Source organism: Sphaerodactylus townsendi, linkage group LG10, assembly GCF_021028975.2.
Source record: "Sphaerodactylus townsendi isolate TG3544 linkage group LG10, MPM_Stown_v2.3, whole genome shotgun sequence".
In the NCBI taxonomy this organism is placed as follows: Eukaryota; Metazoa; Chordata; class Lepidosauria; order Squamata; family Sphaerodactylidae; genus Sphaerodactylus; species Sphaerodactylus townsendi.
Window position 1 is genome coordinate 24,534,751 of NC_059434.1, and position 144,179 is coordinate 24,678,929.

At 41.8% G+C, this 144,179-nt stretch overlaps 4 protein-coding genes across 5 annotated transcripts; 2 read left to right on the forward strand and 2 right to left on the reverse strand.

Moving 5' to 3' along the window:
- The first annotated feature begins 18,462 nt into the window (after positions 1–18,462).
- SRD5A3 (steroid 5 alpha-reductase 3) lies at positions 18,463–25,016 on the forward strand. Its single transcript, XM_048508728.1, has 5 exons — positions 18,463–18,641; positions 21,020–21,171; positions 21,940–22,134; positions 23,389–23,556; positions 24,925–25,016. Exons 1-5 carry the CDS (start codon positions 18,463–18,465, stop codon positions 25,014–25,016), a joined length of 786 nt encoding a protein of 261 aa, XP_048364685.1.
- Positions 25,017–32,343: 7,327 nt separating this feature from the next.
- Positions 32,344–47,937, forward strand: TMEM165 (transmembrane protein 165). The gene is made up of 6 exons (XM_048510216.1): positions 32,344–32,638; positions 38,562–38,787; positions 40,802–40,977; positions 42,691–42,873; positions 45,603–45,708; positions 46,623–47,937. The coding sequence occupies exons 1-6, from the start codon at positions 32,447–32,449 to the stop codon at positions 46,697–46,699; spliced, it is 960 nt and encodes a 319-aa protein (XP_048366173.1). The 5' UTR covers positions 32,344–32,446; the 3' UTR covers positions 46,700–47,937.
- A 2,728-nt stretch (positions 47,938–50,665) lies between these two features.
- On the reverse strand, positions 50,666–112,035 carry CLOCK (clock circadian regulator). Of its 2 annotated transcripts, none has more exons than XM_048510214.1 (22): positions 111,748–112,035; positions 90,098–90,221; positions 88,481–88,572; positions 83,517–83,576; positions 82,654–82,802; positions 82,217–82,308; positions 81,421–81,510; positions 79,654–79,774; positions 78,117–78,230; positions 76,876–76,994; positions 75,989–76,071; positions 75,683–75,789; positions 74,185–74,332; positions 73,896–73,971; positions 72,162–72,303; positions 71,722–71,822; positions 70,854–70,943; positions 69,138–69,296; positions 67,714–67,920; positions 59,719–59,924; positions 58,704–58,992; positions 50,666–55,716 (listed from the first exon to the last, which is right to left on the reverse strand). In XM_048510214.1, exons 3-22 carry the CDS (start codon positions 88,525–88,527, stop codon positions 55,537–55,539), a joined length of 2,580 nt encoding a protein of 859 aa, XP_048366171.1. In that variant the 5' UTR covers positions 88,528–88,572; positions 90,098–90,221; positions 111,748–112,035; the 3' UTR covers positions 50,666–55,536. The 2 variants fall into 2 exon arrangements, with proteins under 2 accessions (XP_048366171.1, XP_048366172.1); XM_048510215.1 differs by lacking the exon at positions 111,748–112,035 and adding an exon at positions 111,659–111,728.
- Positions 112,036–125,430: 13,395 nt separating this feature from the next.
- PDCL2 (phosducin like 2) lies at positions 125,431–135,629 on the reverse strand. Its single transcript, XM_048508729.1, has 6 exons — positions 135,492–135,629; positions 135,190–135,310; positions 133,555–133,645; positions 130,113–130,256; positions 128,444–128,652; positions 125,431–125,665 (listed from the first exon to the last, which is right to left on the reverse strand). The coding sequence occupies exons 1-6, from the start codon at positions 135,627–135,629 to the stop codon at positions 125,547–125,549; spliced, it is 822 nt and encodes a 273-aa protein (XP_048364686.1). The 3' UTR covers positions 125,431–125,546.
- Between the last annotated feature and the right edge of the window lie 8,550 nt (positions 135,630–144,179).

The window sequence follows — 144,179 nt, forward strand, 5'->3', positions numbered from 1 at the left end:
CAGTGTGGCAGCCTTCCAAAACCCGGGACATTGGGGAAAACCCGCGGGACGCAGGACAAGTTCTCCCAAGGCGTGAATGTCCCGCCAAAAGCGGGACGGATGATCAGCTTACTGTAATTCCAAGTCATCTCCAGACTACATAGATTTTCTCTCCTAAAGAAAATGGACGATTTGGAAAGTGGACTGTATAGAATTGTACCCTACTGAGATACCCTGCCCTTCCCCACTGCATCCCCAAATTTTCAGGAGTCTCCCAACCTGGATTTGGCAACCCTGTCCCTCCATCCCCCCACCACTCCAGGCGAGGCCTGGCAACAATAATTTCTCACCTTAATTTAATATTAAATTAAACCCTAATGAAATGAAAATTAGGCAGGTGCTTCTATCAGGAAGAACACTTTAATCATTGCTATGAAATATCGTTCGTGTGAAACTGACCTTATTCAGATGTTTGTTCCAACGCCAGCAAACGTGTCTGAATTCTGAGAATCAAATTGTTTTTAAAAAGTCCTTGATAGTTCTTAGCCACCTGGTGGTAGGGCTCTTTCGAATATAGGTGGAGGGAGTGCAATAATACGCAATTGGCAATATCTCTCAGGAATGTAACCTGTGAGTCAATGCTTTTTAGAGTTATTCTTGCAAGAGATGTAGAGAGAAGGACCTCATTGTTCAGTCTAATGGACAAAGGCAGTCTGTTTTATAAACATTTTAATAAAAAAAATAACTCTGTATGGAAAAATACTGCAACTGGGGCTTACTCGCTGCCAGGGCTCACCAGAGCTTAGCGTTGGAATCATATCATATCAAGGTGAGCCCTGGAATATATTACAAAATGAGCATATGCAGAATTTCTAAATGCCCATATTGTAATTTGTTGGTAGATCCACAGCATCTATGTATCAATTAAAAAAATGCACTCCAGTTCTATTTGTGGATCTTCCAGCTTCTTGCTAGTTTGACACCTAGTGATCCCTATAGATTTGAATGGATGCAACAAGTCTACACTGGACAGTACTAAAATATTTTTCCTTTTTCGGTAGCCGGGTTCAAGAGGGAAAGCCTATGGGTTGCATTGCTTTGGTGAAAATGAAGGATGGAATCGGTTAACATTAAATCTGTGAACTTAAATGGAAAAGAAAAACCTTAATGAGCGATGTCCTAAAAGAGGAGTATCACTTGGGGTATTTATTCATATGGAATGAGTTAGTCACACAAATACAGGCTAAAGAAGATAGTATTACAGATAAAGTCACCCAGTCTCGACAATGAAAGTGACTTGATTTTGCTTCTTCCTGTTCCTCTTTTTCCTCTTCCCACTATTAAATATTTTACTGCATTTAGACTTTTATGTGAATTCTGTCTGTGATGGGCATCGTGTATTTCCTGCATATTCTGCTTTTGTAAGACAACAACTCTCTAGTCTTGTTTTGCTGTCCATCTTAAAGTGAAGCCCTTTTTGACCCTGACACCAAAACCACTTGAGGGACCAATGAGTGACATGAAACTTAGTGATCAAGTCAATACGCTACTTTCAAAAAGAAAACATACCTTTTAAAGGCTGTTGCTTACAACTGACCCTTGACCTCTTGCTTTCTTTCATGTGTCCCTTGTGGGCACAAAAAGCAACCCAGTCTACATAAGTCTAGCAATCTGTGTATAAAGAGAGAATTTAATATTATGGCTGAGTTGTCATCGTTCTTCTATGTCTCAGAAGTTTATTTCTTGAGGAATACTTTGATTCTGCACAAACATGATTTTTTGAAAAAAGCAACTATGTCCCTTTTGTTTCCGTCAAAAGTCTCTGGTTCAGTTAAAAACCACCCAAATTATGTGGTTTTTGAAAGCCCGTTGTTCGTAGGCTAAGATAAAATAATTTCTTCTGCTGAACTGGACCATTTGGTCCATCAGGCTCAGTGTTGTCTGCTTGAACTGGTGGCTGCTCTCCAGGGTCTCAGATAAGAGGTCTCAGATATAATAATTTGATGCCCCCAGAAAAGGGCTTTCAAGGCAAGAGAGAAGCACAGCTGGCTCACCATTGCCTTCCTCTGCAGTGTCGTCCTTGGTGATCTCCCTCAAAAACACCGATAAAGACTGTGCTGTACCATGCCACCTTGCCTCCTGATTTTAATATATAAGCTGTTGTAATATTGCTATGTGCGTACAAGCATAAAATTAGATTTTTTTCGCTTGATAAAGAAGTTAGAGTAGTACTCCATTTTGCAACACTTAAGAACAACTTTTCAAAAATTCACCAAATGGCAATGACTGCATTCATAATTAGCAATTTTACAAGCGCAGCCCAGTAAAGATTACATTCCGCACAGGATTCATAATCCCATCAGGCAGGCATGCTAGCGGAAATCACATTTTAACTGCCAGTGAAATGTTATAATGTCCCAACACAGGGATATATAATGTCCCAACTTCACATGTTCATGGACTATAATTCCCAATTAACCATGCCAGCAGGGACTGATGGGAATTGTAGTCCATGAACATCTGAAGCACCAGAGTTGGACACCCCTGTCCCAACAGAATTAATCTGATGGGAGACATGTATGTATAAACATTCAGTGGGTAGAAAAATAATAATCAGCAAAGAAAGCTGCAACTACCATTACCAGCCTCTAGATGGAGGCAGGGGTTGTCCCAAAATTACAACTGACCTCCAAGCTACAGACAGCAATTCCCCTGAAGGAGGGGCTCTATGTGGGGGGGGGAGAGGCTCTATGGCATCACATTTTAGTTGAACTCTCGCCCCTCCCCAAACTGCACCCTCCACAGAAAAGGCAAACTCTATGCTGGGGATCATTAGGAAAGGAGTTGATAATAAAACTGCAAGGATTGTCATGCCCTTGTATAAAGCAGTGGTGCGACCGCACTTGGAGTACTGTGTTCAGTTCTGGTCGCCACATCTCAAAAAGGATATCGAAGAGATAGAAAAAGTGCAGAGAAGGGCAACGAGGATGATTGAAGGATTGGAGCACCTTCCTTATGAGGAGAGGCTGCAGCGTTTGGGACTCTTTAGTTTGGAGAGGAGACGTCTGAGGGGGGATATGATTGAAGCCTATAAAATTATGCATGGGGTAGAAAATGTTGACAGAGAGAAATTTTTCTCTCTTTCTCACAATACTAGAACCAGGGGGCATACATTGAAAATGCTGGGGGGAAGAATTAGGACTAATAAAAGGAAACACTTCTTCACGCAACGTGTGATTGGTGTTTGGAATATGCTGCCACAGGAGGTGGTGATGGCCACTAACCTGGATAGCTTTAAAAAGGGCTTGGACAGATTTATGGAGGAGAAGTCAATCTATGGCTACCAATCTTGATCCTCCTTGATCTCAGATTGCAAATGCCTTAGCAGACCAGGTGCTCAGGAGCAGCAGCAGCAGCAGAAGGCCATTGCTTTCACCTCCTGCATGTGAGCTCCCAAAGGCACCTGGTGGGCCACTGCGAGTAGCAGAATGCTGGACTAGATGGACTCTGGTCTGATCCAGCAGGCTAGTTCTTATGTTCTTATGTTCTTAGACCCCAAATCTTTTGGAAATTCCCAAGCAGCAGTTGGTAACCTTAACGACTACAGTTGTGCTGGTGATCTCAGATGGATGAAAATATCACTTAACTCAGTGGTACTTACATTGAAATACATTTAGGAGTGGTTTGCACATACGGTAACATCACTTTTCAAATATTCAAATGCCTTATGGAAATTTGCTCAGTACCTGCCATTGAATGAGATGGCTTTCAGCACGAAAACAACAAAAGGTTCTATTCTCCTTTTTAATTAGTGAAAACATTTCTGCCTTTGATTACACCATGGAATCCCAAGCGCAGAGCATCCAGCTTGTCACAAAGCAGATCTGATTGGAACAACCGAAAATTGGATGTTCATTATAGCAGGAACAAAACATGTCCACTTGAACCACACAAGTTGTCACAGCGAGATCAATGGAAGTCTTCACGTGAAGGGAGATGAGCAGGAACTGGCTGTCTGTGGGCCCTCCAGATAGCATTGTCCTGTCAGTTTTCACTTCCGCCACCAACAAAGCTAGATAAATGGCTTCCTGCCATATGGCATAACCTCCATTCCAGCAACTCACATGGATGGTGAAGCTGGCCTCCCATCATGTGAAACCTTACTATTCAGACTGCAGAAATAATTTTAACAACTTTCTGCATTTTGAAAATTCTTTACAGTGCAACATGCATATCTACAAAATAAATACGATCGGCAATGAAAATGGAATACCTCCTACCACTAAAAAGAATCTCCTAAGTATTTCTTTTTTTGGAGTTTTCTAACAATTTTTTTTTATCAATCTAGGATTTCTCCAAAGAGACCAAGTAGTGTAGATGTCGCCTCATTTTATCTTTACAATAATTATGTGAGAAAGGCTAGATTTGACAGGAAGTCAGCCAAGTCCATGCAGTGAGCTACGAATCTGAACAGAAGTTATGCCAAGTCCAGTATTTTAACACTACAGTCATATTGGCTCTGCAAGTTCCGGAGAACTGTCTAACGCACACAGGCACATCTTAGAGGAATTGGCAGACTGGGAAATTGCTTCACTGATTAGAATCTTATATATAATATATGAAATATTAGATCTTAAGAACATAAGAACATAAGAACGAGCCTGCTGGATCAGACCAGAGTCCATCTAGTCTGGCACTCTGCTACTCGCAGTGGCCCACCAGATACCTTTGGGAGCTCACATGCAGGATGAGAAAGCAATGGCCTTCTGCTGCTGCTGCTCCCGAGCACCTGGTCTGCTAAGGCATTTGCAATCTCAGATCAAGGAGGATCAAGTTTGGTAGCCATAGATCAACTTCTCCATAAATCTGTCCAAGCCCCTTTTAAAGCTATCCAGGTTAGTGGCCATCACCACCTCCTGTGGCAGCATATTCCAAACACCAATCACGCGTTGCATGAAGAAATGTTTCCTTTTATTAGTCCTAATTCTTCCCCGCAGCATTTTCAATGTATGCCCCCTGGTTCTAGTATTGTGAGAAAGAGAGAAAAATTTCTCTCTCTCTGTTAACATTTTCTTCTGTTAGTAATCCTAAACTATGTCCTCCAGACCCTAGCCAGAGTTGAGCCACTTGGTGCACCTCTCCACTAAGAGCAATTATTCACATTAATGGTTTTTTCTGAGTGTGTAAGCAGGCTTCACATACAGGAGTGGGGAAACTGAATAAGCCTTTTGGGGGTCCCATAAAATTGAACCCCCAGAAGCAAAGTTCACCCAGCCTGGATGCTATTACCAGGATGGCCTCCTGGAGCCACCTTGAAAGTCTGGTGCCTCTATCTTCACAAATGTGCAGCCTGCTTACACATTCAGAAATTCCCCATCGGCTACAATGGAGCCAAGGCACTGCAAAGCAGAGAATCTGGGCAAATTTCTTGGGGTGCCTGTCAGGGGCGCATTTTTAAAGCTAGCGGTGCCAAAATTTCAGGGTATCATTCAGAGGCTGTCTTGATGATACCACCCAAGTTTGGTGAAGTTAGGTTCAGGGGGGCATAAGTTATGGACTTTGTTACCCCAAAGTTAAAGGGGTAGCCCCATCTCCTGTTAGCTCCCATTGGAAACAATGGGGGATGGGGGCACCCCTTTTAGGGGTCCATACCTTTGTCCCCCCCCCCGAACCAAACTTCACCAAACTTGGATGATATCATCAGGGTAGTCTCCAAATGATACCCTGAAATTTTAGTGTTGCTAGCTTTAAAAATGCGCCCCCTGCAGGCCAAAATGCAAAAAACCCACTAAAAATACAAAAAAGTCAGACTGACCTGAATTTTTCGGGTATATCCGAACTTGTCTTATTCAAGCATACAGATAATTTGTGCCCAAATAAATCTGAATTTTACCGAATTTTGCCAAATTTCTAGGGTATTGACCAAGCCTAGGCACAGAGGTTGATGTTGCCTCCTAGCCAATGATATTCAGAGGTTTACTGCCTCTGAATCTATGGTTCCCATTAGTCACCATGACTAGTAGCCATTGACGGGTCTATCCTCATCGAATGAATAAGACCATTTGATCCTTCTAGCCCAGCACAATCTACTCTGTGCCACAGCAACTCTCTAGGTTTCAACACAAGTCACTGCAACCTGAGGGGTGGTGAAGCAATTTTAGTCACCGGAAGTGGATAAATGTCCTTACTGACAGTGAGGGAACAAGTAATATTTGCTTTCCCAGACACCACTGAAGAATAAATGAGGCAAATGCATTAAGAATCTTATGTTGTGAAGGGACATTTGGGGTTTTAGAGTTAACCACTCAGAACAGGTCTGTTCTGAGCTAGGATTGGCAGATCAGAGTTGGGAAATTCTTGATGATTTTAGGGCAGGGTCTAGGGAAGGGAGGGACCTCACCAGGGTACAATACCATAGAGACCACCCTCGAAAGCAGCCATTTTCTCAAGGGGAGATCAATTGTAACAGTGGGAGCTCTCCAGGTGCCCACTGGAAGTTGGCAACCCTATCTTTGTATTGTTGCTGAGGGGAAGTGTAAATAAATATTCCATTTAAAATATTAGAACCTAATCAGACAGTTGAACCCAAATCTTAATCACTTCCCTTCCTACACAGCCATTAATCTTCTTCCTGGCAGGATTCGAGGGCAAAAGCCCTTTTGATTGGCCATGTCCACACCATCTGTTTCATTCATACTCTCAAGCAATATGTTGTTGCACACTATGTAAAGAGGCTCCCGTATCATTGCAAGTATGTGTGAAGAAGGCCAAAGAGGATTTGAGGCTACTGGTGTAACTGATTGTAGCTGATAACTCAAACATGATATGGAGGGAGCTGTACAGGCTTTGTATATCAGGTGCCATTTCTGGCATCTCTGTATAAACTAAGCTCTTTTCTAATCAGTTCAAGTATTCTGAAGCCTGCCTTCACTGGCAGAGGCAAGATGAGTGCCAGAGACATCACAGAACATTTTCAATTGTAGCACCTTATTATAGCACTTACTCCCCACAGAAATCCGCTGTGATGCAAGGTTGCTTTTCAGCACATTTCAGCACATTCTTCTCTTAGGTTTCCTTCTGATACCACTGGACATATTAAGTGATTTTGGGTGGTGTGCTGATTTTCATTTATATTAACTGTTCTCTGGTTAAAGTAATGTTATGCTGCGTTTCATAAAGCGATTTTTACACATTTTTAATGAAATGTAGGTTTTATGCTGCTGTGATGGGTCATGCCATCCATCCATCCATCCATCCATCCATCCATCCATCCATCCATCCATCCAGCAAAGAACTATCTGCACAGCCATCTTTTTAACTGGATACAGTAAGGATTGAACCTGAGACTTTCCTATATAAAACATCATTCCTCCCATATATTTCCCAAGCAACTGGCCCAGGGCACCGCATTAAATGGTCTGGGGACCTCATGTCCTATCTGAATCCATGCACTTCCTGCTCCAGCTCATAAAATCTTGAACTTGAAGAACAGTCTATGTGCATTGCTGCTCATGCCAGGGACTGTTCATAAAATTTACCACACTTTAAAAGATTCTTTAACCTGCCCAAACCTTTCCCCTGTCAGTCTCTAAACTAGAATGCTCCAGTAGCCAGTCCTAGTCCCAAACGAGCATCTTGATTCAATGAAGCCAATGAACAAAATGTTCTCAGCAGTGGGACCCAATCTGGTGACAGATGTTTCTTCACAGCAATGGGGACCTTTACCAACTGGCACCTAAGCCACCTGACAAGATCTTCTAGGGTGTGATTCTGGATGCCTCCCTCTCTATGGAGGTCCAGATCACTAATGTAGCCCTACTGGCATTTTTCCATCTTTGCCAGGTCAGTCAACTGGTACCCTATGTGTCCCACTCCAACTTTAGTACATGCAATGGTCACTTCAAGATTGAATTGCTCTACACAGGGCTGCTCTTAATTCTGATCTGGAAGCTCCACGCAATCCAAAATGGAGCCACGTGGTTCCTCACTGGGACAATTCAGAAGACCATTGCCAATGACATAGGTATAGATTTTTTTATTGGGGGACAACATATAAAAAATGATAGAAACAAAATTTGAAAACATGCAAACAGGAGAAGAGGGAAATGGGTTAAGATATATATATAATGTTCAATAATTAATCAACTTCAGTTTTGCTTTCCCACTATAAGATTTCCAGCTCAAATTCTGGAGTTCCTAAGGACACTTAAAAGGGGCTAAGGTTTAGAGTTGCCACTGTCTGATTTAAAATTATTCTGATATCCTGACATGGAGGATCCAGGCTAGTCCAATCTCATCAGATATCTGAAACTAAAATAAAAAACTTACAAGGGTTGGCCCTGGTTAGTATTTTGGATGGCAGACTACCAAGGAACTGCAGGCTTCTACACAGATGCAGGCAATGGCAAAACACCTCTTCATCTCCTGCCTTTAACATTGGCTGAGTCTTCACAATACTTTCCACACCACCTGAGGGAGCCAAGGGCAAAACGTCTGGTGGACCGGGAGAGAAGAGAACAATCTATGCTGCGTGACCACCACCATCTTTTTTTCTTTGGCTATCACAATTGTGCCAATTCAGAAGAATCTTCACAGATCTATACAGAAAAACCAAGGAACCACACACATGGACACTGGGATCTCACAATTGTGAAATTGCATGCTAGTACCAAGACTGACACTGTGATGCATTAGTACATGTGTGTGGCACACAAAGCTACAAGTGAAATCCCTGCTGCTGTCTTTTTCACACCAAAAAAAGCCACCTTTATCCAAAAAACATGGTCAGCAAGCTCTCATTTTTGAGTGTTCTCACATACTATTTTTCTGATCAAATGGCAGAAAAGCAGGTTTGAGGTTTTTCCCCACAGTCAACCTTGAGAAGGATGGATTTGATCTGCAAAGATTAATGCCTTTTTGTACTGACATAGAAATACCTACCAGGCCCACACATTCTTGACAGTTGCTCAATAAAATACACACGTGCATACACACGTACGTGTGCACCCACACAATTTTTTTCTCTCTCCAGGTCTCTCTAGAAATAATGTATCAGCCTCCTAAATTAGTAAATAGAGCCAGTGTGGCATAGTGGTTAAGAGCGGCAGACTCTAATCCAGAAAACTAGGTTCAATTCCGCATTTCTCCACATGAAGCCTGCTGAGCGATCTTAGGTCAGTCACAGTTCTCTCAGAACTCTCTCAACCCTGCAGATGCAGGCAATGACAAACTACCTCTGAATGTCTCTTGAAAACCTTACAGGGTCATCGTAAGTTTTCTGTGACTAGACAGCACAAACACACATTCCCACACACAGGTAACTCCCTCTTCTTCACAGGTTTTTTAAGTGGAGGTATTCCATTGTGAGCCCATCCAATATAGTAAAGAGAACTATTTAGGGTGGATTGAGATGCATGTGCGTATGTACCATTTCCAAATAGTCCTTAAATTCTTCATTTATTTATTTATTTATTTTGCTCCATGCAAGCTCATCCTGAAATAAACTATCTCTCTTTGGGGGCAATTTCACAAACCAATGTTCTCACGAATTCATGAGTTGTGAGGACTCTGTATTCGCTGGAGCAGTTACAACCCCTAATCAGATATAAGAAGACTGTGGGAAACACACCTTTAGCCCCTACATGTCCACAGTTGAGTTTTGATTCATGTATCTCCTGTCAGGTTTGTCCAGAATTAATTACTGATGAAGCTATAGGGTCAAGTTCAGCCTTTAGACATTATCTGAATGTATAGGGTGATACTAGCAGATATGTTTATCTTTCCAAAGCACACTCTTCGCAACAGATCATGTGCCAGATGTAGTCACAGCTGTAGGAAGTTGTTTATTTGGCCTTCTGACCTTGGAGAAGTGTAGGGAGATGTTAAAATCATGTTTGTATTGCTGATTTCTCCGCTTTAATGAGAACCTTCTGGCAAACCATTACAAAGATATCACAGTGTACAAGTAGGTCAAGCAGCTACAATCAATGAGATCTGTAATCTAGTAATGTTCTTATTGATGTACTTCTTGCATTGATGTGTGGGTAGATAGTAATTCCCATACATGACAGGCATTTGTACACCCGTACACAGTTCGGTAAACACGGGGACAACCACAGCCCTGAAAATCTGAATACCTTTGGGGAAGAATGTATAGACTAATACAAATATATAGACTAATAAAATATGTAGAGACTAACAAAAGCAGACAGAAGGTGGATCATCAGATTTTGTGTTTCTCTGTCATAACTAGTAGAAATTAATGATGTGTTGCAGGGATGAGGAAATGCACTACCTGATTAGATCAGAACACAGGTGCACATGTACTCACCCGCTAGGCAACAAATTTCAATGCTTATGGTAATGTGCTATGCTGCTCTAATACTTCTGTCTTCAGAAACTTAAGCCCCCTCTGCAGATGCAGAATAATGCACTTTCAATCCACTTTCACAATTGTTTGAAAGTGGATTTTACTATTCTGCACAGTAAAATCCAGCTGCAAAGTGCATTGAAAATGGATTGAAAGTGCATTATTCTGCATGTGCGGAAGGAACCTTAATCATAAGCCCTTTGCAATCTTTCCCATCTCTAGCCTTTGGCTGCAACCCTTCACACAGCTGACTTCAAAAGTATTTAAGCAACTAGCTATGTGCAGGATTGTAACCTTGGTGTGTCAACTGGTACGGCTTTTTTTAAAGGACTAAAGCAAGTGGGTTTAGAAAAGCATAACTCTGCTTAGGAAGGCATTTTGTCATATCTATGGCATTTTACTGAATATTTGTAAACAAAAACCTCCCCACTTCAGGGTGGGAAAACCGAAGGGGCAACATCAAAGAGGAAGCAGTGGGCAAATAAAACTATATGTAGGGGAAGAAGAGTGTTTAGTCACTGAAACTATCAAAATAAGAGTGGTAAAACAAAGAAAATTTCAAGGAACAAAGACCAGCAGCAGAGATACACACTCAAAAAGCATGTCTGAGTTGAAGAAAAACAGACGTCATCCAGAAACACCTCTAGAGAGTTTGCATCCCAATGTGTGACTGTACCAACAGTTTCATATTCTCTGCATTTTTGTGGGCAAAGACAGTTGACTACAATTACTCAGTGCTTCTTCTAAGCCAGGGGTCTGCAACCTGCGGCTCTCCAGATGTTCATGGACTACAGTTCCCATCAGCCTCTGCCAGCATGACCAATTGGCCATGCTGGCAGGGGCTGATGGAATGTGTAGTCCATGAACATCTGGAGAGCCGCAGGTTGCAGACCCCTGTTCTAAGCTAACCTTGTCTGTGTTCATACAGGGTCTTTATAAAGTCAAAAAATATGTTTAATGTACAGGTACTGGAGCACAAATAACATTTATAATATTTACTAGTCACAGAAAAACTGTAGTGTAGAGAACCAAAAGTGTTGTGGAATCACGGGGTCGATTTGCACAAGGGACAACTGAAATTTTTGAAAAGGGGATTTGGGGGTCAACAGCAGAGATGAGAAGCAGCGTAAAAGAAGAAGGAAACCAGAGCAAATGGCATGGATCTGTCAACCTTATCATTCAAGAGAAACAGCAATCATGTCATTAGCTTAAAGTGTCCCAAAATTACCACTTCCTGGCTGAAAATCAATCCTTCAGAACCTTGTGAAGCCTTCGCTTTTGTTATGACATTTTGCCAAAATCTCAAAGGTTTCTTTGCTCTTTTCTGTCAGCGTCAGCATGTTAATGGGAAGAGGGAGTTATAAAAGGAAACACACCTCTTGCTTCACAATAACCACACCTCTCATCCAAACCACACTGATAAAATAGGTTTTATAAAGAAATTACTCTCATTCTTCTGCTCAAGTTTTCCCTGCTCAAGGATATTGGTAAGAACTGGTTGATTTCATATAATTCAGAGTATAAATAGTGAAATCTCTCTTGCTCTCTTAGGTATGACAAGAAAAATGCCTTTGGCATGCAGAATAAGGGGAGTCAATACTTTATCTTGGGTAATAAAAGGGACCAACTTTATTTATTTAATTTATTTACAATGATCTGCAGTGCCTGCGGTCCAAAACCACATTCCAGATCTAGATGCAGTGAAGGACACTGGTGGGATGCAGAAGAGCCAGGCCTTCTCTTGTTTGCACATCCCTGAACTTATGAGTGCGGTCACACTGGCTCCAAGTCTTTGGCCATCACATATGCTTAGGCTCCTCCTTGCTAAGACCTCATGATGCTTGAGGGACGTGTCCAACTTCCTGTCTCCCTGACTGCAGGGTCTATTGGTCAAGGACAATGGTATACCTCAAGGGCTTCCTAACCATATGGAAGTGCAGCCAGCGGGCTCACCCCTCCCCAAGGGGAAACTGTGCCCGGGGCACGTGCATGTGCCCTGCATCCCTGCTGCGGTGGTGCCCGCCCCTGCCCCGCATTGCCCTGGAATTCCCCAGAACGCCATGTTCCCTCTAGGGCCACGCCCCTGGCCACACCCCCTCTACAACCCAGCCACCCCTCTGCTGCAGCTCTGCCCAGGACGTTGCACACACACCCCAACTAGCATTGGTGCTACACCACTGGGGAGTGGTGCAGGCCAGTTCGATGCTAGTCTTAGTTGACCAAGGCCAGCTTTAAACTTCAGCCTCCCAACTGGCAGTTTAAAGCTTGATCCAAGCCTCACTGAGGCCAGGTTCAAACTGAGCAGCAGGGGCCCACCCGCTCTAGCTTTACACTGTTGGCTCTACCCCACAAACTCCACAATGACTTGTCCCCAGTCAACAGCAGCAATGAGAATGGGTGTAGCCAACCCTCCCTTCAGGTACTTCCTCTTACACTTTATGCTGAAGGAGGTTTCAAATTTTGTTCAATAGAGTGGTAGGATATAGATAGGATCCACCCAGTGATGGGATCCAAATATTTTAGTAATGGGTTCCGATGGTGGTGGGATTCAAACAGTGGCGCTGCCGCACACACGCACCTCCAGTCCCTATTGGGCAGTGAGGTTGCTTTAGTAACCTCTTCTCGGCACTCAGAAAAAATTAGTAACCACTTTTCAAGAAGTGGTGAGAACTGGTTGGATCCCACCTCTGGATCCACCCCAGTCCTGTACATTTCATTATATCCCATCTACCATTGGCTTTTCTAATGAATACTACATTTCAAGGATTCAGGGAAGATGTTCTCTTAAAGTATAGTATCCCCAACACAAAAATATCTTCAAAATGTTTAATCCATGCACACCTCTCTTCTCAAATGCGGAAAGCTGGTCATATGCCCTTGGCTGGTTTATTTCCTGTTACCAATTATTCATGTAATTATCAGCAAGTAAAGGTAAATGTTAGCAAATATTTATTGGTAAAGCAACTAGCCTCAAACACATTTGAAATAAATATTTACAAAGAGATTTCGTGGGGAGGAAACACATGTACGTTTAAAAAAAAAATCTAAACCACCCCACCACTACAAAAATAAACTCCTAAGCAAGAACTTGGCAAATGGAAGTTGAAAACATAAAACACATGCCAGGAAGGGAGACATTACTTGGAATCCTAATATCTGCTCATCAGCCACAGAAAAGACATAGAAGAACGAAAGTTCATTGGACCATAAAGCTGAAGGTAACCAACTGACACTTACCCTACTCCAGTGTATCAAGGCCTAAGAACATAAGAGGGGACGTGCCGGGTCAGATTCTTGGCCCCCTCCGCAGAACCGTGATGGCTAGGCAGACAAGGATATTCAAAAGTAGGATGTGATAATGGCCGTTTCCCCACTCACCTTTTGTTGCACGCTACTCACTCCAAGTAACGTGGGTTCCAGTGGCACTCCCTACAATGCAACCGCCCCGATTCTGCCACCCTCGCGACCCCTCAGCGCGCATTATTTCTGTTCCTGTTCGGAACAGTGCCTTTTGGGAAACCCCGCACGACTACCTGCAGTGGGGAGCGTGACTGTGCGCTCAAAAACACCCAAAGCTTACAAAACCGTTTTGCCTCTGCTTTTTTTTAAAGTGAGGAAACGGCCAATGTTACCCATTGTCTGTTCTTTACAGTATCTGCATCTCTTTTATACAGGTATTGCCACAAAATATATGCTGTCCCCGTTTGAAATTCATTTGTTGGAAGAGCACTCCAATTCGGATAACACATTGGATAGGATCCAGGGAGCTTTCTCATACATTCTCATTCAACTGTTTTCCTTACTCTTATCTCCTGTCCCCTGCAGGTACAACAATTCCCAGCACAGATTTTTTTGGTGTAAAAAGAGACCCCCTCCTCCCATTTACAGCCAAGAAAATGCTAGTTGGATCCAATCCATTGTCTTATAATAGTGGGTGTGGGTGTGTATCAGAGGTATGCGTACACATCACACAAGCATTAGACTCTACTTACATCTTTATTTGAAATTCTTTAATCCTTTTCATTTACCATTTTTTCTCAGTGATCATGAGAACTAGAAATTACTTTTATGAATGCAGATGTTCTGTAGTTTCAGAGCTCAAGAGCTGTATGTCACTTGCTATAAATCATCTACCTGAAGCAATTGTCTTTCCTTGGCAATAATTTACCCACCTCACACTTTATGAACGTTGCATGGACTACATATTGTACAATAGCTGCACCAATGAAAAATTATCGTGGATAAGTTTCTAGCAAGAAAATGTTCAGTTGGAGTGACTTTTTCAATTTCTTTTTTTTACTGTGTTTTTTCATTGTAAGCCACCTCAAGCAGGGCTCTGACGAGAGGGCGTAGAAATATTATAAATACATAAATAAATACGAGGGAAGTCAGTTTCAGGTAGCTGGCTCAAGATGGGCTCAGCCTTCCATCCTTCTGAGATCGGTAAAATGAGTACCCACCTTGCTGTGGGTAAAGTGTAGATGACTGGAGAAAGTAAGAATTCATGAAAATAGTTTCCCCTAGTGAAAATCTTCCACAGGCTCCTAACCCATACTTGGAGCACTGTGGAAACAAGGGAATGAAGTGTCTAGCCTTAACCATACAGCTCACTCCATAGGCCCAAGAGGGCTTTGCTTTTGTGTTCCTTGCCCTTCTCCCCCACCCCCAAGACTACCTTGGAGAGCACTTAGACAGTGAGAAGGGTTTTGAAATCATTTCCTTACATAGTATGAGATGAGACCAGTCTTCTGTTTGACAAAAGAACAGTCAGAAGTTCCACTGGCCATACTCAAAGTTGGTCTTTGAATTCGGCTCGTAATATTTCGAAAAGTGTTCTGGTAGAAAGTTTCTAGCAATGATTCTAAACATTTTGCTAACTTTGCGTCTTACAGCAACTACAATACCAATACTTTATTATCCATAAAAAGACATGAAGCATCTGAACACTGTGCAATGCTTGCTTGGAACTGTGCAAAAGGAAGGAATTTGGTACCACCTAGTGGCTATATATTATTGCCTGTCTGTTGGGATTGTGAGATTTATGTAAGTATGCAGCCTGAATAGCCCTGCTTAGCCTCATAAGAGCTGGGAAACTAAGCAAGATCAGCCACATCAGCCACAGTTAGCACTTGGTCAAAAGACCACCAAGGAAGACCAGAGTTGTGATGCAGGGGAAGGCAACAGAAAACTAACTCTGCTCATATTTGCCTTGAACACCCTGTAGATGGGTTGGCCAGGAGCCAGCTGCAACTCAACAGCACACTATTCACTGTCCTGACCTGGAATTCACAGGATATCCTGTTTCTTGTCAGCTATCAGAAGCCAATGAGAGTCATACTCAGTGGTGTAGCGCCAAGGGGTGTGGTGGGGCATTCTGGGGCATGGCGGGGCGGGTGGGAGTGTTGCAGGGCGCACGTGTACCCCGGGCACAGTTTCCTCTCACTCCGGCCCTGGTCCTACCTCATTAGTACTTGGATTGAAGCATCAAGGAAGTCCAAGGTTCCTACACAGAGCTAGGCAATGGCAACCCAGCTCTGAATATTTCTTGCTTTAAGAACCCTAGGAAGTCATCGTAAGTTACCTGTGATTTGATGGCAAAAAGGAGGAGAAGGATTAGGTTCATCTGATACCATCTGCTTTCCACCACCCATCCTGATAACACCTGCTTTCTACTACCTATCCTACCAAAAGCTGGTGAAGAGCCAGTGTGGTATAGTAGATGAGAAGGTAGACTTTAATCTGGAGAACCAGGTTTGATTCCCCCCCGTCCACATGAGCAGCAGACAGTTATTAGGTAGAAGAAAGCAGGTGTTATCAGGATGGGTGGTAGAAAGCAGATCTAGGAAGGATCTCTAGCAAGTATGTGGTGAAATATAATTTTGTAGAATTCAAATCTAGCCAAGAAAAATAGAGAGGATATTCATTAGTTTTGCTATTTTGGAGAGCAGTCCTAAGCAGGTCTACTTCTGGGCTTACACCCCAGAAAGTGTTCTTTCCAACCATTTCCCATAATATGAGGATTCACTTATTGTATCAAAGAAGTGTGTTTCAGTCTACAGAATTATGCTAGGATACAATTTTATTAGTCTTTTACGTGCCTTAAGAAAATATTGGATGAGACTTTGCTGAAGACTTGATCATTTATTAGTCCTTGGTAAGAGAAATTCCCTGATTCCAAATTACTTTTTGCTTAATTATGCAGCTATCTTTCCAAAATCAGCCTCTTCTTTTAAACTTAATTATGAAAGCTAGATTTGTTTACACAAGATACTGAAAATCCAGTTTGGCCCCCAAAGCTATGGGTTGACAAAATCAAGGATACTTATACTGTGATGAAACTTACAGTTTCATAGAAAGAACAATGTTCACAACAACTTGAAACCATTTGGACAGCTGCAATCTTTCGTATTCAAACACATGCAACTCTAATTTTATTATTTAGAAGATTATAGTTAAGGTATGACAGGTTTAGTTTCAGAGGTTCTTGTTTCCCCTATTGGATGATCATATGTCAGGGGTGCTTTGATTGTGTGTTCCTGCATGACAGGGGGTTGGACTTGGTGGCCCTTGTGGTCTTTTCCAACTCTATGATTCTAAACCCACATACAATATGGGGTCTTTACTGACGCATGGGGCAACAGGGTGGTTTGGCATTGCCTTCTACCATTCTGCCCTCAGCAAAATGGGTACCAAGGATGTAGGTAAGGAGGGGTGTTCTTGGGTTCAACACCCCAATTACATGTCTGAAACTCCGTCTCCCCATTTGTGGTTTTAAAAAATATTTTTTAGTGTTTTTTGGTTTTTGGCCTGCAGGGGGCACAGTTTTTAGGCTAGCAGCACCAACATTTCCGGGATTTGTTGGGAGACTCTCCGGATGATACAACCCAGGTTTGGTGAGGTTTGGTTCAGGTGGTCCAAAATTATGGACTCCCAAAGGGGGTGCCCCTATCCCCCATTGTTTCCAATGGGAGCTAAAAGAACAGCGGTTCTCAACCTGTGGGTCGGGACCCCTTTGGGTCACAGGGATCGCCTAAGACTCTCTGCATCAGTGTTCTCCATCTGTAAAATGGATAAATGTTAGGGTTGGGGGTCACCACAACATGAGGAACTGTATTAAAGGGTCCTGGCATTAGGAAAGTTGAGAACCACTGTAATAGAAGATGGGGGCTACACCTTTGAGGGTCCATAACTTTGGACCCCCTGAACCAAACTTCACCAAATCTGGGTGGTATCATCAGGAGAAATCTCATTCTCTCAAGATATTTCCTCTAGTTTGGTGCTGCGCCAAACTCTTTAAGAATCTTGGCACCCCTGACAGCAGGCACCCCCCAATTTCCCCCCAGATTCTCCTTTTAAATCCACCCCCTTCAGCATGGATTTATAGGGAGAATCTGAGGTCCCCAGTTGAACCATTGAAAGTGATGCTGTGTCAGGGTGGGGGATAATCCACCCCAAAACAGCATCACTTTCAATGTTGTTTTAACTGGGGACCCCAGACTCTCCCTTTAAGTGGATTTTAGAAGGAGAATCTGAGCTACCCTATTGTTCCAATTCACCCTTTTTGATTAAACCACCTTATGTTCCTTTTGCAAAGTATGTTATACAATAACAATAAAATAGCCACCCACAAAACAAAGTGCTTTAAAAGTTCTGTTTCTCTCCCCTGTTACTAAACTTGCTTAGCTTCAATAACCTAAAGATCCAACAATTCAATCCGTGATACTGGAGAGCTCTCATTGGAGCAGAAGAAAGCCCGGCCGGCCGCCCCGTTGCTGGCTCAATCAGAAGTGTACAGATGGAGAGCAAAGAACAGAGAGTCGGATTGACTAACTAAACCGCGGATCGGGAAACAGACAGAATGTGAAAGCAGCCCAGACAGAAGCCAATCGGCAAATTGGGAACCTCTGAGCTTTAAAGCTGATTGGCTGATTGTCAATCAACATTCAGCTAAAGGACGTGCTCCGGACATCTCCATTGGCTGGCAGGAGGGGCGTGGCTCCATTGATTGCGCTGAAGCCTCCTTTTGTTTCCCTGGGAGGCAAGCGGGAGAATACATGGTTTCGGGTGAGGTTTTGCAGAGGGATACTGCAGCTGCGCAGGTGTGTAGCCGTTGGATGCCGCTTTCCTGGCCGCGCGTTCTCCTCCCTGGGAAGGTGCTGCAGCCTCCACTTGGGTCTTCGTTAACAACGCTCAGCCTTGCGGGGCTCTTCCACTCTCTGGTGCGCTACGGGAAGACCAAGAGCGGCTGTGCACAGCGCCCAGCCTGGCAGCAGTACTTCGATGTGCCTAAAAGGTGAAGGAACCTGGGAGGCTGGATAGGTGTCTTCTGGGGACTAAGCAGCTAATCATTTGATTCCCCCCTCCCCAAGCTTCATTAGGAATCAATTCCCTAGAGTGTCTCTGGGCATGTGCAGAGTATTTTCTCGCTAGCCCTTCAGCACCGGTTTGTCACTCGTCATGATGCTCCTTGCGATTTGGAGCACCCAGCTTGTAGAAAGCCTGTTCAGACTAACCTGGATTTTGCTACCCCCTTGATCCAGAAACAATCCCCCCTCCTGTTTTCCCAAAGAATGTGAGAGCTACTTCGGAGCCGGTATGCCCCAAGGTGGGCGACAGATAGAGAAAAAGCCACCTGAATTTCTACTCCCCCAGAGCAATGGAAACATCCAGTTTCCCATGGGAGCAAAAGGTGTCAGGGTTAAGCCTAGTTATCTACAATGCGTGTGAAACCATAAAGCCAAGATCAAGGAAATAATGTCCCATTATAGCGTGCTGAATACATATATCTTGTATCAATTGTGTTACAGCAGGAATGCATCTCAATCAACCAGATACAATCACCCATATATTTTGTACCAATTCCATTAAGCTAAGACTGCATCTCAATCAAGTAGGGGCAGTCCCTGACAGATAAATAGCTTGCAGCAGTTTGGAGAGAAGGTGTTTTGTCCAACCTTCTCTTTTCTCGCCTGCATGCTTATACCAAAGATGGCTCTTATAGCCATGGCGCTTTGGACGGGCATTGTCTCTTAATCTGCCATACAGCAGAGCCAAGATAGGATCTGCACTGTTTTGGCTATTCTGCAGTTACAATCCAGGCATGAAAATCCAGGAGGTGAACAACTGCAATAGCACAATCTCCAGCCCCCAGATGCACCCAGTGCAAGGCGGCATATTGAATTCATGTTTTGAATACTGAGGGCTCTGATCCCACAGCAAGAATGCAATTCTGGTTGCTTACTGGTTGCAAATCTATCTGCCCGTGGGTTATGCGCCGAGCTTAACGATTGTAAGGGCTTTACAAGAAGGGAAAAGCCGAGAGGCACCATTGTGGGTTTTTTATTTTGCTTGGTACATTTCACAGAGAAAAGGGGGACCAGCATCCCCAGTACTCGAAACACTTCTATAGAGATCACAAGTCCCGTGTTCTACCTTGCACCAGTGCTGGAGATTGTACAATTACAACATACACCTGCTGGATTTTAAAACCAACAAAAAGTTTTTGTGTAATCATTTAATGGATTAAATAGACTCTTATACATTTGCTCAATTCAGAGTATTGCTCCGCATGCTATTGCCTGCTTATATGTGTCTATGCCTTTTTTAAAAAATGCTCTCTGTACAAATCCTGAGCAAGTCCATCTATGTGAGTCTGTGGGCTGAAGCATAACAGTGTTGAATTACGACCTCTATACTCAGGAGCTAATGGAAAATGGCATTGTACAAATTACTGAAATCAAGAGCGGGGGTAGTTCTAAAATCTAAAAGTTGGCCCTATATATATTTACTGGGAAGTGAGTCCTGTTAATTTCAATGGGACTCATTCCCAAGTAACTTTATGTGAATTTGTTGCCTAAATATATTTAGGAGAGAATGAATGTTACTGTTCTTGCTTCAGGCTAACACACTGTGAAATGAAGCACTCTCCCACCTTGTTCAAGACCCAGACCTACTTCCTCACAGAATGAGACACGGAATACTGATGTTGCTATTAATTGAGACTCCCTGATGTTTACAGTTGGCAGAATGGGGTTCGAGTAAGAATTTTGTACTCCTAGCGTGGACTGCACCACTTCAGATTGAAGGGGGGGGGAGAGTTTTTAATTAAAAAGAAATGCTACAATGCATAGGACTTCTTGTATGTACAAAACAACCACTGTACTATATGGAGTAAGTTGGATCTGTTCTTCCCGAAATGTTTTAATTTTTGTTGCTTGCAGGGACTTTCTTTTGATTGCATTGGCAAACATGGGTTCTGTTTGGAGCCTGAGCTGGTACAGTCAATCCTCCCACATTTGCTTGGGGTGTGGAGACCAGGCCTCTTGGCTTAAAAAGTAGCTGCTATCTTTCAGTTTACTGTGAGGTAACCTTGTCTGCTTGAAATTAAGGCGTGAATTCAGTTCCTGTTATCAGTTTTTCCACTGAAGGGTCAAAATCACTTAAAAGAACAAAAACAAAGAAGCGCTTCAATTTGACAGTTGCTACTTTGGATAGCTTAAATCTTCTAGCATAAATCTTTCAGTGCCGCTAAGGGGTGCTTGAGAGCATTCTTTTCAGAGGAAGCTCCTGACAGGATTGTCAAGAAAGGAAGCCACTATGGTCTTTAGGATGTGGGGAACTTGGGAGCCCTTTTTCAGAGATCTGTAAGGTGATTTTTGCTTCCCCCTTTAGGTGGTTCTGTCACTTCTATGTTGTGGCTGTGATCTGGAATGGCATTCTACTCCTTTGGCTTATCCAAAGCCTGTTCTTCTCACGGCCCTTCCCAGTTTGGTTTCAGGAGTTGCTCAGTGTTCTTGGGGAAGGATCCCAGGATCGGAACAAAGGCAAGTATGGTTCTGAGAATAAGACCGTCTACTTATAACAGGAAGATACAACCTGTGCTTTTTTTACTGGAATGTTACCATGATTTGTGTTTTTAAAATCTTTCTACCAATGAGCTGTGCCTGAATGACTTTTCATAAAACAAAATCTGCATACAAGTGGGCATGCAGCCTAGCCCTTGGCCACAGTTCCCAGTGTACTTTCCCCAACTTTTCAGTACCATTATGAAAATGTGTGTCTGTGTGTCTGGGAGGGGGCATGGTATAAACATCTGGGATTGAACCATTAGAGAAAGTAGAACTGGGATTTCACATGTGCTAGCTCCCTTGTGGATAAAGAGAATTCCGTCTTGCATAGCAAGGAAGCATGTCAGAAAGAAGCACATGTTGCCCAGCTACTTTTTCGAGTTCAAGGATCTCCCAGCATGGTAGATTTCCATCAATACCTACTGGACAGCATTCAGACCTGAATCCCTGCTCTTGCAGTCTCAATTGGTTCAGTCCCCAGAGGACTCTCATATGTTCTTTTTCCGGAATCATACCATTGCAAAGGGAGGTATCATTTTAGCAGTGACTGCACCTTGCCTTGATGAGGTGGCCTAAGAACATCAAGAACTTGGACATTCTGTGGGTATAAACTTCTTCCAGTGCCATTAAGTGTTTCCTGCAAGTCCTGGCATGAACTTTCTCCTTTTAATTTCTATAGTTTGCTGAATGATGTTGGTACTTCTGGCTGTTGTTTTTGCATGACAACCTGTGTTGGGTTTCCAGGTGGCGAGTCCCTTTCTGCTTTCCTGGTTTGCCTTTTTGTCTGGCTGAACAGTTGTAGGCGACTCTGGGAATGTTTTTACATCAGCGTATTCTCCAAAGGAGTCATTCACGTTGTGCAGTATTTCTTTGGACTCTCTTACTACGTGCTGGTGGGCTTAACAGTGTTAAGTCAAGTGCCACTTCGTGTCTGGGCAGGTAAGTGGCATCTTAAAGTGTTTTATAATAGAATGGGTCCTATTCTGCCTATCTAGTTCTGCCATCCCACATCTGTTTGGAAGTTTGAAAGTAAAAATACATTTTGAACTATAAATGCTCTTGTATCAAAGTACCATGTTCAATAATGCACAAAATAATGGTGTAGACAAAGGCAGCTCATAAAAAATGAATGATAATTCTCATATTCGTTGGAAACTATATTCCTAATGTGGCATGCATGAATTTTTCTCGATTCCTGTATATCTCAACCTGACCATACAAACTTTTTTTTCTGGAAACAGCACTGAATTCTGATCTCCCCTGAGCATATAAACATTACATTTCTCTTGTCTACGAATCTTAGTTGATGAGTTCCATGGGAATGTCAGCTCAATGCATGGCAGCTGTGAAAAAAAGAAGCAAACTCATATGCTGGGGATAACAGGGAAAGGAATTAGAGATAAAACTGCAAAGATGTGTGTGCCCCTTATATAAAGCCCATTATATAAAGCCATTGCCAATTGGGACTCATGGAGTACTGTGTTCAGTTCTGGTCACCACATCTCAAAAAGGATATCGATGAGATAGAAAAAAGAATTTTGCAGAAAAGGTGACAACGTAGGGATGATTGTAGGGACTGGTGAGCAGGCCTTCCTTATGAGGAGAGACTGCATGCATTTTGGGAGGATTCACTCCTTGGATTTGGAGACGATCTAAAAAAAGGGAATTTGATTGGAAGTCTATATAAAATTATGCATGGGGTAGAAAATAACAACAGAGATAAAATTTTCTCTCTCACACATGTGTCTGCCTGGAAACCAGGGGCATAACATTTAGAATGCTGGGGAAAGAATTAGGACTAATAAAAGGAAACATTTCTTCACGCATCACATAATTGATGTTTGAAATATGCTGCCACAGGAGGTGGTGATGGCCACTAACCTGGATAGCTTTAAAAAAAGGGCTTGAGGTCCAGATTTATGTGAGGAGAGGTCGATCTATAGCTATCAATCTTGATCCCTCACAGTTTTAGATGTGCACCAGGTGCCTTAGTAGACTAAAATGGGAGCAGCAGAAGACAGAAGGCCATTGCTTTCACATCCTGCGTAATACTTGAGCTCCCAAAAGGCATTTGGATTGAGCCACTGCAGTATTTGTAGTGAGTGCTGGACTAGATGAAACAGTGTCTGGATCCAGCAGAGCTCTCTGCAGTTCTTATGTTCCTGTTTGTTTGTTTGTTTTTGCATGGTCCAGGGAGAGGGGACAGGCTGATTGTCTGCTGGTACCATGTCCTTGGATTCCTGATGTTTGTTTGGGCCTCCGTTCATCAACACAGGTGCCTTATGATTCTAGCAAATCTGAGGAAAGATAAATCAGGTAAGGTGTCTACAGTCTGCATGGTTCATGTTTTTCTCCTCTTAAGTAAAATAAATGTTAGTACAATTCTTTCTTGTTTCCACAGTATCATTTCATACACCATGACTGAAACTGAAATGTGAGCTGAGCTACATATGAACAGCATCTTTGAAGGGTTGCATTTGCAGTTTATATAGACACACAGAGTTAGAACAGACCTCAAGAGTCATCAAGTCCAATTCCTTGGACAGCACAGGAAATTCACAACTACCTTCCAAATCCCCCAGTGACCTTAAGCTGGTTCTGCTCCAAAGGGAAGCTGTCAAAATACCTTGCTGAGATTCCTGGCCAACCTGGCCTGGAAGAAAATTCTTTCACGATTGCCAAATATATATTTGGTGGGTTGCTACTCCTGCATTCATTCCCTTTTTCTGGGTCAGCCAACCAGTAAGTTGTAAGAGGTTGTAACAATAGGTACTGGGGGTATTTAAACTGAGCAGAGAGTATTGGTATATACGGATGTAGCTGTATTTTTGTATTTGTTAGTTGCCCCGACCCTGATGAAAAAGAGCAGGATACAAATCCAATAAAACAAATAAATACATAGAAATGATTACAGAGCAGTTAATACTTGTGGGTAAGATGTGCTGAGCCTTCTTTCCAGCTGCTCTCTCTCCCTTCTGAGCTCATTTTCAGTACTGGAGCTATGCTGGCTGACGGAGCCATCACTTCTAGAGACAGACAGCAGGGAGGGAAGATACAGGCAGCTCTTTTGCTCTTTGTGTTGTACGCCATGTTTGAAATAAGATTTGGGAAAGATCTGCACGCTAAGTTAGATGGGCTAAATGATTTACTAGTGTGTGTGGTTTTGGCCCGGTCAAAAAAGAAAAAAGATCCTGTGTAGAATAGCTTTTAGGTGGTGGTGTAAACCCCTGTATCCATGGTGAAATTCTCAGAATAGTTTGCACGCATCTCTTTGTAATACGCTGCCCGGTCTGCAGCCCTGACTTCAGGAAACAGGTTGGGAGGACCTGTCACAGAACTAATCTAGGTTTAGAGCTGTAGGAAGTAGCAAGGAAAGCAACTTTCCCCGTTGACTTTCTGCTGCCATAACTGTGCAGAAAATACCCCATAGGTATCTGGCAAAAAGATAGCTTTAAAAAACTGCACTTAGGACAGGTTGTTTTTTTTTAAAACTTATGTTTCAGCCATTTGGTCCCCCAAAGCAGGTGTGGCTGGAACATCACCTTGTTCAAAAGTGATAACCTAAAGTTAGCAAAAATAAAGCGCTCCAGCTTTTGTAGAAACCTAATATACACAAGTCATGTTGATCCTAGTGAAAACTAGAGATCTTTTTTAAGTGTAAGTTCTAGCCTTACACAAGGCTAACTGATGGTTTTTTTTCTCCATTCTCTTTTTTTTGCTTAAATGAAGGAGAGGTGGTAAGCTCGCAGTCCTTGGACCACAGCACTCTTTTGGCTTTACTACTCGAGTCTCGAAATGGTCTCAATGTCCAAGACTACTAAATTAATCCGAAGTCCTGATATACATATCGATGGGTGTTACGTTTGGATTTAACAACGTGACCTGGTTGCTTGTGATGACGTACGTGTTTTTTAACCAGGGTGTGAGTGCCTTGTTGTGCCATATGAATTAATGGAACAACTTCAAGCACTTCATCCAAAGCATCGGAAAAGCATAAGTATACCTTTTCTCCTTTAAGCCATTGCTTTAAGTAAGTGAATGCCAAATTCAGCATTTCATCTGAAAAGAATGCCTGAAGTCTCTGGGTATCTGGATTTGGCTGAAACTGAATTGACATGAAGGTTCTGAAATGGCCTAGGTAGTTCTGCTTATTGTTCACTGGTAAAGAATACAAAAACATTATTTGTGATGCTAAGGAGACTTAACAGTTGCTTGTTTTATACGAGTGGCATTATGCAGTGTGCTTGAATCCTGAAGGGGATTTTCTGCCATGTAGCCTACTTGAATGTAATAAGCTTGCTTAGGTTGGCAGAGGAAAATAATCTGTGCCTGAGACCAATTCTGTGCAGAAGGAATTGTGTGAAGTGAAATGAAGGTATAGCATAAATGTGTATCTCTTTGGTAATTAACTGAGGAGAAATCAACATTTAGTTTAACATGTAAGCAAACTGCACTAAAAATTGGTGTGTCTGAGGCAGGCTTAAAGTTTGATCTTGTGGGTCACTTTCTCTGACACACAAACATTTTGAAGTGTTATCCTTTTTGAGATTTAACTGTTATTTAGAAGATAGCATTTAGTAGTTTGTAAATATCTTGTATTTGCTGGACATTAGAATTTAAATTATTTAAAGCTTCCAGGACAGAAGAGGACATGTTACTTTCCAGAATCTTTGTGCACTGCACTTTGTGCTGCACTAACCAGATTCTGCAGCTGCTCCTCTATCCCCTAGTATGCAATGCTACCGTTCTTGTTGGCATGTAACTACGGAAATGTCCAATAAACCTGTTACTGGGTGAGTTCTGATCCCTTTTCAAAATCATGCAAATATAGAAGTGTGTTGTTGGTAATCTGTTGGTAAGATCTTGGCTGTGTTAACAACCACACCTAAATACTTGAGCCGGCAGTTAAGAAGTTCTTTGCTGGAACTTCCAGTGCAAGTTATAACAGTGCCATTCCAAGAATGTGACTCTTAGGTAATGCAGCCAGATGTTTCAGAGATCTATTTCCTGGTTCAGAGAGTGAAGGCTGTTTGGGCTACAAAAGCAACGACCCTTTAAGAACTCTTTATCTCCATTAAAATAGAAGGTGAATGCAGTCTGATGTATTATTGATTTACTTCATTTTCTCCTCAGTGAGGGCACAAAGAGACTTATATTGTTCTGTCCTCCAGTTTTACCCTCAAAACAGCCCTGTGAAGTAGGTTAAGCTGAGGGTGTGTGATTGACCCAGGATTACCCAGCAAGCTTCAATGGTAGGTTGCGTATTCAAACCTGCGGCTGCCAGATCATAATCTGATATGCAAACCACTACACCAATGGCTGGCAGTAGCCGACATAAGTTTCAATACTGAAATCTGTTGCAGCATACTCTGCATATGGTCATTTTCCAATACTGGCACTGCAGATCACCAAGACAGGGTACCCAAGAGCAATACCTGAGCTGGAGGTTTATTGCTAGTCCTCATCCAGGCTCAGTTAGTCCTGTGTGTAGTGAAAGCTTGTCCCTTATGCCAGTATAGGAGACTGTACACCTACATAAGAAGAAGAAGAAGAAGAGTTGGATTTATATCCCCCCTTTCTCTCCTGTAAGGAGACTGAAAGGGGCTTACAAACTCCTTTCCCTTTCCCCCTCACAACAAACACCCTGTGAACTAGGTGGGGCTGAGAGAGCTCCAAAGAACTGTGACTAGCCCAAGGTCACCCAGCTGTTGGCATGCACAAGCTAATCTGGTTCACCAGATAAACCTCTGCAGCTCAAGTGGCAGAGCAGGGAATCAAACCTGGTTCTCCAGATTAGAGCGCACCTGCTCTTAACCACTACACCACGCTGGCTGTCCAAGGACAGCTTTTAATTCAGATATGCTGCTTCTAGCCAAGGTGTCTGCTTGGGGCTCTTTCAGATTGTCAGCTGAGACCACTCTCTTCTTTTCCCACCTGTGCAAAGTGTGAAGGGTGTTCAGAAACTGGCCCTATTAGATGCTTTTACTTGTGATGTTGGCCCTACTAGATGCTTTTACTTGTAAAACACATTCAGGTGATTTGCTGAAATAGTTCTTGTTTCTGTAAGCTAGCACTCCAGTATTGAATATGAGAGTACAAATGTGGGGAGCCAGTCTCTTCCCCAGTGGGAGTGTTGCACAATGAGATGTTGAACTGTTGATCCTGCTGACATCCTTTTTATCCCAGGTACTTGGAATGATCAATTTATAATTTAGAAGTAGCTGGAAGAGGAATGTCTCTGGAACATAAATACCCACATAGTCACAGCTTTGAGAACAAATGCCTTCTGATGTGTGGACGAGGGCCTAAAGATTTGGGATTGGATCCGACCAACTCTTCCACAGGTGGAAGGAGGAGAGGTTGTCCTGGTGATTGTGGGACGCGGATGTGAAAAAGCCATGTGGGATGGGAGTAAAACTGAGTGACAAGGCTGGCTGGCCCCAGCCCATTTTATCAGATGCCAAAGGAAGAAGAAGGGAATGCCAAGTTGTGTGGCAGTATGTTTCCTAATTTCTTGACCATTTGCTTTTCTCCTGTGATTTTTTCTTAATGAATTGATTTTATCTGGTATAGTAGTTGCTCAATTCTATGAAGATGTGTTAGGGTTTGGGGAGAGTTTATATTTAAGCAATAAAAGCATTTACTTCATTTTGTACTTCATACAAATCCATATTTAATAAAGCTTTGAGTTGCTTTATGCTGTTTAGAAAATTAACAACAAATGTCCTAATTTTCCATAATGACAAAATAGAAGACTGAAGTAATCCTGAAGCAATTAAATGTACCACAAGAATAATTTCCATGGTGCAGAAAACCCAAATCATTCCTGAGGGTTGGACCCTATCAGCTTCGCTGCTGGCAGAAGAGGGGTGATCTCTCTTATTCCTCACCTTGCTGGAGCCCCTATCCCATGTGGCTTTTAGTTTTGGCAAATCTCATGATTCCCACCATAGCTTTTTCCAAGGTTAAAAGGGGGGCTCTTCTTTTTGTAGGAAAGAAAAACTGACAAGATCTCTCTCTGTCAAGGAAAGTTACACACTGTAATTTAGAATAATTTATAATTGCATATGCATATATTTGTACATTTTGCATAGCCAGGGATTGGAGCTGAGTTATATAGCATGCTGAAAACAGGACTAGATCGGCCATTAAGGCCACTGAAAGAATAAGCCTAGAAGGGGAGTATGAAAGACGTGACTGTGTCACTTTGAAGAAATACCCCATGTAAGAGGCACAATTAAGAATAGGAGCTTCAATATCTGATGAAGATGAAGTTCGAAAACGGCGAAAAATCGCGTACCCCGTTCATTCCCTCTTTGTGGGAACTCAAGTAGCGAGGAAGATCGCACTAATGAACGGAGATTATTATCATTGAACTAATTGCTTGTCATCACTGTTGACGCGTGTTGCGCTATGTTGCAGAATGCTTCTATTGCTTTTGGCAAACTCTGCAAAACATGACAGGACGTCTTGATTGTATATATTAATGAGCACTTGAATTTTGTTAGGATTGTTGCACTTGATACTATATTGTCGATATGACTTATTCACTTAGGAAGAATATAATATGGTAAATAGCAGCAGGTACAACGCGTTTCTTTTCCTTGAAATAAATATTGCCTCATGTATGATGGTTTGGGATTGCACTATTAATTGAGTCTTATTTCTAATTGGCCTAGCAAAAGCAAGCTATTGTGGGCAATATCGGTGGACATTTTGTAGAGTATTAAGGTTTCCAGCTTGATCAAAGCAATCAAAAAACCATAACTAGAACATTCTGTTCAACGAACCTTTTGGACCTATTCTAAGCATGTCTATGTAGAAGTATGCCTTGCTGGCCACAATCTAGTTGTACGTTGTTCATGTGCAGCTGGTTGAGAGAGCTTGCATAGGGCTGTGTGTGGGAAGTGTGTATGTATAAAATGCCATCAAGTCGCAACTGACCCTTATGGGGGTTTCTTTAAAAACAATTTTTTATTCATTTTGCACTTCTGAACAACACAGAGGGAAAAAAAGAAAAGATCCCAGTCTGGTCCCCTCTCCCTCCCTACTGTATTAATACTAAAAATAATATATACATCCCTGCACATATATATGGTGACTTCCAGCTACCTCACTATGGATCAGAACATGAATCTAGTTTCATGCTTATAGTAAATATCTGCATTTTTTCACTTTTAGTCCTTATCAAACTACTTTAGTCCAATATTCTGTTGTCATTGTCTCGAATCCTGCCGTTATTTTTCTTTTTGTATATTTTCAATAAGTAGTCTGCCAAGGATTTCAAATCTTTAAGAAAATTGTCCATATTCTTGTCTCTTATAAACACCATCAGTTTTGCCATCTCTGCATATTCTGTGACTTTCAAAATCCAGTCTTGTTTTGTTGGAATTTTACTGTCCCTCCATTTGTATGCATGTAAATCCCTGCTGCAGTTGTCATATACCTAAAAAGTGTTCTGTATTGATCAGGAATACTTTCCCCCCATCAACCCTGTCCTTATGGGGTTTTCAAGGCAAGAAACTAGCAGAGGTGGTTTGCTATTGCCCTCCTCTGCATAGCAACCCTGGAATTGCTTGATGGTCCATCCCAATAATAACCCTGCTTTACTTTCAAAATCTGATGAGAATGGGCTAACCTGGGCCATTCAGGTTGGGGCATTTTGAGCTTTCAATGTTTTTAACCACCTTTGCAGTGGTGGGATTCAGCAGGTTCGCACCACTTCGGCAGAACCTGTTGTTAAAATGGTGCTTGTAAACAACCAGTTGTTAAATTATTTGAATCCTACTACCGGAACCGGCTGTTAAATTATTTGCATCCCACCACTGTCTTTGTCTTGCAAATCTATGAATTTGCCTTGTCAACTGTGACTTGATGGTATTTTGCCCATCCACTCTGAGCAGTCATCACTTCAGATCATTTTCTTGCAACAAGGAGTTATTTTCCTTTTGAAATCAGTTACTATAGAAGTCACATAAGAACACTAAAATAAAAAGCAAAAGGATAATAAGTGATAGAAACTAGCTTGGCTGCCTGTGTATCAAGGCTGGAGAAAATTATTAGTATAACTTCTTTCATCACGTTACTTAAAACATTGTTCACGTTTTTAAACAACATATTTTATTGCATTTCATAGTAATATCTTACAAGGTCCATCAGTTGTCTGAAGGATTTTTATAGTTATTCCTTCTTAATTATTTTAATGCTGTGATTTAAACGTGATAACCCTAGGCATGTCTGAGCCTGTTGCTAATTTCTTGCTTGTTTCATTAAGGCTGCAACCAAGAACAAAATCCCTTTGAAATTAAATAGCAGGCTTCCAGTGATTGGTTGCTGGTATAATTGTCATGCACTATGTGACAAATTTATGGAAATGAGGAAGTGGGTGGCTGCAGCAAGATAACACATATGTAGCTATTTGAAATTCTGATAGAACAGCATGGAGCCGTTTTGACATTAATAGTGAAGTAGCTACGCAAGAAGGCAGCAAGTAGCGGAAGTATAAGCCTATCAGTGGCTAGTTGCCATGATAGCGAAATGGAAACTTGTACAAAGATGAACAAGAAAAGACATACTGTGGATTTTTTGGAAGCATCTGATCACTCTTCAATACATAATGCTGCAATGGAGGGACCCAATCTAGGAAGGAACTTACAGTGCAGTTCTAAAAATATTGGCAGGAATGAGTACAATAGGACTATGAGTTTACCTTCTTAGGATTTTACTGTAACTTTGCTTAGGATGGCAGTATGCATGGGCTAGACTGGCCTATCAAACATGGTTCCAATGATGAGTTTACTTTGGCTGGTAGAGGTCTAGAGCCACTATGATGTAATAAAGTGTTGGAGTAGGATCTTTGAGTCCTGGAGTCAAATCCCTGGTCTGCCCTGAAGCTTGCTGGATACTCCTAGGCCAATCACTTTTGCTTAGCATCACCTAACTCCCAGACTTCTTGTGAATATATAACTGAAAAGGAGAACAATGCACAGCACCCTGAGGTCCTTGGAGAAAGGACAAGATAAAGATGCACAACATAAACATTTATTCATGGGGAAAATATATCCTGCATCTGTCCCACCCTTCCTCCAAGGAGCTCATGGTGGTTACATGATTCTGCCCACCTCTTTCATTTTACCCTTGCAACAGCCCTGTTAGGCTGAGAGGAAATAAGTTCAAAGTTGCCCAGTAAGTTTAAGTGGAGACTCTCTAAACCTAGATTCAAACCCTTAGACCAGCAATGGTAAACATTTTGAGCTTTGCATGTGAAAAATTCAGAAAACGTCTAACTTGACTCTGCTGGTGTGCCACACACACACACACCAACAAAGGGGAAACAATTATTTGTATATTCATTTATTTTAAAAATGCAGTCTAATCAAGTGTGGTGCTATGTATTATATCAAGAAATGTCAAATGCAAACATGACTCAAGCAGGAAGAATAGTAGTTGTTGAACACTGGTGTGTCACCTTTCACAAGCATGTCATAGATTCACTATTGCTGTCGCAGACCAACGCACTAACTACTGCACTACACATTCCAAGTTTGTGGATCTTTATTTTTTTTAATTTATGTGTATTTCACAAGGTGAGAGCCAGCATGGTATAGTGGTTAAGAGCAGGTGGAGTCTAATCTGGAGAACTGGGTTCGATTCCTTATTCCTCCATATGAGTGGTGAACTCTTATCTAGTGACCCAGATTAGTTTTCCCACTCCTACGCATGAAGCCCGCTGGTGATTGTGGGCTAGTCACATTCAGAATGTTCTCAGACCATCTGCCCCACAAGATGTCTGTTGTGAGGAAGGGAAAGAGTTTGTAAGCACCTCTGAGTCTCCTTGCAGGAGAGAAAGGCAGGCTATAAATCCAAACTCTTTTAAATACACAAAAGCGGAAAAATGAGTCGTGTAAGAATTAACAAGCCATAAAAAAAATTCTACCCCTCACTTGCGCAACACACTTGACCAACCCCTCCCCCCAACTGTGATAATGAGCCCTTCCAGCACTGCGTGTTACCACGTGACCGAAAATCGCTTCCTTCCTGGAATGGTCTACCAAACTCCCTCCGACTTTAGGAGGGGGCCCGTCCTAAACTGTCAGTTGCGCTGTCACCAATCAGAGGAGCGGATTCAGAGCCGGGGCGGGGCCGGGGAGGCTGGCGTGGCGACCGGAGCGGCGCGAGGTGAGGCGGGGCGGGGCTTGGCTGTGCTCGGTGGCTCAGCGAGGGGAGCCGTGAGGCCGGCCTGGTGCCGGGAATGGGGGGCCCACCGCGGCTGCGGCCGCTCCCCTGGCTGCTGCTGCTACTCCTCGTGGCCGCGCCCTTCGCCTCGCCGGAGCCGGAGCCCGGCCAGGAGCGAGAGCCTGCCCCACCGCCCCAGCAGGACCAGCAGAAGCCGCCGCCTCCGCAACATCCGGCCGTGCAGGGCCCGGAGCTCGCCAGGGCCGAGGTGAGGCCGCCATCCCCGGGCGTGGGTCTTGCTGTTGGCGCGGCTGACTTCCACAACCGGCCGTGTGAGGGGCGCTTCCGGGAGCGGGATGTGTTCCCTCTGGCCTTGGAGAGTGGGTTGATAGGGTGACAAGGAGGACCTCTTCCTGGAGTGAGGCAAGGTGGGGAGGGGGAAGGAAGGGGGAGAGTCTCCATCCTCTCATCCCTGCTAGGAGGAATTCAGAACTGTCAATGTTATTCTCCCCTTCTGTCTGTAAGGCCCACAACAACCCTGCGAGGTAGGCTAGACAGAGAGAGCGAGAGAGACTCTAATCCAGGGGTATCCAAGCCTATGGCCCTCCAGATGTTCATGAACCACGATTTGCATAAGGTCTGCCAATTGGCCATGCTGATAGGGCTGATGGGACTCAAGCCAACAACATTTGGAGTTCCTTAGGTTGGACACTTCTGTCTGTAGATTCATAACAACCCTGCGAGGTAGGCTACAGAAAGAGAGAGAGACTGTAACCCAGAGGTGTCCAAGCTTATGACTCTCCAGATGTTTATGGACCCCTAGTCCCAAAAAGTCTTCCAATTGGCTATGCTGGCAGGGCTAATGGGACTCATAAACTGTGAACATCTGGAGGGCCATAGGTTGGACATCCCTCTTCTAACCCAAGGTGGCCAAGTGAGCTTCAGCAGAGTTCGGATTTGAAGGCTCTGAAGCCCTCACCCAACACTCTTAACCGCTACCCTATGCCAGCCCTCGTAATATGTTTAAAATCATGGTGGAGGTCATTGAGGTGTAGCTGTCTTGAAACTGGCTATTTCTTGAAAAAAATGTCCTTTCTATAAAAGATATTCTCTCCCTTTTCGTTTGTTAACCGAGGTCTTGCTATAAACAGTAGCTCACAGAGGCAAAACATTTAATTTGGCTGTCAAACCCCATATGAATAAAACAACCTGGGCAACTGAAGTCCAACGGTTACCCAGGCTCCCAGAAAGGGTGAGCTTGAAAGATCATAGACAACCCAATTGGATGTGTTTAATAGGCTGGAAACTTAATTTAAAAAAAGTAGAAGTTGCTCTTGAGCTGCTTGTTCCCTGTGCTGGATATTAATATGTGTGAGTTGTATGTGTACATTTTGTTTTGTGCTTTTTTCGTAATATATTTTGCTGCAGGGTTTGTTTATCGTAAGTCTGGGCATGTAAATGTTCAGTAAATGTTCTTAGTTCTGAGTTGGACAGTCCATCGATTCATCTGTGACCACTGCACCACACCAGTTCTCTGTCAGTGTATCAAGTTATCACTGGAGTCAGTAAGTCATGAAATCTCCTTGGGTGACCTGGATTTAGTCATTGTTTTTCACCCTGCTCTACTTCCTGGGGTGTTTGTGAGAACAAGGCGAGAGACGGTGAGAGCAAGACGTCTGGAACTCCTTGAAGGAAGGGTGGGACTAAAGTATATATTTTGTAAAACTTTACAGCATATGTTAACTGACTTTTTGACCAACAAATCAGATTCCAACGTGACTTACACTATAAATGTGGGTTTTTTTTAAACTAATGTAAAACAAATAGTGGTCAAATGGCCAGGGATCACTTTCCCAGAAGCACCGCCATATATATAAATGTCCTTTAAAACCACTTAATCGTTACAGGTACTGATTTAATTGATATCGTCTCATCACTGTTTTGGTCAGGAAACTACCCGGGTTGCGATGTGTAGAAAAGCAATGGCAAACCACCTCTGTTAATCTCTTGCCTTGAAAACCCTACTGAGTAACACAAGTCATCTGCAACTTGACCGCAATCCACACACACACTCTTCCCATAAAGGACCTTTTCCCCTGAAGCCCATTTCTGTTTTCCAATCCTATCGGGAATTTCCCTTCATTAACAAGCACTTATTGTGGGGAATTTTTAATTATCCGTGAATTTCTGGTTTGTTCATAAGCTGCCACACATGCCCCAGATGTCAGCACTAGTTTTAGGCATTGCCCAATCTCACATCTGAACAAGTTTTAACTCATCATGACTCTATGAAAAAGAGTCCGCCACTCTTAACCACTACATCAAACTGGCTTTTCACCGATACCACACAGTTTTAACTACACCATGCTGCCTTCTAACCACTACACTGGTGTAGTGTATGCTTATCATCTGGAATAGTGGCTGAAAGCATGCTTTTAAATCTTTTCACTGGATTGTTGCAGAAACACTAATGAGCCCTCTGCAGATATAGTTGCTGCCTGCAAACATAGTCAGTAGAAGTCAAATCACAGGGTTTAATTAAATGCCTGACTGTGTTCAGCATGATGTGGCAACATCAGGTCCATTTTAAAGCAGTGGTGTTGGCAAGTTACCTAGTTAAGATGACATGCCAAGTCAGAGATATGGGCCATGGTGACCCTTCAGCAGCCTTGAGGGTTAGGTAAGTTTCAGTGGTTTTAATTCTGACTTGTGTCAACAGATGGAATCAGGTCAGATTTCACTTATTCTAGATGTGTCACTGTCCTTTCTTTATTACAGCTTTATAACAGCTTCTCCTCAAAGTTCTCCCAAATGAGCATGGTGGGTTTTGCATGTAGAGAAGGTAGTAACAAAAAGTTTGCCCCTTGTGAGAGAACTCATTAGTAAGTTGATGGGTCATATGATAAGACTCTCCGAAACATAGCTATTGCAAAGCTATATATGTTGAGAATTCTGTCTTATTCATTTGTAGTGCTTGACCACAACTCCTATATTGTATTATAATCATTTACCTTAGTTCTGGAGGCACAGTTCAAATTTTTGTTGTAAAAAGCCAAATGCAGTTGATGGTTTTCATACATTCCTTTAATCAAACGCTTTTAAAATATTTCCTGAGTATTTAGACTGAAATGAGTCCCCTATTATTTTTAGGTGAGGACAGTGAGCCTCTGAAAAACAAATTATGTAAAAGTTGGGCATGCCAGAAGACCCTTAATTTAAGTCTAACAAATTTATTGTAGTGTAAGTTTTAAGAATGAGAGTCCATTTTCTCAAATGTAGAAAATGGGCTCCAGTTCATAAAAGCTGTTACTGCAATAAATTTTAAGGTGCTATAGGACTTTGGCCACGCTTTCAAAAAACATAACCTATCATTTTTATGGAACAATGAAATTTGCATCCTGATCCAGTGTTAGCTTACTCCAGAGTAAGTAGCAGAGTTCAGTGAGGTATACTCTCCATTGTGGGTGAATTGTAAACATCAGTGATACCTTCTTTTCTATTAACACCCCCCCCCCCAAATCATTAGTGTCTCTAGCTTTTTTCCTCTTCAAAACAAATGAGAATTTAAGCTTTCATTCTGGTCATAAATTATTCTAATGTAAAGCATTGCATAAAAAAATATGGGCACTAGTCTTAGTCTACCTGGAAGTACCACAGTGAGCATAACTAATATCTAGAAAACCAACTTTTCATGTTTCTCTTGGTCTCCACCTTCACTGCTGATGGCTGGATCAGGATCACTGGTTAGCAAAGGTCTAACAAGATTTAAAAAGCTGAGCATGCTGGCTGAATGCAGGAAAAAAACTCCCTGAAGCTTTGAAATGGAAACCTCTATGGCAGTGATGGCGAACCTTTTTGAGACCGAGTGCCCAAATTGCAACCCAAACCCCACTTATTTATCGCAAAGTGCCAACGCGGCAATTTAACCTGAATGGTAAGGTTTTAGTTTAGAAAAAAACGGTTGGCTCCCTCTTCCTCCACCCCACCCGCTCGAGCAGGGGCCAGCCTGCTCTAGCCTCCAGCAAGTCCCGCGCGCACCGCTCTGTGCCTCTCTAGCATCATTGCCTCCTCTGCACCCCGCCCCCCTTGGACAGCAGCCACCTGGAGCACAGGCACCAGGCCCGCCAGCTGAGTCCTCCCTGCTCACCGCGGTGCGCGCATGTCGTGTTCAGTGGCCCAGGCCAGGCAAGATGTGTGTGTGGGGTGTGTGTGTGTGTTTTCCACCCCCCTACATGATGAACTCTGCAAGTACGTGCCCACAGAGAGGGCTCCAAGTGCCATCTCTGGCACCCGTGCCATAGGTTCGCCATCACTGCTCTATGGGCTTAGAAATTTTTTTAAGCCTTAAAACCTGTTTTAACTTTATCTTGAAGTTAACGACTCTGTTCTTGTCCCATATGGCACAATGTATTTTTTTTGGCACATGTTGTTTAAGCATCGTACATGTGAATGATATGATGGAACACCAGAGCATATTGGATTCAGGCAGTTGGACAGGATGGGTATCCAGCCGCATTCTAAGGGGGTGGTGACTCCAATTCCTCAGTCATGGTCCTGAGAGTTTGTTGAACCCCCAGCAACAAAGTTTCTCAGAGCTCAGTAGGCTGCGGCAGAGGGTATCGGCCAGTGGAAATTGCTGTTTCCTCTTAAAACTTAACTGCTCTTATTTTTTCTTAGCTGTGTAATATCTGAGGATGTCCCCCTAGAGAAGAACATATCCAGACCAGTCAAACAGTCAGAAGAAGTTCAGTAACTTTGAGGAACAAAAAAATCTCTTCTAGATCGGTGGGCTGCTGCCTATCTTTGTTATAATGTGGGACCAGAAGGCAACTGCTTCTGGCTGAAATGGCAGATAAAAATATAAGCTCTGAGAGTATAGATGACTCTAAGTTTGAAGTGCACAGTATCATTTTCCTTCAGCCTTTGGATTGCCTGCAATGATGATTAAAATAGTTAAATATTAGGTGATCAAAGTGGTTACACATTAATAAGATTGCTAGATGTGTGGAAAATGCTGCCGTGGTTTTAGGGGTAGTAAATTAGATTTGAAGTCTGTGTGCTACTCGCATAGTAGCCAAGGCTGGGTTGCAGTGTAAGACCAAGAGTGCTATCTTGTCTACCCAACTTGAACTTGACCGTTTGTTGTCTGGGATTCTTGTATTAGCTAGCTTCTGTCTTGTTCTGATTTGAGTATAACTGTCACCTTGCACTAGGACACTATCCTTATATCAACTTTCTAGGTTCCACCGTTTAATGTTGATTGGCTTTTTGTCTAAGCAAAAAAGTCAGATATTGTATCGTGCAATTATAGATGGCGAGACTGCCCTAACATGGTTTGAAGTTCAAGTATGACACACAGAACATGTTGTCAAATTTTGATGGGGAACTTGGTCACTGAGGCTGAGAATGATTTGCTGATCGACCTCTCAACAACCATGTGAGATATAAGACTGGATAACTTTAAGTTTGCCACCCTGAACTCCTTAAACTTAGTAGTAAATATTTTAAAGTACAGTGAGCAAAGATGTGGAATATGGAGTGGTGTATTTAACAGAAGAACGGTATGTGATCATGTATACAAAAGCCATTTTACAAAGGCTCTTAAGAACTACTGTGCTGACTTTATTTCTTAACAGTCTCTTTTCTGGTAAACTGTTCCCCTGCTTTAATTTGATTTGTTCAGGTAGTTGTTTCGTGGCACCTAAACACACACATCGTGGTGCAACTACTGCCGGCTGCTACCACAAAAAAGCCGTTGTTCTTGCAAAGACTAACTCAGCTGGTTTTCTGATGCATGCTTGTTAACTGTTGCTGATTACTCAGCCAGGGTAATTGAGACAGACTTTTAAGAGAAAATCATTTCCTTATCATATGGGAGTTTCTCTTTCTTGCTGTCTTCCATGATCTGACCATATGGAAGAGATGAAACAATTAGCTTTTTAAACTTCCTTTTGTGAAGAGGGTAGCGCTCAGAGTACACTTTGAGATACCTCGTCTGTTCAGGGAATGACTGGCTAGAAGCACTGAACTGTTTATGACTGGCTAGAAGCACTGAACTGTTTCAGTACAGATGGATGGCAGCCTATATCAGTAGGCATTAAAGTGAAATATTATTCTCCATGAAAACAGGCTGTGGATGATGAAGGGTAGGTTTGAGAACAAAGTTAAGTAACATTTTGTTTTGTTTTCAGAAAGGATCTACTCAAGTTGCCCCAGATCATTCTGTCAATGGAGACTCTCTGGAGAAGACCAACCTGGGATTTATCCATGCATTTGTGGCTGCCATATCGGTCATCATTGTCTCTGAACTTGGGGATAAGACTTTCTTTATTGCAGCCATCATGGCCATGCGTTACAATCGCTTGACAGTGCTGGCTGGTGCAATGCTGGCCTTGGGATTAATGACATGTTTATCAGGTGAGTTCCTTGATTTCTCTGTGCTGAAAGTCACGTGTTCTGGCTCCAGGCCAAAAAGGTTAGCTCTTCTCCCCAAAGCAGCTTACAAAATTTTCCAAAATAGAGGGCATGTCAGATTAACAAAACAAATCTAGACAGGTCCTGTTTCATTAGCCTGGCTAACATTAGGCCACAGACTGGATTGCACCTCTGGTCATGCCCAGAATTATGTATCTGCAAACAGAAGAAAAACCACACTCAGCACTGATAGTATTTAGCAGCTGTTAGCATGATAGTCGAGTCTTTCTCTTCTACTTGCACCTTTGGGGGAGGAACTGCGTATATCCAGAGCTTTCTATTGGGATGGTATCCCACTGCAATTATTATAATATGTATAACAGCTGCTTTTACCTTGCAATTCTACTCCCTGCATTGTTTATAACATACTTTGCTTTAGATCGTCTTGTTCTCTGGTTCTGTAACCTTAGTCTGACTGCATTGTTCGTTGGGTGTTTTAAGCTGTCTGATCGTACTGTTTCATGTCCTGTAATCCACCTTGAGTCTCTGAGAAAGGCAGATGACAAAGTAAACAAATAAATGTCTGCTATCATTTAGCATTACATCTGAACCGGTTTAGTTGAAATGTGAGTTGATGTTAGTAAAGTATACTGAGCTAGGTTTTTCTCAGACTTCTAGTAATTGATATCGAATTTGTAATTTGGGAGGAGGCTGAAGGGGATAGGAGCAGTGGTGACTTCATGGTGAAATTGAAAGAAACAGCCCGTATGATCTGCTAAGGCACAGAATTGCGCGGGTGGATTGTACCCCTTGGCACTTGTGCAGCAAACATGATATACTGAATGTCTGTCAGAATAGGACAGGGTTTTGTGTAAGTGTGAAACTTACATGGAGACGGTCCTATTATAGATCTAGTTGTAAGTTTGACACCTGTGTGTGTTCTCTTTGATGGAGGTTGTCTCAAAGAATTCGCCCATGTAAGTTATTAAAATTGAATCATGCAAGTGCTATTAATTGAGTTGACCTTTATTTATACAATGTAAAATATCTGAATTTGCTACAGTTTGAATGTGTTACTTAAAGTTAGCTATGCCTGATCCAAGGTTATAACTAGGAGAGTGCAAAAAAAAAAAAGGGGGGGGGGGTAAAATTCAGATTTGAATCTAATGAACTTGAATTTTTTGGGGAATCCTGGATATTTCCAAACCTCCATATCAGAAAATCCACGATTTCAAACATAAAAGTCAGGTCCATTAGATAACTGATCTAAATGTTACCCTTCCCACCATTTCTTTTTTCTCATCTCTTATGTGAACTTTTTGTTGTACACCGCGCAGAGCCCTTCGGGGGTGGGTGGTCTAATAAATAATAATAATAATAATTTGTTGGGGGGACCGGGGTAGTTTTATGTGGAGTCCGGCAGTGGAACTCTGCACGGAGCTGCAAAGCCTGGCTTAGCGTGATTCGGTATCTGCTTTTTGGCTCTCTTTAGATTGCCATCTTTGGGGGGGGGGGGGGGAAATCACTGGAAAATCTTGATAAGGTGTTTTTTCGGGGGAGGGGAGAAATGTTTGGTTTATGTTATAACCTTTCACAGTAATGGAAAGTGTTAATTTCATACAAGCTCCCATGTAGCCTTGGGGTTAAGATTGTTAATAGGAAGTTCTAAGTTTAATCTCAGTCATGAATGTGCTTGATGACTTTGGGTAAGCTTTTATTATTGTGTTTTGCCTAGAGCCATGCTTCATATTCATAACCGCTGAGGGCTAGAAATGTCCTCAGTGTTCCAAGGGTTTAGACTGGATCAGGGGTCTGCAACCTGCAGCTCTCCAGATGTTCATGGACTACAAATCCCATCATCCCATGCCAGCATGGCCAATTGGGCATGCTGGCAGGGGCTGATGGGATTTGTAGTCCATGAATATCTGAAGAACTGCAGGTTGCAGACCCCTGGACTGGATGAACAAGTGAAGTCTTGAATGAGTAATCTAAAATGTTTATTTTTTTTCTCCCGTAGTTTTATTTGGTTACGCTACCACAGTTATCCCTAGAGTGTACACATACTACGTGTCAACTGCACTGTTTGCAATCTTTGGCATCCGAATGCTTCGAGAAGGTTTAAAGATGAGCCCGGATGAAGGTCAGGAAGAACTGGAGGAAGTTCAAGCAGAACTCAAGAAGAAAGATGAAGAAGTAAGTTAAAGTATGTTGAAAGAGCAAATACAGCGTTAAGTAATGTGATGAATTTGGGAAGTTGGGCAGAACTCAGGAAATTGGGGCAGGCAGCTGGGTGCTTATCTAGTCTTCAGTATAAATGATTAAACGGAGAGTTTTCAGGAAACATTTCCAGTGCTTCCCCTGCTCCCTTAGTCCAAGATATCTCCAAATGTCCCACGCAGAATGTCCTGATACCTGACGAAAACTGAGTTGTGCTGCAAGAGCAGCAGAGGGAAAGCTGTGAAGCCCTTGGGCTTTAAAAATGCATGCATCCCCATTTTCCTTTGAAAGTGCACTGGAAGGGTTAAGGGTGGTGACTGAAGCTATAGCCATGAACTTAGGACAATTGATGCTGCTCTTTGTGTTGGAGAACTTCCTAGGAAAAATTGACTGTCTTTTGGATTTTTACTTTTGAATGGAATTTTTACTGGAATTCTTTTTGTATCTTCTGTGACAAATTTATCTAATATTTACGTTTAGCAATGGATTACTTTTACGTTGAACTCTACAGAGCTTCTGTAGGTCAAGGCATCTTCAGTGATAATTGTATTGGGATGTAGAATAAATAGTAGCCGTTTTCAAAATCATTCTTGTATTTCATTACTTTTGGTTACAGAATAATTAGAATCTATTCTCTACTTCAGTGACATTCTCTTTTCATGTCAGAGTAGTAAAAAGAAATTTTAAGTCCGGTGTAAGCTACAGGATGTGTAAAATGAAATTGGAACTCACCATAACTTGAAAGGTTTGCTGATTGTGGAGACATAAATACCTGAGTGAAGTTTTTCATATATGTATATATAGAGAGGGCAGGGAGGCAGGCAGGCAAGGAGGATTACGGAGACGAAGGGACGACGAGCAGGCAATGTGGAGGGAGGACGGCGACAAGCAGTCAGAGGAGGGGGTGAGGCACAATCCAGTTATTTTTGCGGGGAGGGGCACGTGACTCCTACGGGGAGCGCCCGGGTCAATTGTCCCTGGATGTCACCGTGGGAGCTACTCCTGTGCCTGAAGTATCTTACATTGTTTCCCATTGTATCTTCACAACAGCCCTGAAAGGTAGGTTGGGCTGAGAATGTGTAATTGGCCCAAAGTCTCCCAATGAGCTTCCCTAGCAGAGTAGGGACCCAAACCTGAATCTTCAGATCTTCGTCTGAAGTTCTAACCATTACACCAAAGCAGCTTTCAAGATGTGGTTGCTGTTGAACAGTAGCCAGCAACTAGTCTTGGGTGAGTCATGCAGTCACATGGTAGCAGGTTTCTTGCTGGTTGCTGCCAAGCCTGGGCCTGATGAGTTTTACCTCAAAGTCCAAAACTGTCCTGAAAACGGCTCTGCCATCTCCCCCGCCTTCTGCTGTCAGAAACCAAGGCTTAAAGGTTGGGCATACTACTATTTATACAACAGCCACTGAGAGTATTTGTTCGTTAAAGCTACAGGTGCTGCGTCTGTTATTTGGTGGGGTTTTAACAGCCCATTGTATTCTTTTTTAAAGATTTCAGAGTTTTCTGCAAAGTTGGGTCTTTTCTCAAAGTTTATGGAACTGTCTTTGTCTGTTCATGACTCCAGTGCCTGAATTTAAGTTATCTGCAAATCTGTCTACGTTGAGAATTGCATGTTTTGATGTATGGTGTCTACTAGGAGGAAAAGATGTTAGTTTTAACTGTGGGGTCACTGCTTCCCCTTTCTAGCTCCAGAGAACGAAGTTGTTAAGTGGGCCGGGAGATGTGGAAACAGGCGCAGGCCCCAGCTTGCCTCAGAAAAAATGGCTACACTTTATTTCTCCAATTTTTGTGCAAGCCTTTACGCTAACTTTCTTAGCAGAATGGGGAGACCGCTCTCAATTAACTACCATAGTTCTGGCAGCAAGAGAGGTAAGTGTAATGCATAAGAAATGCGTATATTCAAAGAACAGAAAGTCTCAAACTATGCAAAACTGAATTATTCAAGAGGGTTTTTTTACATTAGTCATAAAGCTGTACTTAATAAAATGTTTCAGAGAGATGTTTTGGTAAAAATTGAGGGACTGTGGACTGTACTGCTGTCTACAGTTCTTACTGTCTGTTGCCATAAGTAGAATCTTACTATGTAAACTTTACATTGTTTAATCAGTCACATTAATGTATTGTTGAAGGCTTTCGCGGCCGGATTCAACTGGTTCTAGTGGGTTTTCTGGGCGGTGTGGCTGTGGTCTGATGGATCTTGTTCCTAACTTTTCACCTGCATCTGTGGCTGGCATCTTCAGAGGTGTATCACAGAAGGAAGTCTTCCCTCTGTGTATCACTTCCCTCTGTGATTCACCTCTGAAGATGCCAGCCACAGATGCAGGCGAAGCGTTAGGAACAAGATCCACCAGACCACGGCCACACAGCCCGGAAAACCCACCAGAACCAGTCACATTAATACTTACCCTTTTTACAGCTCTATTCAGGTTTCAGTTCTGTTCAGATCTCTGCAGTCCAAATCCTGCTGCATTGTTTATTGATGTCCCATCCTATTTACTGTATTGACATACTTTGTGTCATCTGCCTTAAGTCCCAGTGAGAAAGTCTGACTATAAATAACGTTCATGTGCATGTTGGCTCTCTTGTGCCTGAGTTGCTATTAAATCAATTTTTCAAGGCTCAGCAGATTTGGCAGGCTGTAAAGTCCCATCTCTAGGCTTCAGCAAAATCAAATATAATTTGCAGGGTGTGGCTGCATCTGGTAGAAGTTGAAATTGAAGTGGACAGTGGGGAAGAGATGAGTGCCTGCGGGAGAGATGTGTGAAGAAGAAGAGTTTGGATTTATATCCCCCCTTTCTCTCCTGTAGGAGACTCAAAGGGGCTTACAATCTCCTTACCCTTCCCCCCCTCACAACAAACACCCTGTGAGGTCGGTGGGGCTGAGAGAGCTCCGAGAAGCTGTGACTAGCCCAAGGTCACCCAGCTGGTGTGTGTTGGAGTGCACAGGCTAATCTGAATTCCCCAGATAAACCTCCACAGCTCAGGCGGCAGAGCGGGGAATCAAACCCAGTTCCTCCAGATTAGAATGCACCTGCTCTTAACCACTACGCCACTGCTGCTCTCTGCCTGCTTGTTCCATGAGGAAAGAAAAGTGGGAAATCTGATTAATAAAATGTAAAAGGTGTTTCTCCTGTGTCTCTTGAACAAATATTCTTAAAGGGAAGCCTGAGGCAGTGCACTGCCACGCCTGCTGATGAGTTCATTTGTGTAGGAGTTGTAGCAGCTCAGTTTGAATCCCAAGGAATTCATTGGTCATCATGCAGAGGAGGTTCAGTGTGACCGTTTTACCCCTTCCCTTGAATAAACTATAGGAAAATTTGTTGTTCAACCCACTATATACATATAGATTCCATAACTTTTATCATTCCCTGCAACTTTTTCACTTCCTCCCATTCCACACAGTTTTTTTACAGGTTCAAATCATCATAGTCTTCTGTCTGCCAAAAAATCTGCCTCTGTCTTGTGGCATTCCACGGATTCTGGAGAATCAGAACTCTGATCTCTGAGAGTTGCTTCCGATCTTATAACTGCTGAAATGTACCCACAGAAGTACACCATGGTAGCTCCAAAAAGATGGCCCTATCTTTCTATATCACATTTCCAGAAACACTAAAGCAATCTGTTTTATCAAAGATGGAAAAGAGCTTTATTTAGTGCTGGGTTTGTATCCCCTTGCTCTGTTAACAGTAGTTCATGAAATAACTGCCTATGTCCAGAGTCCTGTAGCAACATCCATTGGCTGCAAGGAACCGTGGAGGCTGCTCTTCCAGACCGCTCTGCGGTTGCCATCCATTAATGCTCATTCACTTGTTTATTCGGCAGAATAAGTGAGTTTGTGGTTTTTGTCCCTCTCTGTTTTCAAAAGAAGCCAAATGCCGGAAGTGGATGAAAGGATGTTGTCATATGGGTAAAACCATTGATTCAGATATGCTGTTAGCATTGCTTGGAGGCTTCTGAACATGTGGTGACGAGTTCAGATTGCTTTTCAGATTCGAACCTAGTCATTAGTGAAGCCCTGGTAGTACTTCCTTTCTGTTGCTAAACACTGTGTATTATGTGTTTACAATACCACAATACAATACTATCAACCACATCTTTGCATAACAAGTTCCACCCGAACACTTACTGATTGGTTCCCCACCCTGGGACATGGACAATATATACCCCAAACATTTCTTTCTCTCTGGACACAGTGTGTAACAGACTTCCCTCTGTGATACACCTCTGAAGATGCCAGCCACAGATTCAGGCAAAACGTTAGGAACAAGATCTACCAGAACATGGCCACACAGCCCGGAAAACCCACCACAACCAACTGTGTATTATGGTTTTATTGCAAAAAAGGCTTGGTGTCAGTTATCACTTGTGACACTCCTTCCAAAATGATTGAACTCTTTACCTTTATATGAGGAAGTGGCTGCCTGGTGAGATCCCCTTCTAATTAGCCCTGGCTTTTAGACATGGCTGGGAATATTCTCTATTTTTTGGCCTTGTGTGTTCATGCCTTTTGGAAGTATTTATATCCTGTCTCCCCAAGAAACTACTGTTGAGATCTGTAGCTTTCAAACAGAACTGAATGTTAATATATATTTGCACAGGATCCCTATGGTGTGGCAGTTGGCGGAACATTTGGACATAGTTTATGCACTGGTCTGGCAGTGATTGGAGGAAGAATGATAGCACAAAAAATCTCTGTTCGGACTGGTAAGTGTAGGAGAGCCGCTTGCTTAATGGTTGCAAACAATTATAAATAGTACAAACTATTATAAAAACAGTGAGAGACTCTAAACTTTACAGACCAGAAGCTTAGGCTCAGTATTTTTTTCTGATATGTCTCTTATAAATGGAAGGCAAGTAATAATTGCAGCAGGAACTAGCAAACAGCGGGGGATAAGGACTGTATTCATGTATACTCAAGAATGCATACATCCCTGTGCGTGCTTGTCCTAACACACGTACAGGTTGGGACTAATGTACAGTCTGCCTGCTTACTGAAGATGTTAGTACAGTCAGTTGAGGCAGTCGAGAAAATTGTATGCTTCCATATTGGACTATAGTCCTGAACGAGTGTGAGAATTATCATTCATTTTTATGTGCTGCCTTTATAAAAACCATTTATTTTGTGCTTTACTTGATGCAAGAGTATTTACAGTTATGTAATTATTTACAGTTATATATTTAAACTGAATGCCAAAATGTATTTTTACTTTGACATGTGGGTGGGGGGGACAGGAGGGCTAGACAGGCACTAAGATCCAGGTGGAGCATTCTTCAACAAAGAAGGTCCGTCATGTTGAGTTCTGTGGCGGAGGAACATATTTTCTGAGACATCTCCAGGAGGATTGTTGCGATTCAACTGGAATCTCATGATGGTGCTCGTGTGACCTGGTAGTCACTACATCTGTGCTATTGGGAGTTTCCTGGCTTAGGCCAGTTACTCAGTAGAGGAATAAAGAGGAACTTGGTGAGATGCTGTAAAAAGCCCCAAACTGCTCCCAGTTGCTTGAAGGCAAACAAGCATAGACGTTGTTGAAGGGGTTGTTAAGAAGTTCCAGGATGGAACCAGGATCTGGACACTTGTGATCACGATCTAACCACCTTCTTTTCCTCTCTTGCAGTGACAATCATAGGAGGCATTGTTTTCTTAGCATTTGCATTCTCTGCACTATTTATAAGTCCAGAAGCTGGTTTTTAACAAGGTGTTTTCCGATTTCCTTGGGAAAAAATGAGGACTAGGAGCAAGAATGAGGACTAGGAATAACCAAACCTATCTCTGGTATTCTGTATATAATGTACAGTGGTAGGGAAATGAGCACTGATGAAGAGATGCTGCAACTACTATAGTAACAATTTGGGACACTCTGACTATGCCCGTGATGGAGAATCCCTGTCTATATATATATTTTTACATGGGGTGCTCGTACAGTGTGTTCTTGCCCAAGCAAACAAAGATCGGCCTCCTGAAATACAGGGATTGCTACTCCCATCTCTTCACCACCACTGGTTCTCATTCTGGATGGATGAATTGCTGCTGCGGCGAGACTAGCACTTATGCCTTATGAACTGTCCAGTGGAAAGTATTGGAGAGAACTCTGCCAAGCACATGATCCCACAATCAAACATCAGAACCGAGAGAACTGCGAACTACTCACGTAACTGACTGCCACGAATTGGTGGCTTGAGACCAGTTTGGGGGACGGGGGTGGGGGAAAGAGACAGAATCAGAATATTTTAGTATGTAGTAAACTCATTTGGAATATGATTTTTTCAATATATAATGTATCTGGTTGTTTACTACCTCCAAACCTGTTTTGCATTATGACCCCCAAAGCGATCTGCATTTCCAAATCGAAGTACTTAACTGTGTTCATCGTCTTTTCAGCAACTGAAAAATGTAATATGGAAAAATGAATAAATCAGATGTAACTGACTGAATTTAGATGAAAATATGTTTGCAAGTAAATTATTGTCATTCAGTTTTGCTTTATATCTGTGTTTATTCCTGACCATTTGGAGAAATAACTTTTATGACTTAATTTGATGTAGACTTTCCCCGAGTTTCCTGCACAGTCAGTACTGTAAATGACTTTTGTATTTGTTGAGTAGTCTGAATAATTTGACCTTGTGTTCCTTACTCTTGATTTCAAATCCTGCTGTTAAGACTTTGTAGGTAGCTGCAGTAACATGGTATTCAACTAGTTTACAGCATAAGCATAACTGTAGAACTTAAGGAATGGATTGGTGGTTTGAAATGAAAAATCTTTCCCCAAGCAGTTGCTCTTAAATTTGCTCGTGGGTTTAAGCACATCATCTTACAACTGCCAAGTAAGAGGTGAGATTCAGTAGCCAAAGAGCATATCATGTTACTGTACATGACAGTCCAAGATGGAAAACATTTACTTGAAAAAAATAAACTCATTTATGGCTCATTTACGTTGTTGTCCAGAGTGGCTCTTCAAACCAACAGCTACTAATCACTTCTGCATTTAATCAGAATTGTAACTATCGAACATGGAGTTTGGGTGTCCTTAAAGACGGGTCTTGAAGGTGACAGCAGGTTATGTTATGTTACCTCTCCCAGTTTAGAAGTGTCATTTAACTGCTGGAGCAGATAATTCTTGTGGAATTTTTGTCATTTGTGCTCTGGCTTTCATAATGGCAACTGTTACAATTGAAATAATTTGCATACATCTGAAGCCTTAGTAGTTTCTGTTGTGGGTAAAAAAAATGACTGACTACCCATGATGCATTGATGGTGCTCTTCAGAGATGGAAAATAGGAGGCAGAACAGTCTTACTCAGTTAACTGACACCATTAAACTGTTACCCATGGTCTCTCAAACTGTTACGCAGTCTCTCAATAATGTGTGGAAATTAGCTTAGAGCTGACTGCTTATTAATACTGTGAGAGGCTGGATCAGAAATCTTTTGTACCAGTGTATATGGAGATTAGCTTTCAGAATAAAACCCAGAGAGGAATACAATACACATTTGACAGTCTTTATTGTAAGGAGAAGAGGTTCACAAGCATCTGATTCAATTCAGCACACACATACACAGAGTTCCTAAGATATGGATAGGTTGGAAAATAGATTTTGTAATAGAAATAGGGTATGGGGCAAATACCACCAGATAGTGCAATGAAGATCCAGGGTTCAGAACCAAACAGCCTGCGTCTGGTTCCCGGGGGCGGGGGGTGTTGCACGGGTGAGAACAACAGCAAAGGCGAAGAGATGTTAGTGGTGCTGAACAAAGGTTTCGGGGGGGGGGTAGGATTTTTATGGTAAATATTCACTTCTGGGAGTGTTAGGGCTATCTTTAGGGGCTGGTGGGTCAGCCTTTGGGAGGGTTTTTTGGGTGGATGTTGTTGAGAAACAATGGAGTTCTGTGAGGTGGTCAAAAGTAAGTTAGTTTCAGGAGGGAGTTTTGGGTTAAGATAACCAGGGAAGGGAATGGATCAGCAATTGTCTTGTGGCTGAAATACTGTATTCATTTGGCAGTGCTATTTCATGTTGGGAATACATTCTTCTGTGAAACTGAAAATATGCTGACATGACAGGCTGTAAGCAGGAGACCCAGAAAACCATTCTTTTAGGTGAAACTGGAGAGTGCCAGAGAGGACTTATCTCTGCAATGCCAACATCCTCTTTCTAGGCTGGCACGTGCGCAGGGAGACCTGAGAAGCACCCCCCATCACCACTATGCCTATCTCTGCAATGCCAACATCCTCTTTCTAGGCTGGCACATGGGCAGGGAGACCTGAGAAGCACCCCCCATCACCACTATGCCAGAGTGGCACGCTAACACCGGCATGACTGCATGCAATCAAGTGTAGGGAAAGAGACATTGTGGAGAAATGCCCGAGTTAATTAGGTAATACGTTCTGGAACCCACAAGATGGTATTCCAAGAACTGTAGGGTAGAGGTGTGTGTACTACAGAGAGAAAAGTTGGGAAGAACAGTTGATACTGCATCCTATGATACTACATCCAAGTGCCACTCTAAAATAATAAAGTTGCATAATTCTGCACCAGCAACCAAGCATCCTTCCATTGTGCCTGCAATGATCAGCACTTCCAGAAGTGATTTAATTGCAGAAATCCACTTGAGGACTCCACTTTTTTTCCTGAGAAGCAGGATATGATTATGTTTGACAGTTCTCTGGCTCTCTTAATAAGCAGCAGTAGGTGCCAATAAACTAATAGAATTCACCTGCCAGTTTAAAATTAGGTATCCATAGCCTTTCCTTTTTTGTGCTAGAGCAAACGGACAGACACACAACTTTATGCAAAAAAACTAATCAATACCTGTCATTTAATAAACTATTGGATTTCAGGGTGATCAATTAAATTCTGTAACATGCAAATAGGAAATGGAGAACAAGATGGCTACATGTAACCAACCTAAGTTTAATAGGGACCTTGGAATTTCAATTCACTTGCTGACTGTTGTTTAGTTAATAATTCGCAACTTTTAAATTTTCCTAGGGAATCCTGGGAGGATTAAAAAAGGATAGCTGTGAAAAAAAGGTCCAGTGGCACCTTAAAATATTTAAAACATTTAAATGTGCAAATTTGAGCATATCTGAGGAAGTGAGTTGTGACGTCAACATGCTCACACTGAAATAAAAATTAGTCTTCAAGATCCCACTGGACTCTTGTTTTGTTTCCTTCACATAAGATTACTTTTCTATGGACCAGCTTCTATGGAAAAGAACCTGCCTATTCTGACCAGTATACTGAATTTGTACGTTATAGTATATTCTGGGACTCTCATAGTCCAATGCCATTCTGAAAACAGAGATAGTAAGAAAACCAATAGTTTGTGTTACAGTGAAACTTATTCTGTTGACTTTTTGTATCCTCTTCTGAACACCTGATCAAAAAATTCATTGTATTTTTTCAAAAATGTCACTTATGGTTTCAGAATAGAGTACATAAAGGAAAACAGATGCTGCATGAAAAGCTAGATAGTCACAGCTGGAAATTTGTTAATCCACATAGTATCATATGTAAGGGGGTGGGGGAGAGAAAGAGAGATAAGGTATCAAACCACCCCATGCACCAGTTTTCTGTTGCTGCTGTTGTTGAACAATAGTAGTGCTATACTTGTCAGGACACAAATCAGAAACAATGGCAGGACCTTAAAAGCTACACACAGCATAAATTTCCAAATGTTATATTTATTCAATTAAAAACTGACACTTGATAATGGTCACATGAACACTAGGGAACCATATCTACATTTTCCTGAAGTCAGATAATGAAAATTGAACAGGTTTTTCTACATATACAAATCTAATGCCAATTTTTAAAAATGCAAAACCAAGACAATGTGAAATCAACACTGAAAAGTATCCAATTAGACAATTTAAAAAATAAATACTCCTTTAACTTTAAGAATAAAAAACACTTTCAAAGCAGCTGTATCTTTAAGAACATTTCCCCCAAAAAGTCTTCCATAAATTTTGATTGTCTACTAGTGCAGCACCTGTCAGTCAGAGCTGGGATCTGTATATCAGGCAACACAGTTATTTTGTTCATACACAGTGTTTTGTTTGCTTTGTGTGTGTGTGTGTTACTAGTAGGTACAACACCTTTGCACAATATAAGCCCGTCATGTTTGTAGCAACACCTATGAAGATGAAAAAGCATGAAACACAGCAAACAGACTTAAAAATACTTGTTTATTAAAAGACAGAGGAATGTAGTGTTAAAAATATATATTGACAAACTACCCAGCTTTGTGAACAAATTAAATTTTTAAGTTATCTCAAATCTTGTCTCATGCACTGTAAATTTTACCATTTAGCTTTATTTCTGCAAATAAGACTCCCTGCTTCTTGGAGGGAGAGCTTTTCCTCCCTTGTAAATCCAATCAGCTCCCTTCCCATCATGTTTCAATGATAAAATTCCAACCTGGACAATTTATGAGATGAACACATATGCTGAAAGTACACGACACCATAACATTAAACACACACACACACAAAATGGTGTTACCTCTAGAAATGCTAACTATTCTACAATTATGACTGAAGCAGTCTACTAAAGGCCACATCTGTAAACCCTCTACACATTTTTATCCTAAGGACCACTTAGAATCATTTAAAAGGCTCTAACAAGCCTCCTGTTGATATCTCTCTGACAATTGTGCAATATTTAAAAAAAACAGCTCTAAAACCCCCTCAGATGTAGATTTATCCATTTCCCACAAAGTCAACCTGTTTTCAATGCCCACATAATCTCAGATTCAGAGCCTCAAAGGATCACCAGATTGAGAAACATTTTCCAGCAATACCTCTTTGACAATATTCTACATTCCAATACCTTTGGGATCCTCCCATGCCTAAAATAATAAACTGCATTTCAAATAAAATCACACCCTCAATAAAGTGCTTAAAGTTTGTACACATCTTTTATCTTGCGCTAATTCAATGTGATACTCAAATATGATGGGAGGACGACCACCTTAGAAAGGTAACAGCATGGCACTTCAGAGCAGCAAACGTCTTTGACTTGCCCTCTTTGGGCTACTGCCTTGGTTCAACCAGTGGGTTAGTGGTATCAGCCAGATTCCTCTTAGCCGAGTGTTTTAAAAGAAGTATTTCCTAATCATCTCAAAAATGGGATTACCTGCCTAACAGCTGCCCCAACAGCACTGAGGCTAGTTGGGTCACTGCTCAGGCACGTCTTTCAGCATCTTGCTGAACTAGGACCTACGTTTTTGTGCTCACTATATAGATGATGTCGACGGTTGGCAACAGACAGGGGGTCTGCAGAAGGTGGTGAAGCGCTGGAGCCAGGGCCCCAGGAAGTAAACGAGTAGGTAAAAATAATGGAAGGCATATGGAGAGCTCTGACTATACTCTTTTAATATGTGTACAAATATAGTATATATATATATTAAATATAATATAAAAATATCTATACAATTCCCTCTCACATTCCCAGAGGCTCATCTTTGAGTCTTCTCCCCCCCACCCCCACCCCACTCTCACCTCAGTTTAGGCAAACCTAAATCTTATTTCTTTCGCTTCAGTAACACTTCATCAGACTTTCGGCTGTTTTTCTTTTTGCTTTAGCACTAGTGCATTACCATGACATTCACTTACAGATCACCAATCTCCACATTCTCACCCACGTAGAGACATTTGGCCACATTACGTTCCAGGCGGTGGAGCATTCCCTCTTGTAAGAACTACTAGGAAAAACAACAGCCTTGCAAAAGCAGCAGCTTTTATCAGGAGACCCAGAGACCAGGTCTTCGTCCTGGCTTAGAAAAAAACTCATGTTCAACAAAACCAAACAGTTCCCTTAAGAGCACCACTTTATACTACAACAACAGTAGAGGGAAGGACAGGGGGCTCCTTTAATTAAGTTGGGCCAAGGTGCAGAGATTTTTTTTTCCAGACATTAGGCAAACCTTTTCGAGTCAACTACTGCTTCTCCACCATTACTTGCTAAAGACAATGGAAAGCACCTAATATTTTCACCCTCTAAGGCCCTGCAGTCTTTTATATAATATCCACTAAGAGCTGCATTTATGCCAAATAAGTAGTCACCTGTCCAGTGATTGTCTGCTACCTTTTCACTAACCACAAATACCAATGCTTTGGCCATTCTGTAAGCACCATTAAAGCTTTCGCGGCATTTTCATTTCCCAGCATTTTCATTACTATCAATAGCTTAAAGCCCAAGAGGACAATCTCCGCTAAATAATCTACTTAAAGCATGGACCTTTGTTCGATACAGCCTAATTTGGGATTGGAAACAAAAGACAGTGGCCAGACATTAATTTATTAAAATATACGCTTTCCATACACAGAGGAACTTCTGGAATGCCACAAAATCTCTTTAATGAATGCAGACAGGTGGTTTCCTAGATAGGTTCTCAGACCCTGTTCAAAGGGAACGAATTAGTCCAATTCTTTGGTTGATTTCTTATCATGCTGCTTCTTTTCGCTGTGGTCCTGCTAATAGTCTGTTAGTTGTAATGGGGAAAAGCAGGGAACGTGGCAGGGTACGGCCACAAAAAGCATTCACAGGAAGTTAGCCTCAAAATCATTGCTGCTACCACTTGCTATGGTGTTGCTTTTGAAGCAGGCTTTGTTCACCCAGCATTACAATCTCAGCATCCCACCGCACTTTGGTTATATTAATAAAGCTCTTCTATAATACTCCTCCGTAATTCAGATTTTCCCTGCTCATAACCATTTCATTAACCAATCTATTTTGTATTAGCATGTTTTGCTCTGCAGATGTGGTTTTTAAAACTAGTACCATATAACCTATTCGCTGTATATTTTTTTAAAAAGTGTACAGAATTTCTGTTGGAACTTTTTATTATCTTTAAAGTGAATTTACCATCTGAAGTCTTAGTTTAACACCATCCCTTTTAAAAACTGACGTCCTGATGGTCTCTTTTATCTTGCATGAAATTTCAGTCACAAAAGGAATTCTACTAACTGCAAGTCATGTCTGTACTGATATCATTTAGAAGAACTCTATTTCTTATCAGGCAGCTAGTTAAGAAAAACCGATTCAATGGTGCATGCCCCAGGTTAGCAGTTTAAAAAAGTGCCAATGTTTTCAAAACACTTCAATCTCTATTTGTATAATTTTCAAAATACTTGTATATACAAATGTAGTAGAGAAATATGAGGCATGCTTTGTTAACAATGTTCTAAGACTTCAAAAATGGTCACTGATTTAACAGAATGTAATTTGAGATGTTTAACATTATCACCTGAATCAAAACCAAGGCACTATGGGTATTTTTGTTTTGTTCAAATGACCCTGAATCATTTCTGACTAAATGAAGGTCAAAATTTGCAATGGAGAATAAAAAGATTCCAACATATTCCGAGAAGTTACATTTCTCACCACAGAGAAAGTTAAAAAGTGCCTACAATTATTAAATTCAAAGGTTTTTTTGTGCAAATTACTCCTCCTATAATTGAGACATTCTTGAAAACCGCTTTCATATTTTTAAACATTGTTACATAAATATTTCCAACTATGAATTATATCAAAAGATAACTTTGGGGAGTAAAATTCGAAACCATCCACAATAATAGCAGTGCAAATTCCTATTTTTTCCACCCACGGAAAAAAAAATTGAATATCTATGAAATTACAAATGATATTTATGAAACCAAATGCCTTGAACTCTGATGCATAACCCTTCACAGTTCAAAGTGTTTCATCAATAATATAACTCCAAAATTTCCACAAGCCAGCACACTATATTACCTCATTGAACAAACTCTTGACATCACAGATAAAGCACAGATGGGAGACTTGTGCCCACATTACAGGTGAGAATGAATGGTGACGCGTATCATAGAAGGTAAATTGGTAAAAAACAGATGGAAATGGTAGTTTGAGCCATTGTGTGAAAATTTAGGGAAAAACATATTCAAACCAACAGTTTCATGCATTATATAAAATATTCCACTCTTGCCTCTTATCCAGACATATACACAGTATTTTACAGTATCTGTACAAATGAAAAATTTGATTCCACACAATATTTTGAAAATATTTACTGTCCTGTAATGAAAATATTAACTGTCTTTTGGAGCATAATTGCAGGCGTTCTAAAAACAAAACAAAAACTGCTGTGGCAACAGCATGTCCCCTGTAACAATTAATTAGAGAGAACTGCTAAAAAGAAAATCACAATATTTAAGTGCCCTCCTCGGTCCACGGAATCTTTTGAGACTTGATCTGGACAAGTTAACACGTGGCAGCACATGCCCTTGAAGGAACAACAAAACAAAAAAGGTGGAGCAACCAGGTCCCTGACAAAGGTAGCCACGACCTTCTCCCCATCACTTCTGGGCTGATTTGCTCCAAAGGTGCCTTTCAGCAGCATCTCACATTCTTTGCCTCAGCAGAAACATCCCAAGCATGTAGGATATTCAATACTGCACTTGGGAAAGTCTTCCCTTTCCTGTCACCGGTGCAACTATCTGTGAGCAGACTCTCGCCCCGCTCTGTTTGCTTTTGGAAGCAGCAGAGCCTCCACGCTATTGGGGCTGAACTTTGGAAGGCTCAGTCATGCTGTCAGTTCTGTGTCGTGGAAGTTGCTGCTGCTGCTGGGACTGATGCTGCTGGTGGTGCGACGTAGTAAAAGTGCTTTGTTGTAGCGGGAAAGCAGCAGAGAGGATAAGCTGAGTCGACTGGTTTCCGTGGAGCAACCGGGATGTCTGAAAACGTACAGAAGAGAGACAGTGAGGCATCTGAATCCTGAGAATATACCTGTTACTCTGAGCAGGTCGTCTCCACTGAGGCTGGGGGAATTAGCTGAAGACAGAGAGTGGAAGGGGGTAGCTGGAATCGATAACCTGTGTATACCAGGACTGTCCTGGGTGAGAATTCTCAATTGAGCAGGCAGTTGCCTAATTAAAATTGGTTTTACTAGAGAATAAAAACAATAAAAAGCAAGAAATAATGAATGTACACATGCAAGGCAGGAAAAGGAGATAGTCTCGAAGGGATGTCCACAAAAGCAGTGCTGAGGGGAAAACAACCAGCGTTTCTGGTAGTAAAGAAAGAGACCCCCCCCCATGCAAGTGGGGGTGGGTACTCAGATCTAAGGGTCTCACACACACTATGAATGGTCAAAAGCCCAATACTTATATCCCAAAATGAAGTGGAATAAGGTCAGCTGACAGGAAAGCCATAAAACAAAGGGGTCCATCAAAAGGGCAGGAGGGCTTGATGGACTGGTAGGTCCCATGAAAATGCCTGGGCCATTCCCTTGAATACTGACTGACTGGATGGATGGGAGCAAATAGGCTGGGTTATGGGCTGTTCACCCTAGGGGTGACACAATGGAGGTTAGCTAGTCCCATTGTTTAGCCAGGCACACCTATGGGCCAGGGGAAATGTTCAGCTAACAGCCTCCTTCCTGCCCAGGCTTGATATATCAAATGGATCCCAAAACTCTCTGAGGGGCATCTATTTGGGGGCGGGGGAGAGCAGTGCCCTGCTGTGATGCCTGTCTTTAACCCCCCCACGCCCCCACGCCCCCATGCCTCCACGGCACCCTTTAATGGGAGGAGAGATCTGACTGCTCGCAGGCTGGTATAGTTTGCCCAGGACAACGTCATTTTCTGATCTCAGGGGAGAAAGATGGTGTACAAATATCAAGATAAATACATAAATATTCCCATTTTGCTGGTCTCAGAAAGGAATACTTGTTAAGCAGATTGCGTGAATTCACTGGCTTCACATTCTGCCTTCAATTGCTAGGATGCAGCTTTATTTCTTATGCACATACTTTAAACCATGTCTTGCCATAGAGGTACTCAAATGGGGGTCCAGGAGGATGCTCCATGAGAGTCTGTGGAAGAAGCAGAGAGCCCTCTGGTGCTAGGGCACCACTGCTGTGCTGCAGTACAAAATTTGGCAAGGCACGGCATGGTGTTTCAATCAAGAACAGCATTTGCGGTATGGCAGCACAGAAGGATGGGATAAAAAGAGTCCTGCCTTAAACTCTCACATACTCTGAGGATGGCTGTTGTGGTATGAGCAAAAGACTGTGCAGGGGTGTCATAAAAATCTCCTAAATAAATAAAGGGGGTGGCAGCCACAGAGTTACTTTCAAATTGACTCTTGGAATTCCAAGCAAGTGGCTACTTCAGGAAGCATGGTGGTGACAAGGGCTGTGAACTGACTTTGGTAACAAGGAGAGGTGGCTGTTGCTAAGATACTCATTGCCAAGGTACTATCAGGGCCAATCAGAGGGGTCCCCGGAAGGGCACCTGGCCCAAGCCTCAAGCTCAAATGGGTCTTCGAATGTAAACTCTTTTAATTTTTTTCCCCACAATTGACAGGTTTCTCAACTTATTTTTATGTGACCACATGTGGACATTTGGTATTTTTATTATGGCTAGAAGCCTCAACAACTCTGAAAACATCCAGACCTCTGAAAACATCTGCCCACAATTAGTGGAGAGCCAGCGTGGTGCATGGAACCAGACTTGTTTCCCTGCTCCTACACATAAAGCCTACTGGGTGCCTGTGGGATAGTCACACTTTCTCAGAACTCTCTCAGCTCCACCACCTCACAAGATGTCTGTTGTGAGGAAAGAAAGGGTAAAGAAGTATGCAAGCCCTTTTGAGTCCCCTTGCAATAGAGAAAGGGGGTATAAATCCAATCTATTACGCCTCTCCTTTTCTATGCAGAATTCTTCCCGTTCTCTCCCCTCCCCCTTATCTACACTGCAAGTTCCCATGTAAACTCTTTTGAGTTCCATGTTAAAAGAAAAATGTATGTAACCGTAGCAAAAGAGTTTCAACAAATTAGGGAATGACCAAGGTCATCTGCTTGACAAAATTATCGCCTGCTACTATCTAGGCATTTTTCCTTAGCTCCTCTTTTCACCTTCTCCGTTTCTACCATTCATTGAGGTGTGTGAAGATGCCTGTTCCAAGACAGTCCAGGATTCAAACAACGACTTAGGCTCATAGAAGGCACTGACGTTCAACAAGTTAAATTCACTTGTTTCTTTGAATATCTGACTCTCAAGCCATATCACAAACTACTTTTAAAATAGAAAATCTCCTCCCTTTCTAACAAAGCTTGTCCTCCGGCACAGGTGAAGTGGGTAAGTGTTCATAAAAGGAAGCCTTGAGCCCCTCTAAGCATACGGAGCTTGGTCTTGTTTGCATTCGGACCTATATTCATTCTGTACAGTGCTTCTGCATTTACAGATCCTACTCATTCTCACACAACTAAGAATATTTAACTTCTGGCTGCTCCTTGCCTCTTATCAACAGAAGGCCAGTAGCTACTCCAAAGAACTGCTAACCACAAGATGCGTTCTAAAGCCTCTGCTGTTATCATAAACAATGTAAAGAAACTTGAAGTCAATAAATGAAGCTCTCAAATGAGTGTTTCCATTTTCATGCAATGTTAGAAGGACACATGAAACAACCCACAGGAATATACATCTTGAACTCAATACCCTTTACCCTTCTTTAAAGACAAGCTCTCCCCAGAGGAGGCCATTGAGTCAAGGAGGGCTGTTTGTTGGAGAGTTTCTATCCCTTGGTCAATGGCTCAGGATGCCATCATCTCCCACCAGACCCTGGAGCCATAGGGCCAAACCGTGACAAGAAGGGTCTTGACTTATTTATGTGCACTGCAAACTCATCCCACAGTAACGGACACAGGATGTGCCTCTACCTGTAAGAACTGCTGCGGATGTTGTGTCAGCTGAGTCTGGGACGGCTGCTGAACTGTAGCGAGCTGTTGCTGCTGCTGCTGCTGTTGCTCCTGCTGGCTCTGCTGCTGCTGCTGCTGCTGCTGCTGCTGCGTTATTGATAATGTCTGTGGTTGCTGCTGCTGCTGTGCAGCAAAAGTAGGGTAGGCCGTCACCACCTGCCCCATAAACATAGTGCTTGGTACCATGACTGCCCCACAGGCCACAGGAGCAGTGACCAGTTTGGTTACAAGTTGCTGGCCCTGGGAGAATCTGTAAGGAGGACAGAAACATCAGCTTTCCCTCTCCGTTTGACAATCACTGCACCTGGAGTACTCTGAAAGTGAAGGAAGCTCGCACAAACTAGCCTTATATCCCAGTGCGCTCTGCTCTACAACTTCTCTACATGGCATTCAAGACACAACAAAACAGGCCCTTCTGGATCAGGCTGAGAGATCGGTCTAGCTCCCCTCAACTCCCTTTTTCCACAGTGGCCAGACAGATGGTTTAAGAAACCCCATAAGCACGGTGTGAAGGGGGCAGTCCCTCCTGCATGGGGCCATCACAGATTTTGTGGTAAACAGACATTGAGACCTCCACCGATACATTTCTCTAATCCTTTCTCAATCCATACCTTAAAGTTGCAAATTCAATAAGGTATTCCATAAATTACAAAGCACTTTACTTTGTCAGTCCCAAACTTACTCCCAATCGATTTCATTGAGCACCTTTAAATTCTAGTTCTTTGAGAAGTAACTAAAAAGGCATTTTAGCACTTTGTTCCTATTCTTAACCCAGAATAAAGGAGGTTTGTATCAAAATAAGAAATCTCCCCACTTTCTAGCATTCCCCTCATGGTTTCTTATATTGAATGTGATCCCTGGCTATCACCCGTTTGTTGTTGTTTTTTGCCATCTTAATCCCCTTCAAAGACAACTGATGTTGCAGAAAAAGAGAAAATTTAAATCTTCTAAAAAGGAATTATCTTTCAACACATACCTGATTTGTCTATCCTGGGTAAATGTGGTAATGGCAGCGTTCTGGTTGTTGCTTTGTGGTAATGAAGAAGGAATTTGAACAACATTTCCTGTGGCTGGCTGAGAAATCACCATAGTGTTATACAGCGGGGCTGACAGTGTGTTTTGAGATTGAGAAGTAAGAGAAGTCTGTTGATTATGCCCACTCAGAACATTTGGTTGATTATGCTGCAAAAAGAAAATATTGTGTCATTGAGATGATTCCGCACACCAGTACAGATCTGAACCCTTTTCCTCAACCTGAATGAAAACACAGATTGCTGAATAAGTCTGAGCTACAGAGAAATGCTCTTATATCATTATTATGCTAATAGCACAATATCTATTTCTGTGTTTAAATATAGTTAAAAATACATAAACCAAATACTAAGAAATGTGCGCCCTTTGATAGAAACACTATCCCCACAAATGACTCATATGTGAAATGGGGTGGCACAGACGTAGATGAAAGCATCCAGAGGTTTGACTGGTAAAGCTAATATTTATTGTGATATCATATAGAATTCTGGCAAGGAGGTACAAGATTTCTCCCAAAGATAAAATGAGTAGAAGATAACTTAAATCTACCATGACACTGATAATTCATTTTAATGAAAATAATTTTAAACAGTAGTTTAAAAATCTCAACTGAAACTGTTTTTAAATGTTTGGGTTAAATAATTAAACATGAAATTTCAAAGGGGAGGTTTAAATGTATTTATTTATATTTTTATTTATATCCCTCCCTCCCCAACAGGGCTCAGGGCGGCAGCAACACAGAATCCAAGTACAATAATAAAATAACCAACAGTGCAGTATTTAAAACAGCAAGACCAACTATAGATGATGAAAAATCCACCCACCCCCGCTTACTGCAACCATGGGAGGCCAATGATAGTGATGGTCAATGGGTCATATTTCATGGACTTGGGTTTTTAGGGTTCGGCTCATAGGCCAATGAAAAGAACTATAGTGGCTGAATCATAGAGTTGGAAGAAACCACAAGGGCCATCAATCCAACCCCTGCCCTGCAGGAAGACACAATCCAATCACTCCTGACAGACAGCCATCCAGCCTCTGTTTAAAAACCTCCAAAGAAGAAGATTCCACCACACGTTGAGACAGTGTATTTCACTAGCCCCATGATGCACTTTTGTTTTTGTCGAATAAATCTAGGGAGGCTCCAAACAGGGTTTTTTTCCCCCTTAACTTTATGAAGTTCACCTGGGCAACGTTTGAGATTCTCTTATGGAAGATATTTACAGTAACTCAACAAATGGAGTAGTAAATTAATTATAGGTTTTTTTTAATTTAAAAAGTAAATTGATTAATCTTTTCACTCAAAGCAGTTACTGTTTGCAGCATTATTTCTGAAAAATCAGGACTACCTGGTCTTGGAGAATAAATCTGTCATTGTAGAATCTGGAATTTATTTTGGAAGTTACCAAACATTACAGCTATGTTCTAGCTGGCATAATGTACCACAAAAGGCTTTAATAAATAGCCACTGATCTACTAGCCGTTGCATTAAGACAACAGCTGCTGCTTGACTACATATCTGATTTACCCCTGCAAGTTCCTTCATTTCTTTTAAATTTCCGCATTAAAAAGGTGGCAGAACGGCTCTTAAACTGATCCCTGGGGAAAGCCGACAGGAGCTACAGTGACCCCGGTTGAGGAATACAGAGTCCATGGGGATGCAGACAGAAGAAGGAGGTTTTCAACCACATACAAGTGAAGAGAGCACAACAATGTGATAAGTGATAGTGTCTACAAGGCTAGAAGGGCAAGAACACATAAATCCCCAGGTTAGGGACGAGACAGAGCCGCCACAAGTGTCTCTATGCTTCAATAGTAGAAGCATTCGACCTAAAATGGGAGCTGGAGTACAAGAGTTTTGAAGGAGGGACATTGATATAGTGGGCATCACAGAGACATGGTGGAATGGGAAGTGCCAGTGGGATACTGTTATCCCAGGTTACAGGCTCTGGGAAGGATAGGACAGGGGCGTATTGGGGTGGAGTGGCCCTCTACATCAAAGGAAACATAGTGTCACATAAAAATGAACAATGCAGGGGAGCTGATTCCCCTACTGCAGAAGCACTATGGATATCAATACCAGGGGTGAAGCATAGTTCTAACATTAGAATACTATTATCGTCCCCGACCAAAGCATACAAGAGGATTCTGAGATGGAAGAAAAAAAATTAGAGAGGCCAACAAGAAACAAAAATGTAAATTATTATTAAGGCTGATTTAACTATCTATATAAACTGGAAAATGCATGTTGTTCAGGTCACAGTAAGGAGAGAACATTCCCTGGATATGCTAAATGACTGAAGCAGATGGTTATTAGAACCAACCAGGAGATGTGATCCTAGATCTAATTCTATGGACAGGACCTGAATGCGGGGAAGTCAGTGTTGTTGAGCGATAGGGAACAGCGACCACAATGTGTCAGATTCAGTATCTCTGCATGCGAACAAGTGACAACTACTAATGTAGTTACATTTGCCTCAGAAAGGAAATTTCTCAAAGATGAGAGGATAGTCTTTTAGGAAGCTGAAAAGGAAAATCAAGAGAGTCAAAATGTCCAAGATGCTTGGAGGTTATTTAAAAACACAGTCACAAAGCTCAGCTGGAGATGTGTTCCATGAGTTAGGAGAAAGGCAGCCCAGTCAAAAGCCACCATGGTTAACAAAGAGGGCGTTGAAATTATTAGGAAAAAAGATGTCTTTTAGAAAATGGAAGTCCAACAACTGATAAAGAATACCAGAGAACACAAAATGGTGGCAAAGAAGCAAGTTAGCTGTAAGGGAGGCAAAAAAAAAAGGATTATGAGGAACACATGGCTGTGAACATCAAAACCAGCAACAAACAGTTCAAGTACATCAAAGCAGAAACCAGCAAAGGCGGTAGGCCCGTTAGATGACAAAGGAACAAAGGGTGCTAAAGATGACAGGGAGATTGCAAGATTCTTTGCATCTGTCTTCACCAAGAGTGAGAAAATTCCTGCACCTGAACCAAGCTTCTTAGGAGAATCAGAGGAACTAACAAAGAGAGTGGTAGACAAGGAAGAAGTTCTGGCAGCCATTGATAAACTAAATGTTACCAAATCCTGGCCCCAAGATTGCATTCACCCAGAGTTCTTAAAGAGCTCAAGCATGAAATTGCTGATCTTCTCACTTTAATATGCAACTTATCCTTGAAATCAGGCTCCATCCGGGCTGGAGATGGCCAATCACATAATCTTTAGAAAGGATCTAGGGGGGGACCGGAAATTACAGGCCAGTCAGTTTGACATCTATAGTAAATTAGTAGAATCTGTCATTAAAGATAAAATTATAAAACATGTAGAAAGAAAAAGCAAGACCTGCTGAGAAAGAGTCAGCATGGCTTTGCAGAACAATCCCTGTCTTACAAACTTACTAGAGTTCTTTGAGGATGTAAACAGGCATGTGGATGGGGAACAGTGGACATTGTCTACTTGGATTTCCAAAAGGCTTTTGACAAGTTCCTCACCAGAACTATTGAGAAAACTCAGCAATGAAGGAATAAGAGGGAAGTCCTCTATGGATTAAAAACTGGTTGAGAAACAGGAAGCAAAGTGGGTGTAAATGGAAATTCTCACAATGGAGAGATGTAGAGTGGTGTCCCCAAGGATCCGTATTAGGACAGTACTCTTTAACCTATTCATAAATGACCTGGAAGTAGGTGGAAGTAGCATAGTGTGGTTGCAGATGATACAAGTATGTAGGGTGGTGAGAACCACAAAGGACGAAGAGGAGCTCAATAGGACCTTGATAAATTGGTGATGGAGCTAGAAATGGCAAATGCAGTTCAATGTAGCAAAATGCAAGTGATGCATGGGGCAAAATCCAAACTTCACATACATGCCACAGGGGTCAGTGCTATCAGTCTGAACCCAGGAAGGGATTTGAAGCGTCTTAGTTGATAGTTCCATGGAATGTCAACTCAATGTATAACAGCATGAAAAGGCAAACTCTATGCTGGGGATAATTAGGAAAGGAATTGAGAATAAAACTGCAAGATTGTCATATACATATAAAGCTGTGGTCGCGACCGCACTTAGGAGTACTGTGTTCAGTTCTGGTAAGCACATCTCAAAAAGGATATTGAAAGATAGAAAAAGTGCAGAGAAGAACCTTGAGGATGATTGAGGGACTGCAGCGCACCTTCCTTATGAGGGAAAGGCTGCAGCGTTTGGAACTCTTTAGTTTGGAGAGGAGGCACGTCTGAGGGGATATGATTGAAGTCTATAAAATTATGCATGGGGTAGAAAATGTGTTGACAGAAGTACTACTCTCTTTCTCACAACCACCAGAACCAGGGGCATTCATTGAAAATGCTGGGGGAATAGAACTAATAAAGGAAACACTTCTTCCATAGCGACGTGTGATTGGTGTTTGGAATATGCTGCCACAGAATTGGTGATGGCCACTAACATGGATAGCTTTAAAGGGGCTTGGACAACATGGAGGGAGAAGTCGATTTATGGCTACCAATCTTGATCCTCTTTGATCTGGTGCAAATGCCTTGGCACAGTCCAGGTGCCAGGAGCAACAGCCACAGAAGGCCATTGCTTTCACATCCTACATGTGAACTCCCAAAGGCACCTGGTGGGCCACTGCGAGTAGCAGAGAGCTGGACTAGATGGACTCTGGTCTGATCCAGCTGGCTTGTTCTTATGTTCTTATGTTCTTAACTCCCTTTTTCCACAGTGGCCAGACAGATGGTTTAAGAAACCCCATAAGCACGGTGTGAAGGGGGCAGTCCCTCCTGCATGGGGCCATCACAGATTTTGTGGTAGTATTAAAACAGACATTTAGAGACCTCCAACCGATGCATTTCCTCTAATCCTTTCTCAATCCATACCTTTAAAAGTTGCAAATTCAATAGGAATTATTCCTATAAATTACAAAGCACTTTACTTTGTCAGTCCCAAATTTTCTCCCAATGGATTTCTTTATTGAGCACCTTTTAAATTCTAGTTCTTTGAGAAGTAACTAAAAAGGCATTTTAGAAGCACTTTGTTCCTATTCTTAACCCAGAATAAAAGGAGGTTTGTATCAAAATAAGAAATCTCCCCAATTTCCACAGCATTCCCCTCATGGTTTCTTATATATTGAATGTGATCCCTGGCTATCAAACCCGTTTGTTGTTATTTTTGCCATATCTTAATCCCCTTCAAAGACAACTGATGTTGCAGAAAAGAGAAAATTTAAATCTTCAGCAGCAAAGAATTATCTTTCAACACATGGTACCGACTGATTTGTCTATCCTGGGTAAATGGCAATGTAGTAATGGCAGCGTTCTGGTTGTTACTTTGTGGTAATGAAGAAGGAATTTCTGAACAACATTTCCCTGTAACAGCTGAGAAATCACCATAGTGTTATACAGCCGGGCTGACAGTGTGTTTTAGAATTGAGAAGTAAGAGAAGTCTGTTGATTATACCCACTCAAGAACATTTGGTTGATTATGCTGCAAAAAGAAATATTGTGTCATTGAGATGATTCCAATACACCAGTACAGATCTGAACCCTTTTCCTCAACCTTTTGAATGTGAAAACACAGATTGCCTGAATAAGTCTGAGCTTTCACAGAGAAATGCTCTTATATCATTATGCTAATAGCACAATATCTATTTCTGTGTTTAAATATAGTTAAAAAAATACATAAACCAAATACTAAGAAAGTAATGTACTTTGATAGGAAACACTATCCCCTGAATGACCTCATAAGTGTGAAATGGGGTGGCATACAGGCGTAGATGAAAAGCATCCAGGAGTTTTGACTGGTAAAAGCTTAATATTTATTGTGATATCATATAGAATTCTGTGCAAGGAGGTACAAGATTTCTCCCAAAAGATAAAATGAATTGAAGATAACTTAAATCTACTCATGACACTGGATAATTCATTTTAATGAAAATAATTTTAAACAGTAGTTTAAAAAAAATCTCAACTGAAACTGTTTTTTAAATGTTTGGGTTAAATAATTAAAACATGAAATTTCAAAGGGGAGGTTTAAATGTATTTATTTATATTTTTTATTTATATCCCTTCCCTCCCCAACAGAAGGGCTCAGAGGCGGCAGCAACACAGAATCCAAGTACAATAATAAAATAACCAACAGTGCAGTATTTGAAACAGCAAGACCAACTATAGATGATGAAAATCCACCCACCCCCCCGCCATTACTGCAAACCATGGGAGGCCAATGATAGTGATGGTCAGCGTGGGTCATATTTCATGGACTTAGGTTTTAGGAGTTCGACTCATAGGCCAATGAAAAAAGAACTACAGTAGCTGAATCATAGAGTTGGAAGAAACCACAAGGGCCATCAATCCAACCCCTGCCCCTGCAGGAAGACACAATCCAATCACTCCTGGACAGACAGCCATCCAGCCTCTGTTTTAAAACCTCCAAAGAAAGAAGATTCCTACCCACACGTTGAGACAGTGTATTTCACTAGGCCCCATGATACACTTTTTTGTTTTGTCGAATAAATCTAGGGAGGCTCCAAACAGTGGCTTTTTTTCCCCCCCTTTAACTTTATGAAGTTCACCTGGGCTTAGCGCTTTGAGATTCTCTTTATGGAAGATATTTACAGTAACTCAACAAATGGAGTAGTAAAATTAATTATAGGTTTTTTTTAATTTAAAAGTAAATTGATTAATCTTTTCACTCAAAGCAGTTACTGTTTGCAGCATTATTTCTGAAAAAATCAAGGAGCTACCTAGTCTTGGAGAGAATAAATCTGTCATTGTAGAATCTGGAATTTATTTTGGAAGTTACCAAACATTACAGCTATGTTCTAGCTGGCATAATGTACCACAAAAGGCTTTAATAAATAGCCACTGATCTACTAGCCGTTGCATTAAGACAACAGCTGCTGCTTGACTACATATCTGATTTACCCCTGCAAGTTCCTTCATTTCTTTTAAATTTCCTCAATGCCAAGTCTCTCACTTTCTTCCTTTCTTTCTTTCTTCCTTCCTTCCTTTCTTCCTTTCTTCCTTCCTTCCTTCCTTCCTTCCTTCCTTCCTTCCTTCCTTCCTTTCTTCCTTCCTTCCTTTCTTCCTTTCTTCCTTCCTCCTTCTGCCTTCCTTCCTTCCTTCCTTCCTTCCTTCCTTCCTTCCTTCCTTCCTTCCTTCCTTCCTTCCTTCCTTCCTTCCTTCCTTCCACTTTTATACCGCCCTCCCCCAAAGGGCTCAGGGCGGTTTACAACATAATTACAGGCAAGTGGATAAACAGGATAAAATGCTAAAAATTAATACCAGTTAAAATGCAGCGCTCCAAATCCATAAATATTTAAAACAGATGGCGTTCAACCATTAACTCCTCTAACTCTGGGAGGGGAACAGCGGATCTCAGTTGTTAATGGGCACCTATCAGCAGCCGGCCTCCCCAAAAGCCCGGCGGAATAACTCGGTCTTACAGGGCCTGCGGAATTCATTTAGGTCCCGCAGGGCCCGGACAGCTGGAGGAAGAGCATTCCACCAGGCAGGGGCCAGGGCCGTAAAAGCCCTGGCCCTAGTGGAGGCCAGCCGCATCATAGAGGGGGCGGGGATCTCCAGTAGATTGGCCTCTGCCGAGCGCAGAGACCGACGTGGGACATATGGGACTTCTTAGTATCTGGTTTGGTTTTGTGGCTTATAATATCTCTGATACTTTCAGGATCATTTCCTGCCGCCACATCCCTGCTCCCCACCCGCCAACAATCCAGCAAGACGTTTCTTTTAGGTTACTCTGGAATATAGGTCCCACACTCCTGCACTGCCAAGACTATCTTAGTCTTTACAAGGCTAGGCTGGCAGCAGAACATGTATGAAAAGTATTGTACGTTTGCTAAAGGAATCTTTCCTGGCAGCCACAGTGGCTGCACTTGCAAAGCAATTCCCATATGTCAAAAGCAGTAACATTTGCAAGATTTTACCTTGTGGCGTTATTTACCTGTGCTGTGGTACTTTGAAGGGGCTGCTGCTGTATCATGTGTTGAGTATTAATGTGACCAGTGTTCATACTACCTTGGATCTGATTTGTCTGAACCACCTGACCTTGCATGTTTATTGGTGTAATCTGTTGGATGTTTGATGGGTTTCCAGACGTCAGCTGCACAGAACCAAAGTTTAATCCAGGAGCTGGCTGCTGCAAAAACATCTATCAGAGAATAACCACAAAAAAGGCATTTACTGAAGTATTCAGAATACATCAGTTGTTCTTACCAAACATATTGAATCCTAGGTGCTAGAGATGAAAGATATACACACTATTTATTTTGTTTACGACACTGCTTATCAAGAAGCTAGGAGCCCCAGACCCACCTGGGCCCCATTTGTGAGGGGGCAGGGACATAGGCAGCGTGGCACTGTGATGTTGTCTGGGATGATAACAGAAAGGGTAATGACTGAGGGGGCCTCTGTGCAGTCCTCCGTCTCTGGGCTAGTCAATCAGGAATGAGGCTGGGGGGGTGGGACCCTGGGTGGCGAACTTCACAGAAGTTTTCCTTCTGACATGTCTGGGTAGATTATTAGGTGTCCCACCTGTCCCTCCTTTTGTTTGCACCATTTTGGAGACGTTGGCCAGGTTTTCTGTGTAATTAGCAGCTTGGTATCTTTGATTCTTTTCAATTGGGTGATATTAGAATGGTCTGGATCCATTTTAGGGGGGAAGGTTCTTCATAGGGCTCAATGGGCTTGCGCCACACGAAAGGGTGGCATAAGTCCATGACCCTGGCACTGGCAAAGCTCCTGGGATGCCAGATTAAGGTTGGCTCCACCCCCAGCCAAGCCACTGCTAAGCCAGCAGAGTTGGAAGGGGTGCCGGAAAGCTGTGTCTCCTGCTGTAGAGGGCCACCAGTGGATCTGCCCCTCCACCAGAGTATGTGCCCCAGGGAGGGCAAATCCACCAGAGTAGGACCCCGCTGCCTCCACAACAATCTTCGCCCCTCCAGATCAGACCATTAACCTTTTAAAGGAAAATTAAGATCCTAAATTCTCAGTTCCGGAGGATTGTGTACTCAATAGTGGAACAGGCAATAAAATAATTTTAAGGAAGGTCAAGTTTATTAGTAACTGAAGTGAATAGACTACTCTATTGAAATAAGTAGGTTCATTAGCACAGTTGATGGAATTTAATCCCATATGCATGAAAATGTTTATCTAAGAAATCAACCATTCTGGAAAGTGAACACATCCTATTAATAGGATCATTTAATATAGATAGATCCATGGGGTTGGATCCCATGGATCTATTTTGAAAGTGGTGAAACTATACTCTGGTGCAATCAAAGGAAAGTAACACTACTTGCAGAAGAGCTCCAAGGGATTCAATCTATTGATTTGTATAGAATCACTACTGGACCAACTTTAACCAACCTGGAGGCCTTGACCATGGACCATTTGGAGTTGTTCTTGAATCTTATGCAACTCTTCTTGCTGGCGATGAATATTTGCCTCTATTATTCGTGTCCTTTGCTCCAATTGGTCCTTTAAGTGCTGCATGGCTCCTAGTTGAGCAGAAAACTGAAGCATTGGCTGCAAAGCAAATATTTAGGGATAACGCAAGGAAGATTTGAATCAGAAACCAACATGAAGCATTTTATAGCAAAAGTAATCAAAAAAGAATTAAAATCCTGTTATCAAGGCTATGCAGGGTCTAATAATTACTTGTATTAAACTGAAAAGACAGATTGACTCACATAGAGAATGCTTTCTTAGCCAAAAGGGCGAGAAGCAGCTTTTATTGATTTAAGGCTACATTTCATTTAATGCTACATTTTATTGATTTAAGACTGCATTTGATTCTAAATTATGGAAGAAGTATGAATAGAATCATTGTGACAGAAGACTTATTTACTAATCAGAGTTCTACATGTTAAAAATCAGATGAAGATAACATGTGGCCCTTAGGGTCAGCTCTTAAATGACTTAATAATGCAAAAGAGAGTTAGACAAGGTTGTGTTCTGGCTCCCATTTTATTCAGTTTATTTATCAATGACTTTGAAGCAACCTTATTGGATGATAACAGCCATCTCCTCTGTCTAGGTAACAGGAAGACTCCTATGCCTTCATATGGCAGTGGTGCTGTCATTTTGTCCTGGACTAGACCTGGGTTACTGTTTTTACTGAAGAAATTTCTTGATTACAGCAATTCAAATGAATTGCAGACAAATTATTTGAAATCCAAAGTTTTGGTCTTTGAAAGGAAATTGTCTCCCTGTCGATGGCCTCCAGATGGACATTTGTTGGAGCAAGTAAGGAACTTTCAATATCTGGGTTTAATCTTCCACCATACAGGCTCCTGGTCTACTCATAGTAAATGTGCTCTTAAGAAAGTCACTACCAGTTTACTAGCCATCTTATACTCCTCCAGGGGTGGGTTTTCCATTCCATCTGCTTTAAAAGTGCTTAATGCCAAGGTAACAATGCAATTATTTTATACTTGAGCAGTATGGATAAACAAAACATCTCAGGAACTTGATAAATTTCAAGGCAAATTTCTGAGAACGCTGAACCTTGGTTTAAGATGATCTTTTCTAGAGGCTCAGGGCTTTTATCTTATCTAGCCCAGGGCAATTACTCCAGTAAATGGATGAAGACTGCCCAGAAAGCAGATTCCTTTGGCCTCTCTTCATCTCTCCTTGATCTTATGGATTATGATTTTGCTCTGAAGTCAATTGACCAGAGGCTACAGGACAGTGTATTGGCAGAGCTTTGGTTTCGCTCTCATTTGGTTTGGTCTCTGGCTATATTTCATTTAAACTATGAGATCCCTTTTGAATCTGCTAACTATCTGAATGCATTATAGAAGGTTATTTACAAAAGCAAGGCTAAATGTATTTCCTTCTGAAAATCTTAATGATGGGTTAATTGGTATTCCTTATTCTTATACAGTATGTATTCTTATACAGTATGTTCTTGCAGTGCTCAGGATATTGAAACTGCAGCACATCCTCTTATGTCAATATCATCAGCATGAGCGGCAACAAAGGATTTCCCCCTTCTACTATCTGTGTAGTTTTCCACATCAAAATATGATTAACTATTCACTATGATTAACTATTCACTATATTTAGATGTAAAATTGGTACCTGAGACATGCCTTGTTGAATCTGCAGAGTTGTAGGTTGGGGCATCATTGGTTGTGCTAATGGTTGTCCAACGGATTGTGAACTTAAAGACTAAAATTAAAAATATACATATATTCATTCACCCCAATTATTAAGCTAAACTTCTGCCACAGGTAATCACTTCTTTCTTTATAGCAACTTAGTTTTGAGGAATGTGAAAAGGCATTTTGAGGAATGTGAAATAGGCAGCCTATAAACCACATTCAGAACAGACGTTATTCTTTCTTTCTACAACAGGCCATAATAAATCCCAGTCAAGGCTAGAAAAGGTGGGGGTTGCTTTACAACACTCAGTGCTTTCAATATTCCATCTTTTATTTGCCCACGTGCACAGAATGCCCGATGCATGTACTGCACGACCCAAAGGAGCAGACAGAAAGTATGAGCCCTGAGCAGAAGCCTCAGAGTTCTTTCCTGCTTCCAAATGCATCTACTTGCCCTTACGTGGTAAGCAGAGCAAACTCTCATAACTCACACTGCCAGTTCCAAGTGCTCAGATAATCTACAAAAGACACTGGAAAACAGCAGAGGTTTTGAAGGACCTAACTGCCATATGCACTATGTTAACATGGAAATGGCAATGATATTCCCAATTCAAAACAATAGCTTAATTTTCAATGATTTTTAAATGGGCAGGGATGCTTTAGGAGACATTTACACTGAGGAAATATTCAGGAAAATCCCATGCAAACTATAGAGAGTCCCAAAATGGATTTCTCTAAACTGGATAATAAAAAGTTTACATTCTGTATGTATTTTGATTAATTTTAAGTGGAGAATTAACCTTTATGGGACACATGAAAAAGAAACGCTTTTTCTGAAAAATTACCTGATTACCAAGTGAGGGCCTTCTTTGTGCAGATTTTTCATGAGTGGGCAAAGTTTGCCTTGGAGGAGTGCTGGTATCCACGGTCAGTTTTGTTGGTGTAGCTGATGTCACAGACAATGTAAAAATAAACAGGAACACTTTTATTCCTTATTCTCATAATCCTGACCACTCATACACAGATATATTATATAAAGGGGAATAATGATTTGTTTGTTCCCAAAAAACTATTCAACTATATTTTCAAAATGGCTTCCCCAGTAATTAGTTACGTAAAAAATGGGATTCTACAGAAGTAACAGATTTAAAAAAACCTCTTTTGCAAATACAAAATTGACATGGATTAAGTTGATATTAATTATATGTTGCTTTTATAGACTTATAGCTTCAAAATTAATTACTAATAGACCAGATTATAACAGCATTCCATTCTGAATACTTACATGAAGGGTCAGAAACTGCAGTATGAGAGGATTTCCTTGAGCTCCGGGAAGAAGCGGAAGGTGTGGGGCTATGATCAAATCTCTCCAATGCTTCTTTGAGACTTACTGTATTTATGTGATTGTCAGAACCTGAGTCTTGACTCTGAAATAATACAAATAAAAATGTTTTTGTTGACTCATCTGAAAAAACAGACATCCAATCAGTAAATATTCACTCAGTCTTTATAAATACAGGGATACAAAGGAAAAGGAAACATCCGGTGAAACAAACATCCATGCACTTCTAGCGGTTTATCTAACTCAGGGGTCTGCAACCTGTGGCTCTCCAGATGTTCATGGACTACAATTCCCATCAGCCCCTGCCAGCATGGCCAATTGGCCATGTTGGCAGGGGCTGATGGGAATTGTAGTCCATGAACATCTGGAGAGCCACAGGATGCAGATCCCTGCTCTAACTTATCCCCAGCCTGTTCACAGACTTCATGCTTTTCTTGTTCTATGATACCCCTCAGTTAACAATTTGTTCTCTTTTGTCTTGTTCCAGTTGTTCTAGTTTCTTCATTCAATTAAAGTAACACTGGTTGAACCACCATCACCCTTACAAAACTGTAAATGAACCAAAACTTACAAGAGCAGTGGGGGCTCAATTTTAGGTACACAGTACACTAATAGACATCTTGATCAAATGTATTAAAATAATTTAATCAAAAGCAGCAAGGGCCAGTGTGAAAGAATACAAGACTGGGGGTAGAGGTCTAACACTTGTTGCAAACCTTACCTCCAAATTTACAGCCAATACTCTTAAATACTGATTTCCAGATACTTTTTGTAGACTAACTCATCTTCTATAACTGAAACAAGATACTAATATGTATTATCGAAGGCTTTCACGGCCGGATTCAACTGGTTGTGGTGGGTTTTTCGGGCTTTGTGGCCGTGGTCTGGTGGATCTTGTTCCTAATGTTTCGCCTGCATCTGTGGCTGGCATCTTCAGAGGTGTATCACAGAAGGAAGTAACAGTGTGTAACCAAACAATAAATAAATAAATAAATAAATAACAGACTTCCCCCTGTGATACACCTCTGAAGATGCCAGCCATAGCTGCAGGCGAAACGTTAGGAACAAGATCCACCAGACCACGGCCACACAGCCCGGAAAACCCACCAGAACCACAAGATACTAATATTTAAATTTATATTTACAAAAGCTAATATCAATAATATGCCAACAAACATATTATTCATTGTAAGATCATAATGTCATAACATACAAACAGCACTAAGTGCTGCTTTTGCAGAATACATGGTACTTCTGATCCAACCTAATGTCCTTTTGTGAATATATACCATGCAAAATGAGACCTGTTACACTTTGCCTTTTAAAAAATATCTAAAGAAGAAAAACCTAAAACACAACTTACATATAGACATTTCATTAGCCTTAAGATCAGGCCTGCAGACCTTTTTCTTCCCCCTCCCTTTTGTTTAACATCCGGTCTAATCAACAGTTCCGGAGAACAGGAAATCTTGCACATTATGTTGTATTATTTTAATTGAACTTCATATAAAATCCTGCATGGCTTTTGTTTTTACATTTCATTGGATTAATAATGTTGCATATTTTTGAGAGCCACATTTGGTTTAAAAATGCAAGATAATTTTAAGTATTAGGATATTTTAAAAGTAGTAAGATTAAGAAAGGAAGCAGTGTTGGAGGATGGTGGAAAAAACTTGCTTTATCAGCAGCTATTTCTGGAAGAGACTCTTCAATTCCAAGTTCACGCCGCCTTTCTGCTCGAACCTCAGCGTAACTACAGGGGGAAAAACACATAAATTCAGGGTACTAGCATGTCGTACTGCTTACTAACACATATTTTACATACCATCTTCTTTGAAGAAAATATAAAGTTTAAATTGAAGCATTAACATGTATGTCAGTGTATGCCACTCACAAAACCAGTGACATACTCTTTTTAATGCTTTAATGAAAAATGTAGTTGTAAAAGAAAAAGCACTTTAGTTACCTTACTACTGTGTGGGTACATACAATGAACTCTGGTCTGGAATTCCACTGATGGTAAGTGATATAGTAATGAGTCTGCAGCCAAATCCACTGTTGTCCCTTCGTAAGAAATCTGTAATAACAGGACTTCCCTTTTCCATACTGCATTACTAAAAAAGAAAAAAAAATGAAACACAGTAAGAATTTCCTTCAAAAAAGCCAGCTCTGGGACATGCAATCAAAAGATTTACAACACTCTTTGAAATATGTACAGTAAATTCTATCATATTAACCTAGTAGACCAAATATAAAAATAAAGATCATCAGGGCCACATCAAAAATGCCAAGGATCTAAGAATGACACTATGCACACCCAAAGGCTTGGGCATGCTAAGTGAGGCCTTTTCTTCCTTTGAACAAGGGAGCCTCGTGTGTTATTCTATAAACTGCATTTGAAATTCTCCTGTGTCACAAGCAGCATACCATGTGGAACTGGAAAATGGGGAAGCAGAACTAATAGCACAGACCTTTCGATACAAGAAAGTAAGTTTAAGAATTCCATACATCCAAACATAAAGAACATGAACATTATTGTAAGCAGCGTTGTTGTTTGTGAAGAAGGCAACAAGAGTTGAAAAGTTTTATTTCCAAAATTTGAAGTGCAGTGGCTGGCTGTAACAGTCACACAATTAGAAAATGTAACCATTTTTTTTCTAAGTGCTGAAATAGGATAAAAGAATCATGTTTTCATAGGTGATGTGGCTATTAGTAATATGGCTATCATAGACAACATGTTGGATTGGATGACGTGCAACAATAAACCCATAGTCTGTTGCTATGGGATTCAGCTTGGGGATTTTTGAGCTCTTACACTCCCCCTTCCCCTCTTACACATGTATCAATGATGAAAGAGTTCCACTTTTCTATAGAAACTATAGAAACTGCTTAGAATCCTGGTTTATGGAGAGCTGTAGTCTGCTCCCTTTTCCACCAACTACAGGTCCAAAATTCAATCCCAGCTTCTATAAAGAAGAAAAAGCCATGGTTTATGGCTCAGACTTGGTCACAAGCTACGCCATCTTGCAGAAACAAAAATAGTCTATTAGTAAACTATAATAAAGCAAAGAAGCACACAAGGTTAAATACCCTCCAAGCTTCTTGCTGCTGCAGCAAACTGTGGATTGCTTCAATGTGCGGAACATGTCAGTGCAGCAAGGATTAGTTTGCCTTGTGAAAAAATTACGATGGCAAAATTTTTCCACCTTTCTAATACAGAAATAAAATACAGATCCTCTGAAGATGCCAGCCACAGATGTAGGCGAAATGTCAGGAGAAAATGCTACTAGAACACAACCATACAGCCCGGAAACCACACAACACCCCACAGAAATAAAAGTTTTCAATGTTGTGTACAATTCCAACATTTATGACTCTTCCTTCAATACTCCCCTGCAACCCGAAGGATTATCTACTGTACAGAGGATCTAAATTAGCATTATGTATACAAATTATTTACTTACAGTGTTCATGACATTTTGCCAGATTTTCTAAGTCATCCACATGATAATAATCATAGCCAGATGTTCCCAACACTTCAAATGGTAAATAACCTATTATTGGAGGTGCCCTAGATAAAGATACAGGAATGGTTGCTTTATTTCTCAGAGAAGAAATCTGTCACACCATTTTTGATTATTTGCACTTATAATCAACCAAAAATGCAAAAAGTCAAATTTATTGCTTGCTCTAAAACAGACAATGCAGATTGGTGGTCACTCAAGGTGACAGAATGCTTCCATTTAGTATTACATAGCAAGAAATGTCACCTGTGATCCAAGAAAAGGAACTTCCATTCTAAGCTATGTCTAGAGGTGAACTCTTCATTGGGTTCTTCAACAGTACACATTTCCTTAAAAAAAAAACCACAATAAAAAAGGGTAAGTTTCCCAAAACTGCTCTAGTCTAACTTTAAAACTCTTCTGAAATCCAAGCCTTCCAAATAGTTAAATGCATTCAAAGTAGTGAATCATGAACTCTTCCTTTTGCTGTTCCAAAGTAGCTTGGAAGTGGAACGACTCAAGCAACTTGCCAGGCCAAAGCAACATACTTTTATGCCAATTTTATCAGGATGAGAAAGGCAACCTGCTCACCATAAATCCCATGTATTGGAACCAGTCAAGAATGAGACTCCCTCCCACAGTGTTCCCTTCCACTTTTACAATTCGACTTGGAACCCATTCGTAGGTTTGCCCAAAATTCACACACTACAATCTTCCTGAAAGAGGAAAGTCTTTGCAAGTAATTCTTGCCACATGAAGAGTGCCACGGGGCACAAAAATCCTGTGGGGAAGGTACAGGGCAAGATGGATGCCACTGTCAACTTTGACTACAGCAGCTGAGTCTTCCCACTGAGAACAGATGGTTCTGTCAAAATCAGTAGCAGCATCTACTGGCTTGGAATGTATGTTTCAAACTGATTTAGCACACAAGTGGTGAAAAGAGCTAGACATGGGCATTTTTAACCTGCAAAGCACCTAATCTGGGTGATTCCACATGCAAAAGTCAGCTTCCAGATACAAATCATGTCCCTGGATCAGCATGAGTAGGGCTAATTTAAAATGGGAAATATTTAGATTACATACTGAAGTAATAAAAATATCACAGATTTTTAAAATACATTTTATATTTGGAAGAGATGAACGTTTTAACAAACCTTGATAAACTGAGGTGTAGCTAACCTAACTGTAGCTACAAAACAAACTCTATCTTCATAAGAAGGCCTGTGAGGCCGCTGTATGGTTCCTTCATAACCATTATGTGCAGAGTTGGGCACTGAAGACAAGAGAAAGAAGGAAACGTTACAATGGTTTTCAAACCCAGCAAAGTAAATCTTAACACATAACCTGTAAGCCATTTAAGCAATGTACAAATTTTAAGAGACTATCATTTGAAAGTAAATATAACGGACAACTACATGTTAAAATCCGGAATTCAGTAATATCAGTTAAACTGAACAATGATAAAACTTCCAAAGTGTTTGGACTGGATCCAAAGTTTCTGTTCAGGTAATAACAGAGCCACTCACTGATAAAAGGAGTCTTCCGCTACAATAACACTTTTTGCATGGGAGGAAGGCTCTACCATTAGCAGAATGGAAACTCTTAAGCCAACCCTTTGTTTAGGAATGACACCATTTATTGAATACAATACAATTCCTACATCATTCCATTTGTCTACATAATATTAATATCACAGGATATTTTCCTTATGCTCTTGAAGTAAAAATTGACCTGTTTTATTGATAGGATTATTTTTTCATTTGAAAGGAATAAAATTTAAAATTGGGATCATATCCACCCTACAATATAGATGCAAGGATTCTCGAATATTCAAAAAGTTGGGTTACATTTGCAAGAACTTCAGGGTCCAAATAATCTTCAGTTAATACTGAATCACTGTTAGCCATATCTTTCATTCATAACGTTTTTTATGCACATTTACACTTCACCACCACACAGCCCTAAGAGATAGCTGTTTCACTGGCAGTTACGTGCTCTAATTTCCAGTTCAAGGAAATTTAATGACACTCAGTAGTTTACTTCAGTCCTACCAAACAGACACTGTGCGTCAATGAAATCTAAATATAGTTTTAAAGGCACAGAACTTTATACTCCTAAAATCAAAAATATCTCTGTTTTTTGTAAGATTAAACCATCAGTGTTAACACTAATGGATATATTTCTTGAACTAATTTGCATTGACAGCTTTATTTCAGCAGAATTATATAATAAATGTTGTTGCCTGGTGCTATTGCCCATATCTCTTGCAAAAAAAAAAGGAAATTACTGCTGATATTCCAGGTGAGGCTTTATTTGTGTTTTCTCATTCAGGGTTTTGGGATGGAAAGAGGCATTTATACTTACACATTGTACAAAAGTACTGTAGTAAACTTACTGTTGCTCAAAGACTTGAAGTTTCCTATAAATTTTACGTATTCATACGTAGGTGGCTCTTTGGGATCTATGGTTCCACGGAGCATATGGCAACAGAATTCTAGCTGATTTTTTACTGAAACAATGCATGCAAGATGAAACACCAGTGCTGAACAACAAAGGATTACAAGCTGTGTACATTTTCAAACAAAAATATACAATTACACAATATATGTCAGAAGGAGTTACCACTTGAAAGCCAATAGTTCAAGAAGGCCACTATTCTTCTCCTTGCTTGATGCCAGCTCTCAAGGAACTCAAATGTACAGCAAGGCTAAGAAAGGTGTCTAACCGTAAGATTCTCCAGTAGGAGATGCCAAAGACTGACTCTATACTCTTACACCTGTAAAAGGCTGTGTTCCAAAACTAAGGAATACCCCCTCCCAAATACACACACAACAAAACTGTGAATACTGTAAAAAGTGTGAATACTGGCCAATTCTCATGGAATTGTGAATATGTTTACAAAGTTCAGTGGGCCTCTCTCAATATTCCAATGTCAAACAATCCAAAAAGAATATGAAACAACAACACCCTATACATAACAGAAGACCCATTTTTGCCATCAAGTCACAGCTGACTTATGGCGACCCCGTAGGGCTTTTAAAGCCAGAGACTTTTGGAGGTGGTTTGCCACTGTCTTTCTCTGCGTCATGACCATGGCATTCCTTTGAGGCCTCCCATCCAAACACTAGGCAGGGTCAGGGCTAAGAGTGCGTGACTGGCCCAAGGTCACCCAACAAGCTTGCATAGGGTGAGTGGGAATTTGAACCTGGATTTACCAGGCCCTAATCCAACATTTTAACCACTACACTTCACTGGCTCTCAACTTAAGACTTTGGGGCAGGGGTGTCCAACTCTGGCCCTCCAGATATTCATAGACTATGATTCCCATCAGGCCCTGCCAATGCAGGTAGGGGTTGATGGGAATCATAGTCATCATCATCACCATCTTTAGATTTATACCCCACCCATCCCCGTAGGGCTTAGGGCAGCGAATAACATAATATAACAGTATATATTAAATAGAATACAAACTTGTAAAATAACATACATAAAACTGTAAAATAAAACCAAGTTTCAGATGGCGACTTAACACAACAAACCGAGTATTAGCCAGTTACAATAACAGCAGAACTATATCAATATATTAACAATTCAATATATTAGCAATATATCAATACATTAACAATACAGCAACAATAAATCAATATCTCAGCCCAGTAACAATACATTAGCAATATGTATCAATACATTAACACTAGAGGGCCAGAGTTAATGAATACCTGGAGGGCCAGAGTTGGATGCCCGTGCTTTAGGAGATGGAATATTCCAAACAAACATTCTAGTTCTCTAGCTCTCTGCTTCTGTTATTTGACATGTGAAATCATGAACCTGTTAGCTCAACAAAATAAGTCGAAAATTGTATTCTAACTCCATATTTTAAATCTTGCACACTTTAGGACCTCTCCCCATAGCTAAGAGATCATTTAACTTACATTTTAAATATTCTGGAGTCAATGAATCACTTTCTAACAAATGAGTAGATAGTATTTTATAAACCTCTGAATGCTCTCCCTCTGGGACAAAATTAAATATACTCTGATCCACTAGGTCAGACTGAAAGACAAAAGAAGAAATGAAAGACAACATTAAACATCTTGTGAAATATCATTTTAAAATGCGCAGCAGCCAACAGAGCAATCAAGGAGAAGAATTCAAGCATCATGCTGACAAAAAAACTTTCTGATTCCTTAGTCACCCTACAATATTTGTAAAACAAGCCAATTTCTGGCACAATTAACAAATGTTTTTACAGGCATATATAAATAATGGAAAACTTCCACTGTGTGTCTTCTGTTGAGGTGACTGCCAGGAACTGGGGGTGGGGGATGGGTGGAGGGACTGATGAAGAGTTCTGGAGAGCTCAAAAGCTAATTGTTATTTTGCTTGATCATAATAAAAAACGTCAGACGGTTTTGTTCTTGAAAATGGAGCATTTGATCGAAACAGAATGCTTTAAATCAACACTAGAAGTATCCGTCCCTGCCACATGAGGCCATCACGTATTTTAAAATGACATCTTCAAAACATACTGGCAGTTACTGCCTACTGAATGTGAATATGCTCCAAAGAACTACTTTAGGTCATCCAAATTCTTACACAGACTCAGTGGGTTTTGTTTGTTTTGTACTTTCTCTTCAACAACACATTCCCTTGCCACTGCCACCATTTCCATTTCAAAAACAACCAGTCACATGGCATGAAAAGTCACTGGCTGGGGTCCAGAAAATAATTTCACCAGTCATATGCTTTGGAGCGATCCCTCTCCTCAATTCCTCCAAGCAAACTACTTTTAAAATGGAAGGGGCTCTCAAAAGAAGTGCAACATGGTGGGAGTAATTTTCAAAAGTAACACTGAGCATGCCTGAGACCCTGGAATATATAAAACAGCTCTTTAGATCCTGGTCATAAGGAAGCACAGCACCTCTTTTTCTTTTTTAAAATGTGCCTTTGCACTGCTGTTTATTTGTGTACAGTAGAACATCAAAGAAAGAAAGAAAGAAAGAAAGAAAGAAAGAAAGAAAGAAAGAAAGAAAGAAAGAAAGAAAGAAAGAAAGAAAGAAAGAAAGAAAGAAAGAAAGAAAGAAAGAAAGAAAGAAAGAAAGAAAGAAAGAGAGAGAGAAAGAAAGAAAGAAAGAAAGAAAGAAAGAGAGAAAGAGAGAAAGAGAGAAAGAGAGAAAGAGAGAAAGAGAGAAAGACAAAGCAAGTCAAGCAACAATATCTGGATCTGATACAGTTTGGAGCAGATCAGTTTCTAGGGATTCATAAGCCTGCCTGCAGCAGTTTTGCCACACCCTAAAATCATTTATAGTCTTTGACAACCAAGGAGCATTACATTTTCAGAGTCTGGTCTGTGCATAGAAAAAAAAATAAGACTTCTGTGTTTTGCTTCTATGTCATTACTGTTGTGTCGATAGAGGGCTGTTGTATCAACAGAGTACTGTTGTGCGTTGCTGTATTCTGTGGTAGATATATGTACAGACAGAAAACAGCTGGATGGTTCAGGCCCATCAAAGCAACATCAGCCGCATTCATGAGACATATGGGTAAGATGAGAGGAGTTGCATTCAGAGGATAGAAAAAAAATCTTGGACAAAGATATGCACACAGTTTAAACTCCAGAATCTTATATAGCAGATAGTAAATTGCACATCCCATGACCAAGTGAGTCTGCTAACCTACTAAAAGAGGCTTGTACTTACTGGCAAATGTTCAAGTAAAGGGGTTACACTTTCTGATACATATATTATACTTCCATCTGTCATGATTGCTAGGAAAAAACCATCAAGGGCCTGAAATTAAACACAAGGAACCGTTAAAAAGAGGCAGCTGGCTGCACAACTCTGTTAATGTGTTTTAAAAAAAACCCCAAATTGGCTTTCTACTTGATCTGGGAATCATATAAAGTATCTCCTCATAAGCATCTTTGGATGAAAAAATGGGCAGTAGCTGTATTTCATCAGCTTTATTTCTCAGGGCTAGAAATGACTACTGGTAAATCCTTTCTTACACATGGCACCATTCAGCCAGTCTCTCTCCACAGTATACCATGAGACTTCCCCTTCCCCAACTTCAAGTATAACTTAAATAAATTGAACATATAATGAAGTAAAAGAAAACTAATTCTAAAAAACGGAATGCTGAGAAATTTTATCATTTGAATATTGTTCCACACAAAGGCGAGTTAGATGTGTAACAGACTCTGGGACAAATATAACAAGAGTTGTCAATGGCATCATCACACTGGAAGATACAAACTTTACTAGTTACCCGATTTTAAATACTTTGTGCTAAGCATCCCATTACACATATAGCTAAAAGTGATTACATGATATCTGTAATAAAAATACACCCCTTCCTACTGTAGCCCACCAATCTTCATTGTTTACTGGAGGATTTTAATTATGATACACAACAGAATCTAATCTTATCACCTCACAAATAAACAATAAAAGCAATACTCATACATTTTAGAATTGTTTTTTTAAAAAAAACTACCTCTAACATTAACTGAGTGAATTCTTCATTACTAAGGAATGTGGGTTTCCAGTCTTGTCGGATTTCACTGGCATCTGACTGTGCCGTAATTTCTGTGAAAGGGAAACACGATTATCTGCACATTCGTATATTCTAATCCATACATCTAACATTGTGTGCTGACATTGTATGCTCACAGGAGACAAGCTATCCTCACAGGCATGATGAGTTTGGTGTGTAGGTTCCTCAGTTTTGAAACAATGCTCTTTAAACTAATCATTATTTTATATATGAACAAATTCTAGCATAAATACATATTTACTTCAGAACTATCAAATGATTTGTTCCCAAACACATAAATCCTAAACCTAAATTACAACAAATATTACTATTTTCAAAGTGCAAACAAGAAAAATACTTTCAGTAATTTCAACTTTCTTATAAAATCCGAGAATTACCTTTGTGCTTCCGTAAAAAGTCAATACTCTTCTGCAATACAGTAGATTTGTCCATCTTCCGAGCATTGCCCGGAAGCATGGATCCCAGCTCTTTGATGAGAACATTAAACTGGTCTCTGCGTTTCTTTTCCGACTTATTTCTTGATACTCTGATGAAAAGAAACATTGTGACACAAATACAAACAAGTTTTAAGCAATTCTATTCTTAATGTGTCAAGTACTATTAATAAATATTACTTAATAAACCTGTACAAATAACAGGAAAACTTAAGCAGCTGCTAAAGGCTGATAAAATCAGGATGAAATAACAACAATACTATGCAGTGATGCCCTAGTCTAAGGCTTGTACAGGGATTTCATAAATTAAGGATCTCTCCCTCAAAGAACCCATCAATATATTGTCAGTCTTTCAACAGTTCTCTGAAAGGACAGGAGTAAAGAAAAACTAGGTAGATTTAGAAGATCACAAGGTGCATTTTAATTTGCAATATTTCACTCTGCTAGCATGCTGGAAAACCAAAGGACCTAATCTAAAAACCGTTGCATAGGAAAGGTTCATCTCTGCTGATCAGTGTAGGTTGTAAACTTGGTTAATTCGTTGAAGAAGCTAAATGCCAAGAGACGCTTCAAAACCAGGGGTCCCCTCAATCCCAATAAGAGATTAGCACTATCAGCATTTGACAGTCTGCTTGGCAATGTAGATAGTGTGTAGAAGAACTTCACACTTCAAATTGCTGGATGTGGAGATATTCCCAGCCTCTGTTTTGCATATGGGATACTGTCCAAAGACTAATAATACAAAGAAGCTCATTTCAAAGCACAGACCAAATGTCATGAGCTTTTTTCAGTATGTCGCAAAATACCTCTTTGCTTTATCCTTGTCATCTTCTTCCACAAGACCATCAAAAATGCTACCATCATCTCTACAAGAAAATAAACAAAATTCAGAGCGCAGTCCAAAGCTATAACATTCCCTTAGTGCGAAATAAACATAAACAACAAGAGCCTGCTAATTAATAGTCTAAGTTTTTTCAAAGATAAACACATTTGTGTGTTTACAATACATACACAAAGGCCCATCACTACCATTATAAGCGAGTCTTCCTAGAGACTCCTGTTTAATCCCTCCCTTCAAGATGTCAGATCAGCCACAATATAGGCCCACTTTTTTCCAAAGGTAGCTCCAGAATTATAAAACATTCTTCATGAGGACATTTAGAGGGTTCTTACGATGCCTACCTTCCATAATATATGTAGGACAGTTCTTTTCAGATGAGCATTTGGAAGTTAACTGTATAAAGACAGTTTTATCTTGCAGGAAAACATTGTGGCTGGTTTTGAGGGGTATCTTTTTACATTTTTTATTGTGTGTGGGCTGTGTTTTCTGAAAGTCACTATGGTTGGTAAGAAACGGTCCATTGGTAGACTTACCCTGAAGGGGCCTTCTCCTGGACGGCGACGAGGGCATCCTGATTGGGTGATTCCTAACTCGTTCTCAGGGAGGCAGGACCTAATTTGTTGTCACTTCCTGAGGAGGGCTTAGGCACCCTTCCTGGATCCAGTATTTGGAATAACATAGTAGTAAACATGTAACGATTGTAACACTTATGAAAAAGAACATTAGGAAGTAACAACAGATAGAGTTGTGATAACTGAGGCAACAAGCCTAAAAACGTGTGCTCTAAACTAAGACTATTTTGTCTATATGGTGTCTAGCCATCTACCGTATGTTTGCTTGAGTGCTCATTGTTCTTGAATGCAGGTATTAGTAATAATTTTACGGTGAATTGATGCATGTTTGGGAGGGCCAGGATGCCCTCATCGCCGTCCAGGAGAAGGCCCCTTCAGGGTAAGTCTACCAATGGACCGTTCTCCTGGAGGCGAGCTCAGGCATCCTGATTGGGACCTCCCAGAGCAGTGTCCCTAACGGGTGGGATCATTCACCAAATATGTGCTCTAATACCCTGTGGCCAAAAGCCGTGTCGTGGTCGGCCTTGGATTGCAGTCTGTAGTGCTTGATAAAGGACGTGGCGGAGGACCATGTAGCTGCTTTGCAGATGTCCTCTACGTCTGAGTGCGGCGTTGGCTGCAGCACTTCTTGTGGAGTGTGCTGTAATTCCTAAGGGAACTGGAATATTGGACGATTTGTAGGCTTCTGTGATGCAGGTTCTGATGTTGGAGCTGATGGCGGCTCTAGACATCTGAGCCCCGAAGTTGGGGGCTGATACGTTAATGAACAGGGACTCTGTTTTCCTGATGTCCTCTGTGCGAATGATGTATGCCTTGAGCGTTCTCCTGACATCTAGCGTATGCCAAAGAATCTCCTTTGGGTGTTTTGGATTAGGAAAAAACGACAGGAGTATGATCTCCTGTCTGAGATGAAAGGACGATCCCACTTTGGGGATAAATGTTGGGTCCAGACGCATGACGACTTTATTTTTGTGAAACGTGCACAGCTGAGAGTTTACTGACAGAGCGCAGAGTTCGGACACTCTCCTTGTTGAGGTGATGGCTACTAAGAATAACAGCTTCATCCTGAGTCATCTCAGTGGGACCGACTGGATGGGTTCAAACGGAGGTTTGGTGAGTGCATTTAGCACAATGTTCGGTTTCCACGATGGGAAGCGATGAATTACTGGAGGTTGTCTGACGCACTCCTTTCAGGAATTTGAGAATGTCAGGGTGTTTGGAGGCGGTGATGCCTTGTAGACAAATCCACACCGTGGACAGGGCGGCCATCTGTCTTTTGAGGGTCTCACTTCTGAGGCCTTTTTCGGCTCCCTCGTGTAGGTACGCTAGAACTTGTGAGACCTTCGGACGTATGGGATCGGTGTGGTGATTATTTGCCCACCTGACGAAGGATTTCCACGAAGAGTCGTAGATCCGGAGAGTGGATGGTCGTCGAGCAGCGATGATGGTGTCAATCACCTTCTGAGGATATCCCTTCCTCTCTAACGCTGCGCGTTCAAGTACCAAGTGGTTAGGCAGAACCACTCTGGGTTCCGGTGAAGTATTGGCCCTTGAGATAGCATGTCTGGGGGCATTGGGAGACGAAAAGGTGGTGCAATTGATAGCTGTAGAATGGATGAGAACCATGGCCTTCTGGGCCACCAGGGGGCTACCAGAATGATCTCGGCCTGTTCCTTCCAGATCTTTCTCAGAAGTTTGGGGAGGACGGGTATCGGTGGGAAGGCGTACATCAGACCTGAGGGCCAGGGGGTGGTCAGAGCGTCCGTGGCCACTGCATTGGGATGGTGGAACCTGGTAAAGAAGGTTGGCAGTTGATGATTCTGTTGTGATGCAAACAGATCTATCCATGTAGTTCCGAAGTGTTTGCAAATTTGAAGGAAGATTGAGGGATGGAGATTCCACTCGGCTTCTGAAATGGTTTGCCGGCTCAACCAGCTTCTCGATGTAGTTGGGCGGATCTCGATCCACCCTGATTGTTGAGGTGAGCTTTTGCTGCCACATTGTCTGTCCTGACCAGGACGTGTTGACTCTGAAGATGGTGTTGGAAATGTTGGAGTCCTAGACGGATTGCTATCATCTCCAGGAGGTTGATCGGAAGACGTGCCTGCTCAGGAGTCCATAGGCCCTGGGCTACGTGATCCTGAAGGGAGGCTCCCCAGCCCTGAAGGCTGGCATCGGTGACTATCTGCACCTTGTTGTCTTGGAGATAGACTTTCCCTGTGGACAAGTTCTTGAGTTGAGACCACCATATGAGGCTGTGTTTGACTTGTGTCGAGAGGGTTACTGTTTTCTCCCTCTTCTGCATGATGTCCCACTGATAAGGTCTCAGGAACCTTTGTAGTACTTGTGCGTGGAACCGCGCCCATTGAAGCATGTCTATGATGGAGATGAAGAGGCCCATCAGTTTTGCTAGCTGGAGTAGTGCCACTCGCCTGGCTCTGATGAAGGATGTCGCCAGCCTCTGGATCTTGAGGGCCTTCGAGTGGGGTATGAAGAGGGCGTTTGCCTGGGTATCTATTGTGGCTCCCAGGTGTTCCATGCGTGTCGTGGGCACTAGCGAACTTTTCTGTAAGTTGATTAAGAAACCATAGAAGGCCAGTGTTTTCATCACTAGGTCCACGTCCACCCTCGCCTGTTCCCTGGAGATAGAGCGAATGAGGATGTCGTCTAGGTAAGGGTGGACGTGAATGCCCTGTTCTCTTAGGGCAGTGATGGGAGCTAGTAGGACCTTGGTGAAAACTCTGGAGGCTTGTCGTGGATTGATAGGTACGTGTAGGTAGGCCTCGGTGAGGTCCAGTGATGTAAGGTGGTCTTCGGGTCGAAGGTTCTCCACGATGGACCTGAGGGTCTCCATCTTGAATCGACGTAACTGGATTGACCTGTTTACGTACCGTAGATTTAAGATGGCTCGCCATTCCCCGTTCCTCTTTGGAACAGTAAAGAAATGGGAGTAGACTCCGCAAAAGTGTTCCAATAGGGGCACCTGTTCGATGGCTTGAATCTTGAGGAGATGACAAATTGCCTCCTGTGTTCTGAGTCTTTTTTCGTGATTTCTCAGGTTGGGAAAGGCTTGAAATCTGGGTTTGGGAATTTTGAAGAATTTTATTAGATAGCCGGTGGTGACTACCTCTTTGGTCTATTGGTCGACGTGGTGGCCCATCCAGCGTTGGTGGAAGTTTTGCAGCTGGGTGCCGACCGGGAGGTCGTGTTTGTCAGGATCTGTTGGGGCGGTCAGGCTGAAAGGATTTACCTCCCCTGCCTGATCTGAGGTTAGAGGTGCGAAAGGAAGATTGGTTGTTGTTGTTATTATTATTGTTGTTTCATTAGCAGTTCCGGAGAGGCATTGGCCCAGGAACTCATGTCAGTTAGGGAAACTGTTCTGGAGGGGTTGCCTCCCCCCCTTTGCCTGGCCTGGCCTCTCCTGGGCCCCTCTGTATCACTCATGGTGGCTGGATCTACTTTGCATTTCCTCTTCGTTTCCCGTGTCGTCTCCTCCCCCTCCCTCTGCAGAGAAGCAGGAATGCTCTCTGCCAGATTCCTCGGCTTGGCTGAGAGGGGGGGGCGGGGGGCGGCGGTGGAGCGCCACCATCCGCGTCCTGGGAAGGGACGCTGGTGCTCCGGGTGGAAGCGGGGGCCTCTTTCCCTTGGAGCTTGTGCCGTTTGGCTGGGGCAGCTTTCGGTTTCGCGCCTGGGGCTAGTTTTGCTTTTGCGCCTTTTTTCCGCTCCGGAGGAGGCGGAGACGATGGCGCCGGTGGGTCCCCCGCTTGGGTGGCCGTCTGGGGAGATTGGGAGCAAGTCCCCATTGTGGCATCTGTGGTTCCGTGGCGGTGCGTCCCGGAACGGGTGGCAGCGCGGGTCCCTTCTGCAGCGGACCTCCTGAAGGTCTCTGGCGGCGGGGAGAATGAACGCAGGGAGGCCATTGGGCCTGTGCGTTAATTGCCCTTTCCCTTTTGGCGGGAAGTACTGGGATGGGGGGGGGGTAGACAGACACAACACTTACACTTACTGAGAAGACAGGACTAGACAGACTGGAGTTGGAAAAAGAAGGAAGTATTTTAAGTTGAATAATTTGCCTGTAAGGGCTTGGAGCACTAGACAAGCCCTGCTCTCCCTATCTAGGCAGGAACAATATTGGATCCAGGAAGGGTGCCTAAGCCCTCCTCAGGAAGTGACAACAAATTAGGTCCTGCCTCCCTGAGAATGAGTTAGGAATCACCCAATCAGGATGCCTGAGCTCGCCTCCAGGAGAAAGTAGTGTATCATTTTTACCTCACTTTGCAAATCTGCTTTAAATCATGATTAATTAATAAACATGCAGAAATACATATAATTAAAAAAAAACCAGAAGATCAATTACCTGTCTGCAATGGAGCTCATTTTATGGTTGCTTATGGTGAAGAACATAACATGTCACACTTTAGTCTTGTGGTAGACATTTGTACGTCTAGTCTATGAGAGAACAGAAACAGAAGGAAATGTAATGTCCATACATTACTTTTTTTATTTTTTCAAAACAGCATTTCCTATTCCTATTACAAGAAATAACATACCAGGCAGCTAGTTCCACATCTTCAAGAAAACATTAGGCTTTTATTTTTTTGAACAACAGCCTGTTTCCACACCACTGATAAAAATACTATGCAAAACTGAAGGGGTTTTTGAAAGTAATTTGTCATATATTTTGATTATTTATTTATTTTATTAGGTTTATACCCTGTCCTTCCTCTCACAGGCTCAGGGTGGCTAACAACACTTATCATATACAATCAGTTAAAACCAGTAAAACCAACAATAAGGTTTTGCTATCATGTTCCACACTGGCTATATAATTTATCAATCGCCAAGAGGAAGAGGTGAGAAGATGCCAAATAACCAATAGAGATAAAGGAGGAGGGAGGCCAATATGGGAAAACCGTATCTGCCTTGACTGTATGCCTGGTGGAGCAATTCTATCTTATAAGCCCAGTGGTCCCCAATCAGTGGTCTTCAAACTTTTTGAGCCTGAGAACAGTTTTGTAATTCTGACACTGAGTGATGGGAACAGTCACAAAATCGCAGCCATACGAAGTGCAGCCAGCCACAAAATGGCTGCCACAGCTTACTTTCAATCACTCAGTGAAGATGCTTGTGCTGTGGTAAAGATCCACCTGGACCAGCTCACTTCCTAAAAACACTTAGTGGGCACCAGGAAAGGTGTGTGGGTACCACGTTAGGAACCCCATCGTATATCAAAAAAGGCAAAAATTCCATAACATGCTCAAACTTTTGACCATGCATGAAATAGTCTTTAATAAGCCAGAGTGTTTCTAACAACTTACTCTTTTTTATATTATGCCCTAGATATCCTATTATATAAAAGACTAGCTGTGGTGGTGACGACTCACTTCCAGCCAATTGCCCCCCCCCCACACACACACACAGGTTGGGGGGTGGTTCTGATACAAAATGGGTAAAAAGCAACACAAACAGAACAGTGGAATATGGCAGTTCCTCACTCTGTCTCATGCTCGCCCTTCTCCCCCACTACTCAATAATTACAGTCACTGTACTATCTGCAGCTGCCTGAGAAGCAAGTGCAGGTGTCAGCTGCTCCCCATGGGAGGGTTATGACTGCTAGTGGCCACAACTGTACCATTAACTGTTGTGTGGCAACACGGTCATCCAGGAAGAGGAGCAGGCATCCAAGACCAGGAGAAGGAGGGATCTGATGACATGAGGCCGAAGGGGGAGGAAAGGCAGGAGAGATCTCCCCTCTTGGTGGATACCATTAATCCTTGCATGTCAATGCAGGCGTCCAGGAAGAGCAGGACAACAAGAAGAACTGGTGACACGGGCAAGCGGGAAGGAAAGGCAGGAGGGGTTGGCCCCCTTGATGGCACCGTTAACCCTACAACAGTGTTCTAGAACCCATTGTATTTGTTCATACAACAGGCTTTACTGCTAGTCTCAACATAATACATGATCTTTTTTTTACCGTTTATACTTTTCTGGATGATAAATATTGATGTTCTAAAATTACAGATTGCAGATGTGCCTCATGAGAAAAATGTGCCTTCAAAAATATTCCCAGCAGAACAGCATTAATTCCTAAGTCAGCACTGTAACAGAAAAAGAAAATTAAAAAGTTAGTTGTTGGAATAGCATAACCTTCTAGCCCCATAATAAGTTTTGTATAAGAATTCATCAATCATGGTAGAATCTAATTCAACCGATTAGAGCCAAATTTGAGTGGAACTTTTCAAAGCCAAGCTTCTGGTCATATACTTCTGGTTGTATACTTCAACCAATTAATGACTTGGGCCAGCCTGGCACAAATAATCACAACTTCCCTTTAATGTTTTGAGAGACTGAGACAGGTAGCTAACACTCCCTCACAACATCAACAGGGTGAAACAAGATCTAATCAGGACAAGGCCTTCTAATTAAAGGAGACCGGAAAAATTTCACAGGCCTGTTTTAAAAATGATTCCCTTTCACAGCCTGAGCAGCTTGACCAAAGTTCTGACAGTGATTTAATTTCTTGACATGCAGAATTCTATTTTATTCCAAACCTACCTGAAATGCTGTCTCTTTTCTTCGACATGCTTGCTGGAAGAACCTATGGCCAACGCGAAGTAGATTTCAAGGACCATGCTAATATTTGCATATTTGTGAGTGTTTTATTCTGTCTTATATTTCAGCTAATCTTCTGCTATTTATGCAGATGTTATTATTCCTGCTCAAGGAATTTTCATGTTGGTTTATTTTATTTTTTATCCTTTTCTTTTTATAAAACTTAACAAAAATTATTGGGTCTGCTGTGTGTTCACTTATTCTCAAGAATCCATGCAGGGCGGGTGGCAAAAGCCCAGGCTGTTTTCTTAACACTGCACATGATGAATATTTTAGAAAATTATGTTCATCCCTTTGTTTAAATCACACATTACAAAAATAGAGCAATATATTTAATGACAAAGTTATCAAAACTTAAGTGCTTTTTCAGTTTTTTTAAAGTTCTTGAACTTTTGTTCAGTGTTGCCTGAGTAAGACTTCATGACTGTACATCTGCTAAAATGAGTTCCATCAGAATCAAAGTAATTTAATTCCAAATACATTGAAATTTAGGATGACACTGTAAGTCTCTTGTGTCTTTTACTCAGCTCTAAATACACTTCTTTCACGCTACATGTATTTCCAACCCAGCTTACATTTTCATTTCCTCATTCTAAATCTGCCTCTAATTACTGCAACTTCACTTTGCAAAACACAATCCTTAAGGCATTCTACCAGCAAACACCTTACATAAATGATCCAGGCCTGCAGTAGAAATGCATTTTAATATATGCAGCTGTTCTCATTTGTGTGTACCTTAGGCTATGTCTCCTGTGCATACACGACACTGGATGCATGCTAATATATTAATGCAGTCTGCTAAAGGCCTAACCAAAAAACATAAATTTGCACACTATCAATGACTGCAGTTGTGATCATGGTGTCTGCCAGCACTGGGTCATGCCACGAGTGCTAGTGTGGTGTAGAGGTTATGAGCAGGACTCTAATCTGAAGAACTGAGTTTGATTCCCCACTCCTCTACATGTGCCCCAGACTCTATCTGGTGCGCTGGATTTGTTTCCCTGTTCCTACAGGTTGAGCCTAGTGGGTGAGCTTGGCCTAGTCACAGTTCTTCAGAACTATCTCAGCCCCACCTACCTCACAAGGTAGTGGGGACAAGAAGGGAAAGTTGTTCATTAGCCCCTTTGAATCTCCTTGCAGAAGAGAAAAGGGTGGGTATAAATCCAAACTCTTTATCGCCTTCTAACATGTTTATCTGTGTAACACCTGTATTTTCCCTTGTCTCTGTGTTCCCTAGAGCATATTTTATTAGCTTGCCCCAGATTCATGGAATTCAGACCTAGCTTTTTTCTGAAGGCCCCAACTTTGGCACCCCCGTTCTCTCCAAAATGAACTATCTCCTGAACAATCAGGAGCCTAAGATACTGGAAATGATGGCCAACTTCCTGATTAATACCTTGAAATAATTTTCTGGGCTTCCCCCTTTATATAAGTGATGCCTGTATATTCCTGATACTCCTATCAGCTGTATTATTCTGCCTAACCCTATTTACTGTACATTATATATTTTCTCTCTCTTTTTCCTCCTGATGCCTATTAAAGGTCTCTAATTTGAGTTTGAGCGCTCCCTTGTTAAACCTAAAGGAGTTAACACTGGAAACATGGCTACAGACTTCCTTTTGCAAATGTCAAGGTTCCCTGTTTTTTTTAAAAAATCTCCTAATGCAACTCCGCATCTCTGGACTCCAGTTCTGAGTGAAAATGTTGCTGTTGCCAAAGGTTGCAAGTTCAGGGACTTAAGGAAGGTTAGAGAAGGCTGCAGCATTCCTTTCTTCTGTTCCTACCAACTATCTATACAGCAAGCAGGATACTACTGAACTCTCCCACTGCTGCTCTCTTCAGCTCCCTTACTGCTGCCAGCTGTGACTGCAAAACGAAAGTGCATTTTTCAGGACTTCCTCAAAACTCCTAAACAGTTCTCTTCTGGAAAATAAAACATGCAAAGAAAATATTTAACTTTCATGTATAAAATGGATGTGTCCCCTTGCCAGTTGAGCTGCTCAACCAATTATGTTTTTCCCCCCAAGGGATCTATATAGAAAAGAAAGGCAAACAATACGCCAGCAGAAGGGGGGGGGGGGGATCATACCATCCAGAGCAATGACTCAAGTGAACCTGCTTGTTTCTTTTTGGCCTAATAGCCTACTGTCCCATTGACCTACTTTCCCTGTTAAGGTAGTTATCTCTCATTTCAACAGTGTTATTCCTTTGTGCAAATAATGTATCCACTAATATGAACACAGAGATCGCATGAGATCTAGAGTGCAGAAACAGTCAAATGAAGCCTACATTTTAAAACTTTGCGTACAAGTGTCTTACCAATCATTACCCAAGTTTTTTTTAAGGAAGAGAGTTTTATATATGCCCTGTGAGACTTTAAAGATCTAACTCGGTTTCATTGGGGTTTATGCAGTACTTAATAAAATATTAAACTTTATTCCTGAGTCTTGTGGATTTCTATGGAGAAAAACTTACTGTAAATACAGGTAGAAAAAATCTCAGTTTTCCCCTCTGCTAAGCAAGGTCTGCTGCCCCTGCTCATTCCACACTCCAAAAGAGGCAGACCCCAGCATTTTGGATAACACACCAAATTAGAGTTTACCACTATACCACTATACCATGCTGGCTCTCAGTGAATTTCTAAGAGTTACGCTTCCATTTCTCCCAGCCAGTATACTGAACCAGCTCCCACGCACGTTACACTGCAAACTTTCAATACGTCCAGAAATCTCTTGTGGCTAGGAACCAATACTCTAGGCCAGGGGTGTCCAACTCTGGCGCCCCAGATTCTGGACTACGATTCCCATCAGCCCCAGCCAGCATGGTCAATTGGCCATGCTGGCAGGGGCTGATGGGAATCGTTGTCCATAAACATCTGGGGTGCCAGAATTGGACATCCCTGTTCTTGAGGTTGATCCTTGAGTCTGTGCTAACCAAAAAGAACCTCTTACTCACTCTTTCTGAACATCAGACTCCAAAGCCTCAATGCTGTTTTTTAAACTCCCAAGAGTTTCAAAAATTGCTTTCCAGGAAACCTGCAGTAGTGGTAGTGGTAGGGGGTTCTGCTTTTAGACCCATTGAATTATTTCTGTAGTTCTTTGGACAGGGATTACACTTGTATCAATAAAGAACAACACTCAAAGACTTGAAAGAGTTGAAAAGCCAAAAGCAGACAGTCTAAGCTTAATATACTGAAAAGATATCCAGAGGAGCTTGGAGACTGATGAAGATGACTACATAAACAACTCAGGTATTTTCACAAGAGAGAGACAAACTCCTCAAAAGCATGCATGCCCATAACATTTTATTACTTTTTCTTTACGCTTCCTAGTATATATTTCTAAAGCAGCTCTCAAACAATTTAAACTATAAAGCAATAATAAAACAATAAGTGACATAACAAAGAACTCCTGCCTTAAATCCATCTTGAAAAAGCAATAGCTTTAATTTAAAAGATCACATTATCCTCTAATTTTTTTTCATGAAAATGGGAATTATGCCAAGATTGGTTTTTTAATGAACTATATTAACTGGTTCCATTGCAGCATATGTTGGAATTAGAAAATAAAGTCTGTAGCAAGCAAAAGAAAGTGTGTTATTTGGACAGAAACAATCGCACACAGACACAATATGACTACCAATATATTTGAACAGCAAGTTAATTTATAACAGAGAAAACACTGATCTCTTTATTAATTTATTATCAAACACATTAAAATGCTTAAACTTTACATAGGAGTTATCATAATGGTTGCCTTACATAAAATGTTCTGTGCTATATACACTATGTACTAGTAAAACCTTGCCTTAAAACGTACTTTACCCAGACCCATAGGGGATTTTAATGATACATTGCTAATATTAATATCAACATATAGTACCATATCATCTACATCTCTATTGAGGTATCATTACATACAAAAAATGTGATTAGTTCCAACTTCAGTAAGACAAGCACTGCAACTTTTAAGCCTCCCAACACATTATCCAGATTTTACAACATGTTTAATATTTGTTAACCATATTTTATGTCAGTAAACAAGACTGCAAAGAATAGAAACGAAACCACTACAACAACATATCAAAATGAAACCAGTACACTAACACAAGCAATATCTTCAAAGACTCTCACACAGATTGCCACTTTAAGTAGCCTCCAAAAAAGAAGAATATTTATGTTTGCCCCTAAATTTAGCAGTTTCTTCTGAGTAGTGAATTACACACGTACACTAATCTCCAGTTTTAGTAAGAAATAAACAACAAAGTTATTCTAACACTTGTTGGCAAGATCAACACTATTCAGTTGTTTGATTGACCTACACAGTAGAGGTACTTACAGAGTTGGACGCTGAGAGGAAAATTTAAATTTGCTGTGACCCTTCAGTCCTATCCACCATCAAAATACTTTGATGGTTAGTTAGGGTTAGTTAGTTAGGTTGTATTGGGTTCCTTCCTGTTTTGATATTTATTGGTTTTAGGTAGTGTGTTATTGTATTGTTGTAAATTCTTTTGCGCTAGTGTTAGGTATAGTTGAATTTGTTAGGTTTAATTTAGTGACAAGATACTGTATTCTTAGATTATTCACTGGGCTAGGCTTCTTCTACTAACACAGCTGTAGTCTATTGGGGGTTGGTTCCTTGGTCATTGTGTTTCTGCAGTTTATGCTGAAGGGGAAAGTCGCCATCTATGCTCATTATTATCTAGTTATGTTGATTAGGTATGCTGTGACTATTGCTGCCTCATAGTTCATGATGTTATAGCTACTGATGTTTGTTGTTTATACTGTTATGTGTACTGCTGCTCATGTTATGTTTTACAATGCTATGCTTATGATGTTATGCCAATGATGTTTATGATGCTATCTTTACTGATCCTTTGTTTATTGATATTATTTTTTTATGTCTGTTGTATGATTACTGATATTGTTATTATATTGCTGTGCACTGCCCTGAGCCTTTCGGGGGGAAGACGGTATATAAATTAAATATACAATACGAGTTTTAGAAATGCCTATTAGGAGTTTGATTTTTTTTCCACTTTGAATTGTACACCTTCAGTGCGTAGAAACTGTTTTCAGAAGATCTCTCAGTTTCCAAAGTCATTTGGAAGACCATTGTAGAAGATACAAGGTTGGATACTGTTTAAAACGTACATGCACAGGAGAAGATATTTCCCACCTCCCCCTCCACCAGAGTCCAAAATGCTGCTTGTGGAGGACAGAGGACTCCCTTGGAACAGAAGGGCAGATGGGTTAGAGGGCTGCCAGGAAAGGGGGATTGGTGATAATTACTTATGTGCATAGATCTTTTCAATGGGATCCACCCACACACTAAGCTAAACCTTCCTCATGTGTGCAGAATTAATGGTATAGGTGTTTGAATCTGAGTCACTGAACTGTAGTTGTGTGTTGAGTGCCATTAAGTTGCTTATGACTCACAGCTATAACAGCCTTGCTCAGGTCTTGCAAGCTGAGGGCCATGGCTTCCTTGACTGAATCAATCCACTTAATGTTTCCCTGCTGTCTTCAACTCTTCAGAGCATTATTGTCCTTCCAGTGAGTCTAATGACCAAAGTAAAATAGCCTAAATGTGATCATTTGTGCTTCCAGAGAGAGTGGTGGCTTGATTTGATCTGGAACGCACTTATTTGTCTTTTTGACAGTCCATAGAATTCATAAAATTCTGCTTCAATACTACATGCTTCCTAAAAGCAACTGGCTGGCCCCTGGGAAAACAGAATGCTAAAGCTATATTGACATTTGGTCTTATACAACTGGCTTCTTAGTATTTGTGATGGGAAACCTGATCGGAAGATGTTTATCCCCCACAAGGGATGATACCAATACTGTTCATTATTGGAAAACTGCAGCACTCTCTGAATGAAATGCAAAACAGCACAGTTGGCTACAATAAATAGAAAGAAAGAGACACAAATCAGCCTCCTCTGCTTCTTATACCAGCACAGCCTCTTGCCCCAATGGGGAAGTTCACTGACAAGATGCTGAGGCTCAAGGCCAACATTTAGGACAACTAACTACAAGAAAAGAAAGCAGAAAGCACAATCAATGGATCAAGAGCCGAATCTTCGTTTCCATGGGATAGATATATCAATCACAAGGCCAGTAATTAAAAGCAGTAATGTGGTATGTATAGTTGGCCAGCACAGCTGAATATTTTTCAGTTCATGACTTCACTTATTCATGGTCTGATGATGTTTTCTTGTGATGTGGTCTCTGTCTTATTTTCACTCTCAGCAAGTCATCATTTTAATCATTGGGTCATTATATATTTGCAGGAAATGTGGTTGTTTTGCTATTGGAAGACAACAGAACTCTGTCTCAAATATTCACAGATTTCACCACTTGCTGTGACCCTGAAAGAAGATTCCTCACAAATGACAAGAGTACTATACCACCCTCTAGGAGTGGCAGTCCTCAGGCATGTCATCCAACTGAAGCCTTAGTTCTCCTCTGGCTCAATGATAGATGAAGGTTGGTGACTGTGGGATATCCTAAAGCAGGGGTCTTCAAACTATAGCCCCCCAGATGTTCATGAACTACAATTCCCATCAGCCCTGCCACTTGGCCATGCTGGCAGGGGCTGATGGGAATTGTAGTCCATGAACATCTGAAGGGCCATAGTTTGAAGACCCTTGTCCTAAAGACATTTTAAGGTTAAACTGTTTTCTCCACTTACTCTCTCTGCCTCTGTGCCATTTTAATCCTCTTGGTAAGTTTATGGGATATTCAAGGCAATTTCTTCTGCTGAACCACCCTCACCAAGAACTGGCAATGAGACCCTATTATTGTCAGTGGCAGCAGGGCACTGGCATGGCATTCAGCGCCACATCCCAGTGCCAGGGGGAGCAGTTAGCCAGGGTAACCGCCCATAGGAGTACAAATTGACCAACACAGCAGGCACACCACTTCCTAAAGAGGACTCGCCCCAACCTTTTGGATGGAGCTCTCAGTCTGATCTCTACACATATTTTACTCAGAAAAAAGTATCACTATGTTCAGCTGTTACTCCCAAGCAAGCATCCATATCCCTGAGATTTTATCATGTTTGCTGGTGGAAATTTAAACTGTTAAATTGCCACAGCAGAGTACAAAACACAGGATGTGGCAAATTTCCTATAATTAGGTAGATTTCAATCAGAGGCTTACAGGGCTGTAGATGACAGCGGAATGGGAAATACTTCCTTAGAAACAATGTTGTGATGATAGTTAATTTTTAAAAAGCTTTTAAATTTCAGCTCACCAGCAAACTTACGCTCCTTTGGAGACTTGTACCATGGTTAGAACTTATGCCTGCTGAAATTATTACTGCATGTTTTTTTCTTGTTACCCCGATTACTTCCACAGCTTTCACCCAGATTCTTAGGCCCACTTCTCCTGCTGAGGTCCTTCAGTTAGTCTTGATGGTTCCTAGTTCAGGTCACCGCGCCTTCTGGTAGGGTTAATGCTGGAGTAGCCAGGTCCCACAGGCCTGCCCAGTGGTAGTTGTGGGACCTGGCTACGCCTCTTGGATGCCACTTGCCCCATCCAGGAGTCCAGGGTCTCTATTCACTGTAGAGATCTCAGGTCTGGCTGGCTACATTCCTCCTCAGTTTCTCACAAGTCCAAGTCAGGTACTCGCTCTCCACCTCTTTCAGCGGGGCCCTTTTTATCTTCTTTCTCCTGGACCTGTCCAGTTCATGCTGCCCTGTGCGTATTCTGGAGTAAATAGTTCCCAAAGAGACCGTTGTCCACAATTAGGTATTTTCTATTTCTGAAACTGGCCCTGATTGTTCTTCTTCCTATTTGCTCCCGCCATGTCCTCACCAACCCCCGGGTACTTCCTTCTGCCATGTTACAATGCAGCATTTCAGGTAGGTTCAGAAAGAAATAGAACAGCATAACCTTCTAGCCCCATAGTAAGTTACAATGCTGCTGGTATGTTTAAGACCAGGGGTAGGGAACCTGTGGCTCTCCCGATGTTCAGGAACTACAATTCCCATCAGCCTCTGTCAGCATGGCCAATTGGCCATGCTGGTAGGGGCTGATGGGAATTGTAGTTCCTGAACATCTGGAGAGCCGCAGGTTCCCTACCCCTGTTTAAGACAATGCCAATGTTCTACTCCTTCTCTGATTAAAAAACTGATTCCTCTTCTAAACTCCACAGAGCTAACCATTTAATCCATATTTTTGTAAGCTGTAGAATTTTTTTAACATGTGGAGCTGAAATTGAAGAAATTAGGGAAGCTTCAATCAGTACAGAATACAGAAGTGCACTTACAGGACTTCAGAACTATGCAAATATAGCACCAATTTTGAAGCAGTTGCTTCTAACTTCGATTCACATAATTGTGTCTTATCTTTAAAGCCCTTCATGACCTGGGACCAACACATCTCAAGGAAAATGTCGACCTTCTACACACTAAGCACCAACTGCAATACTTATCTGTTCTGTCTCCTCCAGCCCCACCCTCATGTGCTATACACGGCCTCTGTCTTTCTCCAGGCTTTTTCAACTGTTACCCTGCACAGTGAATACAAATGTGCAGACCTGGACTTTTTCACTTCTTCTAATCAGGAATTGGGGGAAACACTGAAAAAGTACTGTGAAATATTTTTCTTTAAAATGAGTAAACTGTTTTTAGTCATTCAATATGTATAGCATAAAGTTTAAGGATCTCTCTTTCAATTCTTCCAATGAACATTTTGGAGAGCACTGAAAAAAAAGATTTTGGAATTGATGGATTGTTCAATTTTTCTGGCATAAAACCTGGGGAATTTGAGGGAATACTGCAAAGCCTTTCCAATTTTGAAATAAGTAAAATGCTTTTAAGAAAAGGTTCTAGTCACTCAGATATATGGCATGAAAAAGTCTAAGGACTTTTGTTTTAAATTTCTTCACCAGAAATATTCTGAAATTTTGGGAAAAGCTAAAAAAACTCCTATGTATTTCTTTTTTTTTCTTTTTCAATGAGAGAAATATGCACAGAGAGTAGAAGTTTGCAGCTCTCTCTACCTTGCCTTGGTATATTTCAGTAGTAGAAAATTAGAGTTATACTTTGAAATTCCATACATATGCCATTACATAAAATTGTATATGCTAAGTTATAAATGGTAAGGTTTCTGCTGTTAAAGCAGCAAATTGTGATCTTCCAAAAGCAGTATTCCCTATCAGGTGGCCCTCTGTAGTGCTTGTAAGATAGTTCTACCAGCATATTTTATTCCAAATTTACAATTAAATCAAGAAGTTTAAGCAGACTTAAAGTGAGCATAATTAATCCTTTGGAGGTAAAAGTCATATGCCTGTATAGGATGACCAATAACTTGGTTTACAGCTACACTTAAATTTTTTCATATAAATAGATGTTTCTAATTATATAGGAAACCAGAAGGGTGATTCTGGTTATCTTTCATTTCTGGAGAAAACAGTCTGTACTTACCAAAGATAATTACCTAATATGCTCAGTATACTGAAACTGCTCAAATGAATATAAACTACTGAAGAAGATTGAAATGCTTTCTGACTGTACATTCTTAGAAAGTTTTAATGAGCAGACTATGCTATAAATCAGTAAGTTTCAAGAAAACTTTTAAATCAGACAATATGCTGCTCTTGCACTGGAATACACTGCAGGTATTCATATGTTTTTACATATTTATAGAATCACAGAGTTGAAAGAGACCCCAAGGGCCATCAAGTCCAGCCCCCAGCAATGCAGGAACACACAATCAAAGCACTCCTGATAGATACCCATCCAGCCCTCTTTTAAAACCTCCAAAGAAGGGGACTCCATCCAGACACTATACTCCTATTGATACAGTCCAGAATTGCATTGGCTTTCTTGGCCACCGCATCACACTGCTGACTCATGTTCAAATTGTGATCTACTAAGAGTCCCAGATCCCTTTCACATGTAGCGTTGTCAAACCAGGTGTCACCCACCCTATATCTGTGCATTTCATTTTTTCTGCTTAAGTGTAGTACCTTACATTTATATCTGCTGAAATTCATTTTGTTTGTTTTGGTCCAGCTCTCTAATCTGTCCAGGTCATTTTGAATTCTGACTCTACCCTCTGGGGTAGTAGCTACCCCTCCTAATTTGGTGTCATCTGCAAATTTGATTAACATGCCCTCTATTCCATCATCCAAGTCATTGATAAAACTATTGAAATGCACTGGGCCCAGGATAGAACCCTGTGGCACCCCACTAGTCACTTCTCTCCAGGATGGTCATTGATGAGCACCCTTTGAGTTCGGTCAGTCAACCAATTTACAAATCCATCTAACAGTAGCATTGTCTAGTCCACATTTCACTAGTTTACTTGGAAGTATATTATGGGGAACCTTGTCAAAAGCTTTACTGGAATTAAGGTATTCTATGTCTACAGCATTCCCTTCGTCTACTAAACTTGTCATTGTATCAAGAAAAGAGAAAAGATTAATCTGGCATGACTTGTTTTTCAGAAACTCATGCTGACTTTTTGTGATCACAGTATTCCCTTCTAAGTGCTGGCAGACCATCTGTTTAATGATCTGCTCCAGACTGACTGGACGGTAATTATTAGGGTCCTCTTTTTCCCCTTTTTGAAGATAGGGATAACATTAGCCCTTCTCCAGTCCACTGGGACTTCTCCTGTTCTCCATGAGTTCTCCAAGATTACAGCAAGTGGTTCTGAGATTACTTCTGCCAATTCTTTTAATACCCTGGGATGTAGTTCACCCTGGATATTTGAATGCATTTAAAGTGTTCCTGTACTACCTCTTTATGTATTCTGTGCTGAATTTCTCCTACTGTATCTTCTGTTTCATTTTCCCCTGGATGACCACCGTTTCCTTTTTAGGAAAAGGTAAATAAGATGCTGAGTAGTTCTGCTGATTCTCCATCCCCTTGGGCCGGCCCTGAATGCGTCACCATGCTAAGTAAATTTGGACTTGTGGGTTGCCATAGCCAAAAGGTTGGAAACCTCTAATATATGGCACATCAAGCAATGATCAGGGTTTGTATTTTTTCAGTGACTGCCAGAGTTTTGTGAAATGGCCTTGCAGAAGAGGTTATAGGAACTTCTACATCCCCTCCTAAGATTCTTAGAAACTTGCTGTGGTAACCATCAGGCTACACTTCACTTGATTGTTTCTCAATCAACATACATACCATCTGAAGATTTAAAAAATTAATTTATGACACAGAAAATCAGGTTTCTTGGATCAGAGCTTAGTTTCCAAAGTACAAATGACTTCTGCAAGTTAAGCACTGAATCTTCATAATCTTCCTTCAGAGATATAAGCAAGTCTGCAGTCAAATATCATGTCCTGCTTACTAAGTTAACACAACTGGTTACATTCATCACGTGTATGTGCTTCTCTCTACAAAGCATAAATATTAATTCAAGAAAATCAAATAAAAATGTCCTGGTTTTCAACTTCAGTATAGTGCAAGGGACTTAAGGAAGTACAAACTTTAAAAGCACCATAGTTTCCATCTAAACTTGGAAGACAGATGAGGAGGGGTTACCACTGGGTAAGAACCACCATCAGTCCAAGATGCAAAGGAAACACGGGGTTTCTCATTGCCAAATTTAAAAATGTAGGTATTTTGAAGCTGCCTCATTAGTATGGATAAGGAAATGGGTGATGTTGAAGAATAGTTGACTTGGAGGGACATGACAGGAGATTTGGATGACATGGTTATTTGTAGTATAAGGGAAAGATGAACAAAGGTTTTTCTAAACACTACGTTACAAGGAGGCTTCCATTGATATGGTTGAAATATAAAAGATTTATAGCAAGCGTAACTCCTCTGTGGTTGTCTCCAATTGAAGCTTTGGCTAGAAAAGAAGTGAATATGCAAGAAAAATTGGTTACATATAGAGAGTTGCTGAATTTCCAAGATGATAAATGTGAACTTAAACCTATGAATGACTTAAATGGTAGAGTTAAAACTGGTCTCATTATGATCAAAGAAACATTTAAAACTGATTATGAGAATGCTGGTTTTAATATACACATGACAGACTTTGAAGGTAACTTATGTATAAATAAGATGTTACTGAAATGGGACACAGAAGATGAGGTGGTTAAATCTATAATGATTAAATGGGATAGAAATGTGGAACAGTGAAATATACAGAAATATACAGATGGGACAGTGGGGAAAATTGTGAAAGAAGGGTTTAAAATTCACAGCGTGCTACAATTTGAAGTACTGTAAGATAATGTATAGATGGTATCTGATGCCAAAAAATTTGGCAAAGACGTATAATGGTGTATCTAACCGATGCTAGAAATGCCAACATTGCTAAGTTATGACTTTTTGGGATACAATACTCAAAGAAATGCAAAAGATTCTGAAGATAATTTTTTTAAAAAAACTTGAGACCTTGAAAAACCTTGAAAAACTTTGAAAAGACTTGAGCAAAGTGTGTAACAACTTCCTCCTGTGATACACCTCTGAAGATGCCAGCCACAGATGCAGGTGAAACGTTAGGAACAAGATCCACCAGACCACAGCCACACAGCCTGGAAAACCCACCAGAACCAGCTGAGGCCTTTTGTTGGGAATTTTGGGAGATTTCCCTACATAATACAGAAAGCTACTTATGTACATGACTACTGCAGCAAAATATGCACAAAAATGTAAAGATAATAAAGACATCAACAAAAGAGAACTGGATTCGGAAAGTTACAGAATATTCAGAAATGGCAAAACTGACGTCACTATTAAGGAATAATAGTTCAAACAAATTTTTAGAAAACTGGACATTTTCCTTGGAATATCTTTTGAAAACTTAATCAAAGTTAATTTTCAATCAAAGATGAGATAGCTAGAAGTCATCAGATGGTGTGTAATAGGTTGTATTTTGTTTTGTTTTGGTCTTTTTGTCTCTTTTTAATTTTGCTTATGTATATACTTTGTTTTATGTATGAGAAAATAAAAAATTATAAAAAAGAACAGCCATTACTACTATGAAACACCTGTTTGCTCAAAACTGTGTAATGTTGAGCACTTTAAATTACCTTCACAGTGACTGTTCGGGTTTTCATCAGTGCCTGTGCTTGATAAGACAGATAATTTTTCCCATGCATTCCTGATTTCTAAAGACGAAACTAGGATATACTGCATCCAGAAGTCTGCCATGGGGATGTGGCATCAATTCAGAACACTTCTAAAATTGCTGCAGGGATCCAATCCTGCTTGGGACTGCAGCACACAAGGATCAGGGGCTCCTATCTTCTGCCTGCTCATTTCTTAGCGTCAAGCAGCTCCCTGCTCCCTTGTTATTGTACCCAAATGGGGCACATGGAGTAAAGTGAGAATATGAGAAGTCAACAAGGAGGAAGAGGAGAGAAAAAGAACAATTTAAAGAGGTCATTAGAGATGGTTTGTCTACAAACCAGTTTCAGAGGCTTTGCAACCCATTTTTGGGCCCTGACCCACAGGTTGGGAACCAGTGCCTTAGACCAGGGGTAGGGAACCTGCGGCTCTCCAGATGTTCAGGAACTACAATTCCCATCAACCTCTGTCAGCATGGCCAATTGGCCATGCTGGTAGGGGCTGATGGGAATTGTAGTTCCTGAACATCTGGAGAGCCGCAGGTTCCCTACCCCTGCCTTAGACAAAGGGGTGACTGACAATCCACCCCACTGTAAATAGGGAAGCAGGGATTACACAGGAATTTAAGCCGATGGTTTCAGAAAAGCCTGTGAAAGACTGCAATATACTTCAGAAAAATGAATGAACTGCCTAAACAACTGTATCACAGTTAGATAATTATAATACAGTTAGTCTAGGACAGGGGTCTGCAACCTGTGGCTCCGGAGCCGCATGTGGCTCTTCCAGCCTTATGCTATGGCTCCGCGTGGTCTGGAGGTCGGAGGGTAGCCTGGGCGTGTCCCTCCAGTCCTCCAGAGAAGCGCTGGAAGGAGAGGTGAGTGGAGGGGCCGAACCAGAGTAGGCTCTGTGCATGAGGGTGCCACAGTTGTCCTGAGTTAGCCGCAGCCGCTATCCCCCCTCTGCCCCACGGAGCAGGCAGCTGCCTGCTCCGTCGGGCAGAGGGGGTTTCCCTGCCCAGTGCTGCTGCCTCCCGCAGCATGAGAGGTGGTGGCACTGGGCAGGCCTGGCTGCCACCCCTCTGCCCCACGGAGCAGGCGGATGCCTGCTCCGTCGGGCAGAGGGGGTTTCCCTGCCCGGTGCCTCCACCTCCCAGCGCTGGAAGGAAAGGTGAGTGGAGGGGCCGAACTGGAGGTGGCTCTGGCTCGGTAGATCTTCAGGGCTGTGGAAAATGGGTCCAAATGGCTCTTTGCGTGGTAAAGGTTGCTGACCCCTGGTCTAGGAAATGAACTGGGGAAAGTCACAACCTACTCCTGTAAAATTGATTTTTCATGGTTGTGCATTCATTCAAAGTTAAGTTTGTAAAAGTTTTTTTAGATGGTACCAGCCATTAAGCAGCCATCCTTCTCCAAAAGCAGCAGCTAAGGACATTTGGTTATCTTCAGGGTAACAGAATTACTTATTTCTGGAGGTGCAGACAGTGAACTCTCTTGCTTTTTGGGGTCAACTTTTGAAAAACAGATGAGAAACTTATTTTCTGTTAGTAAAGCTGGTTTTGATCTGTTCTTTGATTTTAAGTCTCACTGTTATGAACCAACTATTGATACTAATTATACTTTTATTGATACTTTTAATGATTTTACTGTAGATAGGATTGCCTCAAAGGCTCTAGACAGAAAATAATTTGGAAGCTCCTCAGACCAGGATACAGAGATCTGCAAGAGAAATCCCACTCAAAAGAATATAACTTCCCCACTTCTCTCCTGTATCCCTTAATGTGACCATCAAGAACAGTGTAGGGTGTGGCCCAGAAGGCTACAAATGAAAGACTCCACAGCAATTATAGGCATGCTTGCTTACATGAGCAAAATACATTCTGTTCGTATAAGAGTGTGTGTGGATCCAACTGATCAATCAAATACACAAGTGTTGGGTAAAAACTTGCCACAACCATTCTCTCCTCCCCATCCCCCCAAAAAAGTTTTCCTTAAAAGCAGATGTGCCATAATTTGGCTTCAGGTCACTGAAATAAGCCTGACAGAATTCAGAGATTGCCCAATTAATTCAAGTTTAGCAGGTTCTAATCAGACGTAGTCTTTAAGGTGCCACTGGGTTTATTTTAATGCAACAGACTAAATCAGCTATCCCTCAGCTGTTTCTTGGAAACATAAAAGCATGCTATAAGATATTCTGACAAGTGTTCAATAGCACAAAATGATAACAAGACATATGCAGAGTAGGAGTCAGGCAACGAAGCAAAAGCAATTACAGGCAGGAAGGTCTGAAGAGAAATAGACACTCCAGACTTCAGTAATGAAAAAAGGAATCAATCTTTTTACAAATCATGTTTTTGTTGCCCTCTCAAAAAGACCCAAACACTTGAAAGGCAGCCCAATCCATTGGGGGGTGATTAGATTGTGGGATTGGCAAAGGGTGGAATTTACCACTTGCCCTCTCTGCCGGCACAAGGGGAAACCCCACTGGTGGAGAGGGCAAAGAGGGCAGCCGGGTGCTCCTCAGCTCTGTGGCAGCAAAACCTGGAAGTCAGGCCCACCACGGAGTAATGCTGGCATCCAATCCCATAGTGACACAGTGGGGAGGGACCAGGGCATTCCCAGGGCTGAACCCAACATTAGTCAGTTTCCACCAGTGTTCCAGCATGGAAAACGCCCACCCCCAGCCCTCCAGACATATGCTGCTTGTTCAACGAAGCAATTGTACTCTTTGTACATTTTGCAAGGAAATGTTATCTTATATATACCGACATCAATGTTACATTAAAATCTAGGCTACTTTACAGATTCTTTCACAAAACTCTCTGGTTCCAACTTTAGCTGCAGCAGGCAACATCTGCTGTTCAGTAGCTCCACTTTCCTTAACACTGCGCTTAATTTTTTGTGTGACTTTCAGCTTCATTGAGATTTAGAGACAAAGATAACTCATGTACTAATTCTGCTTTCAAACAGAACACAACAGCAAATAAAGTTTTCTTTACCTGAAACAAACATCTGGGAATAAAAAAAATAGGAAAACATAAGACGAAGCTGCTCAAGAGAGATATGAGTGATCACTTATTGATACACAAATATAGATGTTCATCTCTAGATGTTGTTTTATAGACAGAGTGCTCTCCCTGAAGACAGCAGCTTCGTCTTACCCTACTGAGGGTGATGCTGAGCAAGGATAGCACATTTTTCCCATTGCTCTTCAAACTTTAGCCGGTCAGTAACTCTTGGCTATTCTCATATACACCATTCTGCTTGCAGCATAAATACTACAGCATATCATTATGGGGCTCCTGGTGCAACTCTATTCACACTCTGGGTAAGTCACTCAGAAGTAATTTATCTGCAGTTTTAAATATATCTGGCTCCACATGAGTTGGGGAAATGAGAAAGAACTAATGTATTTCAGCTAGTAACTATTACTGAAGGAGTATCTATAGTGAGACATAACTTGGCCTACTGCCCCTGCACTCTTTTGGGAAACAGTATGTTACTCTAGTACTTCAAGAGTGCTGCACATCAGTGCTCTAAGGGCAAATAATCAACACTGTAGCCTTATTTTTTAAAGTAAATCCCCTTCAACTGCTATATTTAGTAAATTTTTCAACATAAAGTCATACAAAAATTATTAGATACTTCCCCACAAAAAAGTAAGGTATATGCCATAACAAGTTTCTGCTTCAGAAAAGCATTAAACCTAGGTTTACAATGCTAGATGTATACGTTATCTTAAAGCACTGTCTTTATGCCTAGGACTGCATCCTGAACCGTACAAGCACAAACTACTGATATGATCCAGAGCTAGATGAACTATTTTTCTGATCTAACAGAGTAGTTACATTCTTATGAGTCAGTAATCACATTCCAATATTCATTCACGTTGTCAAAAAAAATGTGGCGCAAACCCTTAGGCCTGTGATCTCCAGACTTGTACACGTTTTTCTCTTTTACCTACAAAAATTAATTCAGTGTGGCTTAGTAGGGCAAATGGAAGAATGTAAAGTTACTGATTTTCACAGATCCAAGTCCAAAACTTTACATACATGGGAACCATTTAAGCAAAAACTTTAAACGTATTAATACAATAAAAACATGAATAATCCTCACAATTCAGAAATTAAAAAATCTCAAGACTGAAAGATATATGGCAGCAGCACTTTTAAAGTCTACCTCAAATCAAGTAATTCAGTCAAACCTGCCCAGGAAGAACTTTCAGTGTGACATAACAGGTTCACTTTCTTTTCTAGGTTCCAAAGTTTTCAAGCCTTTTGTTCCAGTAGCTCTACGTGCAAATGAAGTTACTCATACCAAGTGTTACACTACAATTACCAGCTAACACTACAATTGTATTACCTCATTTAGATATGTACATTATTTTGTTCTTTATTCAATCCTAAAAGCAGTGATTGGATGTCATATTATTGACTACTACGGGACTGCCTTTTACATAGGACTGTAAAATTAAATGAGGGAAACAATAGCATCAGATCTGTATTTATTTTATTTATTTATTTCTTAAATTTGTAGACCGCCCCATTCCCGGGGGGCTCTGGGTGGTGCACAACAATATTCATTACAATCAGTAAAATTATTAAACCAATAAAGAGTGGTTGTCCAAGCTGAAAAGAATAGCTAAGGAGGAGGAGGAGGAGGATTTATATCCCCCCTTTCTCTCCAATAGGAGGCAATTTCTGCACGGCCACGATGGGGGTTGGGTACATGACACCGACCCAACCCCCCTGGGACCGTTCGCACAAACGGTCCTGGTTGCGGTGGGGAAGACGGCGCCACGGAGCGCCATAGCCCGGTCGACCTACCGTCTTTGTGGCCGTCCAGCACGTCGCCGAGGCCAGGGGACACGCCCCCTGCCCTGCGCGACCACTCCGCAGGAGGGGGTGTGTCTCCAGGCCTTGGTGATGCGCCGGACGGCCGCAGAGACGGTAGGTCGACCGGTCACAGGGGGGAGGGATGGCACCTTCCAGCTGCTGCCATTCGCACGTCAGCGGCTGGAAGCCGCCGTTTTCCGTAAACCTCACTCAGGAAGCGAGGTTGGAAAGCGGCGGCTTCACGCTGTTCGGGAGGCGCGAGGGCAGCGCGGCTGCGCAGCAGCTGCACCCCCCATGCGAACAGCTCCCTGGGGACGGCATTTTTGCCATTCCCAGGGCGCTGTTTAGGGCCCGTGCAGAAAGGGCCGGAGAGACTCAAAGGGACTGACAATCTCCTTTCCCTTCCCCCCTCACAACAAACACCCTGTGAGGTAGGTGGGGCTGAGAGAGCCACATTAGAGTACACCTGCTCTTAACCACTATGCCACTGCTGCTCCTTACTTGAAATAATGTAACACTGTGTTCTACTGAGCCAGCTCCCCCAAAAAAGTTCTACGCCTTTTAAACAAGGCCAACTTTTATCTGGAACTATGAAAATATATGGAAACAGCTATTGAATAAACACTACAGAACAGTGGTTAGTTAAGGACGACCTAAATGAAGTGTCGTTGCAACTAAGCTGGTCTCTGCATGTTGTTCTATGTAAATTGTACACAGCACAAAGCCACAAAGTCAACAAGAAGTATTATAACCCATGTTTCTGTTTATCAAACAGAGGCAATTTTAGCAATCTCTCTGGCAAACTAAAATGTTACCTTCTATGTGTAGATAACTGGAAGTTTCACTTATATTCCAAATTATTCTCACAAAACAAATACCTGAACAGAGAGGACTATTTCTTCTTTTACAACATTCAAGACCCAAAGCTTAGAGCATATATATACTTAGAGCAAGATGGATCACTAAAAAGAACTACACACTAAGTCTGTTAGACATTAGCTATGTGCCTGTTAGTCTTCTCAGTGACTGAGTCCTTCATTCATAAAGGTGCTGTAAGTTTTCTAAGCTTAACCAGAACAAAAGTTGGTCTGTGCTGTTGTTGTTTTACTTGACTTCCTCCTCACTTGGAATCAAGTCAATGACACATTCAACATTATTACTTCTTAATAAGTGTACTGTTATGCAGCCACACTTCCCTGAGTAGTGAGGACATCCAGAGGCAGCGTTTACCTGGTGTAGCTCTCTTTGGAGTGCACAAGGAATGAGACTTACTGAATTCTGAAGTAGTTACTTTATTTCCAAGTACACAATCAGAACATTAGTCAGGCAGAGAAACATTAATAGGTTAGAAGAACTGCTACGTTGTATCAGATCTCCAGAAAAAGAGCTCTCTGGCACCCTCAAGGTGCTCCATTTTATTTATTTATAATTTTTTTATTTACACTTAGTTCTCAGAAATATCTGTTTCCGCATCTGTGTGTGTGAGAGTCTCCAGACTCTAAAGCACTATTTGTTCATACACAAGACACACATCGCTTCCTTCCTTAGAGGAGGTCAATCCCTCCAAGTAACTACCCAACCAATAATTGGACAAAGCCATTTCATAAAACTTTTAAAGCTCACTGAAGAAACACAACTGTTAAGGAACATTACCCTTCTTTTGCCATAGGTTCTCACTTCTCTCAAGCCTGCCACTTTAGACTAAAGGCACAGAACACATTCATTCCCAGTAACTAAACAGCAACGCTTGCAACAGTACTTCGCCACTGCAGATTTTATTGCACATCAGTTATGTAAAGAAGAAGTTATACTGCCTTTCCAATACAGGTCAATATTTATTAAAATAATTACAAATATGTACACAAAAATGTACAGCAAAGTTGTAAGAACCCTGTTAAAACATGCTACCTTCCTCTTCTCTTCATATAATAGGAGTGGCTAAATTAAAAAAAAAACAACCCTTCAGAACCAGGGAACTCCAAACTCCAGCCATTGTGTGCACTGCACAGATACTCCTTCTCTATTCTTCCACTTGATTTTCCTTCCAACTGCTATTCAAAGCGAGCAGGTAGTTTGCCTCTTGGGGTGTGACACTGTTGTGGCTTTCCTTCTCACAGTACAATACACAGCTGACAGCGCTTGTTAAAACTGGTCTTGTGTTCAGTCTTGAAATTCTCACAGCGCTGGTGGTTCTTAAAATTGCCAATTTTTCCAGAAATCGCGCATTACATTGCTAATATTTATTCATTCATTTGTCTCGTATACCGTCTTTCCGCTCATGGGCTCAGGGCAGCTCCCAACACACTTAGTAATACACAAATAATAGGTACAATCATACGTACTTAATCATACATAATTAAAAACAATTAAAATCATTCTAAGTCCGACGGCACCCTACTTCCTAACAGGAGCAGAAAAGAAAACGAGGGGGGGGGGGGAGAGGCCAAGCTGAGGGAAACCCGCCTCTGCCTCAACCTGGTGACTATGATCGCCTCTGGTGCCTACAGAAACTGACAGCAGGGTTGACATCGGGGTGCTTGACACTCTCTGGGGCTCCAGAGGGGGTCCTGAGGACGGCCCAGGAACGCAGAAACGCGCGCCCCGTCGAGCTGCTCCAATGCCCTAGATTCACTCGCAAACAAGGCGAGGAAACCCCTCCCCGCCTGCATCAAATCCGGGCCGCCGTGGAGATCCGCGCGCCCCGAGGGGAGGGGGGGGAGCAGCTCTGGGTGTCTGGGTCGACCTCTGTCCCACGCCCCTCTCGGGAGGGGTGGGCAGGGGGTACGGGAAGCGAAGAGGGCGCAGCGCCTGCGGGCACCGCCAACAGGAAGGCCGCCGCCGCCGCAGGTCCTCGTTATGAAACGCCCGGGCTGTCCCGTCTCCACCCCCGCAGGCAGCCCGAGAGGCGAAGGCGGGAGTGGCCAGGCGGGGACGGGGAAGGACAGCCTGGGCTCCCCCCTTCCTCAGCTAGCGGGTCGCGCGAGGCCTTCCCCTCAGGGGGTCCCGTCGAGATCATGTATCTGCGCCAGCGCGCCTGTCAAAGTTTACCTCAGCTCTCCCGCCGGGAGAACCCCCCGGAGCTTCCCTCAGCCCGGCTGCATCGTTCCCCCTTTCAAGCCCACCCGGCCGGCCCTTACTGTGCCTCCGGCGCTGCTGCCGCCTCAGCCTCCTCCTGCGCTCTTCTTCAGCCTCTCGCCCGCTGCCACACGGAGGACTTCTCCCCCGCTTTCGCTCAAGGCAGGCCTAGGGACCCTTCGGCACTGCGCATGCGCCACCCTCTCGCGGTTACCGGCAAAAACAGCAGCGGCCGTCTCCTAGCCGCTCCGCTCAGGCTTTAGTGCGCGTGCGCGGAATGGAGGCCACAAGCCGTAAGGGACAAGTTTGCTGGGATAGCGGCGGCTGCAAGTCTCAGATGGGTCCTGGTCCCTGTGTTTCCCAGATCGAGACTGCGCATGCGCGGCGGGCCTCGTACTACAAAACAGCCGCAGATGGGGCTGGTGGTGATTCCCCTTCGTCAGGAATTTGGGTGGGGGGAGAAGGGAGCGAAGCGTTGTGCGCGTGCGCGTTGAAAAAAATCAGGGTGAGGAGGTGGTGCGCGCGCCCTGTGAAACGAGGCGGGGTTCTGGCTCTGCGGTTTGTTCCATGACCTCAGATTACCCTGCCTGGGAGGGGAAGGAGAGGAGGAGGAGGAGGACCTGGCTGCCTCTCTGGTTCGCCCGCTGTTTGGCGGGTGCTGTCCTGTCGCCTTCTCCCGCAGCTGCTGGCTTGCATTGCCGGCGAAGGCATGCAGGAACCCAGCGTAGTAATCACACTGGACCCCCGTTAGTCCTTCTTTGTTATGCCGCTGCACCGGGACAGAGACGAGCCCCCTATTAATCCGGAAGTGTTTTATAATATGAATAGGCATAGATAAAATTCGACTCTTAAAGTACACCAGATTTTCTTTGAGCCATGATGTGTTTAATCCAGTTAAAACCCACTTACATTGTTAATACTATATAGCACCTTAAAATTCTACTTTAGCTGAGGAAATTAAGGAAAACAATAAGACGAAAAAGGGACAGGGAATAGGGAGAGGGAGGCCAGTGCTCTATGGACAGTGTCCTCAACCACAGACCTAGCCGAATATCATCTGGGCGAATCCTCACTGGGAAAGTAAACCAGGTTCTCCCTGGGTCCATAAGATTCAGCGCCTTTTCATCCTCGTCTCTGCCTCCGCACCGTAGCAGCGTGCCTCTGTTGAGGGGGTCAAAATTAATCCCACGATCAAACACTAACTATTTCCACAAGCCCTCAATCTGCTCTGGGGCTCTTTAGTTCATCGTTCTGATTGGCTGTTGTGTTGGGGATGGACCGCGACCCCTCCCCTCTGCTTGAGGAAGTCTTTTTTTAAAAAACTCTCCAGCTGCGCAGCTTCATAGAAACATAGGATGTCTATTTTTTGACTATGCAGCTTCGCTGGTACATACACTCTACGCTTGCGCTCCTTCTCTTTGCAGGGTCATGTCTATAAAGCTACGACCAGCACCAAAAAAAACCCCTTCACGCAGTCTGTGCCCAGCCCGATTGGTGCGTGTCTCCTAGGGCAGGAAAAATAAACTGGACTGTTTTTCTGCTGCCTCCCCACCAATGCGGCCTTGGCCTGAGTTTTTCAAAAAAATGTACCTTCCTGCTGTTTTTTTTAAAACCCAGGCTGAGAGGGAGAGCGCGTGCCAGGACAGAGTTGAGTTAGGCATGGAAGCAGTGGGGAGTCCTTGCCCAAACCGGGGTTTTTAGGGTGAGCATCCTCTGATATTTTGACTGTGGGGATTTGCCATCTGTTTTATGGCTCTTTGAGGAGTGGATCTCGGTTTAGGATTGCATTGCTAGTTTTTCAGGCGCTGTGAGGAGTAAGCCCTCTCCCCCTCCCCCCCCGAGCATATTTTAATTTTAATTAGCAAAATAGTCTGTGTGTCTTATCCAGTGTTCTGAGATAGCAGCAAAGGTTGGATCAAGTGAAAAGTCTTTATTGTATTTTGGAGCTCCGGAAAAAGCTTTAGATGTTTGTAATTTTCTTCTCTTATTATATGAAATCATATTTTAATATTATATATTTTAATATTATATTTTAATATTATATATTTTAATATTATATATTTATTATATAATTACTGCACTACTTTTTTCATCATTCCTATTACCCATCTCCTCCCACTTATGACTGTATGTCTATAGCCTGTGCTGACATTTCATTTATTTTATGATTTTACATTTTATGTTTTCATTACTATTGATTGTTTCCTGATTGCTTACTAGACCTATATGACAATCATTAAGTGTTGTACCTTATGATTCTTGACAAATGTATTTTTCTTTTATGTACACTGAGAGCATATGCACCGGAGACAAATTCCTTGTGTGTCCAATCACACTTGGCCAATAAAGATTCTATTCTATTCTATTCTATTCTATTCTATTCTATTCTATATGAAATCACTGCTTGGCACCTTAGAGACTGATTGGCTTATTCTACTACAGGCCTTTGTGGGCCAGAACTAACCACATCCCAGCCATGAAGAGATCACTGAAGTGGGGACAGAGCAATATACACTAGGAACAAGAAAGTAATTCTCTGTTTTGAAAAGCTGCTTCCTGTCTAGAGTACTACAGCACACTGCTTAAAAGCTGGTGTAGTGATTCAGCCTACCAAGCACAGTCTTGTTCTTAATAAGCACTATCCCCTTCCCCATGAGTAAAGTAAAACCAGAGAACTTTCTGTTCCAATCTAACAACCGACTTTCTGTTCCAATCTAACAAGAAGTAATTTCTCATTTTCCATCCATCTCCAGCAACACTTCACGAAAAACACATTCTTAAAAAAAGACTCACCCTATTCTTTTTCTAAGCAGCATCTCGTGCCTATATTTTCCCTTGGAGAGCAATCTTAAACAAGTTTACTTGGAAGAAAATCCCACTTTATTCAATGACATTAACTTCAGGAAAGCATTTTTAGAATGTTTAACCAGATTTCTATTTTCAACATTAGTGCTAAATTCCTTCATTACTAAATAACTGGAGTCACCTGTGTTTCCTCGCACACAATTCAGAAGCAGGTTGCCTGTGAACAAAGATCGTTCAATCCTATGTAGATTTACTCCAGCATAGGCCCATTGAAATGAATGGGCTTAGCCTGGAGTAACTCTCCTTAGAATTGCACTGACTAAAGCCTGACTCCAGAAAAAAATTATCTCCTAGTTTTCTCTGCCCCCTCTTTTCCTTCCGGCGATTTCATTAAGCAAAGTTTAAAATAAACCAAAAAGCTTAACCAAAGTTGAAGAAGACACTGCTTTGTCAATGCGTTTAGGTGTGTAAAAAGATTAAGGAAACCCTTCCGTTAACCAGACTCCTTTATTCTCCATTCCTGTAAACATCCACTGCAGTTCCAGACTGGTTTCTGCAATCTGAGTTGACTGGAAAATAAGTAACCAATATTAAACAATGCTAATTTACGTCTTACACATCACTTGTGGAAGAAAGTTCAGAGAGGGAACAATCAGCAGACTCATCAAAAAGAATTACTGTTATGCCAGTTTTCTGTGCATGCTTCTGTAACTTATATAGATACAGTGATTCACAAAAAAAACCCCCATGATATTCCAGTGCAGGGATATATATTCCAGTCTGTAATTGGTACTCTGATTCAACCTTAGCAGTCAAAGGCAATGGTATAACAGTTAAAGAGAGAGCTGTTGATTTACATATAAGATTGTTAGCAGGGAAGTGTGTAAAACTGTCATATGCAGATGCTGTCATTTGAATACATAAAACTTCCTTATACTGAGTCAGACTGTCAGAGTCAATACTTACTTTCTACTCCGACTGGCAGTAGTTCTTCAGGGTCTAAGGTAAAAGTCTTCACTTAATTAATCCTATTAACTGAAGATGCAAGGGATTGAGCCAGGGACTTCCTGTCTGAAAAGCAGGTGCTTTACCACTTAACTAGGGTCCCACCCTAAATTTGCCCTGTATTATTCTGATCTGCCAATGCAAGGACCATTGGGTGCTCTAGGGTGGAGTACTAAATATAGGTGTGATCCCCCCGCCCCCAGTGCAAAATACCTACCTTGTCACTGAGCTTCAGATTTACTTCATATTCAAGTCTAACAAGTTTGATCTCAGTATTGCAACAGAAGTTTGTATTGATTCATTTAAATTCCATAACAGGCTGTCTAAAACAAAAACAAAAAACTTGAACCCTGCTGAGTGCATTTAAAAAAAACAAAAACTCTGAATCTCCACAGAACTAAGGTTGCTGCTGTCGACTGTAGTACTTTAATTGACGTTTTTAATCTCAAATCAACATCTCTGTGACAAGGCAGAGGTGTACTAACCTTGTTCAAATAGCAGGTCTAATTTCTAGTTCGGAAATGCCTGGCTGGAGGTTATTTTCCTCTTGAATAACCTGTGTTGTTTCACACATGGTTTCAGGTAATTAAAGCTCAGCGTATGGTTTGTCCCTCATTTGTATATAACTGGGCCTGTCTCCAAAGTTGCCAGGCAACTTGACTGAATTACCTTCAAACTGTTTTTGCTACACCCAGATTTTTATGTAGCCTAATACACAAATGCACTTCCACCCTCGAAGAATAGCTGTTCCCTTTAGTAGGAAAGTATTGTTCTGGCTGTCTGACAAAACCAGTATAAAAACTCATAATGTATACACAGTTTATATGCTGTGGGTTTGGGGTTTTTTTCATCCAGAAGTTTGAAACTCTTTAACATTTGGAGGTGAGAGATTAGTTGATTTCAACAGAGCGTGGAATTTATCTAGGCATTTTATCCCATTCTTGCTCCACGAAACTCAATAATTAAATGTGGTTGTACAACTTTAGAATTGACATATGGGCACTGTTACCAACAGGATTCATGCTAATCTCTGATAAAAGAAAAATGTTTAAGCTCCTGAACAATTCCAATGTAGAAATTTCGGAAGCATTTGCCGTATTTTTAAGGCATGTTTTACAATGTAACAATGAATGATTTTTTTTAATGTATCTGGAAATGTTTGACATTTTTTTGAATTATATGGCTAGTAAAGGTTCTGGACTGGACTGGAAATGTGGTTGTAATGACCACCACTGTCACCCATTTTCTGAATTATTTTTAATTTTTGTGATTTTATTTAATTGCCATTTGAAAATTTGGGATAGTTTTCAGTCTCGGCATTTTAAAAATTCTCTGTTTATTAGATGGATTGTCTTGTTTTGGGTTTTTGTAACCAGGTGTGGCCACCTTCAGTGTTTTATATAAATGTATAAATGTTTTAAACAAACTCCTGAGCCCTCCAGGGGAGGGCGGTATAAAAATACAATAATAAATAAATAATAAATAAAATAAATATTTTGTTCATAACAGTCATGTGAGACAGCTTAGGCTGAGAGAGAAAGATTGACCATCTCAAGAGCCCTATATGAATCTTATAGCTGAATGTGGATTTGAACCTGAGTTTCCCAGGCCAATATTTTCAACTACTATACTGCATTTGAGGCACGGCACTATTTGCCTGGTATTGGGTAGTGATTCCCAAGTTGCATGCTGAGACACATTAGGAAACTGTGAGAAGAGACAGAGCTGTGCATTTGGTGCATCCACCACATTATTCCAACCAGAGAAGTGATGTTCCCTCTTTCTGCAAGTTAATGAGCAGAGACATCATTCCAAGAGAAGGAGTAAGCTAGAAGAAGAAGACGACAAGTTTAGATTTATTCCCTGTGTTTCTCTCCTGCAAGGAGACCCAGAGGGGCTTACAAACTCCTTTCCCTTCCTCTCCCCACAACAGACACATTATAAGGTAGGTAGGGCTGAGAGAGTTCAGAGAGAACTGTGACTAGCCCAAGATCACCCAGCAGGCTTCATGTGTAAGAGTGGGGAAACAAATTCAGTTCACCAGATAACTGTCCTCCACTCATGTGGAGGAACTTAAATCCAGTTCTCCAGATCAGAGTCCTGAGCTCTTAACCACTACACCACACTGGCTCTCTTTGTCCAAAGACTCCCTGAGATAGCCTGTTCCACAGCTGATGTGTGGCCGAGAATCTCAGAAATAGTACATGCCTCATCTCTGCATCCAAAATGATCAAACAAAAAGGCAGCTGGTATTGCCAGAGAACAATATTGCCTGGACAGCAGCTGATCAAGATATGAGCTACAGAAACCATCACCTTGAGCAAGATATGGCAAGAAATTCACCTGTCACATTAGGAACTGCATGGCTTTAGCTATTAATTTTAAGAATTAAATTTCACCACTGATGACTTCTTTTAAAGCCATTTCTTAAAATTAAAAAAAGCATATGTACTGTGACCATTCCCTCTGGAAAGGACAGAAAAAGAACTTGTTTTAACCCTTGCTGGGAATCGCAGCGCTTTTCTGAGACAAAATTATTTTGTCAAGGAGGGAGCAAGAAGATGTTTTCTGAGCAACTGGGACAGCATGGGACCAGTGGTGGGATTCAAATAATTTAACAACCAGTTCTGAACTTCCAGTGGTGGGACTCAAATAATTTAATGACCGGTTTGATGCCCTAATGACTGTTTTAAGTATTAAAAAAATATACCGAAAGGTAGTTTATTATTTCATACATTTCATACTTAAATAAGGACAATAAAAAAGGTGCACAAAACTAGATTATGTTATAAGAAAGAGTTTTAAAATACTGAGAAAACCTGCTTGAAAAACACGGATCCTCATGATTTTTGCACTGTCATCCCAAAATCACCAGCACAGCACAACTTCAGCCATTAGCCACATGTCTGAACACAATACTTACACATCCCATTATTTGTGGTGTCACAATGCCGCAAAAACCTGCTTGAAAAACATGGATTCTCATGATTTTTCCACTTGGCCACCCAAAAATCACCTGCACATCACATCTCATACCCATAGACACGTGTCCCTGTGAGAAAGGCAGACTATAAATAATGTAAGTAAAATAACTGACATCATGGACGAGTTTTCTCTGTTTCATTCAGTGAACCACCCAGAATCCAAACTTTTTGTTTTTTCTTTATGCATCATTCCTAATTTGGATTGGTTTCCACTGTAGCTTGCCATGGCATGCTGAGTTTTGTTGCCTTTAGAACTTGTGCTACATAGTGGAAGGAAAATCAGGCATTCTCACTTCTTGCCCCACCTACCTCACAGGGTGTTTGTTGTGAGGGGGGAAGGGCAAGGAGATTGTAAGCCCCTTTGAGTCTCCTACAGGAGAGAAAGGGGGGATATAAATCCAAACTCCTCCTCCTCCTCCTCCTCCTCCTCCTCCTCCTCCTCCTCCTCTTCTTCTTCTTCTTCTTCTTCTTCTTCTTCTTCTTCTTCTTCTTCTTCTTCTTCAGTTTGTGCTTTTGGGTTTACATTTTAAAAGGATTGATGAAGCCCACACAAGATGCATCAATACTATTGTAGCTATAATCACTAAACAATGAATCAGGCGCTTTATCATGCCCTCCTTGAGAAAATAGGTTTAACACATTTTTTGTTATTTTTGTTTTTTATTGCAATCCTGTGTTGCTGTTTTCTTACAAATCTCAGCTGGATGTCTTTCCCATCACTCACTACCAGACCCTGTTTGTAACTGGAGAAAGTTAGAATTGAACTTGTAACCAGTGGTGGGATCCAAAAATTTTAATAACAGGTTCCGATGGTGGTGGGATTCAAACAGTGGCGCCGCCGGCCACACACACGCACCTCCAGTCCCTATTGGGCAGGGAGGTTGCTTTAGTAACCCCTTCTCGGCACTCAGAAAAAATTAGTAACCACTTCTAGAGAAGTGGTGAGAACTGGTTGGATCCCACCTCTACTTGTAACCTTCTGCATGCAAAGCAGATGCTCTACCACTGAGCCATAGCCATTCCTCTTATGTTTGGAGTCACCATAAAAGACATAATGCAGGAGCCTCGGGAGCAACTAACAATCCACACACTTTAAAAAGTATTATAAAATCCAAACATACATCGTTATGAATGCCCACATAATTCTCCTGATCTCCATACACACGAATGCAGCTGCGGAAGAACTTGGGCACATCTTACACTTGCTTACTCATTTGTTAATTAATACCTTTTCATTGTATTTTGTATGCATTATGTCTTAGATACACGTTCTTCTGAGGTGTGGCATTGCCCTTGCTGTGAACTGACTTTTTGTGCAGTCCCACATCTTCCAAACTGAGCAGTAGTCCTGTAAAAATAAGTCCGCTGTGAATGTCCACAGACTGTAGTCTACCAAAAGAAATCTTAGTAGCATGGAAATCAACGAAATGGAGAAGAATATTTAGGCATCGTTTTGGTCCAGCATTTTGAAATGCCATTTGGATGGGCTTAGCTTGGGCAGGGTTTTTGGCATAGAAATAACAGGCAGGTCACGGCATGACAGAAACGCAGATGGAACTGCCCTGTGTCTTTCAAACACATTTGGGGATTTTTATCTGTACAAAATACAAAAGAAAAAAAGACCCAGAACAAAATCGAAGCTGGAAATCGGAAAAACTGAAAAGGGAGAGGATGAAAAGGGAGAGGAAGACAGGTGGCAGAAGAGAGGAGGGAGACCACCCTCTAGTTTCTGTTTATGTAAAGGTTTTTTGCTTGTATTCCTGGGTTTAGAGGGATTATGTTGCAAGACTAAGACACACTCTCTCTCTCTCTCGTTATTTCATGGCAGCATGGTTTTTGGACTGGGAGATTTTTGTGAGAGATGCAAACTACTGGGAGATCCTTCTGAGCCACTTCAGGGTATCAGACTTAAGTAGGTTAGAATCCAAGCAATACTGTGTCCTCCTAAACCAAGTTAGATCTTCTGTAACTCTGCTTAAGACACCTGTGGGGGCGTGGCGAGGGCATTCCGGGGGCGTGGCGGGGGCATTCTGGGGTGGGATGGGCAGAGGGTGCACCAGACGGTTTCCCACCTTGCTACGCCTCTGTATCAAAGTACCATGTTTAATAATGCACAGAATGATGTTTTAGACACAGGCTCTGCTTTAAAAAATGATTCTTTAATGCCCATATACATTAGAAAAGAGGAACAGCACTAAAACCACAGCGAAGCTTTCCAGTAAAAAGTCAAAGAAGAAGTGGTGTATTAATACAGAAATCTCCTGACATCTTTCAGTGAGATAGGGTACAGAAGCAAAGATACTAACTTACAAGCATGCAATTGGAGTAAAACACAAAACTCCAAAAAAAAATGGAGTAAAAGAATATTTGGAGAATTCTGAGATTTAGAAAGGGAGGAAGGAGGATAGGGTTTGAAACAGATTGAGGTCAATGTGGGTTATAGTTAGCTATCTAGTAGGAACAATCCGAGAAGCAGAGTTCAAGGCCTGCGTTGAGCTCCAAAGAGACAGGGTGAAAATAGCTGGCACACAGCATAACTGAACCAAAGGCAGTCCAGGAAACACTGGGCAAGGACTGCAAGGCAAACAAGCTAGACATAGGAAAATTTGGCCCTCTAGCAATGTTAAGAGAGCTAATCTTCACAGACAACAAAAGCTTTTGTCCTCTGGAGGAGAACAATGAGGTAGTCACTTGGCTTGATGGCTCAAACCTGGGGAGCATTCAGCAGTTGATTAGTTTTAGGGTGGAAATGATACAATCACAGCTCCAGAGCTATTCCAATTCAATGTGAGGTGGCTGTTCCCAGAGGTAAAACAAGAAAGGAGTGATAGAATTAAAGAGGTAGAGAATACCTGGCAGAAATCCTTTATTGTATTGGATCAGTGGTCTTTGCATATCCGTTGTTGTCAGAAGGGCAGGAGTGCTGAATCCGAGGTGTGGACTCCTTTTCCCAGGCTTGGCTTATTGTTTCCCAAAAGGCTTCAGGAAAGGTGCAGCTGTCAGCTATCAGCATTCCATGAGTTTCAGGCAGACTTGCCCAGGCAGATCCTTTCCCTATTGGTACCACTGTGAAGGTTCAGGAGATGGCTTCCATCTTTGGCCTGTACTGCTAAGGCATCTTTTAGGGGAGGGGAAGAAGAGGGGACATTGCTTCTAAAGAAACAGGCTCACCCTATCCCACCTCAGGTCTGGCTGATAATTGTATGTGTTTGCAATGGGTGAGGTATGTTCAATTTGTGGAGTGTAATGGTTTGGCAGGACAGGAATGGGGAAAAGGTAACAAAGAATGAAGTTGTGCAAGTGAAAGTAATGTGCTTAGGCGTTCTTTCAGTATGAAGTAAAATGCACCTTGGTGGCCATGGCTAACAACAGCAATCAGTATATCCCAGCCTCTCCTTCTGTGGTTTCCGTGTGCCTCATTTACTGTTTTCAATTGTAAAAGCTTCATGTGTAGAATGAGGTCACAGCGAGTGAAAGTTTCATGCTGTGCTGAAAGATGTGAGCTTTTGTAAGCCTGCAGCTACAACAGATCCTTCATACTGATTCTATTCCTCACCCACACTATGATTTCAGTCTGATTAAGGGCGAACAACATGCCGTGTTTTAGCAAGTGGTTTGGCTTGAGCTAAAGCAAGAAAGTGATCAAATCTGAGAACATATGTTTGAGAACTTTGGTCTAATGCACTGTTGCAAGCAACCTTATAAGCGGGAAGACAAAAATGTTTGTGTGAATTTAATAACACGTTTGCACTTATAGTGCCAGGTTGAAGGTAGTCTTTGAAGGAAATGGAGGATACCGTTAACCCCTAAAATGGAAGAGACCACTGATATTATGGGTGCTTACTCTAGAATTGGTCCCTGAAAATAGAATTTTAATAATGAACAAGGCAGGAAAATATTGATATATAAAAGCTATTCGCTATATTTGAAATTGCTTCCCAGCAGTGGCGTAGTGGTTAAGAGCAGGTGTACTCTAATATGGAGGAACCAGGTTTGATTCCCCACTCTGCCACCTGAGCTGTGGAGGTTTAAGTGGAGAATTCAGGTTAGCCTGTGCACTCCAACACACACCAGCTGGGTGACCTTGGGCTAGTCACAGTTCTTCTGAGCTCTCTCAGCTCCATCTACATCACAGGGTGTTTGTTACAAGGGGGGAAGGGAAAGGAGTTTGTAAGCCCCTTTGAGTCTCCTGTAGGAGAGAAAGGGGGGATATAAATCCAACTCTTCTTCTTCTTCCTCAGAGAAGAATTTGGAAATTTTCTGCTTCTTTGACACCTTTGTTCCTAATGAGGACCCAAACTTGCTTACATTATTCTCCTCCCCCACCCCACCCCACCCCACCCCATCCCCCATCCCACTTTATCTTCACAACAGCTCTGAGTGGTAGGCCATGTAACTGGCCCAAGGTCACCCAGAAAGCTTTCAAGACAATATGGTAACTCAAAACTCTGACCACTGCCCCACTAACCACACACTGGTTCAACACGTACCTTCTCACGTATCCTCTGGTTCAACACATACCTTCAGTACATTTGCACGATGTATCCTGCTAAGTTAGTTCCTGTTTGATCTTTCATTATATAACAGTTCCATATAAGCTATTTATGTAAACAGTAAAGTTAGGAAATATATGGCCAACACAAAGTCATGTTAAAATAAATGTGGGTTGTGCAGGAAATACAATAGCAGGATAAATCTTACTAGGACACAAAAACGCAAAAAGGACAGGTGGATGCCATTTATTCCAGAGACGTGACTTCGGAATAACTGAACACAGTTCTAATTTAGCAAGAGTAGAAATCTAGGTTATTTGAGAGATTAGAAGCCCTAGAAGCCAAATTTTGTTTTCAGATGGTCTGTGGAAGAATTGAGATAGAGTGACTTGTTCTGGCTTTTTAAAAGGACAGTTATCTTGATCTCATAATCTGTTGTGGGCATGGGAACTCTGGGGTGCATATGAAGCAACTTCCATTAAAGAATAAACGCAGAAGTCCTTGTGTGAGCCAAGATACTCCCTCCATAGCAAGTGGAGAAAACAAGGTTGCAGTTACCTGTAACTATTGTTCATTGCAGGCACAAATAGGATCACACACACTCAGGCCAGTTGCAGAGACAACGTTTCTCAAGGATTCTTGCTGTCTCTAACCCCCTTCCCTCTGGTGCATATCAGTATTTTCCCACCCAAACCAGCATGTGATGGAGATGGAAAGAGTGTTCCTCCCTCTCTTCACTACCACAGATATGGACCCACAGCTAGGGGTCCCACAGCAGGAAGGAAGGGATGTGTAATTTGCTTACCTTTTAAGAGGAGCCACTTGATGAACAACTGTGAGGCAGGAGTAAAAGAAGTACAACTTCCAGTTTCAAGTTTTCCAAGGCTTCCTGTACCCAATCCCTACATAAAAGGAGGAGAATACCAAGACACTAAAATCACTTAGGAGGATGGTGAGGGATCCTAGCGAAGCAATGATTGGAAGTGTTGCTTTTCCCCACAGTTGCATCACTCCTGAAGTCAACATCAGTAGTGTTGGGCTTTACAAACGTCAATCCCAAACACTACCAGCCCATGGTCATACAGCCTGGAAAACCCAAACCAGCCAGATTTTGCCATTCTCAGCATCTGTTCAGTATACAGTTGAAGATCTTCCACTGGGGATATTAGGCATGAGTCCAGAACAACCTTGACAGGTAACAGCTTCAATGGAATGTTGGAACTGACCTCCACAGGTTTGATGGCTTCCTCAGAGTTGGAAGCTACAGTGGCCTATTCCAATGAGTGCTGGAGGAATGATGTCGAAAGTTCCTGAAGAATGATGCCCTTGTCAGGGGAGGTTGAGTGGAACTGCTGGCTGGCTGGAGTAGATGATGGAGCCTGGTAAAATGGCATCAGTTCCAGGGCACATTGGACTGCCAGTATAAGGGAGATGAAACCAAGGGCTATGGAAACCATGGAATCTGAAGTGGGCTCCAAGCTAAAGGGGCTGCAGGACCAGGACAATCCAAAAATGTATTTCTCTGCTTCTTTACTGGATGGTCAGTTCTGGCAAGGGTGGACAAACATCTACCACTTCATCATCATCCAATGACTCCAGGTTAGGAGCCAAAGTCAGAGGTGGTGACAGTCTTTGAGGTAAGAGATAAGAGCTTCAGAGGTGGCTCTTAGGCAGTGATTCTGGGAAATTTCTTGGCATTGAACTTGGCTTCAGCACTGATGAACTGCTTGGTTCTGACACAGAACCTGAAGGTACTCATCCCAGTGAAGGAGTGGACAGCTGAACCTCTGGTTCCTTGACTTTCTGAAGGAGCTGGTCTTTCTCCAGAGCTCCAAGGGCTCTTTCCCACAGGAAGGCTTTAAAATGAGAATCTCTCTCTTGTCTAGCCTTTGAGCTGTCTACAGGTAGCATAGGCCCTGACATACCAAGATTCCCCCAGGCACATAAGGCAATGTTTATGTTTGTCAGGTGGTGCTAGCTTCATGCCACCTTCACTTTTCTTAAAAAGGACCATTGAAAAAGAAAGATTTTTTTAATATCGCCACACAACCAAAGTTCTGACTTGAAAAGGTTCGAGCTGGAGACGAGAGGGTTTCATCTCTGTAGCAGGGAAGATATGACTAAGGGAGGAGCACTCTCCCTGCCTCTGTCACATGTATGTTTGGGCGGGAAAATGTCAGCATGCACCAGTGGAAAGGGAGAGCAGCACCCTGATACCATTATAAAAGGATAGGATTCTTCGGAATCTCCAACAGCTGGCCTTGCCATGTGTGGTCCTATGTGGGAAAATACAGAAGCCTCGAAGATGAACAATTGTTCTAGCAGAAGCTGCATGTGAGCCTCAGAGCATTTACAGAGCTCTGAATTGGAGCAACGTGTGTGTGACTGTTATATAAAGATGACATGGTTACTGATATAGCAAAGGAGCTCAACTGTATTTGTGCTCCACTTTTTATTTATTTTTAAAACAGCATTAATTACACTACAGCTAAACCAACCATAAATGCAGCACCAGCTTTTTTTCTTCTGGTATTCTCCCAGATTATGTAGCAGTTATCTCTTCACCATCCCCACCTAGTTACGTATGGAAGCATTTCTAATTGAAGAAGTCATCATATCCACAAGGTCCTTCTTGGGGTTTTCTTCCAAATCAGTTTTGAGAGCCCCAGCCTCTGCCAACTTCCATTCAAGTTCTGGGATAAACAAACAGGTGTTAAGGTGAGCTGAAATATTAGCATCTTTAACAACAAAGAATAGAACAGTTAAGAAGAAGTTAGATAAGTATTTATGAGAGGGTATATTAGAGAGGCCATAGAGAAAGTAGCTATTTTGTAGAACTTGAAGTGTCAGTTTCTCCAATATTATTGAAGTAACCTAGAAATCAGCCATACAAGCATGTCTTCAGAAGTGACTAGCAATAGGTTAGTGGGGAAATGACCACCAACTGGTTCTAATGAGTTCCTCAAGTTCTACCATATAGCTTCCTAGTCAGCTCCTTGGCTTGAAGCCTACCAGGTGTCTACCATTGGTGGGAAAATGAATACAAAGATTCTCTAATAGTATTATTATTGTCCTAGCTCTTCAAGGAACTTACAATCATTGCTTGGGTGTACATTTTTTTCTGGCGGTTAATAATCAATTACAAGTAAGCTTTCCTAGCCTGGATGACCCAGGTTAGCCCAGTTTCTTGAGAATTTGGAAGCTAGCCATCGGCTAGAATTTGCATGGGAGACCACCAAGGAAATTCAGGGTTGCTACACAGAAGAAGTAATGGCAAAGCACCTCTGTTTGTTGCTTGCCTTGAAAACCCTATGAAGTTGCCACAAATCAATTGTGACTTGATGGCACTTTCTGCTACCAGATGAAATCTAAAAAGAAGTGTGTGTCTTTATCTTGATTAAAATGACAATCTTTATCCTGGTTAGAATTTTTATCTTGCCAATCTTTATCTTGATTAAAATGACAAAGGGCCACTGCCAACACTGCTTTCTCTTTAGGTTTTAATCACAGGAAGAGAATGTTAAGACAATAGCAGCATGACCGATGGCAAAACATAACCCAGCAGCTGACTGGAGGAACTTCAGCTTTCTAAACCTCTCCGTGGCAAGTAGCTGAGTCATCAGTACCAACAGCAGTATCATAAAATCACTTAATATGTCTATGAGATAGATTCTACAGAAAAGCTGGAAAGCAATTATAAGAGTGAAATGTACTTTCACTATAGAGTGTTCCAGTAGATAAGAAAGGCTGTGTTAACCACTGTAAGCAATGCCAATTCTGTTACTTAAAGAAAAAGCACTGGTGGAAATTGGCACTGTAGCTAACAGAGGCTGAGATCCCATTTACAACAAGGGCAACTCAAATCCCCTGCAAAGCGATACTGAAATTTAGAAAGAGAAAACACATCTCTAGTATTGATGGTGTTGGAAACATTCTAAAACAAGGTTCTGCTACCTAAGTATAAAGCCCCAGCTGTGGCCACGCCTGATGAGAAAAGCAGCAGAGAGGCTACTGCAGGGGTTTCCAGAGTGGTGTCTGTTGGTGACTACCACCACCTTTCCTGGGGCCAGCCAGGGCTTTTAGAAAGTGGGTGGGGTCCAGTGGGGTTTTTCCTCAGCAGGGTTTCTGATTGGCCAATTGAAATTTTATTGGCTGTGCAGATTTTTAAAACTTTTGCTTTGGCTGCAGCTGCCGCCACACCACAGGGATCTTTACTATGTGCCTGAAGGTAAGGTGCAGCTGCCATTTTATGACTTCCTCCACCTCCTGCGACTGGTATTTCGTGGCAGCCATTTTTTTGGCACCATGTCCACCAGGATTTCAAAGGTGCTCCCAGGCTCTAAAAAGTTGGGAACCCCAACAGGCCGCAGCAGAGAATCTGTGGGATATTTCGAAGCAGGACCATTGCAAAGGAGACTTTCTAAGGGGCAAGTTAAGGAAACAGGTGGTAGCTGTTTCCTTTGCACAAGGTTGAAAGGCTGTAGTAGAAAATGGGAGGGGAGTACTAACCCAGCACATCAGGATTCTATGTGCAACAAGGGCATTTTTGAACTCAAGCTTTTGTCTACAGATATAAGGACAGTCTGGCAGTTCAACTTGCTGAGAACATTCTGGAAGGGTCATTGCTCTAGAAGTCCACTGGCCACCTAGAGCAAGCTGAGACAGATGGCCCTTGTGAGGGTGACTGTAGGGCTGGTCTTCTTAGCTGGGACTTGGACTACGGCAATGACGACAAGGGGTAGGGTTGCCAGGTCCTACCTGGACAGTAGCGGGGCATGGGGTTAGGGTTAGGTAGGATGGACAAATCCAGATTAGGAAACTCCTGGAGACTTGGGGATGGAGCCTGAGGAGAACAGGGACCATAGTGTGTGTGTATGGGCGGGGGGGGGGGGTATAAGGTCATAATGTCCACCCTCCAAAGCAGCCATTTTCTCAAGGGAACTAATCTTTGTAGTCTGGAGATGAGCTGTAATTCTGGGCTATCCCCTGGTTCCACCTGGATGCTGGCATTCCTAACAAGGAGTGCCTGAGCCTACATATGCTGTCCTTCTTGCCGCAATTCAGGCCTGAGCTAAGGGATCCTGCTGTCCTGTCAGTAATGCAAAGGCAGACCTCTTGCTCCAGGGCTGTTGGAGGAAGAGGAGGAGGAGGAATTTGGATTTATACCCCTCTTTCTCTCCTGTAAGGAGACTCAAAGGGGCTACCTCTTCTCAGAACAGACACCTTGTGAGGTAGGTGGGGCTGAGAAGAGTTCTGAAAGAACTGTGACTAGCCCAGGGTCACCCAGCAGGGATGCTGGAGTGGTGAAACAAACCTGGTTCATCAGATAGGAGTCCACTCTTCATGTGGAGGAGTGGGGAATCAAACCCAGTTCTCCAGATTAGAGTCCACCTGCTCTTGACCTGGCTCTCAATCTGAGCAGACATCCAGTTTATTAAAAAAAAAAGAAATAAAAAGGTTTGGACGGTTACCTTCCACTGTCAGCTTTGTTCCTCCACATTCCGTAACTCCCAAGTACTTGCCTTTGATCTGTCCATTTTCATACACAAACAGTGTAGGCAAGCAACTGTCGTGGTAATTTTCTATACAGCTGCTGGCCACGGCTTTCACAAACTTGGTTTCGGGAAATTTTTGGGCCAGCAGGCTGAGATGTCTGTTGATCAGGGAACACATAGGAACTCTAAAAGAAATTCCAACAAGAAAAAAAAAATAACTCCTCATAGAACTCTCTGAAACACAAATATTCACGTATTCTTTCTTATGCGCAGGAATGCCACATTTTCTTGCCTAAGATATCCCACAGGGAAAGGGGAAAGTTTTATGTATTTATATAGTTCACCTTTCCTGCTGAGACTCAAGGCATATTACAGGACATGAAATAGTACAACCAGACAGCATAAGACAACCAATGAACTAAAATTACAGACTTAGAGAATAATGCAAACGATAAACTATCTAAGGCGAGGTGTAAGGCAAACGTATAATCTAAGGCAAAGTATAAACAGTATGGAACATGGATTACAAGGAATGAAGCAATGTGGAAAAGCAGGTGTTAGCTTCTGAGCTAACTAGTATTCAGATCTAAGTCTGAGGTGTGGTTTCTTACCATGTGACTATCCCTTTGAGCTCTGTTCCCTCCTAATAAATTCACCTAGATCCCCATCTGCACCGCTGCCAAAGCTATGACATATCCATGGTATATTGCTCATCAAAAGTTGATTGATTCCTAATTATTCCTAATCTGCAAATTTGAGCTTGAACACTCCTTGTTGTGCATCAGTTCTCAGCTGTGAAAAAGGGAGCTGCTCAGCTTCTCAGCACCGTGATACATGGCATGACAAATATTTGGTCTTAGAGCCAGCAAAAACAAATAGATCTAAGCACTCGACTGGCAAAACGCTCAGCCATCCAGGAAGCTCATCCTCCTACCAAACTGTCTTAAACTCTTTCACTGACAATGTTCACCAACAACATTTGAGTTTCCTGTTGTCGAGAATCTGAACATAGCAGCCACAGTGGTGAAAATGCATACTGGATTTTCCATTGGCTCACTTTCTCTTTCTGTCACACGTTAACAAACATTTCCAAGGGGCACACTTCAGAGAAAGAGGTGGGGCATCTGTTGAAGAATACCCCCACGTGCTAGATTTATCAGCCAGAGGAAGCCCAGATGAGAAATCTCAGTTTCCAACAAGATTTTGCCTCCTTAAGAACCTCAATTTCCTGTGGATAGCATATGAATACACAGTGTACTGAAGATATTTCTATGTACATTTCAGGGACAAACATCTGTTATCCAGAAGGAATGTACCTGGGACAGACAGCAATATTTACAACACAAATCCAGCAGAAATAATGAAAGCTGTCTGCATATTCAGGCAATCCAGAGGCGTAGCAAAGGGGGAAAGCGCCCAGTGTACCGGTGCGTCTTCCGTCCCAGAACACCCCCACCATGCCCCCAGAACGCCCTCGCCACACCCCTACAGGGGCACATGCCTGTGCATCGTGCACTCCCCGGTCCCCTTGGAGCTACGCCTCTGAGGCAATCACTCCAAAATAACCTTCTTGAGTTTGTATGAATTTTGTTTTCATTAAATCTTAAGAAAAGTGTCTGCACTATTTTGAAATCCTGATAATTACCTTGATTGATATAGATGAATGACAACCCACACATCTTTTGGGGCATTAGCCACTTCTTTGACATACTGTTCACCAGCAATTTCTTTGAGTTCTCCATATCTTTGTCTCTTCTGTAAAGATTTCAGTTCTTTTAAGCGTTGTTTCCTGATTAAGAAAAATCTTGTGTTTATCTCTTACATATGACATTGTTAACAAAATTTAAAAGAGTCTGCCAGTATATGGAGGACTATGGATTATGTAAGTTCCTTAGGGGGTTGGGTAATAATATGAGTAATAAGAGTGGGTTCGAATTTGCCACCTGTGTGGAGAGATCACTCATGTGACTTGACTGCCTCAAAATGTACACACAGAATCGTTTACATAAACATGTTCTCCATGTCGACAGTTTTTGTTTTCTGATGTTAAATTTCCACTACATTTTTGTTGATCCTGATAAATAAAGTAACACATTACTCTTTATGGATTTTCCCCCCATGGACCAGTGGGCTACCAGCAATCATGGATGGCCATCTGTCAGGAGTGCTTTCATTGTATATTCCTGCATGCCAGGGGGTTGGACTTGATGGCCCTTGTGGTATCTTCCAACGCTATGACTGTATGATTTTGTTGAAAGAACTGGTTTATTAGCTATCCAATAAATGGATTCTGTAACTGGAAGAAGATGGTCTCCTTACAAGACTTGGTTTATAGTCATGCTATTCAGTTTGGTTTCCATTCACTTGGCTGCTGGGTAGATCATCTAAAGCTATTCTCCAGTTTAATTAATATCAGGACTATGACGTTTTCCTAATACTATTTGCCTTACAAAGGAACACTAGTATTTATAGCCTATAGGGAGTGACTCAATTCTTTGCTTCAAGTTTCCTCTGGTGCAATTGGAAATTTGGTTTACAAGTCCACAACAAATACTGATCTTTATCTTCCTAAAGTTACAGGCTGCAGACAGTCTTTGGACTTTTTCACAGTGCCCTAAAAATGTCCCTCCTCCCCAGCTCCTACCTTCATACTTCTTTATTTTTGATCTAGCTTTATTTGAGTAATTTAAATGCTTTAGATATTTTTGATAGTATTGTTTCTCGATTGCATTTCCACTTGCTGCCATTCTGTTTATTGGTATGTGTAAAACCGGATAAATGTAAAATAACCACACAGTTTTCTACTGAAACATTACAGACAGAGTGCGGACTTAACGAAAATAAAATGAAAGCTGCTAGTTCACAAACACATGAGACTCATGGCTTTTATATATGAAAGCACTAGGTGGCGATACTCACCTATGCAAATCATAACAAAGAAAGAACAGAATGCAGTTTCCATATAATCGAAAGTAATTTATTCATTCCAAAAGGGCAGTTTTGTCACTCAGTTACAGCACAACCAAGTGGAGTCTTAAGATTTCTTAAAGACTAACAAATCTATTACAGCCCACTTCATCAGACCCGTGAAGTAAATTCTCTGTTGGCAGGTACGAACAGAGAAAAAAAGAGAGAGAATGTCTTTTCAGTATACAGTCCACAATTTCATAGCTTTCTGGACCCCACCAGTTACAATTTCTTTCTCTGTATTAAAGTATTTATATCTGCCAACAAAAGGACACATTTCATAAAGTGAACTTTGTTGCATGGAAACTAATGGCACAATACATCTACATTGGTGGAGCAACAGTCTCTGGGAGTAGCAACAGAGTTCTGGGATTGGAATGACAGCCCCAGGGATAGCAGAAGTTCTCTGTAATTCCAGTCCCAGAACACTTCTGCTACTGCCTGGGATGGCCATTCCATTCTGGGGCTGTCATTCCAATCCCACATCACCGATTCCAGGGGTTGTCATGACATTCTGGGGGTATTTATTCCAGTGACAGAGCAGTCTACATGAGTCCAGAGAGCATCATTCCAATCTGAGGGTTGTTATTCCAGACCTGGGGCAGGTCTCTCGAAATCCATTCCTCATTTGTCTCCCAATTTTTGTTTGCAGTAATATATTTCAACAGAGCCCACGCAAGTCGACTGGCATTCCTGGCTCCCATTATATCCGACGAACCTTTAGGCGTCTCCCATTGTTGGCATTCTTGTCATTCATTTTAGTACATCACATCCCAGTTCACTATTTACTCAGCCATAGAAGAATAAAAGCACTTGGCCCTTCCTGCCCCCCGCCCCCTCCAACACAAACACACACGCAAAGGGAGGAAAAGAAGAAGAGTTGGATTTATATCCCCCCCCCCCTTTCTCTCCTGTAAGGAGACTCAAAGGGGCTTACAATCTCCTTTCCCTCCCCACACCCACAACAAACACCTTGTGAGCTGGGTGGGGCTGAGAAAGCTCAGAAGAACTGTGGCTAGCCCAAGGTCACCCAGCTGGCGTGGGTTGGAGCGCACAAGCTAATCTGAATTCCCCAGATAAGGCTCCCCAGGCAAAGCGGGGAATCAAACCTGGTTCCTGCAGATTTTTAACCACTATGCCACTGCTGCTCCAGCAATTTCCAGTAAGAACAAACATTTTAGGAGATCTGTTTGGAAAGGGCCGACATCTTGTTCATTTTCTGCGTGAAGCTGCAGTAGTAGGGTTGCCAACTTCCAGGTGGACCCTAGAGATCTCCTAGATTTACATTTGATCTCCAGACAAGTTAGATTAGCTCCTTGGAAGAAAATGGCTATTTCAGAGGTTGGATTCTGTAACAATACATATGGGTGAGGCCTCTTCACAAACCCAGTCTCTACCCCAAAATCTATAGGAATTTCTCAACAAGAGTTGGCAGCCCTATTAACAGCTTCCTTTTTTTCTGTTCTAGCCCACTCTATGGCCGTTTCTGCACGGCGGCAGAAACAGCTGTCCACCAGCATAATTAATGGCGGTAGACACACAAGACCATTCGCACGGTCTCGTGCAAGCAGCGGCGAGGCTTCTGCAACCCGCAGAGCCACCCGTGGGTCATCCCATCCACCTACCTCTCGTTCCTGAACAGCTCTGGACAGCTGGAGGGACACACCCATGCTGCCCTCTGACCTCCGGGGGTAGATGTACGGGAACACTGGAGGGGCCAAAAGTGGAGCCCTCATGCCGGTGCTCTTCGCACTGTGCCGGTGGGAAGACACTGCTTTTGAAAAACCTCATGAATAGAGCCCCAGGGACAATGTTTTTACCGTTCCTAGGGTGCTATTTTCCGCCCGTGCGGAAACAGTTTAAGGCTTGGAATGAACTGGGGCAGTCTAAAACACTGGCTGGGATTAAAGGAACTGATTTATCACAAGCACCTCACCCTGTAGGATCAATGCCCTACAGAGAAGGCCCCTTCCGCACATGCAGAATAATACATATTCAATCCACTTTCACATCTGTTTGAAAGTGGATTTTGCTATTCTGCACAATAAAGTGCACTGAAAGTGGATTGAATGTGCATTATTCTGCATGTGTGGAAGGGGCCCAAGAGAAGTCTTGCATACCTGTACATTTCCATAGCTTTCATGTCCTCCTCATCAAAGTCATCTTCAGCTTCTTTGAGCTGTTCCAAACTCATCTTTTCGTATGGCTTCACTAAAAAGCAAAAGAGTGAAATTACTGAAGATCAGAAGCAAAGCTATTTTTTTTTTGTAACCAAAGGACAGGGAAGAAAAATAATCCTTCCTTTTCGTAACTGCAAGAAAACACCTGGCAATGATAATCATCCAGAGTCGAAAGGCAAAGGAGTGGCTGAGCCTGAAATCACACTCACACGCTGAAAGGACAGACAGGCTGGGTTGCTGAGGTAAATCGGTCAATTCAAAAAGCAATGTACGTAAAGAAAAAACAGCATTAAATTATTATTATTCAGGGTTATTGTTTTTAGAGCACTTCATGTTACTCAAGGGATTTCAAACACAGGACAAGGAATGTATATATAATCATGGGCATGGTGTGATTGCTAAGCTGGTGGTACACCAACCAGAAAGCTTTCTTCTGTAGCGTGGCTCAAACAACAACAAAAGATCAACATTTCTAGATCCAGACCAGGACACCCTGGTGTAGCGAGAGGTGGCATGAGGGGGCTAGGGGTGGAGCAAGAAGTATTAAGCTAGTCCCAGCCCAGGCAAAGCCTGCAGTTTAAGGTTAGGCTCAGCCTGGCTGGGTCCAGCTTTAAACTGCAGGCTTTGGAGGTAGAGACCACAGTTTAAAGCTGGAGCCGGCCAAGTTACCACAGGCTTGAACTCTGCCCCCTCCTGAACTCCACATGGAGTTGAAGGTGCATCTCAGTGTTGGGCACGGCTTGCCCTGGGCACCATCTTAAGCAGATTCCACATCACACCTGAGCATCCTGAGCCATGGGTTGAAAATCAGGCTGTAATGGAACAATTTTGGGGTTATTGGCTGCAGTTTTGAAGACCATGCAAACAGAGTCCCTATCTTCAGAATGTTGAAAAGGAAAAACATTTATTTCCCCAAAGCATGATTAGAAGGGCTTCTAATTTGGTGTTTCAGACACTCAAGGTTTCTATTTACAGTTATTGTGCAAGTAGTGTCTCTGAGTTAAATGGTCTTGGAACAATACTCAGAATCGGGCTGGACTGTTACTTCAAACTGAAGGTAAAGGATCAACTGTTTGAGGGTTCCTCTCGTTAAAACTTACTAAGACAAGGCTCTGCTAAGCTAGCCACTAATGTCAGCTTTCTTCGGGCATTTTTGATATGTGGGTGAATTCACAAGCTTGATTCCTCCACCTGTTTTCTCAAATGGTATAGTAACAAGACGCTGACATTATCTGCCTTATTCTGTGTGTGTAAGAAAGCCTTCTACTCTATGCAAAATCTACCAGGCAGGGATGTCTTCGCTTTTGTTATGCAGTATGGCCTAGTCAGTGGTGGGATCCAAAAAATTTAATAACAGGTTCCGATGGTGGTGGGATTTAAACAGTGGTGCCGCCGGCCGCACACACGCACCTCCAGTCCCTATTGGGCAGGGAGGTTGCTTTAGTAACCCCTTCTCGGCACTCAGAAAAAATTAGTAACCACTTCTAGAGAAGTGGTGAGAACTGGTTGGATCCCACCTCTGGGCCTAGTGCTCTGCTGAAATGAAATGTTAATGTTAATTTAAATAACTTTTACCTTCTGCTTCTTTCTGTAAACGTAAAACCATTTCTTCAATTTCATCCTTAACAACTTCTTTTGGTGGCAAAATCCCAAAGTCTTGTAATATGTCATTCCATTCTGTATCTTCGTTTGGATCCTATTTATAGATAAAATCCAAACTATCATTCACACTCTTGTTTATTATTTATTTATACCCCATCTTATACTCCCCACTGAAGATCCAAAGCAATTTAAATAATTTCCCTCCCCTATATTTAATCCCCACGCATCAACTCTGAGGAGTAGACTAGGCAAAGTGTGGAATGGTCCAATACTACCCAACAAGCTTCCATGACTGAATGGAGATTCAGACTGGGATTTCCCTCATCATAATGCAATGCTCTAACCACTGTGCCACACTGATATTCCTCACATGTTTGCTCCAGGTCATATTTATGTCCATTCCTCACCAACATACCCAAGCTTTAAGAACAACAGGTAAGACCTTCTATCCTTCATTGTTTGTTGATTAACTTTGTGGAGTTAAAGAAAAGACATTGGAGAGCTAGCATGGTGTAGTGGGTAGGAGCAGTGGACTCTAATCTGGAGAACTGGGATTGATTCCTTCCTTCCTTCCTGCCTGCCTGCCTTCCTTCCTTCCTGCCTGCCTGCCTGGCTGCCTAACAAGGTGCCAGTGGCAGGGAAGGTGATTGCAAGCATTTTTGAGAACCTTATGGTAGAGAAAAAGCAGGGTATAAAACCAACACTTCTCCATTGGCAAAAAGAGAATGTGGTCACATAGACAGATGGTGGAAAAAGCTGATTCAGTGATTTCTGTTGCAGGAAAACAAAACTTGTTTAGACTTGTGGTGCATGTCCATATCGAAAAAGTATCCGCGTGAAATGAATTAGGTAACTTGAACTGCTTGAACCAATAGAAGAGTCCTTATTTGTTGTGATAACAACCTAAATCCAGTCAGCTTTAATTTCCAACCATTGCCTCTACATTTACAACATAAAAACTTGCATTGGCGTAGTCAGGGTGTATTTTCCTTTGTCTTTAGGGATTGGGCCCATGCAGCTGTTTTATTTTTTTAATGATTTTTAAATAACATTTTTAATTCATTTTAATGGCTCTATGCTTCACATTTTGGTTCCTGAACTTCTGCATATTTTTACCACAAAATAATTTAAAATATTTCTAACCAGTTTTTTTCCCCCCATATGGGAGACAAATACAAGATGAACTGAGGTAAGGTTAGCAGGACTCAGAGGAGGTCCTTTCCAGGTTTTGCTCCCAAGCTGAGGAACTCCTGAGGTAAGATTAGAACCTTCCCTTCAAGCCTTCTGGAGCAAATTAAATATGCTGTTTCTGAAGACATTTTGATTTATTTCTCTCCTGTGTTCTTTGGTTGTTTTATGGTATTTTATCCATTTTGTCATATAGATTTTAAACTAGAGAGTCAGACTAAGCAGAACCAATCTTGAATCTCCTGTCTGCCCTGGAATCTCATTGGTTGATCTTGGCCCAGTCTCAGCCTAACCTATGCCACAGGGTGATTGTAACGTAAAAGCCACTTATATATAAGTTCTACTTTCTGCGCTGCCACCAATAATATTTTTCCTTATATAGCCCACTCAATACTGATTTTCCCCAGACACCACCCTTTGCGGGGAACACACAGACACTGCCAGACAAATAATAAAGACTGGAGAGGTTTTTATAATGAACAAAACTGAAAACTTTTATTTGCGGTTTAACAGAGGCTTCTCAGGTAAACTGGAGAGGTTTAACGCTTGTTGGTTTCAGAATAAGTTTGTCTTAAGATGTTACTTCAGATTCATATGCACATCGACACACGCAGGTGTCTCTTAAGGGAAGATTTAGCTTTGAACTAATAAATTCCCTTACGCACACAGACACTATTCCTCACTGCTCCAATACCCACTGATCACACCCAAGCACACAGTCCAAGCCCAGGAGATTCTGGCACGCTTGGCATCCCTCTCTCCCACTAGTCCTAATATGCCAAGCTTCACTGCCTCTGGACTGGCTTCTCCCAGACTGGTGATTCTGGTGATACACCCAGGGCTAAGGCAGACTAGATAGGTCTGGACAGTTTTAAAACCGTCAAGCTCCTGAAGGGCACTTCAATCTGCACCCAGTCAGGGCCTCCTCTCTCTGTCAAGCATGCACAGCTTAGACAGGGACTGCTTGGACTTCTATTAAATGCTCTCTGCTGAGACAGAATCCTTTTCTTCCAGAGCTGACAGACTCCTCTCTGCCAGACTCTGCTCTGCTCTCCTTGACCGACTCCGATCAGAACTCAACTCTCCTCTCAGTGCTCTAAGCCCACTGGCTCCCCCTAGCTCTTGCCAAACGTTACTGGACCTTTTTCAGCCAATCAGGTCGGTTCTCTCCTTGTGGAGCCTTTTTTCTTTTTCTGGCTGTTGCTAAGGCCTTCTCCCTTTGGCCTGCTGTACGCCAGCCCTTCAGGGTGGGGCAAGTTCGTTACAGTGATCATTATAATAGCGAAAGAACAATTTTATTACCTCTTTTGAGTCCCCAGTGCAAAGAACAGCTGGGTATAAATAAAATACAAAAAAAAGTGTTCGATTATCAACCACTTTTGGTGCTTTAACTATGTCCTGTTCCACAAAAATATAATAGTGTAATCAGTTGAGGTACAGTGGTTGAGAAAATAGTATGCTTCCATATTAGAATATGGTCCCGAATGAATATGAGAATTAACATTCATTTGCATGGACTACCTTTCTCAAACCATTATTCTGTGCATTATTGAACATGGTACTTTGATACAAGAGCATTTATATTTCATCAAATGACTATCAAATGGATGTGGGGGGGGAGCACGGCTAGGTGGGCACTAGTACCCAGGTGGAGCATTCTACAACAAAGAAATGCTGTCATGCTTTGTTCTGTGGCGGAGGAATATAGAACTCTATCATTATCTTTCTGTGGAACAGAGTACAGGCAGGAAAGTAGCTTAAACATAAAGAAATTAAATATACAGTGCCATCCCAAGCACAGTTACACCCTTCTAAGCAAACTGACTTCAGTGGACTTGAAAGGTGTGGCACTGCTTAGGTTGGCAGAGTAAATTACTAAATAAATAGTTTTTTAAAGTTTGTTTTAACAACTGGCATGTCTTAAGATGCTTCTGCAGGTTACAATTAACATGGGCCTCTGACCAAAAAAAATGGCAGCCTCATAACATAGAGTGGAATAACCATGCCCCATGGCCGCCATGTTGACGCCTTTCCCAGCGGCAGCCAAAACAGGAAACGAGAGCAAGGGTTTGCATCCAGCTGGGAAACAAAATTCATAAAGCGATACTTACCATTTTCAGTTGAATCACTCAGCAAAGCATTAATCATTTCAAATTTTTGGACTGGTGGTTTGCTTGGGGATAATAACAATATTGAGCAGCAGTCACTGAGGCTTCAGTTCAGCCTAAAAGAGCATGGATTGGTTTGCTGTAGGCTAATGTGCTGGCAGTTCAGCACGACTGGAAAAGGGGACTTGCCCACTTTCTTGTGTATGTTCCCTGCAGTATGTACTCACTGGAATCAGCAGTCAAATATCAATTGTTGGGGGGGGGGGGGGGAAGAGTTCATTTTCTAGGGTGGGAATGAAGTATGTGCTACACTTGTTTCCTGATCAGATCCAAATGTATTTTAGTAGTTTAAGACCATAAAATGAATTAGGCAGAATTTACTGTTTGGCATTTTTACAAGAAAACATAATGGCTTTGTTTTATTCAACGTCTACCATGGCTGCAGTGACATCTTTATGTTGAAAAGGACATACAAGTAGCTCTACAGGACTACAGCAGCCTGTGCAAATGCACTTCAAAGCAGAGGTGTTTGGGGGGAAATGGTGCCTGGGGACAACACCTGCTCCGGGTGTCTTCCTGACCTCATTCCCTGTGCTTGGGCACGGGGCTTGGGGGTGGGGGCAGCTCAGACAGGCCCCACAATGGCAGGCTGGCTCCTGGGCCAGCCTGCTGCTGCAGCGCCCATCCGAGCAACCCCCCCCCCCACAGCTGGGGAGGGAAGGAAGTGCTTGGATGGGTGCTGCATAATGCCCATGGGGACAGGGGAGGTCAAATGACCTCTGGGTCGGTACACTGGATTAGGGGGTGGGGGCGATTTTGCACCCAGGATGCACCCAGGATCATTTGACCCTGTTGTCCTCGTGGGCCCCTGCTTCAAAGGCTTCCCAGAACTTCACAATATTACTCTCTGAGAACATGGTTGCATTACTTTGGCTCCACAATGGTCTGAAATTCCAGGTTGGGTCCAGAATTCTCCTGGAATTTCAGCTAGGTTTGCCAGCCAGTGGCAGAAGGTAGATTTTGAATGCAGGGGGAAAACACAAGGGGAGAAGAGCAGAGATTATTCCCTTCATTGGGAAAGAGTGTTCTTCCCTGAGATTTGGGTCATCTTGATATAATGCAAGACATCTTTTGCTCCCCTGTCACAACAATTACAGCATGTGGTCAGAGCAAAGCACTCCCAGAATCCCAGCCAAGATTGCAAGGAAACCCAAAGTATACCATGTAGATTGCATGCTGCCACCTTATAGGACTGAATAAAAGTCATGGCTCAAGTTCTCTAGTAGCACCTTGTGGCAGTTAAGGGAATTCTCAGTGTCTGGATGGGAAATCTTCTTCGTAGCTCCATAAATGAAGAAATGTGGGATGTAAATCTTACACTAGATCATTTGCTTTTTTTATTGTGGCAATTTCACTCTGAATTGTGAGAAATAAATAATCTCTGTAGACCCTGTATTTATTCATCCGGTTTACCATGCACTTCCATCTAAATGGCCTTCAAGGAAACTAGTGGGAGTAGAGATTTGAGGACATTCTTGTTCCTTTCTGTTGCTGGAAGGGCTAAAATCAGAATCATTGGCTTGATCATCCAGAAGTGCCCTGCAGTGTCTGATGTAGATAGAGAGTGGTCCTAGGTTATTCCATTTGTGAGGCCTTTCCCTATCCCCCACCCTCACAACTAGAGGAAGATGGGGTCCACAAAATGGGACCCACTTCAGTGAAGTCCTGGAAGGACAAAATCAATACGAAAATCAATGCTAGTGTCAGGTTACTGGCCTAAGACAGTATTCTGAAATGGAGGGCAAGGAAAATTACTGAAGGGTTGTCTAGAGACTACAGTGTGTTATGACAGCATGTGTAAGAAAGGTCCATTAGAAAGCTATAGCTCTACTTCGGCTTGAAGTGTAGTAGTTGAAATGTCTGCTACTAATGTCTGCTACTAATAGTTACAGTTGAAATGTCACTAACTGTAACCTACAAGCTTCTCATTCCACATAAAATTGGATTCCAGATATTTGAAATGTCTGCTACTAATAGTTACAGTTGAAATGTCTGCTACTAATAGTTACAGTTGAAATGTCACTAACTGTAACCTACAAGCTTCTCATTCCACATAAAATTGGATTCCAGATATTTTTTGAAGAAATATCATAAATGGAGAAAGAGGTTAGGAGGCCATTACCATTAGCAGAAGTGCTTTATACAATGTGTTTTGCCCTTGTTAAAAATCCCTGACAGACTGCAGAGATTACACAGCTAGACAAATTTCAAAATATGATGTCTATACATGAGGTAAATTAAATCAGAGGCGATTGTCTGCTTTGGTCTTCTTCAAATAAGGATTCATGAATCTTCTCCTGAATGCGATTGGATTACCCTGTGATAAAAAAAATGGCTCCCCTATTATTCAAACTGAGGCAGGCTGTAAAGATCAACACATAAGTGAATATTTAAACCCCGGGTCTTGGAAATTGTTACAGACACTTCAGTAAAGCATGTACTAGAAAGTATGTAAACTAATATCCAAGTGTCACAGCACTGGTCCTATTAACTGAAATGGTTGTCTGACAAACAGAATAGTCAGAACTTGGATAATTAAAAAGATTGAGATCAGGATGCTTATGATAGTTGAAAGTCCAACTGTGTGCCACAACCCACAGTTAAAGCAGTATTTAAATGTCCAATGAAGTTTGCAGTGGTGTACTGAATTATTCTAAAGTGTTCTAAGACTTGCACACTCCATTTTAATGCACAATTATTAAAAAAGATAAAATAGATAAAAGAACTAATGGTTTTGAAGACCATTGGAGAGACCAGCCACTGAAATGGTGCCCCCAACTGGCCTTTCATCTTGGCCATCATCAAATATGACTCGCCGCCCTCCTCCCCTCTCTTTTGGGGAGAATTTTAAAAATGGGGTTGGTCGGACGCCTCCATTATTACTATCACTGTTATTGTTATCGTACTGCGACGTACTGCACAAACAGTGCCCTGTCGATTAATTATAACAAATCCAAAGTGCTGATCTTTTCGAATTCAAAAAAACTCAGCACGTGGAAAATAAACGGTACATTGATTGAACAGGTCCATTCATACAGATATTTAGGAATCACCTTCCATCATTCCTTAACCTGGACCTCTCATATCCACCAGACTCTCAATACAAGTAAAATCAAAGTGTTGGCAATATCCAGATTTTTTCACACCAGAGGCGGTCAATTTTTTCCTGCCGCAATGGAAGTTTTTCAGTTAAAACTACTGCCACAATTACTTCACGGAGCTCCAATCTGGGGAGCAAAAACCGCTGAGAAATTAGAGAGTGTTCAATCTTTGTTTCTTCGTCGTTTATTGGGTCTTCCAAACTCAGTCACGTATCAAGTTCTTTGTTTAGAAACCGGAGCCAAGACAATTTTTTCCCGGGTTTGGCTCTCTTTGTTTAAATACTGGCTTCGCCTTCATTATAGAGCCCTCCCGGGCAGTCTCACATATTTTCTGTTAAGCGACCACTTCCACTCCACCTGGCACACCAAAATTATCAAGCAAATAAACAACATAGGTGTATCTTTTGACCAACTCCTACTGATGGACGAAAGACAGGCTTTCGGAGTTTTGAAACAACGTACTCTTGACATTGAAGGGCAGCTTCTCACAGCTGGAGCCTGCAGAACTTGTTCTCCCACATTTTATGGCATTTCACCACCATTGCCGGGTTTTATGGCTAAATATATGAGTAATTTAATCAATCCACATCTCCGCAGATATTTTATGCTTGCTCGGCTAAATGTGTTACCGACTGCCCAAACAAGAGGCAGATATCATGGCATCCCACAGGAGAACAGGACTTGTTCCTGTGCAGCGGGCCTACCCGAAACAACTGAACACGTGCTCCTTCATTGCAAAGATTTGGCAGTCTATCGGTTGCTTTTTCTCGAGGCCATCTTGAAGAAATTTTCAGTGAGATCAGACAAGGAAATAGTTTCACACCTGCTTAGTGACCATCATCCCCACACTACTGAATCAGTTGCCAGGTTTTTAACAAAGGCACTTGGATCAAGAGTGAAACCTTTGTGTAAATTTTAGTCAATTGGTTTTAACATAATCTGTATTTTACCACTCTTTATATGCCATTAAAGGTTTTGTATTTGTATTTGTTGTTGTTATTGTTATCGCTGTTTTAAAGTTTTTATAATCTGTTTATTTATATTTCATGTTGTACACCGCCCAGAGCCCTTCGGGGTTGGGGCGGTATAGAAGCCCAAACAATCAATCAATCAATCAATCAATCAATCAATCAATCAATCAAGCAAGCAACCAATCAACCAACCAATCAATCAATCAATCAATCAATAAATGTGAATTTGAAATGGAATTATGCATGAATGACAATCATGTTACTGCTAGCTGTTGTTGAGATTTGATACAGGAGTGAAAAAGTGTATGATGATATGGGCCATTCACTTTGGACATAATATACAAACAGAACAGTGACAGAAAATGTGGTTAAAGGGATTTAAATTAACATTAAAGTTCTAGCCCTGGAAGAAAATTCTTATAAAATGAGGCATCTTCGATACCTGCCACCAGAGAAATTGACAAAGATGTATAAAAAACATATCAAATGTCTGTTGGAAATGTGATCATCATGAAGGGACTTTTTATCATTTATGGCAGACTTGTATCAAAGCTAAAAAAGTTTGGATACAAATACATTCAATAATTTAGAAGATTTTAAAGACTAATATACAAATGAAATCAAAGGTTTTTCATTTGGGTTTTATGGACAGACAGCTTGAAAAAAATGGAACGTTGTTTTTATATATGATAGCAGCAGCAAGAATATTATTTGCACAAAAATGGAAAATTTCATCTGTACCTACAATAGAAGAATGCTTTGTGAAGTTGTTGGAGTTGGAAGAAATGGTTAAACTTATTTCTTTGGTTAGAGAAAATAACTTATTGAAAGTTATTGACAACTGGAAACCATGATAGATTTTTGTATAAAACAGGGGGAAAATGAACTGCTGATTTGTGGATGTGAAGAACAGAAAACCAAGAAAATGAATATAATAGAGAAAAATATGAATCTTATTAGTAATAATAATTAAGAATTAATTTTTACAAAGTATTAACAACTTAAAAGTTTACTACTTAGACAGCAAGTAGTAAACTTTTAAGCATGTTAATAACCTACTAGAGAAAAAATTGGGAGCCCTTCCCATTTCCCATTATACATACTTTTTGTTCTTTTTCTCTCTTTTTGTTCTTTCACCTCTATTTGTCTTTAAAGTTTTAATAATAAAAATGTTCTTTTAAAAAAGACTTCCACACTCCATTGAATGGGACTATTGAAACTATTAAATGGCAGAAAGAGAAAGTTGCACTGTGGCACTAGAGCAGGGGTAGGGAACCTGCGGCTCTCCAGATGTTCAGGAACTACAATTCCCATCAGCCCCTGCCAGCCTCCTGAACATCTGGAGAGCCGCAGGTTCCCTACCCCTGCACTAGAGCAAGTACTTCAAATATTACATGAATCTGGAGATCTTATCAACTGATTAAACTCAGCCCCAATCCATAAATAGACCATCAACTCGACATTTGTAAAAAATCAACAGTTTTTGTCCCACCTTTAAATAGGACCTACCCACATCATGGGTCAGTTTTCTGAAC

What these genes read in the sequence shown, in the direction of transcription:
- TMEM165 (XM_048510216.1), top strand. Translation starts at nt 32,447, where the DNA reads ATGGGGGGCCCACCGCGGCTGCGGCCGCTCCCCTGGCTGCTGCTGCTA. An exon ending in TCAAGAAGAAAGATGAAGAA is followed by an intron (nt 40,978 to 42,690) that starts GTAAGTTAAAGT and finishes TCCCCTTTCTAG; the next exon opens with CTCCAGAGAACGAAGTTGTT. An exon ending in TAGTTCTGGCAGCAAGAGAG is followed by an intron (nt 42,874 to 45,602) that starts GTAAGTGTAATG and finishes ATATTTGCACAG; the next exon opens with GATCCCTATGGTGTGGCAGT.
- CLOCK (XM_048510214.1), bottom strand. Translation starts at nt 88,527, where the DNA reads ATGTTCTTCACCATAAGCAACCATAAAATGAGCTCCATTGCAGACAG. An exon ending in TCCATGGTCAAGGCCTCCAG is followed by an intron (nt 67,921 to 69,137) that starts GTTGGTTAAAGT and finishes ATTCTCTGATAG; the next exon opens with ATGTTTTTGCAGCAGCCAGC. An exon ending in ATCCGCAGCAGTTCTTACAG is followed by an intron (nt 55,717 to 58,703) that starts GTAGAGGCACAT and finishes GTACGTTTTCAG; the next exon opens with ACATCCCGGTTGCTCCACGG.
- SRD5A3 (XM_048508728.1), top strand. Translation starts at nt 18,463, where the DNA reads ATGCCGCTTTCCTGGCCGCGCGTTCTCCTCCCTGGGAAGGTGCTGCAG. An exon ending in ATCCCAGGATCGGAACAAAG is followed by an intron (nt 21,172 to 21,939) that starts GCAAGTATGGTT and finishes TTGGGTTTCCAG; the next exon opens with GTGGCGAGTCCCTTTCTGCT. An exon ending in GCCACTTCGTGTCTGGGCAG is followed by an intron (nt 22,135 to 23,388) that starts GTAAGTGGCATC and finishes TGCATGGTCCAG; the next exon opens with GGAGAGGGGACAGGCTGATT.
- PDCL2 (XM_048508729.1), bottom strand. Translation starts at nt 135,629, where the DNA reads ATGTTGGTGAGGAATGGACATAAATATGACCTGGAGCAAACATGTGAG. An exon ending in TTTACAGAAAGAAGCAGAAG is followed by an intron (nt 133,646 to 135,189) that starts GTAAAAGTTATT and finishes TTTGCTTTTTAG; the next exon opens with TGAAGCCATACGAAAAGATG. An exon ending in ATTCATCTATATCAATCAAG is followed by an intron (nt 128,653 to 130,112) that starts GTAATTATCAGG and finishes AATTTCTTTTAG; the next exon opens with AGTTCCTATGTGTTCCCTGA.